This window comes from Sus scrofa, chromosome 4 (assembly GCF_000003025.6).
Source record: "Sus scrofa isolate TJ Tabasco breed Duroc chromosome 4, Sscrofa11.1, whole genome shotgun sequence".
NCBI classification, from domain to species: Eukaryota; Metazoa; Chordata; class Mammalia; order Artiodactyla; family Suidae; genus Sus; species Sus scrofa.
This window is the reverse complement of record NC_010446.5, coordinates 84,832,574-84,961,547: the sequence shown is the minus strand read 5'-3', so window position 1 is coordinate 84,961,547 and position 128,974 is coordinate 84,832,574. Positions and strand designations below refer to the sequence as shown.

The 128,974-nt window shown below is 44.3% G+C and overlaps 1 protein-coding gene across 1 annotated transcript; it reads left to right on the top strand.

Annotated features, from left to right (window-relative positions):
- UCK2 (uridine-cytidine kinase 2) lies at positions 42,317 to 122,755 on the top strand. Its single transcript, XM_021089486.1, has 7 exons — positions 42,317 to 42,772; positions 99,668 to 99,827; positions 100,636 to 100,732; positions 107,727 to 107,869; positions 114,980 to 115,077; positions 117,086 to 117,134; positions 118,882 to 122,755. Exons 1-7 carry the CDS (start codon positions 42,674 to 42,676, stop codon positions 119,019 to 119,021), a joined length of 786 nt encoding a protein of 261 aa, XP_020945145.1. The 5' UTR covers positions 42,317 to 42,673; the 3' UTR covers positions 119,022 to 122,755.

The following is a 128,974-nucleotide window of genomic DNA, read 5'->3' as shown; positions in this document are numbered from 1 at the left end:
GCCAGGCCACGGATTTGGGGCTGGGGCCGCGAACATCAATGAGTCATGAGCATCTGGCTTCCAGGCACTCACGTCCTAGCGAAGGAGAGAAACTGGTACATACAGTGTGATTAGGGTATTATAGAGGTATATCCAGAATGCTGCGGTGACCCAGTTCAGGGGTTGGTCAGAGAAAGCTAGTGAAAGGGATTGAAGCAGTCAGTGACCCTACACTGTGTTGTTGAAGAACAGTGCTTAGAAGGAAGTTCAATGACATCTTTACTACATGCTGCCGGATTCCTTTTTTTTTTTTTGCTTTTTAGGGCTGCACTAGCAGCCTATGGAGGTTCCCAAGCTAGGGGTCCAATCGGAGCTATAAATGCCACCCTACACCAGAGCCACAGCAACGCTAGATCCGAGCCGCGGCTGGGACCTACGCCACAGCTCATGGCAACACCGGATCCTTAACCCACTGATCGAGACCAGGAATCGTACCCGCAACCTTATGGTGTTCCTAGTTGGATTCGTTTCCGCTGCGCCACGATGGGAACTCCAGCCTTTTATTTTTTTAATTTTAGGACTGCACCTGCAGCATATGGAAGTTCTAGGCTAGGGATCCAGGCAGAGCTGTGGTGTAGGTCCTCATGGTTCCTAGTCGGATTCGTTTCTACTGCGCCACAACAGGAACTCTCAGACTCCTTTATCTTATATCTTATCTCTCACTTGTATTAATTTTTAGGTTTCAAGCTTTTCTCCATGAAGACCACCCTCCAAAAATTCACTGTCCTTCTGTAATTTCTATGACTACTACAGGGCTTTTGCCTGGGACTTCCTTTCACTATTTTCTAGGGTCTGAGTCACTATTTCCTGGACCCATATCTTCTTTCTGCCTTAGTTTATACTTTTTTTGTGTGATTTTAGGCAAATTATTTCACTGCACTCTGCCTTGGTTTCTTTTAATGTAAAATGACTTAATAGTACCTAAATCCAAAAGTTGTTGTTGTTCTTCTTTTTAAGATTGTTCCCGTTGTGGCTCAGCAGGTTAAGAACCTGACATAGTGTCCCATGAGGATGAGGGTTTGATCCCTGGCCTCCCTCATTGGGTTCAGCCTGGATCCAGTGTTGCTGTGGCTGTGGCGTAAGTCAGCAGCTACAGCTCCAACTCAACCCCTAACCTGGAAACTTCCATATGCTGCAGGTGCAGCCTTTAGTAAAAGAAAAAAAAAGATTATTTAAGTAAAGTGTATCGAATGGCACCTGGTTCATAGAAAGGTCACCATAAATGTCTATTATTATTACCAGGTTGTTTCTTTTTTTTTTAATTTAGGGCCGCACCTGTGGCATATGGAAGTTCCCCAGCTAGGGGTCAAATCAGAGCTGCAGCTGCCCGTCTACACTACAGCCTCAGCAACACAGGATCTGAGCCATATCTGTGACCTACACCACAGCTCAGCAACGCCAGATCCTTTAACCCACTGAGGCCAGGGATCAAACCCGCATCCTCATGGATGCTAGTCTGTCTCCTAACCCACTGAGCCACAATGGGAACTCCCTATTAGTAGTTGTTATTAAACCCGCTACCACATGATTCTTGAGCTAATTTTTTCTGATTTTCCCTGTGATCTTGCTTTCTTTAATAGCTTCAGTTAGCATCTATTCACTGATAATTCATGAAATAATATCTGTGGCCCAAATGTCTTTTCTTATTTTAGGACCTACTATTTAACTGCCAGCTGAGCATCTCCATTTGGATATCCCAAACTGAACCTACCCAGTTCTTTCACCGAAACTCCAATTTTGCTCTTATTCCGTTATTCTCTTAATAAGTAACTCCATCCTCTACCTGATGTTTCAAGCCAGAAATACATGAACTATTCTTAATAACTCCCTCTTCTTTATTGTACATGTCTAATCACCAAGTTTGAGAAGTTCTTCCTTCTTATCTATTCTTCCATGTTTTTCAATACCCTTTAGCACACTTTAAGTCACCATTGCCTTCCTTTGTTATTTTGTTTGTTTTTGTTTTTGCTCTCTCTCTCTCTCCCCCTCAGCACTGAGGTTTATTTCTTGCCACAGCTTTACCTGGGCCTTGGAGAGCCACCTCCCATGTTAACAGTGTTCGAAAGATGCTTACATCTCAGGAAAGTGTGATTTTGGAGGCTCTGAAAGGCCATCCTGTAACTCAATAGGTCTGTAATCTGCACACAGAGATTAATTGGAAAGAATTAAGGCAGGGACTATGGGGAACTTTCATCATCATTCCTGGGAAAATTCATACATGGGGACTTATACATCTTTGCCACATCCATTCCAAGAGTCCCATTAATAATTCATTGTGCAGGTGTTTGGCTGCATCTACCATTGCCTTCCTTGTGATACAGCCTTCTAAGTGGTTGGTCTCCAGTTACATACCCAGCTCTGTCCCCTCCAGGCCATTCTTTTCATGTAGCCATTAATGATCTTTCTCAAATACAAAGGAGATTGGATATGGAGAATTTGGAAGAGAAAGGAGTTGAGGCCAATGCCCAGATTTTCTTCTGAGACACCTGACAACATTCTCATCAGAGAAAACAGGAGAGGAGTCAGGTTTTTAGGGGTAGATGATTTTTTTTTCCCCACAAGGCTATTAAGACTAGATGAAGACCTTCAGAAATTCTAAGCACTTAAAAAATTATGAAGCTACTTCCCAAAATATAATTAAAAATAAAACTAATACTAAAGTGAAAATGAGTTCCCACTGTGGTACAATGGGTTAAGAATCAGACTGCAGAAGTTAAATGTCGTGGCTCAAATGAATCTGACTAGTAACCATGAGGACGCAGGTTCAATCCCTGGCCTCACTCAGTGGACTAAGGTTCCAGCATTGCTGTGAGCTGTAGTGTAGGTCACAGACGCAACTCGGATCTGGTGTTTCTGTGGCTGCGGTATAGGCTAGCAGCTGCAGGTCCGATTCAACCCCCTAGCCTGGGAACCTCCATAGAGGTGGTTGCGGCCCTAAAAAGACCAAAAAAAAAAAAAAAAAAAAAAAAAAAAAAGAATCAGACTGCAGAGACTTATGTTGCTTCAGAGGCACAGGTTGGATCTCCAGCCCAGTGCAGTGGGTTAAAGGATCCTGCATTGCCACAGCTGTGGTGTAGGTCACAGTTGTGGCTTGGATTTGATCCCCGGCCCAGAAACTTCCATATGCCACAGGTGCAACTGGGGAAAAAAAAAAAAAAACTTAATACAAAGCTACAATAATCAAAACCATGATACTGACAGGAAAAGCTGAAAAATTGGATTTGGCAATGATTTATTAGATGTGACACTGAGAAATTGGGCAACAACAACAAAAATCGATAAATTGGACTTCAAAGTTAAAAATTTTGTGCATGAAAGGATAAACAGTGAAAAAGACAACTTGTAAAATTGGAGAAAATATTTGCAAAGCATATCTGACAGGGGATTAAAATCCAGAGTATTTAAAGAACAATGTACAACTCAAAAACACGAACCAAAAGAAGACCCAATACAAAAATGGGGCTTGTGGAGTTCCTGCCATGGCTCAGAGGTTAACAAATCTGACTAGGAACCATGAGGTTGCGGGTTTGACCCCTAGCCTCGCTCAGTGGGTTAAGGATCCAGTGTTGCTGTGACCTGTGGTATAGGTTGCAGATGCCACTCAGATACCGCATTGCTGTGGCTGTGGTATAGACTGGTGGCTACAGCTCTGATTCGACCCCTAGCCTGGGAACTTCCATATGCTGTGGGTGCGGGCCTAGAAAAAGATTTAAAAAAATAAGTAAAAAAAAAAAAAAAGAACCAAAAATGGGGCTTGAGGGAGTTCTCTGTTTGCTTAGTGGTTAAGGACTCAGCATTATTATTGCTTGGCTTGAGTTCAGTCCCTGGCCTGGAAACATTTGCATGCTGAGGGGGAGGAGAAAAAAAGGGTGGGGAGGGACTTGAATAGACATTTCTCCAAAGAAGATATACATATGGCCAATAAGGACATGAATGGATGCTCAACATCACTAATCATTAGAGAAATACCCATCAAAACTATAAGATAGCACTTTATACCCAGTAGAATGGCAATTACATTAAAAAAAATCCCCCCCAAACAAAAAGCAAAACCAGAAAATAGCATGTTGGCAAAGATGTAGAGAAACTTTGGAACACTTGTGCATTGCTGGGGGAGTGTAAAATGATGCAACCACTGAGGAAAATAGTATGGTGGGTGTTCCCCCTTGTGGCTCAGTGGTAATGAACCCAACTAGTATCTATGAGGATGCAGGTTCAATCCCTGGTCTTTCTCAGTGAGTTAAGGATCCAGCATTTCTGTGAGCTGTGGTGTAGGTCACAGACACAGCTCAGATCCCACATTGCTGTGGCTGTGGTGTAGGCCAGCAGTTGTGGCTCTGATTTGAACCCTAGCCTGGGAACATCCATATTCCATGGGTACAACCCTAAAAAGACAAAAAAAGAAAAGAAAGAAAATAGTACCATGAATTAAACCCATGCACCTACAGCCAACTAATCTATGACAAAGGAGGCAAGAATATACAATGGAGAAAGGACAGCTTGTTCAATAAGTGGTGCTGGGAAAACTGGACAGCCACATGGAAAAGAGTGAAATTAGAACACTCTCTAACATCATACACAAAAATAAACTCCAAATGGATTAAAGACCTAGATATAAGACCAGACACTATCAAACTCTTAGAGGAAAACATAGGCCAAACACTCTCTGACATAAACAACAGCAACATTTTCTCAGATCCCCCTATTAGAATATTGACAATAAAAACAAAAATAAACAAATGGGACCTAATCCATCTTCAAAGTTTCTGCACAGCAAAGGAAACCCTAAACAACACGAAAAGACAACCCACAGAATGGGAGAAAATCTTTGCAAGTGAATCAACTGACAACGGATTCATCTCCAAAATTTATGAACACCTTCTGCAGCTCCATAACAAAAAGACAAACAACCCCATCAAAAAATAGGCAGAGGATCTAAACAGACAGTTCTCCAAAGAAGACATACAGATGGTCAAGAAACACATGAAAAGATGTTCAACATCACTCATTATTAGAGAAATGCAAATCAAAACCACTCTGAGGTACCACCTTACATCAGCTAGAATGGCTGTCATCAAAAGTCTACAAACAATAAGTGCTGCAGAGGGGGTGGAGAAAAAGGAACCCTAGTACACTGTTGGTGGGATTGTAAATTGGTGTAACCACTGTGGAAAACAGTATGGAGATTCCTCAGAAAACTAAACATAGAACTACCATTTGATCCAGAAATCCCACTCCTGGGCATCTATCCAGAGAAAACCATGACTCACAAAGACACATGTACTCCAATGTTCATTCCAGCACTATTTTCAATAGCCAAAAACATGGAAACAACCTAAATGTCCACTGACAGAGGAGTTGATCAAGAGGATGTGGTACATATACACAATGGAATATTACTCAGCCATTAAAAGGAACGAAATACTGACATTTTTAGCAACATGGATGGACCTGGAAACTATCATGCTAAGTGAAGTCAGCCATACAATGAGACACCAACATCAAATGTTTTCACTGACATGTGGAATCTGAAAAAAGAACAGACTGAATTTCTTTGCAGAACAGATACTGACTCACAGACATTGAAAAATTTATGGTCTCTGGAGGAGACAGTTTGGGGGGTGGGGGGATGTGCTTGGGCTGTGGGATGGAAATCCTGTGCAATCATATTGTTATGATCATTATACAACTACAGATATGATAAATTCATTTGAGTAATAAAAAAAAATGAAAAGACATAAAGCCCAAAAAGGGAAAATAAAGGAAGACAATGTCTTAGAAATAAAAAATAAATAAATAAATAAAAAAGAAAATAGTACCATGGTTTTTCAAAAAATTAAACATAGAATTACTATATGATCCAGCAATTCCACTTCTGGGTATATATCCAAAAGAACTGAAAGCAGGGACTTGAACAATATTCATATTTTCTAGTAGCATTGTTTTCATTAGCCAAAAGGTGGAAGCAAACTGAGTGTCTATAGATGGGTGAATGGATAACCAAAATGTGTGTGTGTGTGTGATTCAGCCTTAAAAAAGAAGTAAATTCTAACACATTCTACAACATTGATGAGGCTCGAAGACGCTGTGCTACATGAAATAAGCCAGTCACAAAATGATGAATACTGTATGATTCCACACTATGAGGTACTTATTAGAGTAGTCAAATCCACGGAGACAGAAAATAGAGTGGTGGATGCTAAGGACTGGGGAGAGGAAGGAAAGGAGAGTTAGCATTTAATGGGTACAGATTTCCCGTTTGAGAAGATGAAAGTTCTGGAGATGGATGTGGTGGGTGACTATTGTACAACAATATAAATGTACTAAATACCACTGAATTGTACCTTAGACATAGTTAAAATGGTAAGCTTGAAATTATACATATCAAAATTAAAAAAAAATTTTACGTTGGACCATATCTGGAGGCTATGGACTAGCAGAATCTATTACTCATTCCAGGTGAGAGTGTAAATTGATACAGCCCTCTTGGAAAGTTTGTCATTATCCTCCAAAGATAAACAATTGCATACCCCTTGACCTACCATTTTGCTCCTAGCTATATACCCAAAAGAAACTTGAATGAGTACCGGGACATATACGAGATTATTCACGTGAGCATTCTCTTTAACACCAAAAACTAAAAACAACCCAAATGTCCATCTATAGGTAGGAACAGATAAATAAATTAGCAATCCAAATATTAATTTTTGAGTTCTTGTCATGGCTCAGCAGAAACAAATCCGACTAGGAACCATGAGGTTGCAGGTTTGATCCCTGGCCTCACTCAGTGGGTTAAGGATCCACATTGCCATGAGCTGTGGTGTGGGTCACAGATGATGCCCGGATCTGGTGGTGTTGTGGCGCTGGCGCAGGCTGGCAGCAACAGCTCCGATTAGACCCCTAGCCTGGGAACCTCCATATGCTGCAGGTGCGGCCCTAAAAAGACAAAAAATATATTAATTTTTATGTTTACACAGTACTCCAAGTGAATTTCCTACAGTTATATGCCATAATATAGATTAATCCTAGCAATACCATACTGAGTAAAAATAGTCTGTCCACTGACAGAGGAATGAATAAAGATGTGATATATCATACACACACACACTCACACTCACACACTCACACACACAATGGAATACTACTAAGCCTTAAAAAAGAACAAAATAATGCCATTTGCAGCAAGGTGGATGAATCTAGAGATTATCATAGTAAGTGAAGTTAGTAAAAAAAAAATGGCAAATACCATATCACCTATATATGGAATATAATAAAAATGATACAAAAGAACTCATTTATAAAATAGAGGAGTTCCCTCTGTGGCATAGCAGAAAGGAATCTCACTAGTATCCATGAGGATGCAGATTGATCCCTGGCCTCGATCAGTGGGTCGGGGATCTGGAGTTGACATGAGCTGTGGTGTAGGTTGAAGAGGCGGCCCATATCCCATGTTGCTATAGCTGTGGTGTAGGCCAGCAGCTGGTGCTAATTGGACCCTTAGCCTAGGAGCCTCCATAGGCCGCAGTGCGGCCCTAACGAGCAAAAAATAATAATAATAAAAATAAAATTAAAAAAAAGTATGTTCGTAAAAATTACATATAGCACGTGGTAGACTTTTTATAAAGTTAATAATTTCTAAGCCTCCCCAATTCTATTTAGGAACATATTTATCTGTGTTATTAAAAGGAAAAGCAAGAATGGAATTACCATTGTGGCTCAACAGGTTAAAAACCCAGCACAGTGTCTGTGAGAATGCAGGTTCAATCCCTGGCCTCGTTCAGTCGGTTAAGGATCTGGCCTTGCCTCGAGCTATGACATATGTTGCAGATGTGCCTTGGAGTGTTGCCATGGCTATGGGATGAGCCTGCAGCTGCAGCTCTGATTCAGCCCCTAATCCAGGAATTTCCATATGCCACACATGTAACCCTAAGGAAAAAAAAAAAAAAAAAGGAAAGCAAGAAAATGATGATTTAGATAGTGTTACTTTGAATGGGGAGAGGCTGGGGGCTGCAGGAGAGTTCCCATCATGGCGGGGTGGTCATGAACCCAACCAGAATTCATGAGGATGCAGGTTTGATACCTGGTCTCAACCAATGGGTCAAGGATCTGGCATTGCCTTAGCTGTGCTATAGATCACAGACGAGGCTCAGACCCCATTGCTGTGGCTGTAGCTCCAACTCATGATTCAACCCCAAAATGAAAGAATGAATGCTTGAGGGCCTTGAAAGAACCAGTGAGCATGTGTCATGAGCCAAGAATAATAGTGAATCTAATTCTCTGCATATGAGCTGAAAAGTATTTTTTCTTTTTATATTCAATTCTATATCACTTTGATATATGTATATAAAGAGAAGAGCAGAAAAGTAATCTTTTAAATTACTTGCCATCAACTAAAAATGATATTATAGAAAAGTATCTCACATTTCTTTTGTGGTTTCAAGTACCCTCTGATTTACTGCCACTTTCACCTGGGCATTTAAGCATCCCATGTTTAGAAGATCTACAGTGATAGTAGAAAGACACCAAAATATATTGAGTTTGGATCGGAATTTTGTAAAATAAGCAGTGTTTCTTTTTTTAAAAAATTAGTCTGGCAGATTTATATAGATTCATTTTGGAGAGAGATTGCAGTCAGGAAAACCAACTATCAGACTCTCATCATGATGCGGTTTTCAAGTGAGGAAGCCCTGAAAGAAATAAGTAGTATCAGCAGAAATTGAGAAGAAAGAGAAAATCCAAGAGAGTTTTGAAGGATGAAATAGTAATTCTTAGAATTAAATATGGTGAATAAAAATACTTCAGTAGGAGTTCCTGTTGTGGCGCAGCAGAGATGAATCTGACTAGTATCCATGAGGATTTGGGTTTAATCCCTGGCCTCGATCAGTAGGTTAAGGATCCGTTGTTGCCATGAGCTGTGGTGTAGGTCGCAGACTCGACTCAGATCTGATGTTGTTGTGGCTAAGGTGTAGGCCGACAGCTGTAGCTCTGATTCTACCTCTGGCCTGGGAAACTCCTATGCAGCCCTAAAAATAAGCAAAAAACAAACAAACAAAAAAGAATACTTCAGGAATTCTGAGGTTTCTACAGAGGCATTTCTAGGTTTTATGTGACCTAAAATAAAGCCTATTACAATTCTTGGGCTTTCCTTACAAAAAGAATATGGAATTACAAGCTGAAATTAAGTGCAAAAATGAATACTTATTTATTTAAAAGGGGCCAGTGCAAGTAAGGGTCCCAAAAGCTTGTTTCTTTCATCAGTTTCCTGGTAAATCTGTCTCAAATTTTAACCTTGTTATTTTGACAAACCTAACATAGAGTATCTGGGAAAGGAAGCCTTTTAAGAGAGGAAAATATAAAAAGTTCAGTTTTAGGAGTTCCCTGGTAGCTCAGCAGGTTAAAAAAGTCCGGTATGGTCACTGCTCTGGCTCAGGTCACTGCTCTGGTGCAAGTTCAGTCCCTGGCCCTGGAATTCCACATGCTGCGGGTACAGCCCAAAAAAAAAAAAAAAAAAAAAATAGTTCTTACAATAAATTTCTGTAATATTAAGAGTTAGAAGGAGTCTCTGAAAATGCTTAAATACCTAAACAAATTCATATTCCTTTTCTTATATCCAAGTCTTGGCCTCTTAATAGAAGCCTAAACTCTGAGGTGATGTTTGCCATTACAAATGCACATTACCGTGCCTATGATATATTTTTGGCCAATAATCCACTTGTACTCACTACTTAGACTTACCCTTTACTTTAATAATTCAACTTGCTGGAGTTCCCACCTTGGCACAGTGGTTAACGAATCCAACTAGGAACTGTGAGGTTTCGGGTTCGATCCCTGGCCTTGCTCAGTGGGTTAAGGATCCGGCGTTGCCATGAGCTGTGGTGTAGGTTGCAGATGAGCCTCGGATCCTGTGTTGCTGTGGCTGTGGCATAGACTGGTGGCTGCAGCTCCGATTAGACCCCAATCCTGGGAACCTCCATATGCCAAGGGAGCGGCCCTAGAAAAGGCAAAAAGACAAAAAAAAAAAAAAAAATTCAACTTGCTGCCAAAAAGGCATTGATTTTACTCATGGAGAAACATAAATACCATAAACAATGCTCTTAGATGTTCACAGCTTCACTTCTGACTCTAGGCCTTTTCAGTAGCTCAGTCTCAAACTGACCTATACATGTAGCAAAGAGAATGTTAGTAGATACTCAAAAATATTTGTCAAAGGGATGAAATACATGTTCTACATCCAAAAACATTCCACAAAGCACAGGGAAATTTTAACTTTCCATTCTTGTGGTATAGATCACTTATCCTTTCCCAGGCAGAGAGAAACTCTTTTCCACAGGTCAACTTAGATCTTTTTCATTCATTTCAGCATGATGCTCATGCATTTTTCTGTGGTCTGTTCTCAGTGTTTTCTCATGAACCTCATGCAAATAATTTGTTCCAGGAGTTCCTGTCGTGGCTCAGTGGTTAACAAATCCAGCTAGGAACTATGAGGTTGCAGGTTCGATCCCTGGCCTCGCTCAGTGGGTTGAGGATCCACATTGCCGTGAGCTGTGGTGTAGGCTCAGATCTGGTGTTGCTGTGGCTGTGGTGTAGGCCAGCAGCTATAGCTCCGATTAGACCCCTAGCCTGGGAACCTCCATGTGCCATTGGTGCAGCCCGAGAAAAGACCAAAAAATAAAAAATAAAAAAAAGTTGTTCCTTAACATTCTAAACGTAGGGGCCAGGTGGCTATTTTATTTTATTTTTTGTCTTTTTGCCATTTCTTGGGCCGCTCCCGCAGCATATGGAGGTTCCCAGGCTAGGGGTCTAATCGGAGCTGTAGCCACCAGCCTACGCCAGAACCACAGCAACTTGGGATCCGAACCACATCTGCAACCTACACCACAGCTCACGGCAACGCCAGATCATTAATCCACTGAGCAAGGCCAGGGATCGAACCTGCAACCTCATGGTTCTTAGTCAGATTCGTTAACCACTGAGCCACAATGGGAACTCCCAGTTGGCTGTTTTAGGTAAAACTTACCAAATCATTTCCATGATGATTTTACCTCTATCTGAGATCTAATCTTCAACTTCGAAAGTTCAGAAGCTTCACTACATGGATTCATATGAATGTGATCAGATTTCCATGAAACTAAATTGAAGAAAGTGACTTTATCCCGGCATTTAGACTAATGCCATATTGTAGGTGCTCAGTGTTTACATTAATGACTAAGTAAGAAGCAATAAATTGAATAAATTGTTGGAAATAGATAATTTAGTACAGGTATATCATAAGACTTTTAAAAGGTTGGAAAAAATAGGTAGGACTTTGAAATGCAGGTGAAACAGTCAAAATTTTATTCAGAAGACAGCAGAGCCTTTGAAGATTTTAGAGCAAAAAAAGTGACATGATCAAAGTGGTGCCTTAGGAAAACAAAAATGGCAACACAATCCAGAATGGATGGCAGATTAATTGGAAGGCCATATTTACATCTAGACAAACAGAAAAAAAGAGCCAGAACTAGGGTGTCAGTGAAAAGAAAGATGCATACTAGAGAAACCAGGAAAATAATTAGTGGGACTAATTTAGCATGGCTTGGGGAATAGAGAAGGGCAAAAATTATTCTGGTATTTATAGTGTGGCCAATGAGGAAATGGATCCTTAACAAAAATCATGTTACGCAATTCAGCTTGGTTTTCTATGCTCTTTGCAATCCTTTTATCTATCCCTTTTGCTAAACCCCACCCCATTCCCTTTTTAGGATCTTTTCCACCTCTCGCACTTCTTTTACTGCATTGGAGCTCATCTCATGTTTATTGAATAAATTCACCATTTTCTTCTTAGAAATTTAAAGTAATCTGTGGCAAATTTCCCCTCTTCTCTCTGATTTATTCTGAATGGTTTTTAGTGCTATACCTTCAAATTTACTAATCATTCATCTGCAATACCTAATATTCTGTTACTTCTATACAGTATAGGGTTTTTCTTTTTTTTCTTTTTTTGCCTAAGGCGTTATGGTTTTCATTTCTAGAGTTCAATTTGCGATTTTTTTTAATGTCTTCCGTATCCTTACTTAGTTATTCACTCTTTTCTCTAGCTTCTTTACCAAATGGAATACAACATAACACTGTTTTATACTGTTTTAACTATCCCCGCCCCAGATTCAAGAATCTCAATTAACCTCAAACAGAATATTTGAAAAAGAAATATAAAAAGAAAAGCACATTGAGTTCCTGTTGTAGCTTAGTAGGTTAAGACCCTGACACAGTGTCTGCGAGGATGCGGGTTTGATCCCTGGCCTCACTCAGTAGATTAAGGATCTGGTGGTGCTACAAGCTGTAGATCACAGATGTGGCTTGGATCTGGTATGGCCATGGCTGTGGCATAGGCCTGCAGCCACAGTTCCGATTTGACCTCTAGCCTGGAAACTTCCACATGCTGTAGGTACAGCCATAAAAAGAAGAAATAAAGAAAAGCATATCAAGGCAAATTATAATCTCATTGCTGAAAAACATTAGTAAAGAGAAAATTGAAAAGTAATAGGAGGAGCAAAAGCACACATTATGTACAGAGAAACAAAGATTAAAATGAGAGCGTCTTTCTATTAGAACCTAGGCAGGTCAGAAGATAGAATATTTTGAATATGCTGAAAGAAAACAAAGCTGTCTGATTCTTTTTTTTTTTTTTTTTGTCTTTTTAGGGCCACATCGGCGGCATATGGAGGTTCCCAGGCTAGGGGTCGAATCAAAGCTGTAGCTACAGTCCTTCACCAGAGCCACAGCAACAGCAATGCCAGTTCTAAGCCACATCTGCGACCTACACCGCAGCTCACAGCAATGCTGGATCCTGAGCGATGCCAAGGATTAAACCTGTGTCCTCATGGATGCTAGTCAGATCTGTTTTCATTGAGCCATGACGGGAACTCCAAAACTATCTGATTCTTTATGCAACAAAAATATTCTGGAGTTCCCATTGTGGCTCAGCAGAAACAAACCCAAGTAGCATCTGTGAGGATTACTGTTACCCATATACCCTGGGCACGGCCCTTAAAAAAAAGGACAGAAAAGACAAAAAGAAAAAGAAAAAAAAAGAACTGGGAAAGGGGAAATATTTTCTTAACTATTAGCCCAGATCAGAAGAAATGATAGTAAAGGCTAATATATTTAAGTACTTAAGGATTAAAAAAATTTTTTGCAAGGCAAAAAGCACTACAAACATAGTGAAAGACAGGTGAAAAACTGAGAGAAAATAGTTGCCATTTCTACCACAGACAAAAGGCTGATTTATGTAAAAAACTGAGAAAATGAGATCCAAAACATAATAGGACAATGGACAAAAGTCATGAATAAGCAGTTCACAGAAAAAGACAGAAAGATATCTTTTAAACAAATGAAAAGATAATTGAGCTCACTCATAGTAACAGTGCAGAAACACCATTTCTCAACTCTCATTTCATCTCTACCAGAAATCCAAAAATTTGACAACTTCAAGTTCCCATTGTGGCACAGTGGTAAGGAACCCGACTAGTATCTATGAGGATCAGGTTCGATCCCTGGCCTTGCTCAGTGGGTTAAGGTTCTGGTGTTGCTGTGAGTTGTGGTGTAGGTCACAGATGAGGCCCACATCTGGCATTGCTGTGGCTGTGGTGTAGGCCCTCAGCTGCAACTCTGATTCGACCCCTAGCCTGGGAACTTCTATATGCCACAGGTACAGCTCTAAAAAAAAAGTATACATTGTAGTGATTTGATACATACACACATTGTGAATGATTCCCTCCTCCATCACCTCAGGTCTTTTGCGTGCATGTGTTTGGTGAAAACCTTTAAGTTCTACTCTCATAGCAAATTCCAATAATAGAATAAAGCATTAAAAAAAGAAAGAAAGAAAGAAAAGATCCCAAATAGAGTCATTTGCCCCTTAGCAGCAAACCAAGACCTAAAGTCTAAACAAAAAGAATATCACCCTGTTTATAAAAGGGTTAAGTCACACCCTGCTGAGGCCATCAACCACCACCCTTGTACCTTAAGGGGAAATCAGGATGGATTGGGGGAACAGTATGAAACATTGTATGCTTTGGGCCCCTAGATTTTTAAGATATGTATCTAAGGAAGGACTTTGATGACCCTGGATTCTTGAATCATCCCAGACACAGAAAAGCATTAAAATCATTAACTTGAGGTATCTGTTCTTTGTCATTACTAGTAATCTAGTAATTAGTGGTTACTAGTAATCAAGTAATGATATATCCTTGACTATGTGTATTTCCCAGCCCCCCAAATCGTATACATACTTGTTTCTCCCCTACCTCTTTGGAGCAGTGCCTCAGAGCTACTGAGAGGCTGTCTCCCAGGCTATAGTCCTCAGTAAGTTCCTCAAATAAAACTCAACTCAAAACCTTTACATTGATGTTTTTCTTTAAGTTAAAACAGGCATACCTTATTTTATTGTGCTTTGTGTGTGTGTGTGTTTTAACTTTTATAAATTAAATGTTTGTGGCAAACTTGTGTGTCAAGTAAGTCTTTGAGTGCCATTTTCCCAACAGCATTTGCTCACCCCATGTCTCTATATCACATTTTGGTAATTCTCATAATTTTTCAAAAATTTTAATTATCATTATATTTGTTATAGTGGTCTATGATTGGTGATCTTTGACGTATGAGGACTCACTGAAGGTTCAGTGGTGGTTAGTGTTTTTTTTAGCCAATAAGGCATTTTTAAATTAAGGTATTCACATTAATTTTTTTAGACATGTTGCTTTGGACACTTAATAAATTATGATATAGTGGAAACATAGCTTTTATATGCACTGGGAAACCAAAAATTCTAGTGACTCACTTTATTGCAATATTTGCTTTATTGTGGCAGCCTGGAACTGAACCCACAATATCTCTGAGGTATGTCTGTAATCTACAGTTTCAACATTCCACAAAAATGTGACCTTTAAAACAATTGGTCTGAAAGTACACACTAAAGACCCCTGCTGTTTCCTTTCCTCCCAAAAGAAGATGGCCTGTCCTGAAATGGTCTTTTCTGTTGCAAATACCTTCTTTGCCCCACCCATCTTCTACCTATTTAAAACCTTCATTTCCTATAACTCCTCAGAGCACCATTTTAATTGCCAGGAGGAATGCTGCTTAATTCATGAAATGCCTAATAACGTCAATTAGACCATAACATTTACTTGGTTGAATTTTGGTTTTTAACAGTTGTCAGCTATAGTCGCCATGTTTTACCTTAGATCTTCAGAACTTACTCATCTTGTAGCTGAAATCTGTATACTTTTACTAGTCTCTCTCCCTCCTCCCACCAGTCCCTGACAACAATTTTTGTATACTCGGTTTGTTTGCCTTTTGCCTAAAAGTGATAACCATATAGTATTTGTCTTTTCTATCTCACGGATTTCATTTAGCATCAAGTCTTCAAGGTCCATCCATGTTGTCACAAATGAAAGGATTTTCATCTTTCCCACAGCTGAATAATATTGTATTGTGTGTGTTGTGTACACACGCACACACACATAATATATATACTGGTTCCTCCCCTACATCTTTGGAGCAGTGCTCTCAGAGCTAGTGAGAAGCTGTGTGTGTGTGTGTGTGTGTGTGTGTGTGTGTGTGTGTGTGTGTACCCATATTTTACCTCTTCATTCTCCATTTGTCCATTGATGGATTTAGGTTGTTTCCATATCTTGGCTATTGTGAATAATGCTACAATGACCTGGGAATGCAGATATATCCTTGATATCCCATTTTAATTTCCTTTGGATATATAACTAGAAGTGAAATGGCTAGGTCATCTAGTAGTGCTTTTTTTTTTTTTTTTTTTTTTTTTAATGCTTTTTAGGGCCGAACCCTTAGCATATGGAGGTTCCCAGGCTAGGGGTCAAATCAGAGCTACAGCTGCTGGCCTACCCACAGCCACAGCAATGCAGGATCCAAGCTTCATCTGCAACCTATACCACATCTCATGGCAATGCCCGATCCTTAACCCACTGAGCAAGGCCAGGGTTCAAACTCGCAACCTCATGGTTGCTAGTCAGATTCATTTCCACTGTGCCACAACGAGAACTCCCAGTAGTAGTTCTATTTTTAATTTTTTGAGGAATCTCCACACTGTTTTCCACAGTAGCTGCACCAATATACATTCCCACCAAAAGTGTACAAAGTTCTCTTTTCTCCACATCCTCAGCAACAAATGTCTGTTTGATGACAGCCATCCTAACAGGTGTGAGGTAATATCTCATTGTGGTTTTGATTTGCATTTCCCTCATAATTAGTGATCCTGAACACGTCTTCATGTACCTGTTGACATTTTGTATACCTTTGGAAAAATACATATTCATTTCCTCTGCCCATTTTTTAATCGAATTATTACGGGTTTTGATATTGAACTGTACGTGTTCTTTATATATTTTGGATATTAATCCCTTATCAAATATAAGATTTGCAAATATTTTCTCACACTTCATAGGTGGCCATTTCATTTTGTTGCTGGTTTCCTTTGCTGTGCAGATGATTTTAGTTTGATGTAGTCTTAACTTGTTTATTTATTTATTTAGAACTGCACATGCAGCATATGGAAGTTCCCAGCGTAGGGGTGGAACTGGAGCTGCAGCTGCCAGCATACATTGCAGTCGCAACATGTCATATCTGAGTCCTGTCTTCTCCCTACACCACTATGCCAGATAATTAACCCACTGAGCAAGGCCAGGGATCGAATCTGCACCCTCATGGATACTAGTCAAGTTTGTTACTGTTGAGCCACAACAGGAACTCCCTTACTTGTTCAATATTTGCTTTTGTTGCCTCTGCTTTTGGTGACAAATCTAAAAAATTATCATCAAGACTAATGTCAAAGAGCTTCTCCCTATGCTTTTTTTCTTTAAGTTTTATGGTTTCTGGTCTTACATTCAACTCTTTATTCTGAATTAATTTTTGTGTATGGTGTTAGAGAGAGGTCCAGTTTCATTCTTGTGGCTGTCCAGCTTTCCCAACACTATTTATTGAAGAGACTATTCTTTTCCCCATTGTATATTCTTGGCTTCTTTGCTATAAATAATTGACCAAATAAGTATGGGTTTATTTCTGGTCTCTCTATTCTGTCACATTGATTAATGGGTCTGTTTTTATGCCAATACCAAACTGTTTTGATTACTACACTTTTGTAGTATAATTTAAAATCAGGGCATGTGATACTTCCAGCTTTCTTTGTTCTCAAGATTTCTTTGGCTATTTGCCTATTCTATTTCTATGAAAGATGCCATTGGAATTTTGATAGGGATTGCATTAAATTTGAATTTTTCTCATTCATGTGTCTTTTTTTTTTCATTTTTAAAGTTTTAAGTATGATTGATTTACAATGTTGCACAATTTCTGCTGTACAACAAGTAGTTCATTTATACATATACACATATCCATTATTTTCCAGATTCTTTTTCCATATAGGTTATCACAGAATTTTTGTGTATGTGTGTGTGTGTCTTTTTAGGGCCGCACCCGAGGCATATGGAGGTTCCCAGGCTAGGGGTCGAATCGGAGCTGCAGTCAACAGCCTATACCAGAGCTACAGCAATGCTGGATACTAGCTGTGTCTGTGACCTACACCATAGCTTACAGCAAAGCATGATCCTTAATCCACTGGGTGAGGCCAGGGATCAAACCTGTGTCCTCATGGATACTAGTTGGATTTGTTAACCACTGAGCCATTATGGGAACTCCCCTAGGTTATCATAGAATATTGAGTAGCGTTTCCTGTGCTATACAGCAGATCCCAACTCACCATGCATTTCATATACCATAGTGTGTATATGCCAATCCAAGCCCCCAAGTCATCCCTCTCTGTGAACTTTGCCCTTTGGTAACCTGCAACTATATGCTGCATGTAAATCTCTTATAGGCAGCATAAAGCGTTTTTGTTTTTGTTTTTCTTTTTAGGGCCACACCTGTGGTATATGGAAGTTCCCCGGTTAAGGGTCAAATCAGAGTTACAGCTGCCAGCCTACACCATAGTCACAGCAACACAGGATCCTTAACCCTCTAAGCGAGGCCAAGGATCAAACCTGCAGACTTCTGGATACTAGTCGGGTTCATAACCCACTGAGTCACAACGGGAACTCCCAGGTCTTGTTTTTTTAATCCATCTAGACACTTTATTTCTTTTGATTACAGAATTTAGTTTTTTACATTTAAAATAATTATTGGCAGGTATGGACTTGTTGCCATTTTATTAATTGGCTGTTTTATAATGTCTTTATTCCTTTCTTCTCTTGCTCTCTTGCTTTGTGATTTGATGATTTTCTATAGTGGTATACTTTCTGTTACCACTTTTTTTTCTACTACTTTTGTGTATCTACTATAGCTTTTGCCTTTGGCTATTATGATTGGCTGATTCTTATCCATTCAAATCATTTTCTTGTGAAATGCCAGTTTATATCACTACCTTAATTGATTTTCTCTTCTTCAAAAATCGACTAGTGGAGTTCCCATCATGGCTCAGCAGAAACAAATTTGACTAGCATCCATGAGGATGCAGGTTTAATCCTTGACCTTGCTCAATGGGTTAAGGATCAGGCGTTGCTGTGAGCTGTGATGTAGGTCACAGATGCAGCTTGGATATGGCATTGCTGTGGCTGTGGTGGCTACAGCTCCAATTCGACCCCTAGCCTGGGAACTTCCATATGCTGTATATATGGCCCAATTATTCTTTTTTGAAAAAAAATTAACTAGTATACTTCCACAACATTTTTTTTTTCTTTTTGCCATTTCTTGGCCGCTCCTGCGGCATATGGAGATTCCCAGGCTAGGGGTCCAATCGGGGCTGTAGCAGCCGGCCTACACCAGAGCCACAGCAACGCAGGATCCGAGCTGCGTCTGCGACCTACACCACAGCTCACAGCAACGCCGGATCCTTAACCCACTGAGCAAGGGCAGGGACCGAACCCGAAACCTCATGGTTCCTAGTCAGATTCGTTAACCACTGCGCCACGACGGGAACTCCCACAACATTTTTTTAATTAAAAGAGTATTCTTATGGCCACACTCCCTGCATATGGAAGTTCCTAGGCCAGGGATTGAATTTGAGCTTCAGCTGCAACATATGTTGTAGCTGCAGCAATGCCAGATCCTTTAATCCACTGTGCCAGATTGGGGATTGAAACCTCAACTCAACAGTGATCTGAGCTGCTGCAGTCAGGTTCTTACCTACTCTGCCACAGAGGGAACTCCCACCACAACATTCTTAACTTCATCCACATCTTTGCTTGCAATTTGAGCAATTTCCCCCTATTATTTGCCATGACTTTATGGATGTCATCTTTTGCAAGAGTTTTGCAATTTCATTTTGCAAATAGTTTGGAATGAATTTGCAAACACGCTAATGGGAATAGAAAGATGTTACTTGAGGAGGGATATTTGATGGTTCATTTTATAAGTGATGGTTTATTGTTAACTACATAGCAGGGTAATTTTTGCTTCTTCCTTTTTTTTTTTTTTTTTTTTGGTCTTTTGTCTTTTTAGGGCCACACCCACTGCAATGGAGGTTCCCAGGCTAGGGGTCAAATCAGAGCTATAGCTGCTGGCCTACACTACAGCTGTAGCAACACAGGATCCCAGCCGTGTCTGAGATCTACACCACATATTACAGCAACTCCAGATCCTTAACCCACTGAACAAGGCCAGGGATCGAACCTGCATCCTCATGGATGATAGTCAGATTCATTGCTACTGAGCCAGGATGGGAACTTCTAATTTTTGCTTCTTAAGTGCAATCTTTTAACTGTGGGGACTTCCAATAAAACCTTGACTAATAAAGACCCTCTACAGGCATGTATTAGGGTTGTGGTGTGTCTTATATGAGATAATGCCCATGGAGTGCTTAGCATTTTTTTCTGGTCAGGTAAGGTTGATTAGTTAATCCTTTATGTTGGCCACTATATAGCATAATATCATATTGTATGGTTATTAAAATTGCTTAATTGTTGATGTGAGTGTATTTCCTAATAGCCTGTGACTCCTAGAAGGTAGAAATGATTTCCAATTCATCTTTATACTCCTAATACCCAGTAAGTTCCACATACATGGCAGAGATTTAAAACATGCTGAATGAGTGAAGGAATGAATTAATGCATGTCTCCCTTATCTTTCTCTTGTTACAATAACACATCTCAGAGTATCTACTTAGCCTTCCTCAAAAGTAATTTCTTACCTCAGAAAACTAAATGTAGATCTACCATACGACCCAGCAATCCTACTGCTGGGCATATATCCAGACAAAACTTTCTTTGAAAAAGATACGTGCACCTGTATGTTTATCACAGCACTATTCACAATAGCCAAGACATGGAAACAACCTAAATGCCCATTGACAGATAAATAGATTAAGAAGACATGGTACGCATATACAATGGAATACTACTCAGCTATAAAAAAGGACACAAGAATGCCATTTGCAGCAACATGGATGGAACTAGAGACCCTCATGTTGAGTGAAGTAAGTTGGAAAGAGAAAGACAGTTACCATATGGTATCGCTTATATGTGGAGTCTAAAATATGGCACAAATGATCTATCTACAAAACAGAAACAGATCACAGACATGGAGGACAGACGTGCGTTTGCCCGAGGGGAGGGGGAGGGAGTGGGATGGATTGGGAGTCTGGGGTTAGCAGATGAACAATGTTGCATTTGGAATGGATTGGCAATGGGATCCTGCTGCATACCACAGCTTACATATTGCACATTCTAATTACTTGTGATGAATCAGGATGGAGAATAATGTGAGAAAAAGAATATATATATATATATATATATATATATATATATATATATATGTATAACTGTACAGAAGAAACTGGCAGAACATTGTAAATCAACTACAATTTTTTAAAAGACTATTTCCTTAGAGAGAAGGGAAATGACATAGATCATATGAATCTACATAAAGAAAGGAAGAATATTAAAAAAGAAATAAGTGAAGGTATAATAAAATATTATTTCTCTTTTAAAAAGAAGTAATTTCTGCTAGGCCCTGAAACTATTTTGTTTTGTGCCTTTAATTAAAAAAATTTCAATGAGGCAAATACTTCTGTACTGATATGAAATAGTCTCCAAGATACAGTGATAAAAACAAAATGCAGAACAGTTTGTTAGAACATGCTACTTTTTTTTCGGTTTTGCTTTTTTTAGGCTGCTTCTGCAGCATATGGAAGTTCCCAGGCTAGGGGTCAAATAGGAGCTGTAGCCGCTGGCCTACACCATAGCCACAGCAACCCAGACCCTTAACCCACTGAGCGAGACCAAGGATCAAACCTGCAAACTCATTGTTCCTAGTTGGATTAGTTTCCGCTGCGCCATGACAGCAACTCCTACTTTTTTTTTAATTGTAGGGAGAACACACACACACAAAATATTTGTGTGTGTTTTTGTTATATGCACAGACTATCTTTTTTTTATTACTCAATGAATTTATTACATTTGTAGTTGTACAATGATCATCACAATCCAATTTTATAGGATTTCCATCCCACAACCCCAGCACATCCCCCCATCCCCGGAAACTATCTCCTCTGGAGACCATAAATTTTTCAAAGTCTATGAGTCAGTGTCTGTTCTGCAAAGAAGTTCAGTCTGTCCTTTTCTCAGATTCCACATGTCAGTGACAGCATTTGATGTTGGTGTCTCATTGTCTGACTGATAATTTCTAGGTCCATCCATGTTGCTAAAAATGCTGGTATTTCGTTCCTTTTAATGGCTGAGTAATATTCCATTGTGTGTATGTACCACATCTTCTTGATCCACTCCTCTGTCAGTGGACATTTAGGTTGTTTCCATGTCTTGGCTATTGAAAATAGTGCTTCAATGAACATTGGAGTACATGTGCCTTTGTGAGTCATGGTTTTCTCTGGATAGATGCCCAGGAGTGGGATTGCTGGATCAAATGGTAGTTCTATGTTTAGTTTTCTGAGGAAACTCCATACTGTTTTCCACAGTGGTTGCATCAGTTTGCAATCCCACCAACAGTATACTAGGGTTCCTTTTTCTCCACACCCTCTCCAGCACTTATTGTTTTGTAGACTTTTTTGTGAGGGCCATTCTGGCTGGTGTAAGGTGGTACCTCAGAGTGGTTTTGATTTGCATTTCTCTAATAATGAGTGATGTTGAACATCTTTTCATATGATTTTGGCCATCTGTATGTCTTCTTTGGAGAACTTTCTGTTTAGATCCTCTGCCCATTTTTTGATGGGATTGTTTGTTTTTTTGGTATGGAGCTGCAGAAGGTGTTTATAAGTTTTGGAGCTTAATCCCTTGTCAGTTGATTCATTTGCAAAGATTTTCTCCCATTCTGTGGGTTGTCTTTTCGTGTTGTTTAGGGTTTCCTTTGCTGTGCAGAAACTTTTAAGTTTGCACAGACTATATTAAGGATACACGAGAAACCATTAAGAGTAATGGCCTTTGGGTAGTAACATTGGAAATACACATGGTAAAAAAGATTTACTTTTTAGTGTATACTCTTTAGTGTTGCTTAATTTTTTTATCTTGTGGATATATTAACTGATATATGTTTTATATGTATTAAATAGCGATATATTTAATATGTATATAAATTTAACAATTTTTTAATGATTTCTAAAACTGAAAATAAATAGGAACCAAAAGACCTGGAATTATGTTTGTATATTACTAAATTCAGATTGGAAAAGTATTTATTTACTTATTTATTTAGTCTTTTTAGTGCTGCACCCATGACATATGGAGGTTCCCAGGCCAGGGGTCAAATTGGAGCTACAGCTGCCGGTCTGCACACCACAACCACAGCAACAAGAGATCCGAGCCGTGTCTGTAACCTACACCACAGCTCATGGCAATGCTGGATCCTTAACCCACTGAGCAAGGCCAGGGATCAAACCTGTGTCCTCATAAATGCTAGTCAGATTTGTTTCTGCTGAGCCACAAAGGGAAGTCCTGGAAAAGTATTTAAATATAGATTTGTTACATGTATATGTAGAAGCACATAAGCGTTTAAAAATATTTTTTCTAGGTCTTCATCTACCTGAAGGCTTATGTATTGCACATATCAAGTTATAAAGGTTTCAGATACACAAAAACTGGCTAGGATTTAATAGTTATATGTTTTATTTATTTAAATGATTTCCACACTCTTCATCATATAATTTGGTTTTTCTGATAGAACCTTGCATATCTGGCCACACTAAGTTTTGTTTCTCTCTTTTTTTAATTCCACTGTGGCCTTTACTGTACCCTTGCACATGTACAGTAAAAATATGCTAAAATATCCCAAATTAAATGTTCCATTGATGAGTTCTTCCTAAAGCATGGCAGACTGCCCTCACTCAGCTCTGACTATTGTATTTACTCCACCAGCTTCCAGCTGCCTGAAGTCTTCAGGCATCAGGAGCCTCTGCTCCTCTAGTGAGGTCACTGGAGCCTAATAAGTTTAAACCTTAAAAACAGTTTAGCCAGGGGAGTTCCTTTCATGGCTCAGCCATTCATCAACCTGACTAGGATCCATGAGGATTCGGGTTCAACCCCTGGCCTTTCTCGGTGGGTTAAGGATCCGGCATTGCCATGAGCTGTGGTGTAGGTTGCAGATGTGGCTAGGATCCCTCCTTGCTGTGACTGTGGTGTAGGCCAGCGGCCACAGCTCTGATTAGACCCCTAGCCTGGGAACATGTGCCGTGGGTGCAGTCCTAAAAATAGAAGAAAAAAAAATTAGCCAGATGTATCAAAGTCCTTAAAAATGTGCATATCCTTTGATCCAACAAGAAGGAAAATCAGACAGATGGATCAAGAAGCATATTTTAGGAAATTTTCACATCCTTACCTAATTAAAAAATCGGAAAATCTAAATGTTAAAAAAGAGAATGTTAAATTAATTATAACACATTTATGCAATGGAATACTGTTCAGTACTTAAAATGATATCAATGTATACTGATTGCATTGAAAGTTCACAATATATCCTGTGACTATATTGATTCATTGGTAAATACATATTAGGGCAATCTTTGCTTCTTAGTACAATCTATTAACTGTGGGTACTGGGCTAGTTAGATCTTGACTAGAAAGGACCTCTTTTTTTTTTTTTTTAATGGCCACACTTGTAGCATATGGAAGTTTCTGGGCCAGGGATGGAATCTGAGCCACAGCTTGGCAACACTGTATCCTTTAACCCACTGTGGCCAGGCCGGGATTGAACTTGCACCTCCAAATCGGCAGGAGCTGCTTCAGTCAGATTCTTAACCCACTATGCCACAGTAGAACCTCTTTTTTTTTTTTTTTAAGTTACATATATAGCATAGAAACATCTAGAGCAGTTCCTGTTGTGGCTCAGTGGGTTACGAACATGACATAGTGTCCCTGACGATGCGGGTTTTATCCCTAGCCTCGCTCAGTGGGTTAAGGATCTGGTGTTGCTGCAAGCTGCAGCATAGGTTGAAAATGTGGCTTGGGGAGTTCCTGTTGTGGCGCAGTGGTTGATGAATCCAAATAGGAACCACGAGGTTGTGGGTTTGATCCCGGGCCTTGCTCAGTAGGTTAACGATCTGGGATGCTGTGAGCTGTGGTGTAGGTCGCAGACGCGGCTCGGATCCTGCAGTGCTGTGGCTCTGGTGTAGACTGGCGGTTACAGCTCTGATTAGACCCCTAGCCTGGGTACTCCCTATGCCGCAGAAGCGGCCCTGGAAAAGGTAGAAAGACAAAAAAAAAAAAAAAAAAAAAAAAAAGAAAATGTGGTTTGGATCCAGTGTTGCTGTGGCTGTGGTGCAGGCCAGTAGCTGCAGTTCCAATTTGACCCTCAGCCCAGGAACGTCCTTATGCCACAGGTATGGCCAAAGGAAAAAAGATCAAGAATATTGTTAATAACTTGTCATTTATTGTCAATATTCTAGATCTTGCATAAGGTGGCAGATGTTTATGAGCTTATGAAATAAATAGCAAAGAGGGCCAATGATGAGAATGTGCTACAAAACAGTTATGATTATTTCAAATTTGTGCAGTTGAAAAAAAAGTAAAAGGAATGGGGAAAAAACATCTAGGAAGTTATACACTAAACTGTTAATAGCAGGTATTTCTGACTGGGACATTATGGGAGATTTTTTTCTTTTTTACTCACTTAGGAGTTTCTAATATGTCTATAATTCTGTATTACCTGTATAATGGAGAAATAAAAGTCCAAGCCATTAAATTCAAGAATAAAAATATTTAACAATAAAAACAACAGTGAAGCTTTACTCTCTTAAATACACAAAAAACCGTTGTCTGTGTTGGCCAATTATGTTCCTTTGTAACAAACGCATTACACTGATTTGTGAGGCATTCTGCCTAGAATACAGCTGAAACATATCTGTAAACAATGGATAAATTATATTGGATTTGATTCACTTCACCTATGTTGGTCCACTTTGGTATAATACTTGGAGAAAAGGCAGGGTTGTTTACCAACTAACATATGAAAGAAAGGAAGCTACTCAGAAAAATAAGGCCATTTGGAAAATATTCCCCTGGGGTATAAATTTATTGACATGGAGGTGCCTAAATGTAACTACCTTGTTAGGGAAAGGAGAATTTCTAAATGCTATCACTTGAATTACCTTATCTTAAATAAAGGAGAACAGCAAATGGAACTTATTTAAACCTTCAAAGTTTCCAATAGTGAACTCAAAGTTATTTTATAAAATTGGGGTTGCTCTCTGACTTGGTTAGATATCTCTGCAATATACTCCCTAGTACTTTCTCTAGGATCACATTTTATTGTCATTGCTTGTCCAAGTACCTGTCTTTCCTGGTTGTGAGCTCAGTAAAAATGGGAACATCTAGAGTTCCTGTTGTGCTCAGCAGGTTAAGAACCCGACTAGTGTCTGTGAGGATGCAGGTTCAATCCCTGGCCTCGCTCAGTGGGTTAAGGATCCTGCATTGCTGCAAGCTGTAGTGTATGTCACAGATGCAGCTGCAATCCAGCATTGCTGTGGCTGTGGTGTGGGCCAGCAGCTGCAGCTCTGATTCAACCTCTAGCCTGGGAACTTCCATATGCTTCGGGTGCCACCATAAAAAGAAAAAGAATAGGAATGACGTTTGTCTTACCAGCACATAATAGGAAGTTAATTCTTAATGAAAGAATGTATAAATGAATGAATGGATAGAGTTGTGACTTAGAGCTAGGAAATAAACGGTTGGGGTTTTAAAAAGCACAATGGAGATGGTTCCTTATGCATTGATGGAGAAGTGTATGTCACATTAAGATTTGGGATTTTAGGATTCCCGCTGTGGTGCAGCCAGGTAAGGATCCGGTGTGGTCTCTGGCAGCTCAGGTTCTATCCCAAGCCTAGTGCAGTGGTTGAAGGACCCGGCAGTCTAGGTAGCAGCTGCAGGGGGTGTGTCAATCCCTGGCTCAGGAACTTCCATATGCTGTGAGTGTGGGCCTAGGGGCGAAAAAAGATTTGAGATTTTAAGGTGAAATATTTACATTTGTAGTTGATTCTAACCAATTGCAGTAGATGAAATAACAAGATAGAAATATACTACCAAATGTTCCTATGATGCATGAGCATGTAGAGGAAAATGGTAGATAAGCTACGTCATAATTACATAAATTCACAACTTAGAACATCTAAAAATCAATACCTTCATTTAATAGATGAATAAATTAAAGCCAGTACATTTATTTTTGTTTTTATTTTGCTTTTTAGGGCCACACCTGCAGCATATAGAAGATCCCAGGCTAGGGGTTGAACCGAAGCTGCAGCTGCCAGTCTACACCATAGCCACAGCAACTTGGGATCCAAGCCACGTCTGTGGCCTACACCAGGGCTCATGGCAATGCCAGATCCTTAACCCACTGAGCAAGGCCAGGGATCAAACCTGTGTCCACACGGATACTAGTCGGATTTGTTACCAGTGAGCCACAGTGGGAACTCCTACAATTATTTTTTTATGGCCACACCCACAACATATGGAAGTTCCCAGGCCAGGACTCAAACACGCACCTCCGCAGAAATTGGAGCCGCTGCAGTCAGATTCTTAAACCATGCATCAGAGTGGCAGCTCCAAAGCCAATACATTTAAATAACTTGGAAGGTCACAGAGCTCATTATTGATTCCAGACTGTGGACTCGGTTTCCTGACTTGCTAGTCTAGTCCTCTTTTGGCTAAATTTAAATAAGGATTGACTGTCACTTAAGCCAAGGAAAGCGGTCAGAGACAATCATCTTGTTCTTTGAACATGTGGTCTAGACTGCTTCTTCAGCCACAAAGAGCAGCAAATGTGGGGTTACTGAGTGATACTGTAAGGGGAACAGAAAGGGAAGGAAAGATGCACTAAAACTAGAGAAGAGCCACAGAGGAAATGAAACTAACGGAGAGCTGGAAGGATAAGATACAAACATTTGATGTTTTACTCTGAACTGTTAAAAGAAAACAATCCTTGGCACTGGACCTGAAACTTTTGTAAGTTCTCAGCAAAGAGGAAAATGAGACCCTTCTGCAAAATAGTCCTGGACACCATTGTCAGACATTCTGTCGTGAATTACATCACCTGTAAAACCAATCCAGTATGATAATTCCTATGGCCTTATTTACAAAACCCTTCTTCTTTTCCTTTCTTCCTTTCTCCTTTCTTTCTTGCTTTCTTGTCTTTCTTTCTTGTCTTTTTAGGGCTGCACCCACGGCATACAGAAGTTTCCAGGCTAGGGGTTGAATTGGAGCTGCAGCCACTGTCCTACACCACAGCCACAGCAACACCAGATCCGAGCTGTGGCTGTGACCTACACCACAGCTCATGGCAACACTGGGTCCTTAACCCACTAAGGGAGGCCAGGGATCAAACCTGCATCCTCATGGATGCTAGTCAGATTTGTTTCCCCTGTGCCACGATGAGAACTCCCAAAACCACTTTTCTTTTCGTTTCAACTCCCACTTGATCGCTAGAAATGCTGCCAATGGAGAGGGAAAAATGAACGCCTTGTTTTTTCCTCTGGTGAAGGTGGTGCTTTGGGTGTCAAAGGCTGACATTTATTTGGAATCCCTCCTCTGTTGACCTTCGTCTCAAATCCTATATTGCTATGAATGAGAGACACCCCTCCCCTTCATTCATAACTGTCAATTACTGATGTCTTTTACTCATTTTCTATGGTTGGCATAAACAATAGTTTCATGCGTGTTAATATTTTCCTGTAAGTATGTCTTGATTTATTTATTTTTTGTCTTTTTGTCTTGTTAGGGCCGAACTTGCACCATATGGAGGTTCCTTGGCTAGGGGTCCAGTCAGAGCTGTAGCCACCGGCCTATACCAGAGCCATAGCAATGCGGGATCTGAGCTGCATCTGCAACCTACACCGCAGATCATGGCAACACCAGATCCTTAACCCACTGAGCAAGGCCAGGGATCGAACCCACAACCTCATGGTTCCTAGTCAGATTCGTTAACCACTGAGTCACAACAGGAACTCCCATAAACTAACTTTTTTTTTTCAAATGTTAAACTAACTTGATTTTTTCTTTTTTTCTTTTTTTTTTTTTTGCCATCCAGGGACATGTGGAAGTTCCCTGGGCAGGGATGGAACCTGTGCCACAGTAATGACCAAAGCCGCAGCAGTGGCTACATAGGATCCTTAACTGCTAACCCATTAGGGGACTCCCAACCTTACATTTTTAAGGTAAACAAAACTGGTTTGTAGTGGACTATCCTTTTTATGTATTGATGGATTTGGTTTATTAAAATTGTGATGTGTTCATACTTTTTCCATATTATGCTTACAAAAGAGACTAATTTTAATTTTCCATTCTTATGTTATCAGATTTTGGTGTTAAAGAACTGCTGGTCTCATAAAATGAGTTGTGAACCGTTCCATGATTTTTCCTCTCTCTGGTAGAGTTTGTGAAATCTTGGTATTAACTCTCCTTTGAATGTTGGTAGAATTCAATGATGGAAGTATTAGAGACTGGAATTTTATTTTGTTGTATTTTATTTCATCAAACAGTTTTCAATTTTGCAAGAGGATCTCACTTCTGCAAGAGGAGTCAGACCCCATTCAGTGCAGGGAGCACAGCCGCATACCCTCATCAGCAAGAAGTAGTGGACTTAGGTGGGCACAAACAGGGAAAATAATTCAAGCAGCTCTGCCAGCTTGAGCTGAGGTTCTGGTTCAGAAAAAGTGGTGAAGCAGCTAGAAATTTAACAGGGTAATCCTGGAAATGAGACAGCATAGAATAGCTGAGATAAGCTCCTCACACATCTTTGGCTGAATGGAACACTAAACATGGGTAGAGGAGACCTCAGAGAACTCAGAGAGCATGGCAAAAAGTAAAAGACAAGGGAGTTACTGTTGTGACTCAGTGGGTTAAGAACCAGACCCTTATCCATAAGGATACGGGTTCAATCCCTGGCCTGGCTTGGTGGGTTAAGGATCTGGTGTTGCTATGAGCTTCAGTGTAGGTTGCAGGTACAGTTGGGATCCGGTGTTGCTGTGGTTGTGGCATAGACCTGAAGCTGCAGCTCCAATTTGACTCCTATCCTAGGAACTTGCATATGCCACAGGTACAGCCATTAAAAAAAAAAAAGTAAAAGTTGAGAGAGACTTGAGCACCTGTTGAAACGTTGAAAATACTCTGCAATCCACACACACATCAATTAGCAGAGACTGGGAACCTAATTGGTTCAAAATGTTTGAACACAACCTCTGTACAAATCATTGACTGACCACTAAGCTGTGTAGTCACAGGAGCAATACCTAGGGAGCCAGATTAAGCAAACATGACAAACTAACAAAGAAAACTAAAGATCAACAAAAAGGGAACCTAAATAGGGAAATAGTATAAAAAACAATCAAAATGAAATTCTAGATTTAGGAAGTATAATAACTCAAATGAAAAATTCGCTAGATGATCTCAAGAGCAGAGCTGGGATGATAGAAGAAATATCAGGGAATCTGAAGATTGACTAATAGAAATTATTCACTCCTTGGAGTTCCTGTTGTGGCTCGGCAGTTAGCAAACATGACTAGGATCCATGAGGATGCTGGTTTGATCCCTGGCCCCACTCAATGGGTTAAGTATCTGGTGTTTCCATGAGCTGTAGTGTAGGTTGCAGAAGCATCTCAGATCCAGCATTGCTGTGGCTGTGTTGTAGGCTGGCAGCTATAGCTCTAATTTGACTCCTACCCTGGGAACATCCATATGCCTCAGGTGTGGCCCTAAAAAGAAAAAAATAAATTAAAAAAAACTGATAAAAAAACAAAATAAGAAATTATTCACTCTAAAGAACAGAACAAAGAAAAAGCCAAAGCAATCCTGAGAAAGAAAAACAGAGCTAGAGGAATCAAGCTCTAACTTCAGACTGTACTACAAAGCTAAAGTAGTCAAAACAGTACCGACACAAAAACAGAACTATAGATCGATGGAACAGATTAGAAAGCCCAGAAAGAAACTCACACACCTATGGTCAATTAATCCATGACAGGAGTTCACATTGTGGCTCAGTGGAAATGAACCGAACTAGTATCTATGAAGACATGGGTGCAATTCTTGGCTCTGCTCAATGGGTTAAAGAATATGGTGCTGCCCTGAGATGTGGTGTTGGTCAAAGACACAGCTGGGATTTGGCATTGCTGTGGCTGTGATGTAGGCCAGAAGCTATAGCTCCAATGTGACCCCTAGCCTGGGAACTTCCATATGCTGCATGTACAGCCCTAAATAGAAAAAAAAAAAAAAATCTATGACAAAGGAGGCAAGAGTAGAGAAAGACAGTCTCTTCAAAAGTGGTGCTGGGAAAACTGGACAACTACATGTAAAATAATGAAATTAGAAAATTCTCTAACACCACACACAAAAATAAACTGAAAATGGATTAAAGACCCAAATGTAAGACCAGATACTGTAAAACTCTCATAGGAAAACATAGGCAGAACACTTTTTGACATAAATTGCTGCAATGTCTTTCTGGATCCAGCTCCTAGAGTAATGAAAATAAAAACAAAAATAAACAAATGGGACCTAATTAAACTTAAAAGCTTTTGTACAGCTGGAGTTCCCTTCGTGGCTCAGTGGTTAATGAATCCGACTAGGAACCATGAGGTTGCGGGTTCGATCCCTGGCCTTGCCCAGTGGGTTAAGGATCCAGCGTTGCCATGAGCTGTGGTGTAGTTTGCAGATGAGGCTTGGATCTGGCGTTGCTGTGGCTCTGACATAGGCCAGGAGCAATAGTTCTAATTTGACCCCTAGCCCGGGACTCTTCATATGCCGTGGGAGTGGCCCTGAAAAAAACAAAAAACAAACAAACAAAAAAAAGCTTTTGTACAGCAAAGGAAACCATAAATAAAACAAAAAGACAGGGAGTTCCCTTCAGGACTCAGGGGTTAACGAACCTGGCTAGGATCCATGAGGAAGCGGGTTCTATCTCTAGTCTTGCTCAATGGGTTAAGGATCTGCCGTTGCTGTGAGCTGTGGTGTAGGTTGCAAATGCTGCTCAGATCCCACGTGGCTATGGCTATGGCGTAGACTGGCAGCTGCAGCTTCAGTTCATCCTCTAGCCTGGGAACTTCCATATGCCGCAGGTGTGGCCCTAAAAAGCAAAAACAAACAAACCCAAAAGATAACCCACAGAATGGGAGAAATCCTCTGCAACCAAAGTGACAAACAAGAGACTAATCTCCAAAATATACATAAAACCAAATAACCCAAACAAAAAGAAGATCTAAGTAAACATTTCTCCAAAGAAGACATACAGATGGCCAAAAGGCACATGGAAAGATGCCCAATATCACTAATTTTTTTTTTTTTTTTTGGTTTTTTGCCTTTTCTGGAGCTGCTCCTTTGGCATATGGAGGTTCCCAGGCTAGGGGTCTAATCGGAGCTGTAGCCGCCAGCCTACGCCAGAGCCACAGCAACGCAGGATCTGAGCTGTGTCTGCAACCTACACCACAGCTCACGGCAACGCTGGATCCTTAACCCACTGGGCAAGGCCAGGGATCGAACCTGCAACCTCATGGTTCCTAGTCGGATTCGTTAACCACTGAGCCACGACAGGAACTCCACAACATCACTAATTTTTAAAGAAATTCAAATGAAAACTACAACAAGGTATCACCTCACACCAATCAGAATGGCCATCCTCAAAGTCTACAAATAGGTGTTCCTTGATGGCTCAGTGAGTTAAGGACCCAGCGTTGTCACTGCTGAGGCTCTGGTCACCACTGTGGTGCAAATTCAAATCCTGGTCCTGGAAATTCTGCATGTTGTGTGCACAGCCAAAAAAAAAAAAAAAAAAAAGAAAGAAAAGTCTACAAAAAATAAATTCTGGAGACAGTGTGGAGACAAAGAACTCTCCAACCCACTGTTGGTGGGAATGTAAATTGGTACAATCACTGTGGAGAATAATATGGAGGTTCCTTTAAAAATGAAAAATGGAACTACCATATGATCTAGCAATCCCAAACTACCATATATTCAAAGAAAACCATAATTTGAAAAGATATATTCACCCTAACGTTTATTGCAGGACTATTTGCAATAGCAAAGACATGGAAGCAAACTAAATATCCATCAGAAAAGGAATGGATAAAGATGGGGTACATATATACAATGGAATATTACTCAGCCGTAAAAAAGCATGAAATGATGGCATCTAAATTCTTAACCAAGAATTCTACACCCAGTAAAACCATTCTCTAAAAAGGAAATTAAAATAAAGGCATTACCAGATAAGGAAAAACTGAGAAAACATGTTACTAGCAGACTTATTATACTATACTGCTAGATCTAATATAGATTGTCAGGCTGTATAAAAAAGAAGATCTACCTATATACTGCCCTCAAGACACACACTTTATTCTTTTATGCTGCAGGTGCAGCATATGGAAGTTCCTGGGCTAGGGGTTGAATTGTAGCACAGCTGCTGACCTACACTATAGCCACAGCAACACCAGATCCAAACAATGTCTGTGACCTACACCACAGTTCTCAGCAATGCTGGATCTCTAACTTACTGAGCGGGGCTAGGGACTGAACGGGCATTCTCAGGGATACTAATTGGGTTCCTTTCCACTGTGTCACAATGGGAACTCATTATTTATTTGTTTGTTTGTTTGCCACCTGTGTCACATAGAGTTCCCAGGCCAGGGATCCGATCCGAGCCACAGTTGTGACCTGCCGAGTCCTTTTCCCCACTGTGGTGGGCTAGGGATTGAACCTGTGTCCTGGCACTGCAGAGATACCACTGATCTCATTATGCCGCAGTGGGAACTCCAAGACACAGGCTTTAGTCCGTTTTTTTTTTTTGTTTTTTTTTTTGCTTTTTAGGGCTACATTTGTGGTATATGGAGGTTCCCAGGCTAGGGATCAAATTGGAGCTACAGCTGCCAACCTTACGCCACAGCCATAGCAATGCCAGATCTGAGCCATGTCTGCGACCTACACCACAGCTCATGGCAACGCCAGATCCTTAACCCACTGACCAAGGCCAGGGATGGAACCCATAACCTCATTGTTCCTAGTCAGATTTGTTTCTGCTGCGCCATGACAGGAACTCCCAAGACACACACTTTAGATTCACAGACAAAAACATTTAAAATTTAAAATCTGATATATCATGAAAAGGGTAATCATAAGAGAGCTGGCCTGGCTTATTAATATCAGACAAAATAGACTCAGGACATAGAATATTCCTAGAGATAAACAGGGTTATTTCATAATGAAAAAGGATACACACATATAAAACTCATATACTAGCTCATAAATGTATACATATTTAACAATAGAGCCCCAAAATACATGCAGCGAAAAGTGACATAACTGAAAGGAAAAATAGATAATTAAACTTTTTTTTTTTTTTTTTTTTTGGTCTTTTCGTCTTTTCTAGAGCCGCATTCTCGGCATATTGAGGTTCCGAGGCTAGAGGTCTAATTAGCATTAGCCAACGCCACAGCCACAGCAATGCCAGATCCGAGCCTCATCTGTGACCTACACCACAGCTCACAGCAATGCCAGATCCTTAACCCACTGAACAAGGCCAGGGATTGAACCCACAACTTCATGGTTCCTTGTCGGATTCCCTAACCACTGAGCCACAACGGGAACTCTGATAATTCAACAATTTTAGTTGGAGATTTCAAGACTTCACTCTCCCTATACGGTGGCCAGGAGAAATGCCTCAAAGAACTCCACCTGCAAGGAACATACCTGACCAAGAGCCCCAGCTAATGTGCTCTGAAATAAATTTCCTCCCTGACCTTGCTTCTCATAAGCTGCTGCCAGCTACTTAGAATATTGCATGCCTCTGGAAAAGGCGGGTCCACTCCTAGAGAGATAAGGGTCCTCTGATTGTTATCTTCAATTTGAGGACTCCCACCATCTTGGCTGAATCTTTCTTCCTCTGCACAGTGATCTAGGATGCTTTAGCCCAACTTTCCTTACTTCTCTCTTTCATTGAAGGTCAAGCCTGTATTGCAGTCAGAAGTCTCTTTCTTCCAGGTTTTTCCACTCCCTCTTTTTTGTCACTCATTTCTTCTAACCTTTGTGTGTTTAATCCCATTTGGTATCTGCTTCTTAGAGGAACCAGATTAGCACAAATGGTACCGAGACTGGGCTAAGAAAATCGGTGGTCAGATAGGCATTTGGGACTAGCTCACCTACTGCCCAGCAGAAGAAGATTCTGTCCTGGTTGGGGCGTGGAATGTGGCATAAAGTGGCATCTCAGTTGCTAAAGATTTCACTCATGGTGGCCTGGGAAAATGTCATAGTGGAGGGGAAAACCTTGGCAGAGGCACTGCTTCGGGCCTTTCCAATTTACTGGGGACCTGAGAGTTCTTGTTATGGCTCAGCAGTGATGAACCTGACTAGTATCCATGAGAATGCAAGTTTGACGCCTGGCTTTGCTCAGTGGGTTAAGCATCTGGCATTGCCGTGAGCTGTGGCATAGGTTCCAGACATGGCCCCGATCTTGCGTTGCTGTGACTGTGATGTAGGCTGGCAGCTGCAGCTCCAATTGGACCCCTAGCCTGGGAACTTCCATATGCCACAGGTGTGGCCCTAAAAAAAAGCCAAAAAAAAAAAAAAAAGGAATACTGGGTACCAGGGAGTTCCCATTGTGGCTCAGGGAGTTAAGAACCTGACTAGTATCTATGAGGATGCGGTTTTGATCCCTGGCCTCACTCAGTGGGTTAAAAGATTCAGCGTTGCCATGAACTTTGGTGCAGGTCACAGACACAACTTGGATCTGGCATTGCCATGGCTGTGGCATAGGCCGGCAGCTGCAGCTCCAATTCAACTGCTAGCCCAGAAACTTCCATATGCCGCAGGTGCAGACAATTAAAAAAAGAAAAAGAAAAAGAAAAAAAAATAGGGATCAAACTTACAAAGAATGGAGCAGCGGCTTACTGCTAAGTTGTACTGATTTGATACTGTTAGTAAGCATTAATGGTTAGGTGTGAGTTAGAGAACCTCTGGCAGCTTACAAAGAGGCCCTTGCAGTAAAAGGGCAGACACATTTGAGCAGCAGGCTGAAGATCTAATTTTTAGAGGCTTAGAGCTCAATAAATGTTTGCATTAGTCATCCAAGGCAGGAGAGTTAGGAAAATGTCATGGCCTTGGTGACAAAAACCTAGGATCCCAACACTTGGGTGGGGACATCTGGATGGGTACCTTTGAGGATATTACCCCTGCAACCATCACATCCTGGGGGCCTCTGTGCTTGCAGAGTGATCCATGTTCCCTAAAAAGAGCTAACACTTCTGCTGTGCTGAAAATAGGTGTTCTCCTTGAAAGTGCCCTCACCCACCCCCTCCACCACTTCCCCTGGCCACCAGGCTGAAAGCTGGGGCTACGTCAGGCCTGAGTAAATTACATTAAAAATTCTATGTGGAGCTTCCATCGTGGTGCAGTGGAAACAAATCCAACTAGGAATCATGAGGTTGAGGGTTCGATCCCTGGCCTCACTCAGTGGGTTAAGGATCCAGTGTTGCCGTGAGCTGTGGTGTATGTAGGTCACAGACATGGCTCAGATCTGGCATTGCTGTGGCTCTGGCATAGGCTGGCAGCTATAGCTCTGATTTGACCCCTAGCCTGGGACCTCCATATGCTGCAGGTGTGGCCCAGAAAAGAACAGAAAAGACAAAAAAAAAAAAAAATTCTGTGTGTGTGTGTGTGTGTGTGTGTGTGTGTGTGATTTCCTGGGGAAGCTGCTGCTTTTTTTAGTTTTCTTAGTCTCTGACTAAAAATATTTCTGAAACACTGGATTCCATCACTCAAAGCCTTAGGCCTCTTTGCCACCAGGAAGAGCTAGCTGTAATTTCATTACAAAGCAGAATTGAACTAATTTTCTCTCTGAATGACCTGAGGAGAGTTCGCTTTGAGATGCCGAAGTAACTTTTCAGCAATATACCATTTGAAGTTTGAGCAAAAATGAATCTGCCAAATATGTAGTCTCATTTGGCCTCTAACACTAATTGGTACCTTGGTCTATCACTTCCAGAACAGTCAGAGCTGCCATCCTTGGCCACCACTCTAATCTTTATTTATTTACTTAGTGGCCTTCCTCCTGGCATATGGATTTCCCAGACCAGGGACTGAATCTGAGCCATAGCTGCAATCTATGCTACTGTGGCAACACCTATCCTTTAACCTAGTATACCAGGCTGGGGATCGATCCTGAGCCTCTGCAGTGACCCAAGCCACTACAGATGAATTCTTAACCCACTGCACCATAGCAGGAACTCATGGTCACCAGTCTAAATACAAGCCAAGCCACCAGACTAAATGTCCTTTGAGATTGATACCACCAGGTGTACCAACCCTTTCCTTGTCCTGTTGACAATTACCAGGGCTGGGACTGGAGTAAGGCAAGGAAGTTGTTCAGTGCAAACAAGTAAGGAAGACCCCTTTTCATTTATTTTTAAAAAAATCTTTTATTTTTTGCTTTTTAGGGCCATACCTGCAGCATATGGAAGTTCTCAGGCTAGGGGTCAAATTGGAGCTACAGCTACCAGCTTATGCCACAGCCACAGCAACACCAGATCCAAGCCAAGTCTTCAACCTGCACCACAGCTCACAGCAACGCTGGATCCTTAACCCATTGAGCGAGGCCAGGGATGGAACCTGCATCCTCATGGATACTAGTTGGATTTGTTTCTGCTGCGCCATGACAGGAACTCCCGAGACCCATTTTTAATTTTTAATTAATTATTTATCTATTTATCATGTGGAAGTTCCTGGGTCAGGGCCTATCATTTATTTATTTACATTTTATTTTATGTTTTATCATTTTGGGCCCTCACCCTGGCATATGGTAGTCCTGGGCTAGAGGTCCAATTGGCGCTGTTGCTGTGGGCCTATACCACAGCCACAGCAACCCCAGATGTGAGCCTTGCTTGCGACCTACACTGCAGCTTGTGGCAATGCTGGATCCTTAAACCCACTGAGCCAGGCCAGGGAATGAACCCACATCCTCACACATACTAGTCAGGTTCCTTTCCACTGAGCCATGATTAGAACTCCCCAAGACCTATTTTTTAAAACTGCTCTATTGAGATATAATTTATACAATTCACCAATTTATATTCAATGGTTCTCATACAGAAGTTGAGCAACAATCATACCAATCAATTTCAACATATTTCCATTACCCTAAAAAGGGTATGCCAAAGTAACATACGGAATTCCCAGGCTAGGGGTCAAATAGGAGCTACAGCTGCCAGCCTATGCCACAGGCACAGCAATGCCAGATCCAAGCTGCATCTGTGACCTACACCACAGCTCACAGCAATGCCAGATCCTTAACCCACTGAGCGAGGCCAGGGATCGAACCCTCGATCTCATGGTTCTTAGGCGGATTCTTTTCTGCTGCGCAACGACAGGAACTCCTGGCTCTCTAATCTTAATCAATCACATTCTCAGACACTGTTAGGCTGCTGGACATAGCACAGTAGCATCAGCAGGCAAATCCAAGGTCCACTCCAGAACTAGTGAGCCCAAAATATTGTGGGTGGAGCCCAGCAATCTATTTTTTGTAAGCCCTCCACATGACTCTAGTGCCCACCAAAGTTTGAGAAATACTGATTTAATGGAAAGAAGACAGTGACCTCTAGTCAGAAAAGCAAGGTTTACATCCTTGCTTTGTTACTTTGTAACCTTTGGCAAGGTAACATACTTTCTATAAACTTCAGTTTTTTCAACTGTTAAATGGTACCTGGCTCATAGGATACTTGTGAAAATAATGAATATATATATACACATAGCGGTTATTAAAGATCATTTCTCTTCCCCTCCTCTTTCTGTCACAAGTCTGATTTATCCCGAGTCACATCATTTAGGGATTAGGAGTTTCAAAGATAAGAAATCCTAATCCCTAAAGGCACTTTAAACTATAAATGAAAAGAAAATGTCCAGAATAGGTAACTCTATAGAGACAGAAAGTTGTGGCTGCCTACAGCCAGAGGAGTTGGTGGGTATGGCGTGTGGTGGCTTATGTGGCCCTAAAAAGCAAAAAAAAAAAAAAAAGATCACAGAGCCGGGTGTTGAAGTAGCCTGAAGTAGTTCTTTTCAGAACAGTACTTATGATCTGTCAAAGCAATTGCTGATTGATAAAAGGCGGAAGGTAGTTAGAAAGATGATACAGCAAACTAACACTTCAGAAGACATACTAAAGTGTGATAACATTTTTTTTTTTTCTGGTTGGGAAATGTGATAAGCAATTAGAGAATTAGCTCTGGTGTATTAAGCACCTACAGGGAGCATTTGTCAGTTGGAGGCAAAACACAAGGCTGCTTGTCTAGTTCGCAACTACAGCTGCTTTAGGGAGAGAAACCAGGCAGAGATTTGTCAATAGCAAGGTCTCCTTCTTTGGCTACAGTGTACAGCTGCACACTCATGCTGACTCCATTCCCAAATGTTAACTAGGCCAGAACTTGAACAGACTGAAATCTGTATGAATGGATAAAAAAAAATTCTCACAGATACTGGAAAAATGTATTTCCTTGACTCTGTTCTAGCTCTGCATTTTACTGAAAATGTTTGATGTTTTCTCAATGGGAGGGGCAAGAGGGCGGCTGGAAATCACTTAATCCAGAATCTGCAGTGTAATTGCTACAGTAGGGCTCAAATATGATTTGAACATCCCTAGCTATGGGATTTGGTGACCAGGCTCCCAGGAGAGAATGACACAGCACAGGGAATAGCACAGACAGCCTGCTTTGCTTTATAGAGAGCAAAAAGGCAAAAGTCCTTGTTGATATCACCAGTGCTGAGAAAATTCCTAATAATTTAAATGGACAAGGGGAACTTCCTTATGTGTAGGTAAGCCTGCCCTAGGGACAGACGAGAAAAGAAAGCAGCAAAGTGAAAACAGGGAGTGCAGAGTGCAGCTAGGTTAGGACTTACTTCTATGTAGACGGCTTTTCTTTTTTCCCAGATCACTTTTACATACATTAACTCATGTGCAGAGGCAAAATATTATTATTATTATTCATGAACAGGGTGTCAATTAGTATAACGAGTTAGCTCAGTTAATCAGTTAGTTCAACAGATGCACCTAGTGGGATTATATTGTAGACAGTTACTTGGAATGCCAGGAAAACAAAGCATTCACAAAGAGGAGTAGTAACCACATAAACGCAATCCAGGGAAAACCACATTTCCTTCCTAAAATGGTGAAAGTGAAGTTTACTGGTTGGTATTGTCTTACCTCTTCCACATTTGTGCATTCATTCCTTTATTCATCGATTCATTCAGCAAACATGTATTGAATGCTCCCTACTTCCAATTATTCTCTACTGTGGACCTTGGGAATGTGGAAGCGAGACATAGTGTCTCTTTATTCATTTAATGAATACTTATTTATTTACTTATTTTGGCTGCATCCGTGGCACGTGTAAGTTCTTGGGTCAGGGATCGAACCCGCACCACAGCAGAGACCCCAGACGCTGCAGTAACAATGCTGGATCCTTAACTTGCTGTGCCACAAGAGAATTCCTCAATAAATATTTATTTAGGCTCTACTATGTGTCAGAAACAGTTTTAGGTGCTAGGGATACAGTAGTTAGAAACAAATAAACGAAGCAATAAATCTATAAAACAGTTCGGAAAAAATCCCTTTAACAAAGGGAAACAAGGAGTTTCCCCATCGTGGCTCAGTGGTTAACAAATCCACCATGAGGATGCAGGTTCGATCCCTGGCCTTGCTCAGTGGGTTAAGGATCCCGAGTTGCCATGAGCTGTGGTGTAGGTCGCAGATATGGCTCAAATCCCACATTGCTGTGGCTGTGGTGTAGGCCGGCAGCTACAGCTCCGATTGGCCTCCTAGCCTGGGAACTTCCATATGCCGTGGATGCGGTCCTAGAAAAGGCAAAAAGACAAAAAAAAAAAAAAAAAAAAAAAAATTAATAAAATAAATAAATAAAAATAAAAAATAAATAAATAAAATAAAAAACCAACCAAACCAAAAAAAAAAAAAAAAACCCAAAAAAACAAAGGGAAACAAATTTTATAATAAAAATGTGATAGAGGCTGGGTAGGGAACTAGGATAAAGCAAGCATAGTACAATGTCAAGGGCAGAATCTAGGTAGTGGCTATTATCAGTGTTCACTGTAAAATCTTTCAGCTTTATGTTAGAAAGTTTTTATGATGAAATACTGTAGAAAAAAGTTATAGGAATGATAAAGAAGGTGAGGATTTGGGAAAAGTCCATGGAGGATGTGGCATTCTTCCATCCTCTTCTTTGCTCTCAGCTACCTAATACTCCCTTAGCTATGAGTCCCTCAAGTTCCAAATTCCAATAGGCCTTGTCCTGGGCTCTAAAGAGCTGTCAAAAGTCCTGGAAGACTATTATCTTTTTAGTGGGGAGAAGACTTGGAGGAGCAGAAGCAGACTTGGGAATCAGATAAGACCCACCCACCCCACAGCCATTTGGTAAGGCACCCTCTATCTGGGTTCTTCCTAATACCTGCCTCTGGGTACCAGGTAGCGGCTCTCTTCATCCTAGTTTCCTGTCTGAGCTTCTGTAGAGTTTGGCTTCGGATGGTAACTTGAAATACTTCAAAGGTGAAAACAACACTTTATTTCTAATACTCTTAATTTTCTTTAGTATTTTTTTTGAAATAATGCTGAATTTAGGGTAATATATCAAGTTTTGAGAGAGAATGTGACAGACTGAAGTTCTTTAGACTGTAGGGTCACCGCCTCCCCCCCCTCCATGCGGACTGATACCAGTCCGAGGTTCACAAGGGCAGAGACTGGAAGTTACTAGTCTGGTTCTCCCTCTCTACCCTGTGTCCCAACATAGATTCCTTTTCCAATTTCAGCCCTTTAGGAGCCTCTTCTCAGAGAACACTTACACAGGGTCTTGTACCTTTGCCAGGTGCTAGCTTAAATACTTCACTTTTAATTTTTTTGGCTGAAATTCCTGAGCCAGGGATCTAACCCCGTCACAGCAGCTATCCAAGCCACAGCAGTGACAAGGATGGATCCTTAACCCACTGAGCCATAAGGGAACTCCTATTTTAAGTACTTTAAATGTGATAATTGACTTAAAACAACAATCCTAGCACGTAATTGCCATTGTTATTCCCATTTAACAGATGAGAATACTGACCAAGGGAGATTAAGCAACTTGCTCAGGGAACTGCCTGTGAAATGCAGAAATCTGGCTCCAGAGGCAGCGCTCCTCTTGAGTCATCAGCAGTTGCTGCCTTTGTAACCAAGTGCCTAATTGCCCATCTCCGAAAAAAACCAGTTCAATTAAAGGTATTAATAAGTCCACATGGCATTAAGTATTATTTTAATGATTCCACAAGCTCTACCTACAGAGGAACTTCAGTGTTTGGGATTTCAAACTATGTTTAGAAAAGGCGTTGATGGCAGGAGGCAAGGGTGCCCCTCAGATGAGCCCTTCAAATTACCCTTCCCTAGGAAGAAGGACTCCAGAGAATCGCCGGTTAAGGGGGATGGTGTTTGGGGGTTTTCAAGAGAGGAAATATTTAAAGCCAACGGCTGACATACTGTTTTGGAGGGGTAAAAACTCATTTTCGGAACACAAGTTTCTAGCCTGGATAAAGAGTAAATGACGTTAACACTTTCTTTCATCTTAATCGCCCAAGCTTGCTCTAATTTTGCTTCTCAAACCTGGGGCATTCCCTCCATTATTTCATCTGCCCTCTTAGCTTCGCATCCCTTTTGAAGTAGGTGGTGGTAGCATACTCAAAACGCAGGTTCCTTTCTTTTCCCTTAATCTACCGCAGGTCGTCGTCGGGGAAAGGGTTAACCCGGAGGGTGGGGAGGAGGGTCGGGCTCACACCTTTCCCAGAGACCTCGGGCTGCGGCGGGGCCCGGGAGGGGCGGAGGCTGGGGCCAGACGCCTCGCCGCCTTTGCTCGGCGAATAGCAGTGCGCTGCCCGCCCGGATTGGAGCAGCAGCATCACGCTGACCTCTGCCTGGGATGTAAACCCAGCCGGCCGCTGCGGGCAGAGGAAGACTCTCGACTCCTTCGGGAAAGCCAGACCCAAACCTCAGCAGCCGGCTCCGACCAGCGTGCAAGGAGCAGCGGCAGCCTAGACCTGGGCAGCGCCCAGCGGCTGCTGCGGGAAGCGGAGGGAGCCCTGCGCGGGCGCGGGCGGGGAGCGTGCGTCCGTTCGCACAGGCAGCGGGAGGAGGGGCGGCGCGAGCCATGGCCGGGGACAGCGAGCAGACCCTGCAGAACCACCAGCAGCCCAACGGCGGCGAACCCTTCCTGATCGGCGTCAGCGGAGGCACGGCCAGCGGCAAGGTATGGCGAGGCCCCGGTGCTCTCTTCCCTTCCCCCTCCCCGTCCCAGGCCTGGGCCCGGCGGCGGCGGCGCATGTGGCCGGCGGCCGCGGGCCGTGTCAGTTGCTGCAGCCACCGCGTGGCCCGCGCGCCTCCGCTCCTGGCGGCACTCCAGCGCTGGGTCTTAACCGCGCGGATTCCGGGCGCCGCGTCGGGGGACGGGCGGGTGGGGACTCGGGCCATCTGAGGTTCCAGGGGTACCCTTGCCACCGAGCACGGGGCTGGCGCGCAACCTCTTGTTCTTTTACCCTGCGGTGGTAACTCGTGGCCAGGGTCCTAATGGGGGAGGGGCGGAGAAAGCAGATCTTATTGTTTTGCGAGTACGACATGGGAGACCCTTAAAAGCAGGGTTCTCTAAGAACCCCGAGACACACATCTTCCCTTGGCCTGACTTTGATGTGTCGCCCCGGTGCCAAGGGCGGAGCGAGCCGGGTAGCCCGACCGGGAGGGCTGCGGGAGCCCGCGAGGCGGCGTCCCAGGGAAGGGGAGCCCCACTTGGGCTGGACACGGGGCTGGGGATTGCAGGGGTTTCCAGACACAATCCTGAAAGACAAATAGGCGAGGTGACATCAATGAAATGATAATAGTCGGGGCTTCTCTCTCTTTCTCTCTATTTTTTTTTTTTTTTTTGGTTATGAGAGGAAACGCTGTCGGCTTGAATGAGAAAGTTGTGCTGGCTACGTGCTCTTCGATATGTGGGGCGTACGCGTCTTGGATCCACGGAAGAGGTCGTCCTCTGGGTGTCTGACTTGTCGAGAAGCCTGCTTTCTTTGTTTTTTCAGCTAGGCAAAGAAGAGACTAGGGAAACGCTTTTAAATTACCCCCGGCTTTTTCTGCAGGTGAAGGGTGGAGTCCTCCCAGATGTTTCTTTCTTTGCTCCCCTGCCTTTAAGATGTGGCTACTTGTTTCCTCTACTGTTTAACAATCTCCCAGTTCATTTGGTGCACAGGCTCAAGGGGAGCCTGCGAGAGATGGGCGCTGCGCACTGGGTTTGGGGAGGCGGGATGATGCCTCCTAGGGCCGGGGAGAGCAGAGCAGGAAGGCTCGTTGGCGCCATGAGAAGCCAGCCACGAGGTATTTCGCTCCGGATCCGACTCTTCCGTGGCCCCTCCCCCATTTTCGTTTTACATTTTTCCCTCCAGGTCTGGATTACTTTGGCGCGTGGGGCCCAGACACGGCAGCTGGCGCTGTGGAACTTCTTTATTGATTAGTTAATCTTGTCCGTAGCTCCCAGGGCTGGGAATCGGCCAGCTTTAGATCCCAGAAGTTTACGAAACCCCTGATTGAGTGCATTTTTTAATTTTTAATTTTTAAAAACATGTTCTTTGCTGGTCCTATTACTAGTAAGGCAAAACCAAACCAGGATGCCAGCTTTTTAAGGAAGTGTACCTGTTCGACTGGAATTCACCGAGGGCCCCCCCCCCCCCGCATATTCCTATTGTATGGGACCCTTTTTGTTGTTGATGACTATATTCCCAGTGCTTCTAGCAAGATGCCTGACAGGTAGTTGGGCCCAAGTATTATCCTGAGATCCAGCCTTCCTAGGGTGAAGGAGACTGAAATTGGCAGATGAGTGTAGCTTTTAGAAACAAAATGACCTTGGCAATCATCTAAATAATGTAGTCATTACAGAGGTGGAAGCTGAGATCCTGAAAGATGAAATAACCCCCTTTTTCTTGTGCGCCTCGATCATCACCTGTTCTCAGTTGATAATAAGTAGAAATTTAAGTGTTGTTTCAGTAGGGTGTCAGGTAGGAGCTAGTAGTGAGCCATGAAGGGCCCTGCTACTAACTCTGCTTTCCCTACTTCTCATCAAGGAGGAAGAGACTCCCAAGAAAGGGTCTGTTGTCGTATTTTGAGAGCATGTTATATATTTTGGGCATTTACAAATACTTTGTCATTGTTTAAGGTTATTTTATAATTTTTTTTTGGTTGCTAAAAAAAGTCCAAAGGAGCATTGATCTTCTGAAATTCTATACTGTAGTCAGTTTGCTCCAATTATGTCTTGATTCCCTATTCCAGTCCTTAGAGCCTTTCCTCCAAGGAATTTGAAGGTTTTTGTTTTTTTTTTTTCTCTAAGGATGGTCAGCATCAATACACTGGACCTCCTTTGGAAGCTTCAAGCCTAAACATTGTAGTACAGGAGGGTCTGGAAGCAAGGTTGATACTCTATCCCCTGGGTATTTACTCTGTGCTTGTTAAAGGAATTTGGGAGAAGGCAAGGGCCTAAGGCATCAACCATAATGACAACTTTAGAGCTAGAAGGAAACTCAGAGGCCCTGGAGTTCAACACTAATCTCTTCAGTCATAGATGGGAAAAATAATGAATTCAAATCATATATTTATTAGCGGTGGAGCCAGGGCTAGACCAGTGCTGCTCTGCTGCTCTTAAGATGAATTGACTAAGGCATGCCTGGAGAACATAAGTTTACACATTAAACCTGGAAAGGGGCTACTTGAAAATGGCTTCACAATGATTTCAGAGGTACTTGACTGAAAGGAAATGGAAATGCAGATTGCTTTGTACCCAGTGGCCACTCGGTATAGACCTTGATTGCTTCCTCCCTTCCTTTATAAGAAAAAACAACTCCCTGTTCAGCTCTTGAGAGCTCTGATTTGTCTCAATGTGATGGCTGCCCTGAGTTGCAAGTATTTTATCTTAGACTAAATTATTTTGGTGGTAGAAGGCAAAAATAACGACTGCTGGTCCACATATCACGTTTTTAAATTTTGTTTTAAAAGGAAGATGAAATAAAACTCTATGAGTAAGCTTCTGCTAAGCTGACATGACAAGTCATTGTTAAAAACTCATCTTCAGGGAATTCCCATAGTGGCTCAGTGGTAAGTAACCCGACTAATATCCATGAGGACAAGGGTTTGATCTCTGGCCTTGCTCAGTGGGTTAAGGATCCGGTGTTGTCATGATCTGTGGTGTAGGTTGAAGATGTGGCTCGGGTCTGGCATTGCTGTGGCTGTGGTGCAGGCCAGCAGCTGTAGCTCCCATTCGACACATAGCTGGGAATCTCCATATGCTGCGGGCGAGGCTCTAAAAAGGCAAACAAAAAACACAAACAAAAACCAGATTCTCCAATTTCCTCCTAGGACAGGTCTAGAGGAAGCAAGAAGTAACCCTGGAAGGGAAAAAGAAACAGTTTAAACTTCTCTACCTGCATATATATCCATGACTTTAGGTGCCATTCCCTCTCTGTATTTTGGCTGTTACGGTCCTTGTGACTTGTTCCTTGGCCAATGAAAATAGCTCCTTGATCTGCGCTGCCCTCTGAGAGTGGTCTTCCTTAGTTTAGCTCAGTGTCACTCTTGTTTTGGGAAACTGGATGTCTCTCCATTGCCAAGACTACAGGTCAGATATTTCAGCACAGTGCACATACCCCGGCCCCAAGTGTGGTCCCAGACTTGTTTATTTTCCCAGCTTTGGCCTCCCCCCGCCAACCCGCAACACCCAAATGTATGAAGACACATTTGTAGAACTGCTTTCACTTATGCTTTTGCTCCTGGTCTTTTCTTTGGAATGGCCTTTCCTTTTTTTTTTTTTTTTTTTTTTTTTTTTTCTTTTTGCCATTTCTTGGGCCGCTCCTGCGGCACATGGAGGTTACCAGGCTAGGGGGCGAATCAGAGCTGCAGCCGCCAGCCTACACAACACGGAATCTCAGCTGCGTCTGCAATCTACACCACAGCTCATGGCAATGCTGGATCCTTAACCCACTGAGCAAGGCCAGGAATGGAACCCAAAACTTCATGGTTCCTAGAAGGATTCGTTAACCACTGAGCCACGGCAGGAACTCCCCTTTACACCTTTTAAGGCTTCAGTTCTGTTAATACTTCCCCCCCAGGGAACTTTGTTATCCATTTCTTTAATCAGAATTATTTTTTTCTCTCTCTCGTGCTTCCAGAGTTTTACCTCATATTGCCTCATGCTGGGGTTATTCGTTGACTGCTTCCTCCGCTGTAATAAAAGTTCTATAAGATTGTGTCACTTGTTTCTCCCTTAATGCCCATTTTGGTGTTTGATATGGCTGATATGGCATTGGTGAACTGAGTTAGGCAGACCGTAATTTATAATTACCCTTTTATTCTTTTAATTCATAAGACTATTTGAATTGGGCTTTGAAGCCACAGTTGAAAGCATATTTAACTGTGCTCTTTGTGTTGCCATGACCTGATAGTAAAAAGGGCTGCTTGCCCCCACTTCCCATCCTAATATGTTGGAATTGCTTATTCAGAGCCTAGCATTTATTTAGTATGTAAAGGAATATTTGTTGAATGTCATTGTGCAGAATAGTGTGGTAAGTGCTGGGGGTTGAGAGGAAGTCAGGATATAAGGAAATATGAGAGAGAGTCTCCAAAGTATTTTAGAATTACAAGCTGCTTAAACGGCCTCTGCCATCAGGCCAACTTATCATTAAAGCTTCTGATTATCTTTTCCGTTTGAAGTTGGGCAGGTGTCTTCCCCCTGGATGGATAACAATGGATGATGTTAGGAGAGTTTTTGCCTTGCCAGATGTCGTGTAGCTGATAAATGATAGAACTTGGATTGGAATCCAGGTTTTTCTTTTTCTAAATCTGCCTGTTTTGAACTTCTTCATCAGTAGTGACCAATCCTCAGAGGTATTTTGAAGGAGGTCGGTCTGACAGTATATGAATAACACAGACCAAGAGAGGAAATTGCAATCTCCTTGGAGGTGGGGGCTGTCACCTCAGCTTGACCATGAGTCAGCATCTGCTTTTGGGAGCGCTCTGGAATGCTCCCTGGACCTGCAGCTCCTCAGCTCCCATTGCCCTGTTCCTGGAACCTCAGCAGCCACCCCCATCTGGCCAGATCACTCATTCCCCATCATCCTTCCATCAGGTGCTCCTAGAACCACGGGACTGCTTTGGTCCTTCTGCTGTTTTTCTCAGAGCTGACATTGTCTGCATTGTCCCTGAGCTGCAGTCTGGCTCCATCCAGCCCTGCTGAGCTCCTGCCACCCTCGCCTTTGCTCTCTATGCCAGCCACACCCCCAGCCACTGCCCAGAGCTCTTCTCACTAGCTGTTTGCTCTGCCTGAAATTCCCCTCTTGTTCACTGCACCAGTGCCTAGCACGGTGCTTGCTGGAATGATGCCCGACAGCAGGTGTTGCAAGCCTCCAGTCATTCCTTTCCTGAGCCTTTCCTCAATTGCCACCTCCTTTATTTCTTGTTGGAAAGTCTTTGGAGTTCCTGTTGTGGCTCAGTGATTAAAAACCCAACTAGTATCCATGAGGATGCGGGTTTGATGTTAGGGATCCTGCATTGCTGTGGCTGTGGCATAGGCTGGCATCTGCAGCTCCAATTTAACCCCTAGCTAGGGAACTTCCATATGCCTAGGTGTGGCACTAAAAAGAAAAAAAAAAGCCTTTGAAGTGTAGTTTCTAGTGCCCACTCTTGTGTCTGAGGTCACCTGGAGCATTTACTCAGGTCTTCTGCTTGATGTTATTCCCTCCTCCCTGCTTCCCTCCCTCCCTTCCTTCTTTCCTACCTACAGTGTAGAAGGGTTCTCTTTTCCTTCTCCACCTCCACCCCAGCACATATTATGTGTAGACTTTAATGTTGCCCATTCTGACCAGTGTGAGTTTAATATGAGTTGGCTTTTTTGTGTGTGTGTGTGTGTTTGTTTTTAAATATTGAGCCATTTGAGCTGTGTGTGTGTATACATACATATATATATATATATATATATTTTTTTTTTTTTTTGTCTTTTCTATGGCCACACCCGCAGCATATGGAGGTTCTCAGGCTAGGGGTCAAATCGGAGATTTTGCTGCCAGCCTACACCACAGCCACAGCAACTTGGGATCCAAGCCACGTCTGTGACCTACACCACAGCTCATGGCAACGCCAGATCCTTAACCCACTGAGCGAGGGCAGGGATTGAACCAGCAGCCTCATGGTTCCTAGTCAGATTTGTTAACCACTGAGCCACGACCAGAACTCCTGTTTGTATATTTTGGAAATTAATCCCTGGTCAGTCACATCCTTTGCAGATATTTTCTCCCATTCCATAGGTGGTCTTTTCCTTGATTTTCTCCCTTCCTTCCTCCTATCCACCTTCCCTCTCTCCCTCTCTTCTTTTTATTTTTTATTTTATTTTATGTTAGGGCCACACCTGCAGCATATGGAAGTTCCCAGGCTAGGGGTTGAATTGGAATTGCAACTGCAGGCCTATGCCACAGCAATGCATCTCAGATCCAAGCCATGTCTGCAACCTATGCTGCAGCTACAGCAAGGCTGGATCCTTAACCCACTGAGTGAGGCCAGGGATTGAAACTGCATCCTCATAGATGGCTCTGTCAGGTTCTTAACCCACTGAGCCACAATAGGAACTCCTTTTTTTTTTTTTTTTTCTTTGTAAAATGGCCATACCTGTGGGATATGAAAGTCGTGGCCAGGGATTGAATCTGAGCCACATCTGCAGCAATGCTGGATCCCTTAATGCATTATGTGGGGCGGGGGGTGGAACCTGTTTCTCTGCAGTGGCCAGAGCCACTGCAGTTGGATTCGTAACCTACTGTGCCACAGAGGGAACTCCTGATATTATTTCTTTGTTGAGTCTTGCTCTCATGAGGTTCTGTGATGGAGATGGATTATATTTGGAAATTTCACAGCTGAAGACATGACCTTTGTTCCTAGTGAGATTTGAGACGGTGATGCTGGAGCTGCTTAAGATCTCTAAGATTTGAGGGTATATTTCATGTGTGTATATGTTTATATGCCTTCTTGTCCTTTAAACTTTTTAAAATCATTAAACCAATTTATCATTAAAGCATTGATTATCTTGTTATACTGTACCATGTATCTGTATATCTGTATAAATATAATCAATATATAATTAAAAACAAAAATAGGAATTATGAAAGGATAAAAAAATGAAATACTTAAAAATTGTGGTTTCTTTAATGGTATATAAAACCTTTAGGTTCTTGAAGTTCCTGTTGTGGTACAGCTGAAATGAATCTGACTAGTATCCATGAGGTTGCAGGTTTGATCCCTGGCCTCGCTCAATGGGTTAAGGATCTGGCGTTGCCATGAGCTGTGGTGTAGGTCACAGACTCGGCTCGGATCTGGCATTGCTGTGGCTGTGGTGTAGGCCGGCAGTTGCAGCTCTGATTCGACCCCTAGCCTGGGAACTTCGGTATGCCACAGGTGTGGCCCTAAAAAGCAAAAACAAAACAAAACAAAACAAAACAAAACAAAAAAACCCCCAAAAAACGTTTAGGTTCTTACTGAATTTTTTATTTTTAACAATCTTATTTCAAATGTGGTGATTCATGGATCTTGGATGATCTTGGTGATATTACTCTTAGTGATAACTACAAGGGTGAAAGTTTGGTTCTAAGTCTCATGAATATTGATTTAATGATCATATTTGAAAAAGTTGTTTCCTAAAATGATCCAAGTGTTAGAGTCTCATCATTTGTAGTATTTACTAAATCATGATGGTCCCATCCCCCAATTATGCAGTAGCTTTTGTTAAAAATCAGCTATAAAATTTTCATCAAGGAGTTCCTGTCGTGGCACAGTAGAAACGAATCCGACCAGGAGCCATGAGTTTGTGGGTTCAATCCCTGGCCTCGCTCAGTGGGTTAAGGATCTGGCATTGCCACGACCTGTGGTGTAGGTCACAGACGTGGCTCTGATCTGGCATTGCTGTGGCTGTGGTGTAGGCTGGTGGCTATAGCTCCGATTCAGCCCCTAGCCTGGGAACCTCCATATGCCTCAGGTGTGGCCCTAAAAAGCCAAAAAAAAGCCAAAAATTTTTTTTTCATCATCTTTTTTGTACATCAGTTGTTTTTGCAAACTAAGGCGCTTCATGTAATGTTTTTTAACTAGTGGATTCAAAACCCACTAAAAACCTCATTTGGAATTATTTACAAGTTTTTACAAGTTTCTCTTTGTGTTTTATAGGTGCATAGTTTTTGGCAACTAAGATGCCTAATGATGGAAACATTTCCAAAATATTTAACATTTAATTTGATAATCTGATTTTAATATGTGTATTAATTTTCTTTCGACCCTACATAAAACAACTCAAAACCTTTAATGTGAAGTGTTTCCAAATGAACAAATAACTACAAAATTTACATGAATATAAAAGGGAAAAGACATACTTTTCTAAAAGATAAACTAAAAGGTGTAAAAAGTCAGTTGTGGACAAAAAACTCATCAGCATTCAGTTCACATGCATGAAAGAGTTAAAATCTAAAAGGAGAGTTTACTCAAAAAGCCAAGTATTTACAATCATGAAGGTACCATCAATAGACTATTTAACCTGAAAAGTATAATCATATAAAACATTGGACTTTTAGGAGTTTCCCCTGTGGCTCAGTGAGTTAAGAATCCAACTGCTGTGGCTCAGGTCACTGCAGAGGTGTAGGTTCGATTCCTTGCCTGGAAACTTACATGTACTGTGGGTGTGCCCATTAAGAAAAATTAAAAAAATAATATTATAAGCAGTCATTTGATTAGATATGGGGGCATTGGTTTTATAATGAATTATATATGCTTTGAGAGTTTTGAATGATGGTAAGATGGTGATAATTCTAAAAAAGACCAATTTGCACCGTCAACCTGGCTATTAAAAACGATCTTTTTTAATAGCATGGGGTTCTTTTAAAAATAAGTTCTTTTCACATGGTTACTTCCTGTGAAAGTGTAGGAAGGAGTTCCTGCTGTGGGTTAAGGGTCTGGTGTTGCTGCAACTGTGGCTTAGGTTGCAACTTCGGCTGGGATTTGATCCCTGGCCTGGGAACTTCCATATGCTGCACGCGCAGCCAGAAAAAAAAAAAAAAAAAAAAAAAAAAAGGGAAAATGCAGGGAAAGTGTCAGGAGTATTTCTGAACTTTTCACACTTCCTATAGTAACCTTGAGTACCCTACCTCTTAACCTTGAGTACCCTACTTATTAAACTTGAGTGCCCTACATAGTAACCTGGAGCATCCTCTGGTGTCTAGCAATGCCTTTCTTCCCATCCCCTGTGGTCCCACACTTCATTTTGGTAGAGCAATGTTTTTACAATAACAGGGACAGAAGATTCTATCACTTACCTCTTGTATGACTTGTGGCACGTTACTGATGAGTTTCTGTAAGAATTTTGCCTGGAGAGTTCCAATTGTGGCCCAGTGGAAGTGAATCTGACTAGTATGCATGAGGTTGTAGGTTTGGTCCCTGGCCTCGCTCATTGGGTTGGGGATCTATCTGGTGTTTCCCTGAGCTGTGGTGTAGGTCGCAGTGTCGGCTCAGATCTGGCATTGCTGTGCCTGTGGTGTAGGCCGGTGGCTACAGCTCCAATTCAACTCCTAGCCTGGGAACCTCTGTATGCCTCAGGTGTGGCCCTAAAAAGACGACCAAAAAAAAAAAAAAAAAAAAAAAAGAATTTTGCCTGGTGCATACATTATGGAAGCATAATAATTTTGAGTGTCGTTGAAATTGAGTTACATTCCTTTATTGCTTTAATCAGTCTGTAAGTATTCTTTCCAGTCTAATAGTCTGGCTGTTCCCTACCTCCCCTCCCCTTGGCTGAAGAACAGTTTTGTCATATCTCAGCAAACATCCTCTGTTTGTTTGCCTGTCCTGTAGGAAGTTCAAGGCTCTGCAGGAGTCTCTGGGATCCCCTCCTCCTGTTTAGAGGAGGGAGACCTCTGCCTCTGCCCTTGCACACAGGTAGTCTCTCTCAGGCTGTACAGAGAGGCGTGTAGTAGAGTGATGCTCAGAGTACTGACCTGTGATTTTGGACTGTGGTCTATCAACGCATGTACATCCATTTCTATTAAGAGAATTTCGGGGAGTTCCTGTCGTGGTGCAGTGGTTAACGAATCCGACTAGGAACCATGAGGTTGAGGGTTCGATCCCTGCCCTTGCTCAGTGGGTTAATGATCCGGCGTTGCCGTGAGCTGTGGTGTAGATTGCAGACTCGGCTCGGATCCTGCGTTGCTGTGGCTCTGGCGTAGGCTGGCAGCTACAGCTCCGATTGGACCCCTAGCCTGGGAACCTCTATATGCCGCGGAAGCGGCCCAAGAAATGGCAAAAAAAAAAAAAAAAAAAAAAAAAAAAGCTAGGAAGAGAATTTCGGGAGTTCCCATCATGGCGCAGCGGAAACGAATCTGACTAGGAACCATAAGGTTGTGGCTTTGATCCCTGGCCTTGCTCAGTGGGTTAAGGATCCAGCGTTACTGTGAGCCATGGTGTAGGTCGAAGATGCGGCTTGGATCTGGCATTGCTGTGGCTCTGGCGTAGGTGAGTAGCTACAGCTCTGATTAGACCCCTAGCCTGGGAACCTCTATATGCTGAAGGTGCGGCCCTAAAAAAAAAGGGACAAAAGACCAAAAAAAAGAATCTCGGAGAATTCTTTATCCCTCTTACGTGGTTTTGACATCAATTGTTTTCATTCTGTGAGTAAAGAGTAGCAAAGCATAGAATTTCTGATATATTGTACATGTTGACATTTTAAAGTAATAATTGTTTCATTCTTTTAAATGTATCTAGCGGGCTCTGAGTACCACAATATTTTGACCTATTATCATCCATTTGAAAAATACATGAGTAAGCTCTTATTTGAATCAGAAATGTTCATTTTCCATTTTTTTCTCCTTGACATCATATGTCAGTGCCACTTCCTCCACAAAATGTTAATTTATTTTGATGCTTGAGAAACTTTTACTGATATCCTGTCATCCTTCTGCCGCAAAGATGTGTATGTACATTGGAATGACTTTTCTTTCCTGTTCTCATAAATCTCTTCAGTGTTCCTTTCTTTGGATTGCATCAGTACAGTTATTAGCATAAGTTAATCTGAACAAGTATATGCATTTTGATAAGTAATTAAACACAAAAGGTAGAATTTTGTCGGAAAGCAACGTGATGAGACAGATGAGGCTCCCCCACCCAATTATTTCATGTATTGGTGGATAATTACTCTTTAATGCTAGAATAAGATTTTTCACTTGTATAGATGTAAACTTTGAGAAACCTTGTTGATATACGTAGATGGGAAGGGAGAAATTTTGGTATGTCAAGGTTACTCAGTTTTTATCTTTTTTCCTTTTTGTCTTTTTAGGGCCTCACCTGTGGTACGTGGAATTTCCCAGGTTAGTGGCTGAATGGGACCTGCAGCTGCTGGCCTACACCGTAGCTACAGCAATGTAGGATCCAAGCCGAGTCTGCAACCTACACTGCAGCTCATGGCAATGCCGGATCCTTAATCCACTGAGCAGGGCCAGGGATGGAACCCGTATCCTCGTGGATTCTAGTCCAGTTTGTTATCACTGAGCCACAATGGGAACTCTAGTTTTTATCTTTTAAATTTTATGTCAGGCCCTGATGTATCTTTATGAATCAGCTGGATTGCCATTCAACCTTTTAATTTTGTTGAAAGCGGAAAACTAGACACCTCTAGACTTGTAAAAGGATTTGTTAACCACACATTAGGTTACTTCTTAGTCTCAGCACTAGTATTTCACATCACCCCTGTATGGCCAATGATTTAGGAAACTTGTGTTCCAGTCTGGCTTTGCCGGTTCCTTTTTAGGGATATTCATCTATAGTAGAGGTTCTTTCAATCTTTAACATTTCCCAGTTTTGTAACTTGCCTTGAGTATCTGATAATTTCCTCACCCCCAGTCATACAGATCAAGTACTACTGGAATCAATGCTGATCATGTGGTTGGCACTTTTTAAAAATTTTTTATATGTAGGGCTGCACCCATGGCATCTGGAAATTCCCAGGCTAGGAGTTGAATCAGAACTGCAGCTGCCAGCCTATGCCACAGCCACAGCAACACGGGATTCATGCGGCATCTGTGACTTCTCCACAGCTTGCGGCAATGCTGGATCCTTAACCCACTGAGTGAGGCCATGAATTGAACCTGCGTCCTCATGGATACTAGTCGGGTTCTTAATCTGCTGAGCCACAATGGAAACTCTGTGGTCGGCATTTATAATCTTCTGGTGTCAGTCTGAAAGACTGACATCTCTTGCCACCCGCCAGCATCCCCCTGCCCTCGATTTCTCTAGGTCCTGGAACTCTTGTGCAGTTTCTCTCACACATGTTGCTTCTTTTCCCTAGAGTCACTCGCTCCATCCACCCTCCTTCCTTTTCCTTGTCCAGGTAACCCTGGCTCATCTTTCCATCTGCATTCTCTCTCTACCAACCAGTCCTCCCTGGTGCAATTGAGTGTTGCTAAAGCATCCCATCAGACCTCAGTCATAAAATTCTCCCCATTTGCTGTGGTCCTTGCTGGTTTCGTCTGGCTTCCTCTCTAGACTGAGCTCTCTGGATCAGGGACTCGGTTTTCCTCACTGTTGCCTGAAGATCCGCACATGGGCTAAAACTAGTCTAGATAGGTTGTCAATAAATGTTTGTTAAATGACCAAATTTTCAGGACCTTTTCATCAAACTCCTTGACATCTTCACTGGGACATATAACACTAATCACACTGTCCAATATTTAACTCCTGATTCTCCCTCAAACATGCTTAACCTGCAGCCCTTCCCAACCCAACCAATGACATCTTCATCCTTCTTGTTGCTCACACCTAAGAACTTGGAGCCACTGACTGCTTTGCTTCATGTATATCTAGTCCATTAAGAAATCTTGTTGGCCCCACCTTCTTATCTGCTTGTCCACCATCTGACCGCTTTCCACGCCCACTGCTTCCACTCTGGTCCAAGCTACCAGCATCTCTCACTTGGGTTATTGCAGTAAAATTCTAACTCATCTCCCCGATCTACCCTTGTTATTATAAACTCTGTTCTTATCGTAGCAGCCAGAGTGATTCTGTTAAAATGAAGATTGGAAGTAATTTCCCAGCTTCTGCTCAAAACTGCAGTAGCTTCCCATTTTACTCCCCATAAAAGCCAAAGTCCTTACAAAGATCCACAAGGTCTTGGAGTTCCTGTTTTGGCTCAGAGGAAAGGCATCTGACTAGTATCCATGAGAACACAGGTTCAGTCCCTGGCCTTGCTCAGTGAGATAAGGATCTGGTGTTAGCGTGAGCTGTGGTGTAGGTCGCAGATGTGGCTCAGATCTGGTGTTGCTGTAGCTGTGGTGTAGGCTAGTGGCTACAGCTCCAGTTCCACCCCTGCTTGGGAACCTCCTTATGCCGCAGGTGTGGACCTAAAAAGAAAAAAAAAAGTAGCTCTTTTAAACCACAGTGGTTATAGTCCCTTTCTTAAAGGAGGGTAGATCATTTTTAGAGAAAAGCCATCTCTGTTTTGGGCAGCTTGCATTAGTCTGAATATAGACCTTTCATAGCATGGATGGGAGCTGGGGGAGTGCTGAAAGGAGTCATAGGGTGGGATGACATGTAGCTTTTTAGGTTCTTCTTTTTTTAAAACTTTTTAATTTTTATCACCACACCTGAGGCATATGGAAATTCCTAGGCCAAGGATTGCATATGAGATGCAGCTGTGATCTATGCTGCAGCTGCAGCAATGCCAGATCCTTTAACCTACTGCACTGAGCTGGGGAAGGAACCTGCACCTCTGCAGTGGCCCGAGTCGTTGCAGTTGGATTCTTAACCCACTGGGCCATAGCAGGATTTCTGCTTTTTGGCTCTTCTAAGTGTAGTGGCTTTGAGAGGGAATAAAGTATGTCTTTACTGAATTAGAGACTCAACATGACAAAGACACTTTCCCAAGCTTTATGTGTAATTTTGTGTTGTCTTTTGGAAGTATAAGTGTTCTTCCTTTTATCAGCACAGATGATATATAATTACATGTATTATGAACTTTAGTTTCTGCTGTAAAACAGCACTATTAAGATCTGACATGCTGCTATTTAAAATTCTTTTTCTGACAAAAGAAATGCAGATACTCTAAACTGAAGCAGTATGTTCTTTACTGTGCTAGTAAATTTGTGAGAGAACTGATAATAAAAAGTAGCTCTGAGCAGGAATAGAACTTGGAACCCAGGGCAGATGCCCAGGGGCCAGGGGTAACCTGCCCTGCCCTATCTGTGTGGCCGAGGGGTTGGCACCTCTGCCAATAGGTGCATTGGAATTAGCCTGGCATTTGTCAGAGCACCTGTGGTGTGCCTACCCTTTGTCTCAGTGGAAGGTTTTTTTTTGTTTGTTTGTTTTGGCTGCACCTGCAGCATATGGAAGTTCCCAGGCTAGGGGCAAATTGGAACTGCCACCCTATGCCAGCCACAGCAACTCGGGATCCAAGCCATGTTTGCAGCCTACACCACAGCCCACGGCAACATCGGATCCTTAACCTGCTGAGCAAGGTTAAGGATACTAGTTGGGTTTGTAACCTGCTGAGCCACATCAGGAACTCCTCAGTGGAGGGTTTCTGTCATATAGTATATTGGTTTTCTGCAGGAACTTTCTCCAGAATTTTTCTAGAAGTCCAGTTTGGTGAGGAGATTGGCTAAGAGCCCTGCTATTTCAGGTGGGGTGTGTCTCTTGGGGATCTGTTGATTTTTCTATCAAGGTAAAACATGCTATTTTAATTAGTAGAGAAAGTAAACCTTTGAAAGCCTAAGGAGCAGACTGTTGAATGACATGGAGTCATCAAATAAGAGGCAGTTAGTATTCTTCTGCAAGGCGGTACAGGCGGAGCCGTCCCTGTCTGACTCTGGAGGACGCAAGCCAGAGGCTGTGCTGGATGGACCATTTGGGCTCTGGAAGGACATGATCAGGGGACATCATGCTTGAAGTAGAAAGCTTGGGTTTTGTTTTTTTTTTTTTTTTTTTTTTTTTTTGTCTTTTTGCCATTTCTTGGGCCGCTCCTGCGGCATATGGAGGTTCCCAGGCTAGGGGTCCAATTGGAACTGTAGCTGCCAGCCTACGCCAGAGCCACAACAATGCAGGATCCGAGCCGCGTCTGCAACCCACACCACAGCTCACGGCAACGCCAGATCGTCAACCCACTAAGCAAGGGCAGGGACCGAACCCGCAACCTCATGGTTCCTAGTCGGATTCGTTAACCACTGCGCCACGACGGGAACTCCAAGCTTGGGTTTTGTACTGTTGAGAAGAACTGAGTCCCCAGCCTGCCACAAGGCTCCTTTTTCAGGTCTTGGTGCGCTAGCATCAAAGCTCTATGAAGTCTCTCTTTCAAGCAGGGATTAAAATAGAACTCCTCTAGGTTCAGATGGCCCCATGGGCTTCAGACCAGCTGCACTTGTGGTAACATCCCAGCTCCATCACTCTTCATCTGTTTCTTCTCAACCCCTTTCTACGTCCTTCAAGAGGCGATAAGGTCTAGCTTGGAGAGTTGCCAGGATTCCATGAGAAGGTGCAGAAGTACACATATCACGGGGGTTCTGCAGTGGGTAGACATGTGGTTTGTCCTCTGTGGCAGTTGTGCTGTCACTGCAGGCTCTTTGGCTGTCTTGCTGCCACTTCTAACCAGCATGGCTCCCCACACATGTGAGCCTGGCTGCTGTCCAGGCATGGTGGCATTGATAGCAGTGGGGACCCACTTACTAACGTGATGCTGTCTCCTCAAGGCCTTGGCCTTCTTTGCTGATAAGGCCATGACTAGTCAGAAGTTGGCCTTTCAGTGTTCACTTTCTTGTACCCAGCTTGCTGGAGGCCTTAGTGGTCCTGTTCTGTAGTTACTAAGTTGGACATTTTCTTTAAAAGAGTTAAGTGGACTTGTCTTTATAAGGGGTAGTTAGGAGAAGAAAAAGCAGTTTCTTAACATTACTTTCTAAAAACTACCCTTTGGGGAGTTCCCGTTGTGGTGCAGTGGAAATAAATCCAACTAGTATCTGTGAGGACGAAGGTTCGATCCCTGGCCTCACTCAGTGGGTAAGGATCCAGTGTTGCTGGGAGGTGTGGTTTAGGTTGTAGATGCGGCTTGGATCCCGCGTTGCTGTGACTGTGGTGTAAGCTGGCAGCTGTAGCTCCAATTTGACTCCTAGCCTAGGAACCTCCATATGCTGCTGATGTGCCCCCCCCAAAAAAAAGCAAAAAAAAAAAAGATACCCTTTTAATTAAAAATAGAACAGATAGGCATGTGTATACATTGCAAGTATGGTTCAGTGAATTACCACAAAGTGGCTGGAACTATATAGGTAGCTGCCAAGTCAAGAAGTAAGTTGTGACCAGCACGATGGAAAACCCCTTGCCATCACCACCCCTCCTCTCAACTGTTTCTTGCTTGACTAGTAGAGGCAAGGCCGTGTTCGATAGCTGTAGGGTTACCATGCATGACTTGTGGGACTCTAGGAGCTTGGTCTTGTGTAGGAGATGTGTACATATGAAAATAAAGCCACTGAAGCTTTCACCCTTGTCTGCCCCTGAGAGAAAAGGTCATTTCTTCCATTCATTGGTTCATTTCATAAATTTTTTTTTTCATCTTCTTAGGGCCACACCTGTGACATATGGAAGTTCCCAGGCTAGGGGTCTAATTGGAACTGTAGCTGCCAGCCTACGCCACAGCCACAGCAACTCGGGATCTGAGCCATGTCTTCGACCTACACCACAGTTCACGGCAACACCAGATCCTTAATCCACTGAGTGAGGCCAAAGATCACACCTATGTCCTCAGGGATACTAGTCTGCTTTCGTTACCATTGAGCCATAAAGGGAGCTCCCATTTCATAAATATTTATTGACTTTTGACATAGTGCCAGGCCCACTGTCAAGTACCAGGAATACAACAGTGATTAGATAAAGCCCTTGACCTCATGGTGCACACATGTCTAGGTCTGACTCACCCCTGCTAACCCAGTGCCTAACCACATGGTAGGTATTTAATAAATGTCTTCCAAACCCAACTAAATATACCCCATTTACTGTTCTCCTCTGGCATTCACCCTCTGGTATTGTTAGCTGTTAGATCTGTGCCTTTTCCCCCCATATTTTATAATTTTTATATATTTATTTTCATTGAGATATAGTTCATTTGTTGTAATATACTAGTTTCAGGTGTACAACATAGTGATTAAAAATTTTTGTAGATTATCCTCCATTTATAGTTATCATAAAATATTGGCTATATTTACTGTGCTGTACAATATACCTTGTAGCTTGTTTATTTTATACATGGTAGTTTGTACCTCTTAATCCCTACACCTATCTTTCCCCTCCTCCCTTTCCTCTTTCCACTGGTATCCACTAGTTCTCTATATGTGTGAGTCTGTTTCTTTTTGCTAAATTCACTGGTTTGTTTTCTTTTTTTTTTTGTCTTTTTTTTTTTAAGGGTCACACTCGTGGCACATGGAGGTTCCCAGGCTAGGGGTCCAATTGGAGCTGTTGCCGCTGGCCTACGCCACAGCCACAGCAATGCCAGATCTGAGCCGCATCTGGGACCTACACCACAGCTCACGGCAATGGGCCGGATCCTTAACCCACTGAGTGAGGCCAGGGATCAATTCTGCGTCCTCATGGATGCTAGTCAGATTCATTTCCGCTGAGCCACATAAAGACCTCCTGTTTTCTTTTTTTAGATTCCACATATAAGTGATAACCTACGGTATTTGTCTGTTTCTGTCGTAAGAGTTTCACTAAGTGGCATACCCCCCAGGTCTGTCTAAGACTTATGAGGACGTCTGGATTCCAAGATCCTGGAATGCAGGTTATCCGTCTTTGTATTCCTAGCGTCTGGCAGAGAAAGGGCTTCAGTCTGATTGTTGAAGGTGTGCCAAGTAAATGGTGAAGTCAGTAAGTCCTGTTGAGGTTAAGGGGAGTTGGAGGGTGTTAATGGCTATGGTAAAGCTTTTCTTGCTCAAGTCACCAATGATCACCTAGTCCCTAAGGCTCGTGAAAGCTACCGATTCCTTAGCTTACTTTTCAGTTACATTTGACAACGACCATTTCCTCTGCGGAAAGTTTTTTTCTCGTTTTCATGGTTTTATTTATTTATTTAAATGATTATTAAATAGCTTTGTTTTTTTTATGAGCAGTCAGAAGCCCAAGTAATAAAGAAAAGTATGAGGACAGTTTTTCCAGCCAGATTTTCAATAGTTTTATGTAGTCACATATTCACTTATGCTGACAGTTTCACATTTTATTTTTTTATTGTTACCCTGATGGCATGTGATCATTTATTCTGTCTTCAGTTGTGTCCCATTATCTGCTATTATGTGTTTCCTCTAACTTGTATTGATAGGGTCACAGTTTCCTCAGTCCTCGTCTTGCTGTAGCAAAGCACTGGAATGGTAGACCTTTTATAAATCTGCTAAAGTGAAAGTACATTTCAGAGAGAGAGAGAGAACTCACGTGTGCTCAGGTTAAAAAGAGGGCCTGACTCATTTTACAATTTGTTCTTTTTTTTTTTTTTTTTTCGGTCTTTTTAGGGCTGCACCTGTGGCATATGGAGGTTCCCGGGTTAGGGGTCTAATTGGAGCTGTAGCTGCCGGCCTACACCACAGCCGCAGCAACACAGATCCGAGCCGCATCTGCAACCTACACCACAGCTCATGGCAATGCTGGATCCTTAACATACTAAGCGAGGCCCGGGATCGAACCTGAGTCCTCATGGATTCTAGTTGGGTGTTAACTGATGAGCCACAATGGGAACTCCATGCTCCTTTTTTTTTTTTTTTTTTAAAAATGATTTTTATTTTTTCTGGTATAGTTGTTTTACTTTTCCTCTGGGAAAGTTTTTTGATGTCATCACTCTTCGTCTCATCTGGCTTACTTTCTCCCTGTCCCAAGGTTCTTCCTCAGTCACCTCTGAGGGTTCTTTCCTTCCTGTGTGTTATGCCTCAGAACCCCCTCGTTGGCTCCTGGTTTTCACCCTTTGCATACTCTGTATCTTCCGTTTCTTGGTGACTCCCTGGTGATTTCCTGCCCTGAGTTCCTGGGTTCCTTTCTCATTTATCCATCTGCCTCCTGGGCATTGCCTCTTGATGTTCTTGAACTAAGTTTGCTCAGAACCCCTCATGCCTGACCTCCCACCTGCAGATGCTGCACTACCTGTTTTTTCTCTGCACACCCATGCAGATGACAGAAACTGGTGTCATCTCTGCTCCTCTCCAGCTCCCCTACATCCATCCATCCAGGCTCCTGGGGACTCTTCAGTTCTACTTGCTGAATTTCTCATGGAATTACCTTCTCCCTCCCTGCCCTCTGCATCCATCATTTCTTGCCTGGATAACTCCCTGGTGACTGATCTCCCAGCTGCCCATCGGACCTCCTTCAAAACATTCTCCACCTTGTTGCTGGAAGGATCATGCCCCTAAAATTCTTCAGTGGCTCTTCTTCACCTTCTTTCTTGCTGTCAGCTTTACCTCCCACCTGCCTGTCCTTTCCAACTGCTTCCAATTCCCAGATCTTGGAGAGCTCGCCTCCATGCCTCTGGACACGTCACTGCCTCTGCTTTATACATTGTCCCCTCCCCTTTTGTCCGGTCACTTCAAAGCCCTAGGACCTCCTGTCAGTCCACTGGCTCCGAATTGAGGTCCCCATCCTGTGTTCTCCCTGTGGCACACTGTACGTTGTTGTCTTCCCAGCAGACTGAGCTTTAAGAGCAATGTCTTTTGGAGTTCCTATTGTGGCTCACAGGGTTAAGGACCCAACGTTGTCTCCATGAGGATGCAGGTTTGACCCCTGGCCTCCTGGTGGGTGCAGGATCTGGTGGGTGCAGCCCCCCAAAGGAAAAAAAGAGCACTGTCTTTCATCTAACTCTACTATGCCTAGAATATCATGAGTGCTCAGAATACTTGAGTGAATGTAATGAGGGCCTTTTTTCCCTGCCATGAGTGTGGGATTAAGTTCTGTATCAGTTCATCTGGGTAAATTTTTTTTTATTCAAACATTGGAATTTGAGATCTGAAAAGTTAATCTCACAAGTAGTTCTTGGTTGATAACGGATGGCACAAATCTTCATGGTAACTGCTCTCCGCAGAGCTGAACATTAGACTGGTGTTGATAGGAAGTGTACTCGCAGGAGGCACACTTTTTAAAAGAAATTTTCTTTTTAGGACTGCACCCATGCCATGTGGAAGTTCCCAGGCTAGGGGTCGAATTGGAGCTGCAGATGCTGGCCTGAATCACAGCCACAGTAACACCAGATCTGAGTCATACCTGCGACTTATACCACAGCTAATGGCAATGCCAGATCCTTAACCCATTGAGTGAGGCCAGGGATTGAACCTGCATCCTCACGGATAGTCAGGTTCATTACTGCTGAGCCACAACTCCAACTCCAGTGTTGATTTACTTCTTGGTACTGGTTACCCAGGGTGCGGGGAGGGGCAGAAGGTAAGGACACGGGGGAGCTGTGGTTTTATGGATCTCAAGTGTTTACCATGACAAAGCAGGTAGAGGTCAGGGAGTGCAGTGCCTTGGCTCTGAGATTCCGAGCTGGAGACAAAACATTGTCTTCGTGGTGAAATTGTGGGTTCTGGGTCCAGGAGCGGGTAGGGGATACCCAGCACCTAAGCAGAATTTCTCTCTGGAGCTACAGTTAATGAAACAGTCCTGAAGGGCTCCTGAAGGTCTGGGACTTCCTGGCATCTGAGTTTGAGAGGGAAAGAGCAGGGCAGGGCGTTGGGGTGGGAGGATGGAGAGGGGAGGAAGCCAGTGCCTGGGGACTCAATCTCGAATGACTGAGTGATCAGATCCAGCCTTGAGAGAGAAACGTAAGTTAATGTCTGCTTAAAATAGAGTTCCTTTTCTTATCTTTGGCTCTAACCTTTTGGGGTTGGGGCTTAGTGACCAGTTTTGTAGGGTGATTATAGTGAGCATTTGTGAACACTGGAAAAAGGCTAGTTTTAGCTGGAAAAGCATGTCTCTTGGAGTGAGTAGCAGAGGGTTCTCTTACAGTGATTCTTCCTCCCTTTTTGTTCTGGGTGTGGTACATACCTCCACATTCTCCTTCCAGCCTTGACCAAGTTTTGCTAAATCATTACTAGCAAGTCATAAGCCTCAGTAATTTGGTCATCCCCTATAGAAAGTAGGTATCGTTCATAATGCCCATTAGTCAGAGAGATGGACGGGATGAGCAGATAAGAGGTTGGACCGGGGTGACCCAGAAGTGGTATGGACTAGCCAGAAAGAGAACCCGGGATTGCCGTGTCCCAGAGCGGTCACCTTCCTTAAGGACAAGCTGAAGGGACATGGATTAGACAGCCCTTAAAAGACCTTCCAGGGCCCAGAGTCTGAATCTTGCGGGAGGCAGGCCCAGGATTCTGTTCCCTCTGTGGTCTGTGTCTCATCTTTGGTGCTGACGCAGTGCACCTGGGTATATCTGCGATCAGGCTATCCCCCTCACCACCCCCTCTTCTCCCAGGGTGTGTGGGGGTGGGGGGAGGTGGTGGCGGTGGGTGGAGGGGAAAGCGTTGTGAAAGGTGCATTGGGAGAATGGTTCTTCTCTCTGGTTTATTCTTTTGTCTCCTGGCTTCACCCACAAGCACACAGATTCTCAGGCTCTTTGCTTTGTTTTAGTTTCTTTTTGAGCATTTGGAAGGAAGCTTCGGGAGTGCCCATTGGTGGCGCAGGGGAACAAATCCAGCTAGTATCCATGAGGATGTGGGTTTGATCCCTGGTCTTGCTCAGTGGGTTGGAGATCTGGTGTTGCCGTGAGCTGTGGTGTAAGTCGCAGATGAAGCTCAGATCCCACGTCACTGTGGCTGTGGTGCAGGTTGGCAGCTGTAGCTCCGATTCAACCCCTGGCATGGGAACTTCCATGTGCCTCACGTGTAGCCCTAAAAAGCAAAAAAAAAAAAAAAAGAGGGAGGAGCTTTCTTCTGGGGTCATCTCAGTGACCAGCCTGGATACCTGGTACAGTCTGGCTTAACTGGGACCTTCTGAAAGGTCCTCCTACAGAGTGATGAGAATCAAGCTCATCAGTACAGTGGGGCTTTGAGTGAAACATCTCTCAAATATCAAAGTGAAGTCTTTCTCTTGGAGGCTTTTGTCCCTAGGCTCTCCCCCTCCTAGGGCCCTGGCTCTGGTTTCTTTTCTTCCAAGACTCCCCTTCCTTGTAAGTCACACCTTTGTGAATATCAGGGTCCCAGTCTTGCCTCTGTGAGCTCCGAGGGGCCACCTTCCCAAAGTTTTGCAGAACCTCATGGATCATAGAGAACAGACTTTAAAGCTACAGATTGCCGTCAGGTTTTCAGACTAGTGCCTGGAGGCTCCCAGAAAGAGCTGAACCTGCTGACAATTTCTTTCTCCTGGATCTGGTCGGGGGGCGGGTGAGAAAATTCAGGTGCTGGGGAGTAACTCAGTGTAGAGCAGATCATTGCAGCGATTTTAATGTCCACTTGTATTTGCAAAGTCAAAAAAGAAAGATATTCCCCTGTTGCATCTCCAGCCCTGAACTTGTCAGGCATATTTATGATTTTTTTTGGTTTGTTTTTATGAAAAATAAAGCATGCCAAATATACCAAATATTTATGTTTTTATTTTTAAAATTTTGTTTATTTTTTATTTATTTTTTGTCTTTTTAGGACCACACCCGTGGCATATGGAGGTTCCCAGGCTAGCGGTCCAATCAGAGCTGTAGCCGCTGGCCTACGCCACAGCCACAGCACCGCAGGATCCGAGCCACATCTGTGACCTATGCCACAGCTTTTGGCAACGCCAGATCCTTAACCCACTGAGCAAGACCAGGGATCGAAACTGCGTCCTCATGGATGCTAGTGAGATTCGTTTCCTCTGAGCCATCCAGTTATGTTTTTGAAAGTAAGGCCAACTATTATGGCTGCCTGCTAAATCCAGTGGATTCTGTTTCACTCTCTCCCCTCTCCAGGCCAGCCTTTGCAGAAGGGTCTTTATCCAAAAAGGAATTGCTTCCCTCTCTGAGTATCATCCTCAGGCAGAGTGCACTTCACAGAGGGCTTTTCTTCTCCACTCCCTCCTCTGTTTGGTGCTTATAACCTGTGAAGATAATGGAAGGTATTTATTTGGGGCCTGTGGTGTTACAAAGTTAAGGGACTAGTGATATCCTGGAACTTCTTCATTCCCATCTCCACGCCCTCTTTTTAATCTCCCTTCTTGACTAGGAGTATTTCACAACTGGGGGTAAGCAAATTATCTTTTTGGAAGCCTTTAACCTTGCACAAGCACAAGGCTGTAGATAAACAATCAAAGCGTTTGGAATGTCCATTCATGTATGTAGTAGTAAATACATAGTCGCTTGAATGTAAAGACCTCATCTTTCACAGTTTCTTCCTCAGCAGTTCTAGAACCTTCTGGTACTGCACTTTCACCAGCCTTCTCAACTACAGTGGAACTGTCAGAATCCCCAGCTTTCTGGGAAGTGTCAAGATTAGGGTCCCCTTCATCTTCCTTCATTTGGGAGTTTGAGCAGTGAGGCAGAATGCCCCAAGGGGAGGTAGGAAGCAGTCAAGCAGTGGATTCTGGAATGGCTTTCCCCCAGGCACATGGGAGTGTGTTGGCAGGCGTGATAAAAATGCACGTAGCATCCCCCATCCCACACATAAAGAAGGGGCTTGGCTTCTGAACCCCACACCCCTGGCCCCCACCACAGGCAGGGATGGGGAACAGAGGGGGTCTGGTTCTAGAATATTAGTAACTTTATTCAATTGATTCCCATGCATTCTATAGGAAAGTAAACTTTGGTTTCTCTGGTGTCCCTGTAGGATTTGATCATCCGAATAATGCAAAGAACTGAAGGGTAGTGTAAGGCCTCAGGACCAAACCAGTCAGTGTAACTGTGTCAGTGGAATTTTTAGTGACCTGTACCCCCTCCCCCAGCTCCAACCCCACCTCTTTGAGATAGACTGTACATGGCTAACTCAGCCTCCTTTTAAAACTAATTAGTTAGGAGTTCCCATTGTGGCTCAGTGGGTTAAGAATCCAGCATTGCTACAAGGTGAGGCATAGGTCGCAGATGTGGCTTGGCTCCGATGTTTCAGTGGCTGTGATGCAGGCTGGCAGCTATAGCTCTGACTCGACACCTGGCCATATGCTGTCGGTATAGCTCTGAAAAAAAAATTGATTAATTAGGCTGTGTCCGTGGCATATGGAAGTTCCCAGGCCAGAGATTGAATGCATGCCGCAACAGCAACCTGAGATGCTTCAGTGACAATGCTGGGTCCTTAACCCACGGAGCCACCAGGGAACTCCTCAGCTGCCCTTTTTTTTAAAAAAAAATGTATCTTTTGAATGTCTTTAGTTTTTTTTTTTTTTAAATCTGTATTTTCCTCCATTGATGTCCTGATTTTTGTTCAGCCCTTCACTCTAAAGCAGTTTCCTGTGCTCTCCACTTAGCTCTTATTTCCATAGTGCCTTACTTTCTTTATTCTAGTCCCCAAACTCTTTCCTTTGTGCTTCTATTATTCCTGCAGATCCCCAACACTTATTGGACCCTACTTTAGAAGAACATGTTTGTGAGGACTTTAATTGGATTTGTAAAGTTACATAAGCCTCTTCTGCAGGTGTAATGAACAGTTTGCTATGTCCCTTGTACACAAGGACACTGAAGAGAGAAGGGACAGAATCCTAAAGTATCTCGCTGGAAAAAATGAGATTGCTGCTTTTTCAGCCTTAAATAACAGGTAGTAAGATGTTTGCCAGCCTTTGTATTTTTCTGCCTTTTTTGAATTATTCTACCTCAGATAGGTAGAGACTTGTAAAATAAATGAAAAAGACCTTCTTTTTTTATTTTTTGGCTGTACTCGTGGCATATGGAAGTTCCTGGGCCAGGGATCAAACCCATGTCACAATAGCAACCCAAGCTGCTGCAATGACAATGCTGGGGCCCTTAACCTTGTGCTACAAGAGACCTCCCAAAAGGATGTAGTTTACCTCTGGAAGGATGCAGATGGTAGTTGGAGGGTCCAACCAGCCCTTTTCTTGCCTTAGTGTGTGGAGGTTAGTTACAGTGAGTCAGGCTTTCTGAATTCATTCTATAAACGCCTATTCCTCCTCTCTCTGAATCTCTCCATTTATTTTGTGGCAAAGATGTCCCCAAATAAAGCACTTATATATAGCAACAGATCCTACTTCCTTGCATCTTGTTTCAGAACAGCTCACACTTTCACACATTTCATCGGGCACAGAATCCACTGTGGTAGGAAGTAAAACTGTTTTCACATATGTGTTCAGTCACTTCCCAGTTTTTGCATTTTCTCTCCCAAGCTCCTTCTGTCCTGTCTCACTGGGACCCCCCATAACCTCTGTCAGCCGAATTGCATGTCCCAGCATTTCCACAGATGTCAGAACACCCGTGAGGGGTGGTTGATGGACTCTGCTGTTTGAACCTTGCTTTGGGCCACATGCTGGAATCTCTGGGTCTGAGACTGTGGCATGTGGAAGCCGAGGCCACCTGTGATGTAGAATGGGGAGGTTCCGAGAGTGAGGGCAGGAACAGAGGTGAGGAGAGGGAGCTGGTGCAGCCTCCCAGAGCCAGCCTGCTGGGGAGAAACCTGGAATGCTGTTTCCCTGTCCTGGCCTGCATGGCACCCTAGGCAGAGTCACAGAAGAGAGAAATCAAAATCCTCTGAATCTGCTCCCCGCTCAGCTGCTGAGTGTGCTGTGGTGCAGGCTGACTAACCTCTAGGTGCCTGATTACCTCTGTAAAGTGGAAAGGAATCTATCCTGCCCATGGCATCCAGGTGTTATAGAATTAGATGCGAAAATAGGTATGAAAGGGGTTCCTTTCGTGGCGCAGCGGGAATGAATCCTGTTTCTATCCATGAGGATGCAGTTTCGATCCCTGGCCTTGCTCAGTGGATTAAGGATCTGGTGTTGCCCTGAGCTGTGGTATAGGTTGAAGACACGGCTTGGATCCTGCGTTGCTGTGGCTATGGTGTGGACCAGCAGCTGTAGCTCCTATTCAACCCCTAAGCTGAGAACTTTCATATGCCACAAGTGTGGCCCTAAAAAGAAAAAGAAAAAAAAAAGGTATAAAAATGTTTTTAAACCCTAAAGAACTCTCCATGATAAAGTAATATGTCTTCCAGTGTAGGAGGTATCATGCATTATGTGTTCTAAACAATATGTTACATTTTGCATGAAATAGATATCCAGTCCCACTTAACACAGATGATAGAACTAAGGCTGAGAAATAAAAGTGTCTCCCTCAAGCTCACACAACTAGTAAATGGCACAACCAGCACTTGTGTATTCTCTTGGGAATCCGGTTTCCACTAAGCAAATCAGGGTCCATCAAAGCAGTAGGCAACTTAACATTACTAGGTACCATCTGATATGTTAAGTTTTTCAGTAAACATTAAGCGCCTGTTGTATCCCTAATACCTAGCATTATAGGTGTTAGGTGAAGTGTCTTTGTTGTCTTTTGAATTTTTTCCCTTAACTTAGAATGATATTTAAAAGCTTTGGGTTTAGGGACCTTCCTGTGGCCTAGTAGTTAGGATTTGGCACTTTCTCTGCTACAGCCCGGGTTCAGTCCCTGGCCTGGGAACTGAGATCCCCATCAGGCTGCTTCTCACTGTGGCCAAAGAACCAAAACCAAAAGCCACATTGATAAAGGCATTGGGCTGAAACATTTGTTTCCCCCTTTCAGCTACTCTACCCTTGATTATTGATCTTAATTTCTTAGTTGACATTCTTGCATGTATTTATCCTGCAGCTGGCCAGAGGCGTGTCTCTTAGAAGTGACTTGAGTATGTGAACTAGGAGTTGTGACTTGATTATGTCAACTTGCTTGTGTTTAGTTGGCCAGTGGAGATTTAACTGTTAACTTTCCTAACTGTTCAACTTTAGGCTCAACTAGGGGGCTGGAAAGCTTAAGTGGATAAATTAATTGGAACACACTTTCAGAGTCAGATGTCACTCCTTGGGTGGCAGCAGATGTCATCTGGAACCAGCATGTAGAGCCTTAGAATTAAGGATATGTATAAATGGCAACTCTCAGGGGCTCTGGGACTTTCTTTTTATTCTTTTTGTAATCGTACCGGTGGCTCGTTCCCACACTAGGGGTTGAATTGAAGCTGCAGCTGTTGACCTGCACCACAGCCACAGCAACACCGGATCTGAGCTGCATCTGCAACCTACACTGCAGCTTGCTACAACACTGGGTCCTTAACCCACTGAGCGAGGCCAGGGATCAATCCTGTGTCCTCATGGACACTATGTCGGGTTCTTAACCTGATGAATCACAGCAGGAACTCTGTGGGACTTACATTTTAACATTTGATAATGTGTTGACAGTTGAGACTGAGAAGGCTTCATACATTTGCTGTGGTTTCATTCTCCACGGAGAGAATGGTTTCAGGGGCTTGGGAAAGCACTGGGACATGAGTGCCAGAGTTCTTCTCTCACGCCTGCTCTTCTCAAGATCCTGAGGTCAGACATAGTCACGTAAGGCAGACGGTATTATTCATCCCTTCTTCTCGTGATGAAAAATGGAGGCTCAGAAATGAAAGTGTCTCCCAAGTGTTTTCCCCCCGGCGCATACAGCTAGCAGATGGCAGAGCCAGTATGTGAACTCTCTGTTCACTGAATCCTGGTTTCTACGAACTGATGCAGCTCCATCAAAACAGTGGGCAAGCTGTGGTACCGAGTACCACTGAGTCATTAATTTATTCAGCCAACGGTGAGTGCCAGTTGAATCCCTGGTACCTGGCGTATGAAGAGGAGGAAGGCAAGAGAAGCAGAGAGATAACTGATAGAAGCGATGACGGTGCAGGTGGGTAAGTGACATGATGTGGAGTGTGGAGCACGGTGGGAACAGCCAGAGGGAGCTGTCATTGCACGTGGTGGGGAGTTGGAGAAGGCGGAGACGGAGAGGCGGACTGAGCCAGAGCAGGGGAGATGAGTTTGCCAGATTGGAAAGGTGGGTGGGGACACTTGCAGGGTGGCATTCCAGACAGAACAGAAGGGCTGGGCACAGCAGTGTGTGCTCACACTGGATACGTGGCAGGAGTAAGAAGCAGGAGCAGCTCTTGGAGGCCAGCTTGACAGCCCTGTGTGCCAAGTGGAGGCATTTGAATGACATCCCATTGCCCCAGTCCCATGTCCTTCACCTCCTGCTCCGGCTGTCATCTGATTGTCATTCTGGCCACCCCTCCCCATTGTCTGCCTTTCTCCTTTTTTACCCCTCCCAGCTTTTGCCTTAGGCTGTCAGTGTCAGCCACGCATATTAAAGGGTTCCAGGCCATCACTAGTCCAGCTCTGTGCTCTTGGAGAGATCTCCCCATGTCTGTGTCTGCTGGAGGGATGGAGAGAATGGTACAGAGGCGTTCAGAGGATGTTGGTCTCTAGAATCAGCACTCTGACAAAGTGAGGTGGGGTGAGCACAGTAGGAGGACTGGAGAAAGATCTTCTCTTCCAGACCATTTCAGCAAATCTTGGCGGTCCAGCTGTTGTGCAGTGGGCTTGATGGCGTCTTGGGAGCGCTGGGACACGGGTTCAATCCCTGGCCTGACACAGTGGGTTAGGGATCTGGTGTTGCCGTACCTGTGGCTTAGGTTGCAGCAATGGCTTGGATCTGATCCCTGGCCCAGGAACTCTATATACCACAGGGCGGCCAAAAAAGAGGGAAAAAAAAAAACAACCCAAAACGAAAAACAAATCTCAAGTTGGGGTCTCTGAGGAATGTGCATGAAGTAGGCATGCAAGGGCACCACTAGCATTCCTGAGCATTCTAGCCACTCCACAGAGTGCACCTGAAGATAAAAAGTTGTGTTTCATTTGTCTCCTGAGGTGTGAGGTTCTGGTCCTCCGTTTCTGAGCACACACTCAGAGAAGTTAAGTAACCTGCCCCAGGTTGCTCAGCCAATAAGGGATGGACCCAAGGATTCACCCGTGGGTCTGTCCAACTCTTCCTGCATTGCCCTGTGCCTGTTGCCTGTGTCCGTGGGTCTGGCGGCCCTGCCCTGGGTGTCATGCAGAAAGTGGCTCTGGTTCCCAGTCCGCTCCCTTGGCAGCCTTGCCTACATTAGCTCGATTTTGCTGACAGATGAACAAGCCAGCAGCAGCTTGTCCGATAGTCCTGGGAACTTATCCCTAGAGGGAACGGCTGTGTCCAGGAAGGTTATACCAGGCCTTGAAGCAGAAGTGTCTAGATGTGTCACAGAGTCTGCTGAGCTAGCAGGGTCCATTTCCAGTCCCATTCTGCAGGTTTACAGGTGATGCTGGAGCTGCTTCCCTGCTTGGTGTTCACCCCTTAGCCCGGGAGAGGCTCACCTGTGGTTTGGTTTGATGATTGAAAAAGATAAAGAGTTCATTGAGTTGTGATGTTAATGACACAGGAAATGGAGGGCTGTAATGAAATCTATGTCAATTTATGTATATAAACCTTCTCCTCCATTGCCCCCTGTCAGCAAGCTCAGCTGGAGTGAAAGTGAAAGTTTTCCAAACTCATATGGGGGGAGGGTATCTCACCCTCTCTTGTGAACACCTTGCCCTCCCTGCCCACCTTGCCTTGCCTTTGACAGTAGACCTCCTATCCCACCGCAGGCCCTCCCCAGCCTCCTTGTATGTAGGTCGCTGTGTGGGGCCAGGGTCTGCATTCATTGCTCCCAGCTTTGAATCGGCTCATATCACCACCACAGTTGCAGTAGAAGAGACCCCTTCTGTCCCAGAGGAACTCTGCCTTTTATTTTTTTATTTTTATTAAAAAAATTTTTTTTTTCTCTTTTTGTCCTTTAGGGCCACACCTGCGGCATATGGATGTTCCCAGGCTAGGGGTCTAATTGGAGCTGTAGCTGCCATCCTATGCTACAGCCATAGCAATGCCAGATCTGAGCCGAATCTGCAACCCACACCACAGCTCATGGCAACATTGGATCCTTAATCCACTGATCGAGGCCAGGGATCGAACCCGCAACCTCATGGTGTTTCTAGTTGGATTCGTTTCTGCTGCGCCACGATGGGAACTCCAGCCTTTTATTTTTAAAATTTATTTATTTATTTATTTATTTAATTTTAGGGCTGCACTTGCAGCATATGGAAATTCTAGGCTAGGGGTCCAGGCAGAGCTGCAGCTACTGGCCTATATCACAGCCACAGCATCACCGGATTGCTGGCTCACCAATGAACTAGGTCAGGGATTGAACCCGTATCTTCATGGATACTAGTCAGATTCGGTTCCTCTGTGCCACAACGGGAACTCCTTAGTTCTTTTCTCGTCCCCCTCCTTCCTCAAAGTTGTCCCTAAGGCTATAACAACACTGCTGTTGATCCACTCCTCTGTCGGTGGACATTTAGGTTTTTTCCATGTCTTGGCTGTTGCAAATAGTGCTGCAGTGAACATTGGAGTACGTGTCTTTGCGAGTCATGTGCCGTACATATACACAATGGAATATTACTCAGCCATTAAAAGGAATGAAATACCGGCATTTTTAGCAACACGAATGGACCTAGAAGTTAATCATGCTAAGTGAAGTCAGCCATACAATGAGACATCAACATCAAATGCTTTCACTGACATGTGGAATCTGAAAAAAGGACAGACTGAACTTCTTTGCAGAACAGAACAGACATTGAAAAACTTATGGTCTCTGGAAGAGACAGTTTGGGGGGTAGAGGGATGGAAATCCTGTGAAATTGGATTGTTATGATCATTATACAACTACAGATGTGATAAATTCATTTGCATAATTTAAAAAAAAAAACAAAAAACACTGCTGTTGAGCTGCCATTTTTGTTGTTGTTGTTATTGTTATTTTCACTATCACTAAAAGGACAGAGAACTGTGACCAAAGGACTCTAGCACTTCCCTGCAATCATTGCAGTGTTTATACAGAGTAAATTCTTCTTTTTTCTTTTAATGATTTTAATTTTTTTCCATTATAGCTGGTTTAACAGTGTCTGTCAATTTTCTACTGTACAGCAAGGTGACCCAGTCACACATACTTGTATACATTCTTTTTTCTCACATTATCATGCTCCATCACAAGTAACCAGATATAGTTCCCAGTGCTCTACAGCAGAATTTCATAGCTTATCCACTCCAGTGGTAATAGTTTGCATCTGTTAACCCCAAATTCCCAGGCCATCCCACTCCCTCCTCCTCCCCCTTGGCCACCACAAGTCTGTTCTCCAGGTCCGTGATTTTCTTTTCTATGGAAAGGTTCATTTGCGCCGTATGATTCCAGATATAAGAGTAAATTCTTCACCTTATCTAATATCTATATTCCTTCATTCCCTTGTTTGTTAGTATTCTCGGGATTGTACTGATAAACTCCAAGAGAGTAGGGATTAAGTTTGCGTGATTTGCTTTACCTGCGCAGTACTTGACGCGGCAGAAGTAGGTGCTTGAAACTACTTTTTGCCTTTTTAAAAAGGAAGCAACTTGTCAAATATAATTCATGTCTTTGCACCAGTAGAACAAATTGGCTCTGGTTTATTAAATGCTTATACATTCCTGTAAGACACATGTCCCCTACCCAGCCATACAGCGAGTGGATGGAGAAACTGAGGCTAAAGGAGGTGACCCTACCCCATTGGTTCCAGGTCATCCAGCTACATCCAGATTCAAACACAGAAAACAGGGTGACTCAAGCCTGTTTTCTCTTCACCATGCTCTCTTGCCTCCAGGGAACTACATATCAATTTCATGAAGTCACCTTTTTTTTTTGGTCTTTTAGGGCATATGGAGGTTCTCAGGCTAGGAGCTGTAGCCTCCTGCCTACACCAGAACCACAGCAACTCGGGATCTGAGCCACATTTTCGACCTACACCACAGCTCACAGCAATGCTAGATCCATAACCCACTGAGCGAGGCCAGGGATCGAACCCGCATCCTCATGAATGCTAGTTGGGTTCGTTTAACCAGAGCCAGGACAGGAACTCTCCATGAAGTCACTTTTAAATTTCAGTCAATTCTGAGTCACTTTGCTGCACTGTAGAAAATTGACAAAACACTGTATACCAATACAATAGAAAAAATACTTTAAAAAATAATTTAAAAAATCACAGACAATGTAAAAAAATGTCAGTCAATTATGTTATCATTGTCAATAAACTGACTGATAATTATTGGGTGGCCCTTGGAAGATAGGTGTTCTAATGGGACCCCCCCCATCATTTTTTTTTATTTTGCTTTTTAATAATTCCCACTTAAAAGTCCTTGTGTACTGAAAAGAAAGCCGGAAGTCCTCTCATCAGCCTCAGGAGAAATCCTTACTGACTACTTGACTGAAAACATTCTGGTCCCCTGGTTTGCCCTCTTCTGGCTCTTTATTCATATGCACAGTCTCTTAAGCTCTGTTTCCCCTTCCTTTTGAGTTGTCTCATCCTACAGTAGTAGCTTCTCGGAAGCTAATCCTGTCGCCTGTGCTCTGGAGTGTCTCTTCCTGCTGCTTCATAAACACTTGTGAAAAAGTAATGTTACCCTTGCTAAGGCAGCCAGGGCTAGGACAGGGCTGCAGACACATCAGAAAGCATCCTTCGGGCTGGAGTCTGGTCCCATGAGCCCTGCTCAGGGAATAGTGACTTGAGATGCCCGGAAACATGAGGCCCCTTGGAGTCAAAACCCTAGCACTGTTTCCCCCCCCCAACCCCCCCTTGAGGTTAGTGTGTTTCAGAGAGTCCTATTTAAGTTCCAGCACTTGGGAAGGCAATTTTTTTTTGTTTTGTTTTTGTCTTTTAAGGGCTGCACCCATGGCATATGGAGGTTCCCAGGCTAGGGGTCTAATCAGAGCTGTAGCTGCCGGCCTACGCCAGAGCCACAACAATGCCAGATCTGAGCTGTGTCTATGACCTACACCACAGCTCACAGCAAGGCCGGATCCTTAACCCACTGAGCGAAGCCAGGGATCGAACCCATAACCTCATGGTTCCTAGTCAGATTGGCTTCTGCTGCGCCGTGACAGGAATTCCTGGGAAGACAGTTTTAAAGAGAAATGATCAAAAAATATCCCAAGCACCCCTTTGTTGCCATAAGGAGCAGTTAGTGAATGGAGCTGCTGCAGGTTGAGACTTGTGTCAGCTTTTGTTTTTTTGCTTTTGTTTTTAGGGCTGCACCCGTGGCATATGGAAGTTCTCAGGCTAGGGGTCGAATTGGAGCTTCGTCTGCCAGCCTACACCACAGCCACAGCAACTCGAGATCCGAGCCATGTCTGTGATCTAGGCCACAGCTCATGGCAATGCTGGATTCCCCGACTCAGTGAGCTAGGCTAGGAATCGAACCTGCATCCTGGTGAATACCAAGTCACATTTCATTTCCGCTGCACCACAGCGGGAACTCCCTGTGTCCGCTTTAAAAAACCAACCAACCAAACAAAGAAACTACCCTCATAACCCCCAGCTAGGTGCTAGTTTCTGGCTCTTGGCACTGACTCTGCCTCCACAGAGAGTGGAGGAGGCAGAGCCCCCAGGTGGGGTCTAGTTTTAGCTCCCAGCTCCTATGTCATTGCTGAATGGCCTTGACAAGACACTTAAACCCTTAAATGAGAATTAAACAGTGCCATACGGAGGCACTCAATAGCTGTTAGTTACCATTCCGTGGACTTGAAATCTGGAAGGGAAGCTTATTAGATTTGTGGGTAAAAATAAAGGGTAAATAACCTATAATTGGGGATCTCCCTGTGTAGAAAAAGCAGAGCTTTATTTAAATCAGGGACCTCGCTAGGCATTTGCCTACTTAGAGATAATTTTACTGTCTGGTTCTCAACTGCCCCTAGCCGGATCTGGAACACAGGAAACATGTAATTACGTGTGAGCCTATGGGCCCAGAGAAAAATGCACAGCCATTGTGGTGCCCATTTAGAGGGCACTGTCTCTCCCGTGCCTAGTTCCCAGCTATGCTAGAGGTGTGCTTTGCAAGTTGACCCTAGGGGGATTTATGCACTTGAGGGCTCATCTGTGGGGATGCACAGAGAACCAGTGAGCCCGAGAGGTTTGTATTAGAGTCCTCTGGAGGGAAGCAGACAGGTTGTGTGTTGAATCAGCCATGCTGGCCATTTTCTGTGAGTAGCATGAAGAAAAGAGCTTCAGAAGCATAGGTCTTTCTGTGTCCTTGAGCAGCAGCATTTACTGTTATTCTGGTGGTTCTTTTTTTTACTTAAATCTTAGAATTACAGCCATATTGCTTTCTCTTATTTTGTAGACGGAGCATCGGTCTGGATGGGTTAAATGTCAGTATAGGAGTTCCCGTCATGGCTCAGTGGTTAACGAATCCGACTAGGAACCACGAGGTTGCGGGTTTGATCCCTGGCCTTGCTCAGTGGGTTAAGGATCCAGTGTTGCCGTGAGCTGTGGTGTACGTTGCAGACGGCGGCTCAGATCCCGAGTTTGCCAAGAAATGGCAAAAAGACAGAAAAAAAAAAAAAAATTGTCAGTATAGATGGGTTAAATGACTTCAGAAGCTATGCTTGGAACCTAATCCTCACTCATTTGATGGAAACATGCATTCCACTTGTGCACAGCCAGTGAACTTTTGGATGGCAATGTGTTTGTAAGTTGGGGACTGCTTATAGGACATTCTTTTCAAGCCAGGACCTTCTGGGTTAAAGGGGAGTCATTGGAACCAAATGCTAAAAAAGCATGTTCAAAATTAGTTTTGGACTTGACCATAGTGTAGTTGAGCCTGAATAACCTCCAACAGGGTGTGTAGACATGCAGAATATTAGTAGTGGAGTCATAGGGATCATCTGGTGTTTCCTAATTGCTGGTTTGCAAACTGGTTTGGTCTGTGATAAAGATTAAGTTCTCTGCAATGTCTATAGGAAATCTTAAATGGTGTGTATATTGATTACATTATGTATTTGTGAAATACAGCAATCACATTCCATGTATTATAAAAAGTCAGGCCATTTATTTATTTATTTTAATTAATTTATTTTTTGCTTTTTAGGGACACACCCCCGGCATATGGAGGTTCCCAGGCTAGGGGTCCAATTGGAGCTACAACTGCTAGCCTACGCCACAGCCATAGCAATTCGGGATCCGAGCTGCGTCTGTGACCTACACCATAGCTCATAGCAACGCCAGATCCCTAACCCACTGAGCAAGGCCAAGGATTGAACCTGGAACCTCATGGTTCCTAGTCAGTTTCATTAACTGCTGCACCACGACAAGAACTCCGAGGCCATTTATTTTTTAACAGTTCCTCCCTTATTTTTCCAGCAGTCAGGTAAGTGACCCCTCATATCAGGGTCCTGGATGTGCTGCCCGTTTTGCTCATTCTTTGGCTTTTGTAATGGTCGGGCTCAGGGTGCCAAATGAGAATAGGAAACCACAGAATTGTTTCTCTACCTGTCCTAGTGATAATGGATTGTAAGCCTTACCAGAGAGCACAGCTTTTCCTCTTAGCAGTCTTTTTAAAGCATATAGACTGATTTTTCAAAATAACATTTCAGGGAGCTACTGTCGTGGCTCAGCAGAAATCTGACTAGTATCCATGAGGATACGTGTTTGATCCCTGCCCTTGCTCAGTGGGTTAAGGACCTGATGTTGCTATGAGCTGTGGTGTAGGCTGGCGGCTGCAGCTCTGATTTGACCCCTAGCCTGGGAACTTCCATATGCCACATGTGCAGTCTGAAAAAGACTAAATCAGTAAAAAAAAAAAAAAAAAAAGAGAGAGAGAGAGAGAGAGAGAGATTAAAGAAACAAATGGCATTTTATTATTTTTATGGTTACCAGTGCTTCCTGTATAGGGTTTTGGATTGGACCTCTTTTTTTTGGCTGTGCCCATAGCATGCAGAAGTTCCTGGGCCAGGGACTGAACCCATGCCACAGCAGTGACTTGAGCCACAGTGGTGACAATTCTGAATTCTGAACCTGCTGAGCTACCAGGGAACTCCAAGATTGGAACTCTTTCTGCTTGACACTTATTTTGGTATCTAAAAAACAATGAAAATAGTATAAGGAGGAAGAAAAATGGTTTATACTTGCTTTACCCACACCTAACTACGGTATAAACTATTAATTTCTTTTTGCATTTATATATGTCCATGGAACTTATTTTGTTTTTAGACAAAATGGAGAAAAACACAGTTTTTCAAAACTTAATGTATCCTGAGCATTTTCCATATTGCCAACTGTTTTTTTTTTTTGTAAACGTGGCTTGGTAACTATATTACATTTTATATGCAGTGTACCAAGATTTGTTTCAAAAATCTCACCCCCCTCATTGTTGATTAAGTAAATTGTCATCTACTTCTTTGCAGTGATGAACATCTTCACAAATGTTTTGTTCCTCCTTAATTATTTCCTTAGAATAAATTCCTAGAAGTTGAATTATAAGTTAAAAGGATGAACATTTTTTCATACTTTTGCCAAACTGGGAATGAAATCCTCAGTGCTTGCTGTTGGCTGCACTATCAGTGGTTTCCCAGGACAGCTGGTTCCCAGATGCAGTGTGTTGTTCAGGCTGCAGTGTAGTAAGTGCCCCCCCCACCCCCCCGTAGGTACGGTGAGTGCAGCAGTGAGAACCACAGTAGAAAAAAGTAGAACTGTTGTTCCTATAGTATTTTTTTGCGATGGTGGAGTGAGTTCCTTCTCAAAAAACACTCAGCCCTATTTATATATTCCTTGTTTTTTCATGTAAAAAGAGAGACCTATATTATATAGTCTTCCTCTTCTTCTTTTTTTTTTTTTTTTGCATTTTAGGGCTATACCCACGGCGTATGGAAGTTCCTAGGCTAGAGGTCGAATTGGAGCTGTAGCTGCCTGCCTACACCACAGCCACAGCAACGCCAGATCCGAGCTGTGTCTGCCACCTACACCACAGCTCATGGCAACGCCAAATCCTTAACCCACTGAGCGAGGCCAGGGATTGAACCCGAAACGTCATGGTTCCTAGTCGGTTTTGTTTTCGCTGCGCCACAACTGGATCTCCCGACACCTTGGTTTTAGACTCTACATGAGAAATGTGACTTTGGCTCAGTATACTTTTGTTGAGACTTGACACTGGGATCGGTATACAAAGATGAGTGAGAGAGGACCCTTGCCCAAGATTTCTGTAGTTTAGTGATAGAGATTAGTAATATAAGAGAATAAGTTTCTATTGTGGCAAAATGTATATAATACAAAATTGACTATTTGAATCTCCTTTATTTTAGTTTTTTATTAAAATATGATTTACAATGTTGTGCCAATTTCTGCTGTACAGCAAAGTGACCCACCCAGTCATATGTATGTATATATATATATATGTATGTATATATGTGTGTATATATATATATATGTGTATATATGTGTGTGTATATATATGTGTGTATATATATATGTGTATATATATGTGTATATATATGTGTATATATATGTGTGTGTATATATATATATATATATACACACACACACACACATTCCTTTTCTTCTATTATCTTCCATCATGGTTTATCCCAAGAGATTGGATATAGTTCCCTCTGCTGTACAGTAGGACCTCATTGCTTATCCATTCTAAATGTAATAGTTTGCATCTACTAACCCCAAACTCCCAGTCTTTCCCTCTTCCTCCTTGAACCCTTGTGAAGTGTACAGTTCTGGAGTTCCTGTGGTGACTCAACAGTAACCAGCCCAACTAGTATCCATGAGGATGTGGATTCGATCTCTGGTCTTGCTCAGTGGGTTAAGGATCCCGTGTTACTGTGGCTGTAGTGTAGGCCAGCAGCTGCAGCTCCAATTTGACCCCTAGCCTGGGAACCTCTATGTGCCATGGGTGTGGCCCTTAAAAAATACAAGTGTACAGTTCTGTGGCATTAAACACATTTATGTTGTTTCAGCCATTAGCACCATTCATCTCCAGAACATTTCCATCTTCTGCAATTTACAACTCTGCATTTGTTAACGATAACTCTTCATTTCTCCTTCCCCCTCAGCCCCTGTCTCCATGAATTTGATTCTCCTTTCTGTCTCTATGAATTTGATTACTCTAGGCACTTCACAAGCAAATCATGCAGTATTAGTCCTTTTTTGATTGGCTTATTTCATTTGTCTTCTCCTGAAGGAATTCAGGTTGATTGATGTTGTAGCCTGTATTAGAGTTTCCTTCCTTTTTAAGGGTGACTAGATATTCTCTCGGATGGGTTACACCAAATTTTGTTTAGCCATTCATCCATCAGTAGACATTTGGGTTTCATCTACCTTTTGGCTACTGTGAATAATGTTGCTTTGAACATGGGTATACAAATATCTGTTCCCTTGCTTTCAATTCTTTAGAGTTTATCTAGAACTGGGATTGCTGGATTGTATGGTAATTCTATATTTTGTTTTTTGAGGAATCACTGTATCGTGTTCCACAGTATTTGTACCCTTTTACAGTCCCATGTACAGTGCACAGGGTTCCATTTTCTCCATATGCTTGCCAACACATGCTATTTTCTTCTGATAATAGTCATCCTAAAGGGTATGAAGAGCCATCTTTTTCTTTTTCTTTTTTTTTTTTGGCCACACCTGCGCCACATGGAAGTTCCCAGGCTAGGGGTTGAATCAAAGCTACAGCCTATGCCACAGCCACAGCAACGCAAGATCTGAGCCATGTCTGCCACCTACACCACAGCTTATGGCAACGTCCGATCCTTAACCCACTGAGCGATCCTTAACCCACTGAGCGAGACCAGGAATTGACCCCATCTCCTTAGGGATGCTAGTTGGGTTCGTTACCGCTGAGCCATAGGAACTCCTGAAGAGCTATCTTATTGTGGTTTTGGTTTGCATTTCCCTAATGATTAGTGATGTTGAGCATCTTTTCATGTACTTATTGGCTTTTCATATAATCTTAGGAGAACTGTCTGTTCAAGCTTCGATCTTTTCTTGATCAGTTTTTGTTGTTTTGTCAGAGTTCTTCATGTATTCTGGGTACCGATCCCTTATCAGCTGTGATTTACAAATATTTTCTCCCATTCCTCAGTTTGCTTTTTTACTATGTTGACAGCATCCTTTGAGACACCAAAAGGTTTTACTTTTGGTGAAGTTCATCTTTTGTTTTGTTTTGTAGGGCCACACCAGTGGCATATGGAGTTTCCCAGGCTAGGAGTCAATCAGAGCTGTAGTTTCTGGCCTACACCACAGCTCACAGGCAACCCCAGATCCTTAACCCACTGAACGAGGCTAGGGATCGAACCTTCAACCTTATGGTTCCTAGTTGGATTCATTTCCGCTGCGCCACGATGGGAACTGCTGGTGAAGTTCATCTTATTTTTTCTTTTGTTGCCTGTGTTTTTGGTATCATATCCAATAAATCATTGCCAAATCAGAGGTCATGATGCTTTTCCTCCTGTATTTTCTTCTAAGAGTTTTGTGGTTTCACATGTTACATTTAGGCCTTTGGTCCACATAGAGTTAATTTTTGTACATTGTGTAAGGGAGCTTTCCAGACACTCCTTCCCTTCCTGCTCCCTCTCTCCTTCCCTCCCTCCCTTCTTTCCTTTTCGGTTTCCCAAAAAGAATTTGTTGAACGTCATTTTATTGAATGAAAGAAAATGCTTAGCTGCAACTCACAGGAGTTACGGAGCTGAAGTCCCTGGCAAGAGGGTTCTGCTTGAATGATAGAGGAGGAGAAAGAGAGTCAAGCCTCTCCACTCTGGAGAAACAGCACCCTACAGGAAGCTTCCCTGAGGCAACTTCTTGCGTGTACTGTTGCCTAGGAATCTGCAGGAACCCTGTCAAATGAGAGGGGGGAAGAGAAGATTATCGGGGTAAGAGGAGAAACACATGGTACTTAAAGTGCTTTTATTATTATTATTATTATTATTATTATTTTGATTTTTTGGTCTTTTTTTTTTTTTTTAGGGCTGCACCCACAGCATATGAAGGTTCCCAGGCTAGGGGTCCAATCAGAGCTGGCCTACGCCACAGCAACACCAGATCCAAGCCACGTCTGCGACCTACACCACAGCTCACAGCAACGCTGGATCTTTAACCCACTGAGCAAAGCCGGGGATCGAACCCACAACCTCATGGTTCCTAGTCGGATTCGTTTCCATTGTGCCACGATGGAAACTCCTTGAAGTGCTTCTTAATCGACTATCTTTATTTATATATGTATTCTTTGTAGGAGACTTGTTTGGACTGAAATTCTCCATTCGTCTTTAGCTTGTGCAGGGTTTTTGTTTTGTTTTGTTTTGGTGAGAATGTGTGTGCTTACTTTAGATTTGTCCCCGGTAGGGGAGAAACAGGATTTCACACTCTTTAACAGAATACCGTACATGAGGCTGGAAAATATACGTTGTGTTTCAAAGACAGTAACTTTGCAAATGGCCTTGAACTCTGTACTCTAAACTTGCTGTGGATTTCTGCCCTCAAAATGGTACCACAGGCCTGATCCCTTAGCGTGTGTGCAGCTGTGGGCCAGAGGGTTGAAAGCAGATCCGGTGTCTCCTTCCGGACAAATTTCAGAGGGATACAGCTGCAGGTTTTTCTGTAACTCTTTGTGTGTGCACAGGAAGTTCCTTACAACCCCCTCTGTTAGATCTCATTTCCTTTCAGTCGTTTGCCCTCTGTGCTCCCTGGGTGTCTCTGTCTTGTGGGTTCAGTTCAGAGAGCGGCTGGATTGGTGCCCCCTTGTGGTCCTCCTTTGATCTGGTTGGGATCTTGGGAGCTGAAGGCAAAGAAAGGGTCACTGAAGAGAAGAAAACTCAGGGGAATTTATTATAAATTACTGCATGAGGAAGTCTTTTTGAAATATAACATAATCCAAAACATTACAGTGTTAATTACTTTACATAAATCAGAATTTTCTTTAGAAAACATCATGTTTTTAAAGTAAAAAGACAGTTAACTGGAAAGAGAATTTGTAATACAAATGAGAAATGGTCAGTTTTTTTCTTAATAAAGAGCTGTTCAGGGAGCTCCCGTCATGCCTCGCTGGTCCGACTAGAATCCATGAGGATGTAGGTTCAATTCCTGGCCTCCCCTTAGTGGATTAAGGATACAGTGTTGCTGTGTCTGTGGTGTGGGTCGCAGTCACAGCTCGGATCCAGCATTGCTGTGGCTGTGTTGTAGGCTGGCAGCTGCAACTCCGATTCCACCCTACTCTGTCTGGGAACTTCCATATGCCGTGGGTGTGGCCCTAAAGAGCCAAAAAAAAAAAAAAAAAAAAAAAAATCTATTCAATAAGACAAAACAAGGTAATTCAAAAGAGAAGAGAAAGGCTGTCAACTGACTGGTTTCATAAAAAGAAAACCAGAAGGCTTTTAGGCATGTAAAAGATGTTTATCCTCACTTAAAATAGAAAGGTAAATTAAAGAGAGGGATATCATTAAAGTTAGATAATAAGAGTATAGGAAATAGGTGTATGTAAATCATTGATGGTTGGAGGGCCATCTGGGTTTATGTATGGAAAATTTAAAATCTTTGCCCTAGCAAACCCACTACTAGAAATTTACCTGACAGGTATATATACATAGTGCTTGTTTTATTTATTTATTTATGGCTGCACACACACACACAAAACCCAGAATTTCTGCTCAGGTTTTCGATCACCAAGATTTAACAGCAAAGCAGGGACAAATTTCAGAATTCTAAGCTAAAGAGGGGACGTAGTTCCCTTCATAGATAGGAAGAAAGTAAAATGGACAGGAATCACGACGAACTCTTCAACTGAGTTACAAAATAAAAAGCTTCCCAATGGATTATTTCCAAGAATATTTCTAGAAATGAAAATTTAAGGAGTTTTAGAGATGAGAATAATTTTTATTGAGCTTCTGTTTTGTGTCAGCTGTCTGATGAATATTAACCTGTTAACCCTTAGCGCCCATTTGGGGAGTGGCTATCATTGCTAATATTACAACAAGGACACTAATGGTCTGAGAGGTTGGGTTGCCAGACGTGGGTTTGGCAAGTCAGGAATTAAGCCAGGTCCTGTGTGCCTAGTCTGATTCTAAGGGACTCTTATTTTTTTTTTTGCTTTTTAAAACTTTGTAGTAAGTGAGTAGTTTTTGTCCATTTGGGGCTTTTTTTTTTTTTTTTTTTTAAATCTATCTTGCTCAGAAGTTTAGGGTGTTTCTATCAAGACACAAAATGGCATTTTTACACATCTGCAGCCCAATAATTGCTACTCGTTTGGAAGACCCTGAAAAGCACATTGCCAGATCTAACAGCAACTTCTTAGTTACCAAGGAGACAGTAGATTTAGCTCAGTGCTCAGTATAGTTTCTTTTAAGTATAGTTGAAATCTTTAAAGATTGGTTGGGTCTGTTTAGCATGTCTGATAATTATTAACCAGGATATTTGATAAAGTAGACACTTCTATATGCCAGCTAGTAATAGTTTATACTTAGAGCAAACAGAAAACACCAGGAAAAATTTTACAGGAGACAATTATAGAAGGAAATGATATATATCCTTAGGGCATATATCCTCTGGAAGAAAAAAATGTGTACAGGAATATACATAAATAGAAGTTGAAGAATATGCTTGTATTCTCTGTGGTTTAAAAAAAGAGAAATTGAACTCACTGATTGAAAAATGGCAGATGTATTAGTTTTCTAGGGCTGCAGTAACAAACTACCACCAATTCGGTGGCTTAAAACAACAGAAATTTATTCTCTGACATTTCTGGGGGCCAGAGTCCAAAACGGAGGTGTTGGTAACATTGGTTCCTCCTGGAGGCTCTGAAGGAGAAGCTGTTCCCTGTTTTTCTCCCAGCTTCTGGTGGACTTCCCAGGCTTATAGCTATGTCACTCCATGCTACCTTCATCTTCAGTGGCATTCCCTCATGTGTCTGTGTTTCCTCCTTTTCTGTTTTATTTATTTATTTTTGTTTATTTAAATTTTGGTGCATGACCACAAAATGTGGGAGTTCCTGAACCAGGGATCAAACCCGTGCCACAGCAGATACCCAAGCCACTGCAGTGACAGCTCTGGATCTTTAACCCACTGTGCCGTGAGAGAACTCCCCCTCCTTTTCTGTTTCTTACAAGACACCTGACATTGGGTTTAGGGCTCATCCATCCCAAGGATGATCTCATTTCAAGATCTTCAACCTTAGTTACATCTGCAGAGACCTTTATTCCAAATAAGGTCACATTCCGAGGTTCCCAGGGTTAGGACAGGGTCATATCTTTTTAGGGGGCCACAATTTATCCCACAACAGAAGTTGTACTTCTGGTATTAAAAAAGCCAAATTGTGGAGTTCCTGCTGTGGCTCAGCTGAAACAAATCTGACTAGCATCCAGAGGACACAGGTTCGATCCCTGGCCTCGCTCAGTCGGTTAAGGATCTGCCTTTCTGTGAACTGTGGTGTAGGTCACAGACGCGGCTCAGATCTTGCATTGCTGTGGCTGTGGTATAGGCCGGCAGCTACAGCTCTGATTCAACTCCTAGGCTGGGAACCTCCATGTGCCATGGGTGCAGCCCTAAAAAGACACACATACACAAAGAGCCAAGTTGTAAAAGATGAATGGTCATTGATCTTTTTTGTAGATAAATTTTTTGGGGGGGAAATAATTGTAGATTCACACAGTTTTAAGAAATAAAACAGGAGTTCCCACTGTGGTGAAGCAGAAACGAATCGATTAGTAACCATGAGGCTGCAGGTTCGATTCCTGGCCTCGCTCAGTGGGCTAAGGACCTGGCGTTGCCATGAGCTGTGGTGTAGGTCAAAGATGCGGCTTGGATCTGGCATTGCTGTGGCTGTGGTGTAGGCCAGCGGCTACAGCTCCAATCAGACCCTTAGCGTGGGAACCTCCATATGTCATGGGTGCAGCCCTAAAAAGCAAAAAAAAAAAAGAAATAAAGAGATTCCCCTGTACCTTTTACCGAGTTTCCCTGATGGTAATATGTTACAGGGCATTGATGTTGATAAAAGGGAAGATACAGAACATTTCATCATCACAAGATCCCTCCTTCAAGTTGTCCTTTATTAGTTACCCATGCCTTCTTCCCCCACTGCCATCCTCCCTGCTCCTTCATCCCCTTATCCCTGTCAGCCCCTAACCTGTTCTCCATTTCCATAATTTTGTCATTTCCAGAATGCTATATAAATGGAATCATGCAGTCTGTAACCTGTTGAGATTGCCTTTTTCCCCCTTAGCAATAATTCTCTGGAGATTCCTACAGATAGTGGTTCACTCCTTTTCATTGCCCTGTGGTGCTCCGAGGTGTGGGTGTACCAGTTTGTCAGCATTCATTCACTGGAGAACATCTGGGTGGTTTCTCATTTTTAGCATCTGTGAACATGGGTGTGCATGTCTCTGTGTGCACGTGTTTTCATTTCTCTGGGATAAATGTCCCCGAAGGGGAGTACTCTCTTAAGATCATGGCGGTTGCATGTTTTGTTTTTAAAGAAAGTGCCAATCAACTATGATAGAAAATATAAAAATTTTAAATGAAAAAAAGTGCCTAATTGTTTTCCTGAGGAGGTGAACATTTATATTTCTGCCAGTAGTGTATGAGCGATGGCTTTTTCTCCCTATCGTCACCAGCATTTGGTGCTGTCACTATTTTTTTTTTTTTTTTTTTTTTGGGTCTTTTTAGGGTCGCACCTGTGGCATATGGAGGTTCCCAGGCCTGGGGTTGAATCGGAGCTGCAGCTGCCCACCTACCCCAGAGTCATAGCAGCACCAGGTCTGAGCCGGAGTCTGTGACCTACACCACAGCTCATGCCAACACCAGGTCCTTAACCCACTGAGCAAGGCCAGGGATTGGACCTGCGTCCTCATGGATGCTAGTTGGATTCGTTGTTGCTGAGCCACAATGGGTACTCCAGGTCACCATTTTTTTATTTTAACTGTTCTGATTGGTAGATTGGTAGGTAGTGAACTGTCATCCTGATTTTAATTTACATTTCCCTAACAGCTTATGATATTGAGCATCTTTTCATGTGCTATTTGCTACCTGTACACCTTCTTGGGTGAGTTGCTTCTTTGTGTTGTTTGCCCATGTTCTAATGAGTATTGGTCTTTTACTCTTGAGTTTTGAGAATTTCTTGTATGTATTAGTCCTTTGTTTTATATGAACTTTGTATTTTTTCCTAGTCTGCAGCTTGTCTTTTCATCCTTTTATGAGAGGATTTACAGAGCAGGGTTTATTTTTGAAGCAGTTTATCAATTTTATGGCTTATGCTTTATGGTGTCAAGTCTAAGAAATCTTTGCCAAGTTCTAGATCCTGAAGACTTTCTCTTGTTTTTTTTTCTCCTAGTAAGTATTTTTTTTATTTAGGGATTAATCTGTGATCCATTTTGAGTTAATTTATATATAAAATGTGAGGTTTAGGTCAAGGTTGGTTTTTTTGTTTGTTTGTTTGTTTTTTGTTTTTGGCCTATGAATGTCTACTTGCTCCAGCACTATTTCTGAAAAGGGCTGTTTTTGCTTTATCAAAGCAGGTGGACTTATTTGTGTGTCTAAAACAAAAGCTTGGCTTATGTCTACTGAGAGTTGCTTCAGATTCATCAATTAGTAAAAAAAAAAATTATTCTCTTCAAAGGATAGTTGCTTTAACCCTTCTTATCTGCCGACAGTAGATGAGCCTTCATGATTTATGATAACTTGCATTGTGGTAAACTCACCATCTTTTATAGAGTAACATGGTCTGTGTAGCTTTGGGAGTTCTTTGTTTTGTTGTTTTTTTAAATTTAGGGCTGCACCTGCGACATGTGGACGTTTCTGGGCTATGCATCGAATTGGAGCCTCAGCTGCCTGTCTAGATCACAGCCACAGCATTGCAGGAACCTAGCTGTGTCTGCGCCCTACACTGCAGCTCACGGCAACACCAGATCCTAGAACCTGTTGAGTAAGGCCAGGGATTAAACCCATATCCTCATGGATACGAGTCTGGTTCTTAACCCAATGAGTCACAATGGGAACTCCCTTTTCTTTGTTTTTTGATTTCAGAGGAGTATGGGGACCATGCAGGTGGTTGATGAAAGATGAATCCATCAAAATCTGGAAGGGCCAACTTGATGGAGTTGAGTCTGTTAATAGAGGTTTTGAATCCCTTTCTTCAGATGCTGTGAGGATTGAACAGGAATTTGGGTTGTCAAGGACAGTGAAAGAGGCTTTCCGAAAAGGGGAAGTGGGTGCTTGGCACAGGCTTTTCGTTTCCTCTCTGCTGGGCTACAGTTAGATGCTGGTCCTGGAGGAGACCTAAAGAGGAAATTAAAAAAAAAATGTTTTGGGGTTCCCGTCGTGGCTCAGTGGTTAATGAATCCTACTAGGAACCGTGAGGTTTCCGGTTTGGTCCCTGGCCTCGCTGTGGCTCTGGGGTTGTCATGAGCTGTGGTGTAGGTCCCAGATGAGGCTTGGATTTGGCGTTGCTGTGGTTCTGGCGTAGGCCGGCAACTACAGCTCTGATTAGACCCCTAGCCTAGGAACCTCTAACTTCTGGTTTTCCTCAATTTGGATGAGGACTGCTAGAAAGAAAGAGTTAACTCAAATATACTTTGTACAACAAAGCACCCTTATGCTTTTAAGTTGCTGTTAAATGTTTACCCATGTGTGGCCTTCAGTTTGCAACCATTCAGCCCAGGATCCAACTGGCACATTGTGCTCGCCTTTATCCATTCATTTTTTAAAAACAGGGGGGTAGGAGTCACATTTCGTTTTGTGCTTCTCTTCCAGGAGGACTTCAAGGCCCAGGCCATAATTTCTGAAATAGGCATATTATCCTTGCTCCTTAAGCCAGACTGTAGCAAGTGGGTGGATTTAGGTACACCTTGTCCAAAGACGCCCTCATCTTTCCCTCAGCCAAGGGGCTCAGTTTGCTGGATTTTACTATCTCCACTTGCCTCCTGCCCCTCAAGTAGAAGGGGAAAGAAAGAGCTCCAACCTCACTGGCATCCACAAGGCAGTAAGAATTGACCCTCTGGCATGCCTCCTCAAGCTTCTGCTTTTTGCAGAGGGCTTTGTAAAAAGCAAACTCATCAAAGCCAGCAAGAAGCCTGAATACATTCATTTTTTTTTTGTGATGGGAGGGAACGGTGTGTGGTGCCTGTGTGTCTGTCCTGAGGTGAATACAAAGAAGTGTTCCTGGACTCCATGTTCAGGCTCAGAATCAGCAGGAGGAGGCTGAAGTCAATCCTTATTTTATACCGAATAACTGTAACCCAGTGGTGGTGAGGCTTCTGTCACCACTTGAATACAAGTGCAATCCTGTCTTGCCTGATGTTTAACTTGTGTTTGGTGGTAGCTGTTAATGAGGCTGTGGGTGAAATTGGAACTTGGCTTCACATGAGGAGCGTGGGTACCCACCCCACTCCTTTTTTGTTTAAGATGATACAGAAGAACTACAGCACTCACTCATATTTCTGTAACCCTCACCAATCTCATTGTAAGTTTGTTACTTAGAGGGTAGGATGTTTTTAAAGGTTATTATTATTATTGTTATTGTTATTATTATTGTTATTCTTGGCTACTGTAGCATGCAGTGACTTGATGTGGGATCTCAGTTCCCAGACCAGGGCTTGAACCTGCACTGCAGCAGTGAAAACACTGAATCCCAACCACAAGACCACCAGGGTACTCTCAGGAAATGCTGTTTTGCTTCTTACACTGTATAGCTTTCTAAAAGGGTTCTGCCAGTTCCTAACACACCAGCCAGTGGGAGCGCATCTGTATTCATGTGTTGAAGTTTTAAAGAGGTGACTCGTTTCTGCTCCCAAGCACCTGTTTCCCAGAGCATCAGTCCTGGCGCCCTTTAGCACATACATAGATTCATTCTGTTTTCTACCGGGGAGTGTATAGGGAATCAGAAGTGACTTGTCTTTCTTAGTAACATATTTATCAGGAAAACTAACTTCTAAGGAAGTCCAACAAGCCTGAGCTCTGCAGAGTCTGCAGGGAGGAAATACGGAGCCTTTCTGAACATGTGCTATTCTTGGCAGCTCCTGAAATATTTGTTGCAGGCATGGCACCTGTGTTTGTAGGGTCACCGTGGCTCTTGGGAAGAGAAGACTTTCCATCCCTTTCTGTTGTGGTGGCAGGGCAGGCAGTGTGTGTGGTTGTTAAGAGCATGCATCCTGAAGCCAGCTTGCCTGAGTTTGAAGACCAGCTCAGCTGCTCTCGAGCTGTCTGATCTTGGGCCAGGTCTCTTAATCTACCTCTCTGCTTACAGTTCCTGCTTGGGTAAGAGGGGCACCATAAAACACACACCTCACAGAGTTGGTTCGAGGATTACATACCATAGTAAATGTAAAGTCCTGAGGACAGTTCTTGGCATGCAGCTGTTCTGGGTATTAGTTATTGTTCATCATTCCTCAGTTGATTTTCCACTTTAATTTCATAAGGTTTTTTTTTTTTTTTTTGCCACGACACGCAGTGGCTTGATGTGGGATCTCAGTTTTCAGACCAGGGATTGAACCCGAGCCGCAGTGGTGAAAGCACTGAGTCCTAATCACTAGACCACCAGGGAACTACCTTGAATAAGTCTTCTTTGAGGGGGTTTCTCCGTAGGCATGCATGACATCAAAGAGAACAGAGCTAACTCTGTAGTTTTACAAACTCAGAAGTGAACTTTTAAAATTCCTTGCTAGGAATAGAATTTAGATTGACAATTCACTGAGAAGTCCTGGGATTATGTTTAAATTGGTGATCGTTGCTCAACCAGAATTTTTCTCAGGTGCAGGCTAATAGCTGGGTTTTTCTAGGATGGACTGCCTTTGCAGTACCAACATGGACTGGAAATTAATACTGAGAGCTTCTTTTTTTTTATTTTTTTATTTTTTTTATTTTAAGGGCCACACCCATGGCATATGGAGGTTTCTAGGCTGGGCGTTGAATCGAAGCTATAGTTGCTTGCCTACACCACAGCCACAGCAACACAGGCTCCAAGCCAGATCTGTGGTCTCCACCATAGCTCACAGCAATGCTGGATCCTTAGCCCACTGAGCAAGGCCAGGGATGGAACCTGCGTCCTCATGGATGCTAGTCAGATTTGTTAACCACTGAGCCATGATGGGAACTCGGTACTGAGAGCTTCTGTTGTGGGGAGTTTTTCATCTCATATTTGGTTTTCCCCCTCCCAGCCACTGCTTCATAGCACTTGGCCTGCAGCACACGAGGTGCTGAAAGATGGGGAGGATGTTTAATTCCACCCTGACACATCAGGGTAAATAGAGGCTGGCGGGTGGCACAGAGGTGCCCAGTTGCCTGGGGACATTGGTCCAGGCAAATACTCCTTACCTCACCTTTTAAAACTCACAAAGACATTACTTGGCTGATGAGATGCTTGTGTCACCTGTGATGAACAAGGCAGCCTCTTGGCCCAGGATGGGATAATTGCCCAGCTTTCAAGAGGACCTTTATTCCAAGGTATATTGGGTATGTGGATGTTGACATTAGGATTAAGTTGAAAATGGCAGAAAACTTCAAGCAACTGTGTTTAAGCAAGATAATTTACATCATTCCTATCTCAGCTTTATGATCATTTGAGTCTGTGGCTCCTTTATGTAGCTATTCTACCCTTAGTTTAGCTGCTCTACCACCCTTAGTTAGCATGATATCAATGCTACAGAGTGGCTGCTGGAGCTCCAGCCATCCAATCTTCATTCCAGTCAATAGGAAGAAGCGAGTCAAAAGGGGATTCTGATCCTTTAAGGAGATTACAGGAAGCTGCCACTTCACACCTCTAATTGGTCAGAACTTAGTATAATCACAAGCTGCAAGGAATGCTGGGAAATGTAGTCCTGAGCTCAGCTAAAACTCAGGGTGAGATTTGAGTACATGACTAGTTATCTCTGAGTATGTTATGTACTTTAGGATGATATCAACGCTGATGCTAAAGATGAGCAGGGCAGACTGTATTTTTGAAATTCCAGATCTGAAGGAGAAAGAAAACTGGGCCATCAATTCAGACGTTTCCTGTGGTAATAATCCACTGAGCCACATTTGAGTGACTCCCCAGGTGCCAAGGCCTGCCAGGCCCTGGGAATGAAAGCTGAGTCATAACCGGTCCCTGTTCTCTGGAAGCTCTTAGTTATTGGATTGACCCATGGCTGCTCTTTGGTGTCTAAGATCCTTTTTATAATATAGCAACTTAGTGGGTATAGATCTCATTTATTTGTGTGTGTGTGTGTGTGAGAGAGAGAGAGAGAGAGAGAGAGAGAGAGAGAGAGTATGTGGTGGTGATAATTGTATTATAGCTAGGAGAATCCACTTAGTACATGGGTTCTGGGGTCGTCCATGACCCCTAGGCTGGTTGGCCTTATAGATCTTCCCTGGAGAAGCAATGAGAATACCTCCCTATTGCTGTCATGTAGTTGGTTTGACCAGCAATCTAGTCAGCAGGTTTGAGCTTTGTTCTGTCTCGGGGCAGATTACTGGGCCTCTGGTTTTCTCATAAATTAGAGCTGACCTGCATGGGGAGCAACCCCTGCCCCCAAAGAAGTGAATGTAATGTCTGAGGGGCCGTGCTGCACACCATATAAGTTGGTGGAGTGTTTCCTATTTAATGATGATGACAGGGAGAGCTGCTGTCAAGAGTTATTGAGGTGACTTGTATGCAGTCCCAGGGTAAAGGTGTTCACCTGAAGAGTCTAAGCACCTGGCCTTTTTGCACTATTAGCTGCTGTGTGGTTCATTCAGGGCAGGTGTTACCAGATGTCCACAACCCATTCAGAAGAGTGGGGAGGAAGTGATGAGCCAGGTACCTCACCTGTAGCTGGCTGCCTATTTTAAGCCCTGGGCTGTGTGGTTGCTAGGTTTTCCTCCATCAGAGCAATGCTCACTCAGAGTGGGACAGACAGCTTGATGGGATTCTGAAACACTGGCAGCATAGCCCTTAGCCTGTGTGCATCTGTAAGGTTGCCCATGAGAAATACCTGCCCTGTACTCTGGGGACACACCCAGCCTGAGGCCCTCTGTAAGCTGAGCTATGCTGCTCTGAGCTGACCAGCCTGGGTTCCATCAGGTTATGTGTTGGGGTAGTTGGGGGTTTACCCAACAAAAAGGCTACCAGAGCTCGTTTGCTGTTTGTGTGTTGGTTTTCTTCATTCAGCAGTATTGGAATTGGACAAGAAGATCTTAGGGAGTGGATCTTGGAAGACGCACCCCCTAGAAACCCCCTGTTTGAGCCACCTCCTATGTGAGATTCAATTCTGAGAATTTCTCTACTTTCTTAGCAATATGGGAGCCTCTGTGGACTCAGCAGCTGCCCTGTTGGAAACTGTGAGCTTCAAGGGCCTGGTGATGGGTGTTGACCGCTCCTGGGGCTTCCCAAATGGGCTACGTTCCTGAAGAAGGAGTCCGTCGTGTTGGTCAGCATAGCTGGTGGACTGGCCTAGTGATGAAGTCCAGGGTTGGCACGTTCTCAGAATGATAACATAGGCAGGAGTCTTCAAGTCATCCTGAGTCGTTTTCCATCACCCTAGCTGCTTGTGAGGTTTAACCCCATAGGTTTTTCTTAAAAGAATTTTCTATCCCCTCCCCTGCCCTCAAATTACTGGCTCCTAACAACCGAATTCTTTTTAATATAATCCAAATTTAGGTTCCAAATATTGTGTGTGCGTGTGTACTTTTAGCTTCTTTTTGATACACAAATCACTTGCCTGCCTTGAAATTCAGTGAAATTTAACATAAATATTGACTATAATGACACAGTGGGACAAAACAGTATTACATTTCTAACCCACTCCCTCCCTGTTTTCTGGAAGTGGAGTAAATTTACAGAGCATATTGGAGCTGATGCAGAAGCTCCCTCACTTCTGCAATAGTGAAAAGAATTGTGCATTTGGAATTAGAAGATCTGTGGCTTGAGATTCAGCTCCATAAGCTTGAGCAAGTCATTTCACTTGACTGAAATTTCTAAGCTTCGTTTCCTTATTAGGAAAAAGAAAAAAAGATAAAGTATGATCTTGTTGTCATAGAATTAAGTGAGATAATATCTTCAAAATGGCACAGGAGTAAAGAAATGATAAATCACCTTCACTGATTCTCGCATATGTTTTTTTCTCTTTTTTGAAAGATAATCTCATATTGACCTTAACTTTGTTGGGGGTTTTTTTTGTTGTTTGATTTTTTTTTTTTTTTTTTTTTTTTGCTTTTTAGGGCTGTACCCATAGCACATGGAAGTTCCCAGGCTAGGGGTCAAATGGAAGCTACAGCTGCCAGCCTGCACCACAGCCACAGCAGTGCAGGAGCCAAGCCATGTCTGTGACCTACACCACAGCTCATGGCAACGCTGGATCCCCGACCCACTGATTGAGGCCAAGGATTGAACCAGCATCTTCAGGGATACCAGTCGGATTCATTTCCGCTGTGCACAACGGGAACTCCTGATCTTAACTTTGTATTCAGACAGCAGTCCTAGCCGACTTGTTGCTGTCCCCTCCCCTTCTCTTTAAAAATAATGTGCTAGAAGCAGCAGGGACAGGGTATATTCTGGATACATTGCACTACCTGTGGAGATTCATGAAACACTGAGTTTACCTCCAGCTCCATGGGTGCTGCCAGTTTGCCTGTGAGGTACAACTGGAAGGAGGGTGGGCTCTGGAGTTGGACTCTTTGGCTTGGAATCTTGGCTCCACAGCCACTTGCCTTGGGCAAGTCACCTCACCTCGGTCTTCACTGCCAGTAGAGTGGGTATAATGATAATGGCCACCATACAGAGTTGTAATAAGTAAATGAGATAATTTAAAAATGTGGAGCCCAGTATCTAGCACATAGGAGGAAACTGCCTCTTCAATTAGTAGGAAACTGCCTCTTAAATGTGGACTCTTGTTATCAACATCATCATCATTTTTTTTTTTTTTTAGGGCCACATCTGAGGCATATGGAGGTTCCCAGGCTAGGGGTAGAATCGGAGCTGTAGCTGCCGGCCTATACCACAGCCACAGCAATGCAGGATCCGACCTGCATCTGTGACTTTGACCACAGCTCACGGCAACACTGGATCCTTAATCCACTGAGCAAGGCCAGTGAACCTGCATCCTTCCACTGAGTCACAATGAGAACTCCCATAATTATTATTTTAAATGTAAAATATCACATAATGTAAAATTTCTCATCTTAAACCATATTTAAGCATACCCTTCAGTAGTGTTGAGTATATTGTTGGGCAACAGATCTCCAGAACGTTTTCATCATGTAACACAAACTATATCGATTAAACAACTTCCCATTACCCCTACTCTGAGCCCTTGGCTACCTCCATTCTACCTTCTGTTTCTATGAGTTTGACCGCTGTAGATACCTCCTGTGAGTGGGATCATATGGTATTTGTGTTTTTGTGACTCATTATTTTAATGTGTCTTAGCCCACCACAGCCATTGCACCTGCTCCCATTTTGAGCATTCTACAAGCTCATGATTGCCTGCCGTCTCAATCCCTGTCATTAATGAATTGTTTCCTTTTTTTTTTTTTAAAGGAAACAGGACAGTTTGCAACTCCAGAGCATCCTTTAGAAGAGGGCAGGATTATGAAAAAGGAAAAATAAAGCGAAAGGGACTTAAAGGAGGGCATTTTTAAGTAAGGAAAAGACCATCCACTCACTGCAGAGTGGAACCTCTGAAGGGCTTCTGCCTCCCAATTGCACCAGCAGGGCGAATAGTACCAGGAACCCTCCCTCTCCCCATGTATCTGTCTTCCTGATTCCAGGAAGAAGAAAATGTTAGGAAAATCTAGGTTAACCTAGAGGCAAGAGTTTCTTTGCTGGTTCTTGCAGCAGTGATGTTTATCTCCTGAGTGATAAAGGATTTCTTTTGCCTTGGAACTTCTGACTGCCTTTTCTTTTTTTTTTTTTAAAGTATGGTTGATTTACAATGTTGTGTTTTTTTCAGGTGTACTGCAAAGTGATATACACACACACACATTTTATATATAAGTGATATATATGAAAAAGAAATACATATCATGTATAATGTATTTTTCATATTCTTTTGTTATAGGTATTACAAGATGATTGACTATAGTTCCCTAAGCTATATAGTGGGTCCTGTTTATTTTATTTATTTTTAAATTTCTTATTTATTTTATTTATTTATTTTTTATTTTTTTGTCTTTTTGCCTTTTTCTAGGGCCGCTCTCACGGCATGTGGAGGTTCCAAGGCTAGGGGTCTAATTGGAGCTGTAGCCGCCAGGCTATGCCAGAGCCACAGCAACGTGGGCTCCCAGCTGAGTCTGCGACCTACACCACAGCTCACGGCAATGATAGATCCTTAACCCGTTGAGCAAGGCCAGGGATTGAACCCACAACTTCATGGTTCCTAGTCGGATTCGTTTCCCTGTGCCATGACAGGAACTCCAGTACTGTAACTTCTTTTTTTTTTTTCTTAGAGTAATTTTATTTCTTTTTTTTTTTTAATTTTTTTTGTAACTTCTTTATATGCCTTTTTTTTTTTTTTTTTTTTTTTGGCTGGGTGGGATTACTGTTCTTACTAAAAATATTTAATGGGTTTTAATTATTTGAATAACCTGATAAGTTATATGTATCTGGCTCCACAAATCCATCTTTTCATTTTTGTTCTTTGGACTTCTAGAAGGAATTCTGTCTACTGGTGAAGGCTCTCATAGCCTTAGGATATAAGAAGTTAGGAGAAGGAAATTATGGGCCTATGCATGTTGAAAAACTTAGAGTTTCTTTCTTTCTTTTTTCTTTTTTTGGTCTTTGGTCTTTTGAGGGCCGCACCAGAAGCATATGGAAGTTCCCAGGCTAGGTGTCAAATCAAGGCTGTAACTGCCAGTCTACTCCACAACCACAGCAACATGGGATCAGAGCTGCTTCTGTGACCTACACCACAGCTCATGGCAATGCCACATCTTTAACCTACTGAGCAAGGCCAGGGATTGAACCCACATCCCATGGATACTACTCAGGTTCATTAGCCACTGAACCACGACAGGAGCTCTGTAAAAACTTAGAGTTTCCAATTGCACATAACCTTTGATTCTGTTGTAGCATTTTCATTTTTGAATCTAGTTAAGTCATGCAAGCTTTTTATGTTATTTTTTCCTTTTGGTGGCACTTCTGTAGTTCCAAAAATCTTAAGTAGTTTAAATGCCTTTTTTTGGGTTAATATGTAAAAATATCATAAAAATAAAATACTTATACTCAATAATTAAAAATTGAGTCAAAATATTGTTCCTCCACAGATCCTTATTTGGTAGTGTGTTTCACAACTTGTGCAATAGGACATATTGTGCAAAGTAGTTTTGATTTGCATTGACTAGGGCAACAGGAATGGCCAGTTTTCCTTATGTCAGACAAATCAGATACTTTATAAGAATTGTAACTTTGGAGTTCCCATCATGGCTCAGCGGAAATGAATCTGACTAGTATCCATGAGGATGCAGGTTCGATCCCTGGCCTTGCTCAGTGGGTTAAGGATCTGGCGTTGCCGTGAGCTGTGGTGTAGGTTGCAGACACGGTTCGGATCCCGTGTTTCTGTGGCTCTGGTGTAGGCTGGTGGCTACAGCTCTGATTGGACCCCTAGCCTGGGAACCTCCATGTACCGAGGGAGCAGCCCTAGAAAAGGCCAAAAAAAAAAAAAAGCCAAAAAAAAAAAAAAAAATCAGTTGGTGAAATAAGTTCAATAGTTAGGCTCCTAAGTCTGAGCCCAAGAAACCTTGAACTGTGCTGATTTTTTCATTTATTATAAATTAGGTCAACCAGTTTCATACATGGGGATTTGAGTTAGAGCTTCTATTTTGTAAGGTAGACATTTTTATTTTTAAATTAATCTTTGTGTCAAATGAAAAAAATATTTGCTAAGAACAGTCCCTCACTATATCATTCTTTGGAATGCACTTATTTTTATACTTTTTCCTTTCTAAAGAGTGTATGTTAGAGTTCCCTGGTAGCACAGCAAGTTAAGGAGTCGGCATTATCACTACTGTGGCACGAGTTCAATCCCTGGTCTGAGAATTTCTGTATGCTGTGGCACAGTGGAAACCAATCCGACTAGTATCTGTGCTGATGCAGGTTTGATCTCTGGTTTCACTCAGTGGGTCCAGGATCCATCGTGCCATGAGTTGTGGTGTAGGTCATAGACACAGTTCAGATCCTCTGCTGTGTGGCTGTGGCATAGGCTGGCCGCTGTAGCCCCAACTCAACCCCTAGCCAGGGAACATACATATGCCATGGGTTTGGCCCTAAAAAGCAAAAAAAAAAAAAAGCAAAAAAAAAATATAATATATATGTTACTGGAGAGAAGAGGCAGATATGTATTACTAGCAACATGTTGCAAAGCATGTAGAGTTGAGTTCATCTGGAACTGGCACCCCCACTCTAGTTGGGGTAGCCTTACGTTGCTTCAGGTATTGGTGATGATGGTTATGTCTCCTGCTCCATAAGTATGCTTTTCACACATCTGTGAAAAGGCAGCATGGTGTACTGTGAGAATGATAAAGTCCACGGCTATGGACGAGAGCAAAAGAAACCAACAGAAATAGGATGGAAGCCACCACCTTGGCCTTATGCTAAACTAGCTGAGCTCTCTGCTGTGAGATTCCATGGACTGAAGAGATGGGCGGGGGCTGAGAGATGTCTTGTGAATGGCCAGTCACTTCGTGACCCAGAGGCCCTTTGGCCTAACATTAGTACTTTATCAACGTGCCCTTTTCCCACTTTCTGCTGCCTTTTCTGTGTACTTATACCCGGGTGCAAGCAGGGATGGATAAAGTAGTATCACCTTTAATTGATGACTTTAGGGAAGGCTTTATGGAAGAGGGGGGAGAAATTACTGCCCTCCTCCCCTTCTCTTCACCATGGATACCTGAGCGTAGTTAAGTTGTATTAAGGAAGGAGAGGAAAGACGTTCCCATTGAGGCTCAGTGGTAATGAGCTTGACTAGTATCCATGAGGATGTGGGTTTGACCCTGGTCTTGCTCAGTGGATTAAGGGTCTGGCGTTGCCCTGAGCTGTGGCGTAGGTCCAGACATGACTCGGATCCTGCGTTACTGTGGCTGTCGTGTAGGCTGGCAGCTACAGCTTCTGTTCAACCCCTAGCCTGGGAACTTCCATGTGCCATGAGTGCAGTCTTAAAAAGGGGAGGAAGAGAGACTTTTGGAGTCCCCAGATTTCTTTCCCAGCAGGTGTATCCTCTCTTCCCCTAATCCATCATCCAAGACGGTAGCCTTTGGGTTTTTCCTTCCAAAGGCCTTTGCTTAGGGCATGCGCACCAGTTCATTGACTGGACCTCCCTTTATCCCATGTTCTCTTCTTTCCTTACAGTCTTCCGTTTGTGCTAAGATTGTGCAGCTCCTGGGACAGAATGAGGTAGACTATCGCCAGAAGCAGGTGGTCATCCTGAGCCAGGACAGCTTCTATCGTGTCCTCACTTCAGAGCAGAAGGCCAAAGCCCTGAAAGGCCAATTCAATTTTGATCACCCGGGTGAGTTGGGACGTTGAAGGGGCATGTGTTGTGTGTGTGTTGGCTAATTGAAGAGGTTGCTTAACTTCTGTGAGTCTGTTTCCCACCCTTAAAATGCAGGATTAATAGTACCTTGCAGGGTTATGGTGGGGCTTATAGGAAAGAAGGACTTTTGCAACACATCCTGTAGTGCGTGACTCAAATATTGTTTCTGAACAAGGGTGACTCGTGGAGAGACCTAATACTCAGGTTGGGCCAGACATGGGCTAGAAAATGCACAGCTGCTCCTTCCCCTCCTCTGATCTGGAGCTGCCTGTATTACACCCTCCGCCACCACCCAGCACATGGCTTGTGTGTTATGTTCACTGATTGGCAGAAAGGGATTCCATGGTCCAGTACGGCTGCCTGAACAATTTTCGCCCTGATAGCCCTCATAGATCAACACACTGCCCCTTAGCTGGTTTGGGGTTCTTAGGATCATTGGAGTCAAAACATGTGGGTGTGGTGCCTGCTGCATCCCCTTAGTCATGAGTGTGCTTTCTGGGTTACCAACAGCTGGATTTAAAGAGAAGAGAGGGATGCCTGAGGCCAGGAATGGTATGTTAAGGCAAAAGGAGAGAACTCCACTTCTCAGAACTTATCTCTGCACTTTGGTTTGAGACATAGGGAGCTTGCCTTCTGCCTTGAGTAGAAATCTGGCTTTTTTGACAGGGAGGGGATGTGATAAACATGAACATATATGAAATACAGGTTTGTAGGGATGCCCTGTTCATCACAGGAGAAATCCTATTGCAGTTAAGAAGCATCTTAACAGTTTGATTTCCTTCAGATGCCTTTGACAATGAACTCATCTTCAAAACACTCAAAGAAATCACCGAAGGGAAAACAGTCCAGATTCCTGTGTATGACTTTGTCTCCCATTCCCGGTAAGTGAGCTGAGCTGGGCCGGGGATGACTACCCGTTACTCCCCAGAGTGTCCCCATTTCTTGAACTCCAGGCCTCTGTACCTGGCCTGGTGCCCACAGGATGGTAGTGGCTGCAGCGTGCCCATGAATGCAGTGTGCATGGGGCTTGGAGTCCCAGTGCTTCCTGCAACAGCCTGATCGTGATCCTCACGTTTCATTAACTCTGAAAGATGGATGGGTTCATGAATTTGGACTCAGGTGAGGGACTGCACATTGGTCCTCATCCACATCCTCCAGCTGTTGTTGTTCCTGGAACAAGATGCAAGGGGGCGGCGGGTAGAGGAAGGCCAGGAAGAACGAAGGAAAACTGTTCTTTCTGCTCTTCTGGTTTCCTTGGGGTTGAGCTAGAGACCATCAGAGGCTAGACCCTCCAGAGAGCTTCTCAATCACATCAGACCTGTCCTTTCTGTTTATCGGTTTTCATGCTCCTGATTAGGAAAAGAGGGGTAGCTTGGTCTCCGTCACAGCTTCCTTCCTTCTGAGTGGTGGCAAGGGGCTCCTGGAGGAGTCCTGCTGGCCAGTCCCCAAGCTCCTTCAGAGTTGCCCAGAACTCTCTGCTCACTTTGTCTTCTGGCTCAGTAATGGCTCAGTAAGGGTTGTTTTAGCTGTGGACTGTTGTGAAAGTTTCTCCTTCCTGCTTTTCATTTCCCTTCCTGGCTCCTTTATTCCATTCGCTCTCGAGTTGATTTTATTTTTTTAGTGGGAAATTGGATCTCATACATCTTCTACTGCAGTGATTAAAAGCCCGATCTTTATCTCCCTGTGTATTCCTTCAGTAGTTTCCTTCAGCCTTTAATGCAGCGTAGCTCACACATTCTGTGCTCTTCTCATGAACTTTCTCAGAACTTGAGGGTGTGGTGAGGATTTGTTTGAAAGAGGAGAAAAGAGAGAGCACCCTGTGATGGAAAGCCAGGCTGCTTTGGTACTCAACTTCATCCCTCACCAGTATCTCCTTAAATGCTTGGACCCCATTCTCTTGTGCAGGGGATTTGATGAACAAGATATGCCTCCTGTATCAAACTTCTATAGACTGTGCATGAATAAAGGGGTGTTTAGAATAGGAATTGGTGCTAACAAGAATGATGGGGTGGGGGGAAGAGCCAAAATCTGGGAGGCTGCAGCCAGAGAATCAGAGAAATTGGTCCCTACTGATGGCAGCCTGGAGAAGAAGCTAAGATCCTGGAAAGTCCAAGAAGCTGCTGTATCTGGGGCCAGAGCCTCTAAGTGGGAACTCGAGGAATATCTGCAGTTTCTTTATGGCTATTATGATTTCTGAAAAATTATGGAATTCATTTCACTTTCATCTTCTGAGTTTCCCATTGGCAGAGTAACTGGGATCATATAGGGAAAGGGATTCTGGAAATTCTCTCTGGCCTTAGGGGGAATGATTGGTGATGTCGGGTTGACAAGAGACAGTCTAGCCCACCACCTCAAGTCCAGGGTGGGACACTATACAGAATTAAAATGCAGCCTGGGAGTTCCCGCTGTGGTACAACAGTATTGGCGATGTCTTGGGAGCCCTGGGATGCAGGTTCAATTCCCCACCTGGCCCAATGGCTTAAGGATCTGGCACTCCACAGCTGCACCTTGGGTCACAACCGTGGCTGGGATCTGAACCCTGGCCTGGGAAGTCCATATGCTGTGGGGTGGTCAAAAAAGAAAATAATAAAATGCAGCCTGAGAAAAGTACAGGCCTGTGGAGGAGTGTAAAAGAGGAAGGGCTGGAGTGTTTAGAGCAGGTTATGTAAAGGAAGTGGTATTTAAGCTGTACATTGGAAAACCCAAGAAGTTGTTGGGGAAAGGGATTTCCAAGGTGATGGGTAGGGAGGCATTTTAGGGGCAAGCTTGGTGGGGAGTTGCAATTGGTTGGGTGTGGAAGGATGGGGCTCATTGTGTGGGGAGAGCGGCAGGAGGAGGAGGCTTGGAAGTGGGCAGGCCCTTCAGATCCAGAAGGGCCATGAACCCCAGGACCAGGGCACAAGTGTCTTGGCAATAGGGAGCCACAGGTGGCCCTTACGTAGGAGTGGAGGATCATTGTGGGGGCAGGAACAAGGATTCATGGTGCTATTTATGGAGCCCTTGGAGAGGCCCGGGTGCGAGGTGGATAAGGCCTGATGGAAGGGAGGGGAGTGAGGGCAGTTGGTGGGAGTCAGGGCCCAATCACTGTAGAATCTGGGGGTTGGTGGTCAGGGGCAGGGAGGTAGAGATGTGTACCTTGTGTGGCCCAAGCTCCATCAAGTTCATGTATTAGCAACAACAGCAAAACCCTGCAGAGTTCCCTGTCAATACATATTTCACTTTTTTCTCCAGATTTCTCTTTTTTCTCCAGATTTCTCTCTCACACCGTTTGTTTTAAAATCCTGTTCTTTAGTGGCCCAGAGCCCATCTCTCTTGTGAAGCTCTGACTGTCTAAGATCACAGCAATCCCCTCAGCTGTCAAGAGCCACTTGTGAGGGACCCAGACGTTCAGGGTTAACTGATCCTGTCCCACCCATGGGCCTTTCATGGTGACTATAGACAAATGATGGGCTAAGACCAAGAAGTCACCTGTTCTCTGCAAATACCTTTCTCTGGTCTTCCCCTTTCTTTATCGTGAGGAATATTTCTCAAATTAGAAGATTGGGTTAGGGGGGTTACGAACCCAACTAGTATCCATGAAGATGCAGGTTTGATCCTTGGCCTTAATGAGTTAAGGATCTAGCATTGCTGTGGCTGTGGTGTAGGCTGGCAGCTGCAACTCCGATTCAACCCCTAGCCTGGGAACTTTCATATGCTACAGGTGCAGCCCTAAAAAGAAATTGGAAAAAAAAAAAAAAAAAAGCAGGTTGGGCTAAGTTATCCTAAGTGCTTTGATACTTTGGGTTTCTTTTCTTTCTTTTCTTTTCTTTAAAAGGCTGCATCCTCAGCATATAGAAGTTCCCAGGCCAGGGGTTGAATCAGTGCTGTAGCTGCTGGCCTATGCCACAACCACGATAATGGCAGATCCTTAACCCACCGAGGAAGGCAGGGATTGAACCTGCATCCTCATGGATGCTAGTCAGATTCATTTCCGCTGAGCCACGATGGGAACTCCCTATTCTAGGTTTCTTATGTGAACCTCCCAGCCCATCTCTAAACTCCTAAATGGAATATTGCACCGTATATGGCGCATGGCACATTCTGGGTTAGTAGTTGTTCAATAAATATTGTTTTAAGCTCTGAGCTGTTTTAAAAGCTTTTCCCACCTAGACCTACATGTGCACTTGGGGAAGTGATTGATTCCAGCTTCTTGGACCACCCACAGAGCAGTTCTGTTCTTGCTGTCCCAGGATTGAAGAGGCATGACTGTTGACTTGGAAAACCACCTGCTCCTTTTTCGTATCTTATCAGTTAGGCAGGCTGATCAGCACTTGATGGAGTGTCAGTCTGTAGTGTCAACTAGCACGGTCATTGCACTCTGTGTTTTCCAAATGGAACCTTATGAATCCTGCACACACACTTTCTGTGTCCCAGCAGAGCCTTTCTGCCTGCCCTGTCTTGGCCCAGGGCAGCTGCCTGGAATGGCTCATTGTTTTCACTCATTGATCCTTTTATCTATCCATCTTGCTTCTGAACTCTGCCCAGTTTGGTTCCTTATCCTGAGCCACAGTGGACACCCTGATTGACATTCTTCTAGACTGGCCTGTCTCTACCCTGGCTGCACGGAAGTCCCTGAGGAGCTTTTTAGAAAGAGATTTGTGACAACATGGATGGACCTAGAGGGTATTATGCTAAGTGAAATATGGCAGATAGAGAAAGACAAATACTGTATGATTTCACAGATGTGTTGGAATCTAAAAACAAAGCAAATGAACAAACAAAACAGAAATAGTCACAGATACAGAGAACGAACAGGTGGTTGCTAGAGGGGAAGGGGGTAAGTGGAGAAGAGATAGAGAGGGGGATTAAGAGGTATAAACTTGCAGCTACAGAATAAATGAGTTCCATGTAGGAAGTGTAGAGTGTGGAGAATATAGTCAGTAATAATATCATATCTTTGTATAATGACAGATGGCAGCTGTCACCATGGTAGTGATTTTAAAACATATAGAAACATCAAATCATGACATCATGTACCAGCAAGTAACATTGTATTGTAGGTCGGCCCATACCTCAAAAAACAAATAACTTCATAGAAAAAGAGATCAGATTTTTAGCTGCTAGTTCAGGGGTGGGGGCATGGAGGGTGGAGGTTGAGTGGGGGGGAGGGGCAATTAGATGAAGATAGTCAAAAGGTACATATTAGTTTTAAGATAAATAAGTGGGAGTTCCCGTTGTGGCTCAGTGGTTAACGAATCCGACTAGGAACCATGAGGTTGCAGGTTCAATCCCTGGCCTTGCTCAGTGGGTTAAGGATCCAGCGTTGCCGGGAGATGTGGTGTAGGTCACAGATGTGGCTCAGATCTGGCGTTGCTGTGGCTGTGGCGTAGGCTGGTGGCTACAGTTCCTATTAGACCCCTAGCCTGGGAACCTCCATATGCCGTGGGAGCAGCCCTAGAAAAGGCAAAAAGACAAAAAAAAAAAAAAGTACTAGAGATGTAATGTATAACATGATAAATTAATACTGCTGTACATTACATATGAAAGTTAAAAGACTAAGTCCTAAGACGTCTCATCACACATTCTTTTCTATTTTAATATTTCTTTAAGTATTTTATCTATATTAACAATGAATATTCACTAAGCCTATTGTGATCATTTTATGATGTATGTAAGTCAGATAATAATGTTGTACATCCTAGATTTATACAGTGCAGTATGTCAATTATATCTCAATAAAACTGGAAGAAGAAAATGTAAGTTAAAAAGAAAAAAATGAGAACGTATCAGGTATGAAAAAAAGAACAAAGATTACTTCTCAAAATGGAACACACAATGGCAAACTTTTAAAACTCAGTAGATTCAGTAGACATATTTAGCAGCAAAGTGGACCTTAAAAAACGCAATTCACACACTAGAGGATTGATCTGAAGAAATCATCCATTAGTGTGTTAAGGAAAGAAAAAGACAGGGAAAACCAGAAAAAAGATTGAGAGACATGGAAGACAGTGAAAAGACCTGAAACTTTTCTAATCAGAAGGAAAGGAAAGAGAATAAAGGCAATATCTAAAGAGATAATAGCTCAATTTTTTCAGAATTGATGAAACTCACTGCATCCATAGATTCAAAAAGCCCTACAAATCCCAAGTAGGATCAGTTAAAAAACAAGTGAGTTCTACTTACTTGGAATTGGTTAAGATTCCATTATGGGATAACAGTTCTTTTTTGTGCCTGCTGCAGTTGTATTTTTAAAGTTTTGTAGAGTTGTATGCATGCATAAACACGTATAGCTGCTTGCTAATTGTGTTATTCAGACTTTCTATGTCCTTTATTGCTACATCATCTGTCATTTTTTAAAACAAAGAAGTTAGAAGTCTCTGCATTGCGAATGTGGATGCAGGTTCTCCTGATGTTTATATCAGCTCTTTTCAAGCCTCCGCTCTTAAGTAAGTCAAGTTTCATGACTTAAAAAGAAAAAAGAAAAAAAGAATACCTGGGGAGCTTTTAAAAAATGTCAGTGCTCTAGCTCCACCCCAGACTAATGAAATCAGAGTCCCCCGGGAGTAGGGTCCAGGTATAAATATTTTTTAAAGGCTCCCCAGATGATTCTCTGTGCATCCAGAGTTACACCGCCCTCCCAGAGTCTCCTAATTGCTCCCTATTCTGCCACCTTGGTGGTTGTTCCAACAGTGTTGTCTTAGAATTTAGGCAGGAACTCAAGGGACTGAGCTAATAAAGAATCAAAGCATGTTTATGGAAAGGAAGTTCCTTCTTAGTGGGCAGCTGCAGCTGACTTCCCTGTGTTTGCACAGATAAAACCTATCATCTTAAGGATTTTTTTTTTTTTTTGGCCATATCCAAAGATTATGGATGTTCCCGGGCCAGGGATCCAATACGAGCTGCAGCTGTGAGACCTACGCCACAGCTGCGGCAACACAGGATTGCTCTTTAAACCCAAGGGTCAAACTGATGCTGCCACAGAGACAATGCCAGATCCTTAACCTGCCTCGCCACAGCGGGAACTACTTAAGGAACTTTTCAATGAATGGTTTGGTTTAATTCGCACACCTTTACTGGTCTGCCATTCGGGCTGAGGAGTAAATCTCACAGTGATGTCATTACTTCCCTTTCAGTGAGTCTTGTGGAAGAGGCAGTAGGTGAAGGTCAAGGTGGCTTGGGGACCGAAGCAAAGGATAAGAATGTAGTGAGGCTTGAGGTTGGGAAGAGCCGGGCCCCAGCAGGCTGTTTGGTTTTACTCCCAGCCCTGTGGGTAATGGGTGAGGCAATTCGTGTCCCACACTTGTTGGAATGGGGCAGAGCCAGATCAGGCAGGACTGGAAGTCTTTCCTTCCACCTAGATCCCCTTTCCCTCCTCTTATCTGAAGCTTTCTTCCCCCATCCCTCCCTCTGCCCTGTCCTTCTTCCTCCCACTTGCCTCAGCACTCGGGGGAGGGGTGGGGTTATTGGAAGAAAACCCAGCTTCTGTTTTTGAGAGCTCAGAGTATTAGGTTCTGTAAATGCCAGGCATGAGCGCATTCCTGGAGACGCCTTCGTAGGGAAAAAAAAAAAAAAGAAAAAAAGATCACATCTGCTTTTATCAGTCTTGTCTATTCATTCAACAGCAGGTTTTTTATTCCAAGGAGAAGGATGTCTGCCTTCTATTCCTGCTCATAGCAGAAGCTCAGAAGAACTGGTCACAGGAGATCTTTGCCCCAGCCGTCCTGGCCCTGAGCCTTCAGCGGTGGTCCAGGGGCTCTTGTAGGCTGTGTTAGCTAAACTTTCAGCCCTGCTTTGAGTCTGAGAGCCCCAGACTCCCAGACAGCTGCTCAGGGTTCCTCTTCCCCTCCTCCCACCCACCCCACTGGCCTGGCCCATCATCTGTCCTGTGGTTTACAGGAAGGAGGAGACGGTTACCGTCTACCCCGCAGACGTGGTGCTCTTCGAAGGGATCCTGGCCTTCTACTCCCAGGAGGTGCGAGACCTGTTCCAGATGAAGCTCTTCGTGGACACAGATGCAGACACCCGGCTCTCCCGCAGAGGTGCGTTCTGAAAGCGTCCAGTGGCCCGGTGGTGGCCTGTGACGGGCCCTAACCCTCCCTGAGTCTGGAGCCCATGCTTTCCCCGAGGCAGCTTTGTGGCCTAGCCCAGCTGAGTCAGTCCAGCCCCAGGATGTCCTGCTGTCCAGACACTTGGTGACATTTGAGAAGGGATTAGTCACTTACTGTTTTGGATAACGAAAGGCCTGTGAGGTCACAGAGATGAAATAAGTTTACGTCCTGGTGCTGCTGGGGAAAAGTTTGGTTAAATGCTCAGTTGCTTATATGATTTTCCCACAGGCATCCCAATCAAGATGGCAAGGTGGGAAGTCACTGTAGGCTACCCTGGGGGCTGGGACACCCTGTGCCTGCAGCTCTGGGCAGCTGGTCCCACCAGCCTGCTTTTCTCACCCTTGGCTTTCCAGAAGCCTCTGGAGGTTTTGGTACGCTGTCCAGTGAGCTCCAGAGCAGTCACTTGTTCCTTCTGCAGGTCTGACTTCAGCGTATGTGCCACAACTGCTCATTGGTCAGGGAGCTGAGCCTGTGAATTCAGTTTTGTGGGACACAGTGGTACCAGAATCTGGGTTCTTGTTCATGGAAGTCGAAGAGTGAACTCTGCGAACACACAGGCAGCAAGCAAGCAAAATCTTTATTAAAGGAAAGCAAATAGCTCCCAGGACTGCTGGGAGTGGGGAGAAGCGCCTCCATTTTTCTATTGTCCTATAGGGGTTTTTATTCCTTAAAGATGGGGGGGTACCGAAAGATGTGGTTTTCTCCCATTGGCCTTGTTCAATTACCTGTATTAGTCCTTGTCCAATAGGGTCCTAGGGGTGGAAATGTCCCGTAAGTCTCATAGTTTCTTTGCCCTTTTCTTCATATAAACTGAGTCACAGGGGATTAGGGATTAATGTCCATCTGTTTACTCCCTGTAGTAAACAAGGCTTGTGGGGATGTGACTCCCGGGAGCCCTTAAGTCAAAAATGTTAATCAATGGCCATATCAAAGAATGCACCAAAGCCCATGCTCCTACACTGACTGCCTGAGTTAGTATTCTGCCTCAACACTAGAGATCAGGAGGCCTCCTGGGGGAAGCAAGGTCTGGACTTGGCTGCGGTGGGGTGACAACAGAGGCAACCCCAAAAGGTTTTCTTGGCAAATACAGACACTGTGGCCTGTTGGAACTGTTCTGGACCAGAGGAAGGGCAGTCATCGGTGGGTGATGTGGGAGGAGTGGAGAGCTGGGGAGAGACGGGAGAGGGCCCAGCAGAGCTAGGACCCAGAGGGTCCGGCCAAGGCAGTGGGATGGGGGTGACTGAAGAGAGGGATGAAAGGTGGGCTTCGAGTTCCTGTCCTGCAAAAGAGGAGGGACACAGGACACAGGGTGAACTTCCACTCACAGAGGGAACCATTCCCAGACCCGAATGTCATAAGCACCAGAGCCTTCCAACTTCAAAGTCATGAAGTTTTCTCTTTTCTGTGCATGACACAAATTTGAGGCTTATCCAATTTAGTACCCTTGTCTTAGAGCTGTCGGCAGAACCACAGAAATCTACAAAAATGAGCCCCTGGGTTTTGCCCTCCCAAGAGGTGATAGGATCCATGCTCTATCTGTTAAGTCAGGAGAGCTGTCCATCCCCTCTAAGATGGTGTTGGGGGGGGTGGTAATCTGATGCTTAAAAGGGGAATCCCAAGTCCTAGCCTGAGCCTCCCACTAGCTTTGTGAGTTTGGTGGTTCTTGTGACCTCCTAGGCCTGGGGCTTTAAAAATGTGTAACATGAAGGAGACAGGCCTGACTTTTAGGGTTATGACATGGGCCAGGTTGGAGTTGCAGGAGACTTTTGGGATGAATATTTGAGGCTTGGGTTTGACATTCCCTTAAACATCTGCTCCCATCTCCGGGCCTGGCTTATCACCTAAATCCACAAAGCCAGGTCCTACTATGATTGATCTGCTAGGATGGCCTATTAGCTTACCAAATTTGGGAGCATCACTGGGGGAAAAATTGGAGTCAGATGATCTGGACTTTATTTAAATCCTGGTTTCACCTGGTTTAAATCCCAGTAGATTGTGTTTTAACCTCTTTGTACTTTATTTTCCTCTTGATTGATCATCTAACGATTAGTTAGTAGTCCTGGCATAGTTGCGTGGATTGGAGGTGATGCAGGTACATCTTACAGTGGTGAGTTAGCACTGCTGGGTTAGTTGTGATGATTGGAGGTGATGCAGGTAAAATGCCTGGTGGTGGCCTCAGTGTGTAAATGACACCTGCTTCACCCAAGGTGGTGGAGGATGTTCTCTCTTCCTTAACAGAACTTGTCAGGACTTGTCAGAACCTCTGAGCAGTCACGTCCTCGGAAGCTGGTGATGACCTGGGCTGATGCCATCATTGGTCCAGCAGCTGGTACTAGATCCCCAGGGGGTAGAATTATCCTTGAGGGAGGAGGGAGAACACAGGAAATCAGAACCACATTCTGGGTAGTGGCGACATCCTTGGAAAGCAAATGAGTCTTGGACTCTGATTGAAACAGATCATCATAGGGTAGATTAAACAGAAAATTCTCCTTCCCTTTCTTGTACTGGGATCCTTGTGTAGGGTGAGGGAGACGTGAGGTGATGGTGGCCCTCTTGGGGGGTTTCCTAGGTCAGTTCTGCACCCCACCTTCCCCACTGTTCCCCTCACCCCCCCACCCCACCCCCGCCACCCTGGGGCAGGATGTGTCACCCACTGCTGAGTCACTCGCCTAGTGGACCTGTGGGACTTTTCCATGTGCTGTTTCTACAAATTCATTTTCTGTCCACGTGGGACAAAAAACATGCCTGGCATGTGCTTTGTGGGGTAGGAGGGGGCATGGCACAGGAGAGGGAGGGAGGGCTGGTCAGGATCTGTGGGCCATAGAGCATTCCTGGAGACTTGAGTGGGTGCCATGGTTTGACTGTGTGTCATGCCTGCCTGGGCATGTGACCCTCACATTCCAAATTGACCCTCCTGTTGGAGGGAGGTCTGTATCGAGTCTCATAGCCTTGGAATAACCTTGGAAAGACTCACCTCCTTCTCTAGGGAACTGATTTCCTTCCAGCAGAGCTTGCCTTTGCCTTCCCTTTGTGTGGATTTAACCCACCCTTGAACTCAGGGACAGAGAAGATCTGAAACGGGGGCCCTGGGACTGCTGACCCCTGGCCTCTTGCCCACCATGGCTCTCTGTGCCTGGTTCATGTGGAATTAGGGCTGCAGTGGGATCCTGACATAGTCAGTCCGCTCTTGTACTAGAGTAACACATCTCCTCAAGTAACTTTATTTTTTATTTTATTTTATTTTTTTCACTTTTTGGGGCTGTAAAAAGCATATGGAAGTTCCCAGGCTAGAGGTCGAATCAGAGATGCAGCTGCCAGCCACAGCAACAAGGGATCCGAGCCGCATCTGTGACCTATACCGCAGTTCATGGCAGTACCAGATCCTTAACCCACTGAGCCGGACCAGGAATCGAACCTGTGTCCTCATGGATACTAGTTGGGTTCATTACTGCTGAGCCACAACAGGAACTCCTCCTCAAGTAATTTTTTTTTTTTCTTTTTTTTTGCTATTTTAGGGCTGTACTTGCGACATATGGAGGTTCCTAGGCTAGGGACCGATTTGGAGCTATAGCCACTGGCCTACGCCATAGCCACAGCAATGCAGAATCTGAGCCAAATCTGAGACCTACACCACAGCTCACGGCAGTGCCGGATCCTTAACCCACTGAGCGAGGTAAGGGATCGAACCTGCATCCTCATGGTTCCTAGTCCAGTTCGTTAACCACTGAACCACGAAGGGAACTCCCTCCTCAAGTAACTTTTAAAGTGAATTGCCAACCGCTGAGGAATTGCATTTATTCTGGGTCCTCCTACATTTGGTTCTTGGCTTTGGCTGCCAGAAGCAGCACTAGCTGTTTTGTTGGAAGGGCTGAGTGGCAGCCGGGCAGGGAAGGGTAGACCTGAAGGCCCCTGACCTTTACCCCCACAAGGCCCTCTGAGAGCGCCTGTCCTGGCCCAGCCAGGGGTCAGGGTGATGATGAGGGAGCCGATTTTGCGTCCCTGGAGTTTCCGGTTTGTGCCAAGACCTTGTTCTGACTCAGCCGTTGGCTGGCCCTGTTTCCTGACTCTGAGCAGGAGGATATTTCAGTGCAGTGAACTGGCTGGCCCCGAGTTGTCCTTGGCTCAGGGAGGGGTCCTGATCTGTTTAAGGTGATATCTTGCTGGAAGGCTCTTGGGAGCCGAGGCGGGCAATGTCTTCTGGTTTTGCGTGTTCCTAATTTCTGGGCAACATTCTGACTCACTTTCCGGCTCCTTTTCCAGGGTAGAAGCTGCAGGATGCCTCCTCCCTGTCGTCCCTGTTTGTCCCTCCCCACCCTGCCCCACCCCTACCTTCCCAGCTGCCCTGTCAGACTCTTCCCCTCCCCCCACTACCTAGGTCCAGCCTGCTCACCTGAGTTCACAGTTCCTGTCCTCCTTTCTAATGGTCTGTTCTAAAAAATCGGCTTTATTGAACACACCCTGTGCCAGCCACAGTGCTGAAGAGTTTTGTGTAAATCTCTGTCTTCCTGAGTGGCAGCTTTGTGAGAAACTTGCTCTTATGGTCTCTGCTTTACAGTTAAGGAAAATGAGATTGAAAGAGGTTAAGTAAATTGTCTTAGGCCACAGAGGTAGTAGGTAATGGGGTCAGGATTCAAATCGGGTCCTTTTTACCCCGGTCACTCTAGATGGTGGGGCCAGAAGGGGCTTTGGGTTTCAGAGCAGACGCAGGTGTGACTTACCTGCTCTACCTGCTTTCTCCCTGGCCTGTTCCCCGCTTCTGTGATGTGACATGTGACAGGTGACTTGGATCTGCAAGGCACAGGAGAGCTGCAGGCCTGGGCTGAGGGTAGTGGCAGAGCTGTGCAAAAGATGTGTGTGTGTGTGTGTGTGTGTGTGTGTGTGTGTGTGTGTCCCCTGGGGGAAGGGCGGAGGGTCCCATGATCCTGAAGCTGCCAGCAGGTGTGTGAGATATGTGAAACGAACCTGGCACCAGGCTTTTTTTGCAGGGCTTTTGAGTCAAAGCTGCCTGCGCGCACAGGCGCTTGTTTGCTTTTTCCCCAGCTCTGATACCCTTTTGGTCTGGCTTCCTTTTTTCTTTGGACTTTATCTGGAAATGTGTGAAGAGCTGGAGGCTACATGGACTGTGTGTTTTGGCGAGCTGAGCTTGTTGGCCCGCGTGCCCACGCTCCGAGGCTTGTTGGGTTGAGCCACGTGGCAGCTCTCAGGGCTCCTCCTTGGCCGAGCATCCCTGGCAGACAGCGGCGGCCGCAGCAGCAGGGCCCCGTGTCCAAATGCCCGAGAAGACCATTTCCTGGCTGGCCTGTGTGCACAGCCGGCAGGGTTTGAGGCAAATCCTGACGAATTAGGGACCAACCACTTTATTGCCAGGGCTCACGGGGGAAAAACTCCCTATGAATTGAGGAGCTGGTTGAGAAGTCTGGCGGCGGCGGCATTGTATTAGCCAGCTCTCTCTCGGCAGCGGGGTCTTCCTGACAGTTTTCCAACCATCTGCTCTTACAGGCTTCACGCTGGCTTGGATCCTAACCGCAGACTCTTCCTCTTTCCTGCCCCTGCCCACGTGCATGCGTTCCTCTGTGCGTGCCTGTATGCAAACACAGGGCTATTTAGACGTGGCTTTCCAGAAATCACTCATAAGTATTCCCTATGTTTGTTTACAGCAAATTGCATCCCACACGGAAACTTTTACCTGAGAAATGATACACAGGAGCAGAGGGGCCATCATAAGTGATTGTAGATGGATTTGATACCCTCTGGGAGTGGGAGGGAAAGATTTAACAGCCAAGAGTGAAAAACATTTGTAGGGAGGAGCTGTTTTGATTGGAGAAGTCAAACTCACTGCTGAGTTTGGGGGAAACTCAGTCCCAGGAAAGTTAGTAAACAGTGGCCAAATCAGGACTCCAGATCCTTTTCCATTTTTGACAAAAGGTCCTATTAAAAGCAGTGCTTGATGGGAGTTCCCACTGTGGTGCTGTGGGTTAAGGATCTGGCATTGTCTTTGTAGCGGCCGCAGTTTTGATTCCTGGCCCAGCACAGTGAGTTAAGGATCTGGTGTTGGAGTTCCTATTGTGGTGCAGTGGAAACGAATCCAGCTAGTATCCCTGAGAATGTGGGTTTGATCCCTGGCCTCGCTCGGTGGGTCCAGGACCCAGCACTGCTGTGAGCTATGGTATAGGTCGTGGCTGCAGCTTGGATTTGATCTCTGGCCCCAGGAACTTCTTTATGCCGCAGATGTGGGTCCCCCCCTCCCCCAAGCAGTGTTTGATGTAAGTCCCTGAAGAACACCCCCCAGGAGGAAGACTGTAGAGGAGGGTGAGTTTGGGTCCATCTGGGCTCCTTCACAGCTCTGGCCCAGTGTCTGTCTTATACCATGGTTTTCTCATCTTTCCCTGAGTGGTGTTCTCTTTGCAAACCTCTGTGCTTGAGGTGGACAGGAATGATGGACCACAGCCGGATCCCTCTGTCTACCTTCCAGCCCCCATAGGGGCTTGAATGTGGGTGGGAGCCTGGCAGGAAAAGGTGGCACATCAGCAGAAAGTCTCTGGCTTGAACACAGCTAAGTACAAGGAGACAGGGTCAAGGTGGGCAAAGCAGAAATCTCCTGGTAAAGGAGTCTCCTGACAACATGCCTTCTTTGCCAGGAAGCCCCACCGTCTTTCTGGGCCCAGTCTCCTTTCTGTTCTGAGCTTTCCAGGACTGTCCTGCCTTTCATTTTGTTTTATTTTATTTTATTTACTTATTTTTGCTGGTGTTGTTCACAATGAAGTTTTATTTGGGTCAAATGTTGCTTGAAACCAGAAGACTCTTGGCCTTGCCTGGACAACCTTTTGCTTTGGAGAACATTTTGTCATAGCTGAATCTCACTGTAGCAAGACGGGGAAAGGCCACTTGTTTTTCCCAAAGCTGCTGCCGACCGGCTCTTGGTCAAGTCTCTCAGGAGTCCAGCTTGTGAATCATGGAGCGTCAGTGTGGAGCCTCGTGAAGGGCGGACATGTGTTGACTCAGGCACTGTTTTCTTGATTCTTGTTTTTCCTTCTCTTCTAGTATTAAGGGACATCAGCGAAAGAGGGAGGGACCTTGAGCAGATTTTATCTCAGTACATTACGTTCGTCAAGCCTGCCTTTGAGGAATTCTGCTTGCCCGTGAGTTGTGTTCCTGTTTTTTTTCATTGAATTTAGACTTTACAATTTTAAGCATACAAATAAAGGTATATAAGTGGAGCTGCCCAGCTGGAATCTCCCTCCCTCCTCGCTCTGACTGCTCCTCTGTCCTCACATCCCAAGAAAGGGCAGCCTTGGGTGTCCTGCCAGTGTGTTCTCCAGGAGCACTGACCTACCACTCTTTTTCTCGGGGTAGCCCTTCAGGATCCTGCTGTCTGATTCCAACAAGCTGTACACGTCTTGCTTGGTGGGCTCACGGCGTGAGACCCTTTATGGAGGGTGTGTCTTATTTAAGAACAGACTCGGCCATTTGGATCTTCAGAAGGTCTGCAGTTAGGGTGGCGGTGCAGGGAGTCTGCAGCTACAGGGTGTTCCTTCTGAATCCCTTCTGCCACCATCTCTGCACCCTGTTTCGAGCTTGCCATTGGCCCCCGTGGAGGTCCCCATATGGGAGGTGTGCCGTGTTGGAACACAGGCTTCCATTCCTCTGCCCCAGCCTGGGCCCTCCCCGAGGCAACCGGGGAGCTCTCTAGCGAGGTGGCTCTCAGAGAAGGAGGGGCGGGATTGAGCCAAGCAGCCCTTAGCCTAGGAGGCACCCCAGCTTCCTGAGGAAAACAGGTCAGTGCCGAGGGAGGGCCTCCCAGGACAAGAGGTGTGGCCGCGGTGGTGGGGTGTAGGAGAGGAAGATGTGGGACAGAGCCCAGCTTTGGAAGAAGTATTTAACTCAGGAGACCCCCTAGCCCTCTGCCACATCTTCTCCAGGTTGGCTGGATCACAGTCTAACTCCCCAAGGACTTAGAAATTAAGTTCTGAGGTGGGGGGGTGATCGCTTTAGAGAGACAGGCATCCGTGTGGCGATTGACGAGCTGTGGGAACTTCTCCGCTTCTCTGAATAATTAACTCTTTTCTTTCTCCTCTCCTGGAAAAATGTGATCCTAGACTGTCTTTGTTCCTTTAAGCCTGTTAGTAGGCTTTGCGTCAACCCAGACTTGCCTTTTTGTTTCAGCTCAGGAGCAGGTGGACTTTGTGAGTCAGCCTGAGTAACCCGGATGCCCTGTTCATTCCCCTGGAGGGGACTGGGTTACGGGATTAGGTTTCAGGGAAGAGGGCAAGAGGGGCTATGGAGCTGTGAAATTCTATCCATCTGTCTGTCTGTCTACCTGAGGACCAGCTCATTTTAATTCAATCATAAGAGTACAAAGGAAACTTATTATTGGACGTAGGGTTGACTGCCATTTTCCTGCTGGTTAACTGAGCTGTAATGGAACTCAGAATTTTGCATAAGGATTTTGTAGGTGGTTTCTACCAGTTCCCACTGTCTGGCCACTCTGCTCAGGGAAGAGAAGCTCATTCCTGTGTAAGCCAGGAGCTTGGACCTGTTAAATTGACTGCCTAGTTCAGGTTGGGTCTGGAACCCCACTCAATTGCAATTCAACAGTTGCTGCACAGAGTTAGAGGCCCATGTCGTAAGGCATTGTTTATTTGTAAAATGATCCACAAAAATCTCAGGAAATTTAAAAGAAATGTCTGTGGGCTTTTTTTTTTTTTTTTTTTTTTAAAGAATAATGTCATAACAGAGCCAGTGAAAATGGTCATCCATTAGTGGGGATTGCTTTTTCTGGGTTCACCCTTGTGCTCAATAAGCTGTGTGTAGAAGTCCAAGGTGAACTGCTCCCCTTCTGAGTTTCACAAATGGATACTTTTCCTAGTGGTGAACAGGCAGTTCTACATTTGGTTTCAAAGACCATGTTCTCTGTGCAGATTGTAAACTGAAACAATGCTAAATGTGAAAGTGATAACTCCAGAAAAAGCTTATTTATTATAATTTAGATAAAGCAGATAAAGTGTAGTAGGTGTGAAGCCCAAGCTGCTGACCTCTGAGACTGATAGGAGAAGGCTAGTCCTCGCCCCATGTTCCTTTGGAAAAGGGCCTTGGGCCAGCTTCTCTCTTGGATGTATTGTAATGCACTGTAAATATCTTTCTCCACAGACAAAGAAATACGCTGATGTGATAATTCCCAGAGGCGCAGATAATCTAGGTGAGTCCCCATGGGGTGTCCTTCTGTGGGATGTAACCTCTATCCCTGGTCAGTTATAAAAGGACAGACGTGACCTTGTGCTTCTCTAGCAGCAAGGGGCAGTAGACAACCTTCACATCGTTCCCAGTGCTGACCTTTGGGTACCTCGAATCTCAGGTTTCCTTCTTAATCTAATTTACAGTGATCTGCCGTCAAGATCGCCCTTCCTAAATGGAGCTCATTTTTGCCACTGGTGCATTTATGTCTTAGCTTTGACCTGTCTAGAAAGTAAGGATATTTCTGGGTTTAGGCATCAGGAAGCACAGTATTGAAATTGTAAGAAGACCCTGTTTTCTGGTTCTCTTTATAATTTATTTTCATTTTCCTCTGTTGAGAAAGTTTGTTTTTTTGACTTTCGACCGAGCCATTTGGGAATTCGTCACAGCAATGAAAACTGCACTGTGTATTTCTTCAAGACAAGGCTGTTTTCATTCATAGTGCACTCAGCACCCCAAGGGAACTTACTATTGACTTCATCTCCTTTAATTTTCCACAGCCTTTCTTTTTTTGCGGGGTGGGGGGGCAGGGTGTGTGTGTGGCGGGGCGAACCCTCAACATATGGAGATTCTCAGGCTAGGGGTCGAATTGGAGCTGCAGCTGCTGGCCTACACCACAGCCACAGCAATGTGGGATCCGAGCAGCATCTGCCACCTACATCACAGCTCACGGCAACGCCAGATCCTTAACTCACTGAGTGAGGCCAGGGATTGAACCCGCGTCCTCATGGATCCTGGTTGGGTTCGTTAACCTCGTAGCCTTTCTTTGTTTTGAATGACACCAACATTTTTTTTTGCTTTTTAGGGCCAAACCCTCAGCATATGGAGGTTCCCAGGCTAGGGGTCGAATCAGAGCTGAAGCTGCCAGCACAGCCACAGCAACATAGGATCTGAGCCACATCTGAGACCTACACTGCAGCTCATGGCAATGCCAGATCCCCAACCCACTAAATGAGGCCAGGGTTCCAGCCCACATCCTCATGGATATTAGTCGGATTCGTTTCCGCTGAGCCATGATGGGAACTCCCGACACCAACAGTTTTGAGGAGTACAGGCCTGTTGTTTTGTAGAACAGGTGTCACAGCTTGGGTTTTGCCTTGGTGGCCTTGTGATTGGCTTCAGCTTATGCAACCTAAAGAATATCACGGGTGAGGCATATTCTTGGAGCATCACCTCACAAAGCACTTGGTGTTTATCCCGTTTTTGGTGATGTTAACATCGCTTATTTGCTGGAGGTGTATGATTTATTTCTAAGGCTAAGGAAAAAGAGTCCCAACTTATCTTTGGAGGAGAGGGCCTTCTGTGGGGTTCCCTGTCCTTGGGATGGGGAACTGGTTAGGTCCCCAGGGGAAGGGTCTCACAGCTGATCGATGGTGTCAGAAGGAAGGCTGGTCCTCATGGCTACGGAATTTGGGTCAGTTGCTTTCATCCAGTCCCGCCCCTGATCATGTCCTGATAAGACGTCCATTCATGAAGGGCTGATGGTGTCCTTAACCATCTCACTCTGAAAACCCCCCTGCCGGGGTCATGTTAGTCCCGACGGGGGCTGGAGGAAGTTGAGTGACTTGCCTGTAAGGGGCAGGGCCAGCTTCCTGGCACAGTTCTTCACCCCTGGTTTCTGGGGGCCCTCCACCCAAACAGACACACAGCCTTGCACACGCCCTCCCGTCCTTCCCTGCGTCCCTGACGCTCTGCTGGTCTCTGTCCCACAGTGGCCATCAACCTCATCGTGCAACACATCCAGGACATCCTGAACGGGGGGCTTTCCAAACGGCAGACCAATGGCTATCTCAACGGCTATACCCCTTCGCGCAAGAGGCAGGCCTCGGAGTCCAGCAGCCGGCCGCACTGACCCCCGCCCGTCTCCTGCAGACCCCCCCGGCCCTATCTTCAAGGAACAGGAGGGGAAGGGTCAGGAGGCACTGTTCATCTATACATATGGTTTCCTATGACATTGCTATATTTAAGAAAACACCATGGAGATGAAATGCCTTTTTTTTTTCTTTTTTTTCTTTTTTTTTTTTGGTACTTTGGAGCGGCGAAATGAAGCAGAACTTGACCCCAAGCTTAAAAATGACAAACTGTGCCAACTACTACTGGTGATGCCTAATTATGACTCCAACGTGTAACCAGTTATAAATACATGATATATATATATATAAAAGGATCTATTTTTGTGTAAATGTACAAATACTGTACAGCTGTTTGCCGTAAGTATTCTGCAGGGGGGCCTGTGTTTGAGTGTTTTGGGGACTGGGGCTGCAGTGTTCATGAGGGGGAGTTGCCCGTCCCTTCCCAGGCAAGGCAAGCTCAGGCCTCATGCTGGAGGGAGGCTCATAGCTCATGGCCTCGAGTGCCTGTGGATGCCTTGGAAGTGGATTTGGAACCTCTGGTCACCTCCCCTGACAAATGCCACCTTCTTGGAGCTGGAGCTTTAGGATATGTCAACGAGAGAAACTCTTTTCTTTTTATTGGCTTCTTTTTTTCTTTCTTCCTTTTTTTTTTTTTTCAAGTCGAAATTAGGCAAGACCTCAACTCAAATATCAAACTCAGGGAAGAGGCCCACTAGGGGATTGTTTTCTTCTTGCCCCCGCCCCCCAACCCCTGGCTGCTCGGGCAGCCCCATGATTCCTTCCTTACCTGCTTCTCAGTCTCTCTGAAAGCCAGTGCTGCCTCTCCCTCCTTCCTGGGGAGGTCTTTGATGGGGTTCTTCCCAAGAGAACGGGAAAGGCGGGCGTGGAATTGTGCCTGTCACCAGAGGGGCTGGTGCCTCCAGGGAAGTCACTGGTGGAGAGTCCTCAGGCCTCCCCTCAGCTTGTACTGCACACAGTGGACTTGCAGCCTGGGCTTGGGATGGGGACTTTTGCAGCTAGCCCATCCCGTACAGGGTGGCGAGAGAGCTCTGCCCTGTGGGGCATTGTAGCTTCCCACCCTGAGACGTGGGGGTCAGCAGCGAGGTGAGGAGAGCACGGACCCTCTCTAGCAGCATCTCAGCCGTGCCGATGTAGTTTATTTACCATACTGCCACATGGCAGTTGCCGGGTACCAGGGGCAGGGAAGAGGCCTTGCATTTTAAACTCACAAGTTGGAGTCTTAGGCTGGGAGCATTTGGGGTGGAGAATTCCAGCTTCCTCAAGGGCTCCCTCTTGGTGGAAGCCTCCTTTAGAAGAAGTACAGATTCCTGAAGATTCCTGGTGGAGGAGTGGAGGAAGCGGGGAGAACAAGTGAGGTGGAGGACGTATGATCAGAGTCCTAAAGCCTCACCTGTTACTGCAGAAAAGCCAGAACCTTCTTAGCGGGGACCATCTCCGTGCTTGTAGGCTCTGCCCTTTATTCCCTTGTGGTGGCCACGGCCTGAAATGTTTCTGGGGAACTCTTCCCCTTCCGTTGCTTCCATGGCCAACGTTGGAGCCATAGCTTCCGCTGGAGCCTTTCAGATAAATCCGACGTTTTTAGTTCTAGTCACACCGAATCGTCCCTCAGCACCATCTGGTTTGCTTGCCCTTTGCTGCACTCCATTTGACCCTGTGTTGGGCTGTGTCAAAAAGTCAAACCTCATCCGCAAAAGGGCTTTGCCACTCCTGAGACATTCAGGAGACTGTGCTGCAGGCTCTCAGGGAGCCCCTGACGGCAGCAGCCACCTGGTTGGAACAAGGCGTGGGCATCTGAGGTGCCTGTTCCGAAGGCTGGTACTCAGCAGGATGGCTAAGTCCTGGAGTGCGCGTTTCAGAAGCAGTGTTGATAATCTTCCTAGTCATGCCTTGTGCAGTTCTGAGATGAAGGGTAGATGGCAGGCCTGGGCTAGGATCCTGAGGTCCTGAGGGCCCCCTGCCTTGTTGGGGCCTGTCTGTGCTCAGGGGAAGCCCATCCCTGTCCGGGAGAGCCTCGGCCCTTCAGTGGGTAGCACGCTCAACCTTACTTGAAGCTCCCAGGTGCCAAACCGTTTAGTGCCTTGGCTGTCTATCCCACTGCCTTGGAAATGGATTCTTCTCATCTCTGAGCCTTGACTTTCTTAGCCGCTTCCTCATCTCCTTGTGGTGTTGGGACCAAGCCTCCAGCATCTCTGAGCAGCCTAGTCCTGGCTGGGAAACAGCTCCAGGGCTGCCCTGCCTTTCAGTAGAACCATCACCAATTCTTGGTGTCCTGGCTGGGAGCTCGCTGGGCTGTGCCGCCCACTCCTCTGGTTCTGTGACACACTATGTCTGGGGCCAGGAAGGGTTAGGAAGTTCTGCCTCTCAAAGGCGATCACCCCAACATTTAACCAACTGAGAATCTGAACTTGAGCTTTCTATGCGGCAAAGCCCAGACTTTGGTATTTTCAGAGCCCCTGGATCTCTGATTCCCCTGGATGATCGGGTAGAATCATTAGGCCAGAAATCATGCCATGAGTTATCAGGGTGGTGCTCTTTGCTGTCCAGGGAGGCGATGTGGATGAACAGAGTGGGGTAGTGTTGGTTGTGTGTGCATGGGAGTCCCTAGGCTTCAGGGCCACCCAAGGGTACTTGCTTCTCTCCCGCTGCCCACGTGTTGTCCGTGGGCCACATGTTGAGGAAACACTGGGAGGGCCTGGTCCCACATTCCTTCATGCTAATGGAACTTTTTTGGCCTTGGGTTTCTTGTCTTTGGGCAGCCTGAGACCAGGAGGAGCAGAGAGGTGGGAGGGAGTATAAGGAAGAGGCAGGGTTGTGACCTCAGGTGTCCTTTGGTTTGGCGTGTGTAGAGTGGGCCCTCGAAGAGGTAGGGGTCAGACAATGGGTCTCTGAAGAATAGGCCAGGGAGGATGGGAGGGAAAGGTCTCACCACTCTTCAGAACCAGCCGTCTCTGCAGCAACCTGGGGTCTTGGCTGCTCAGCGGCCAAGGATGCTGGCGTCCCTCCTCTCCTTGTCTCTGTGTCCAGGGTGGGTTGCCAGTCTGATGAAATTGCTAGATCAGGCTGAAGCCTTTTGCAGGAGGGGCTGGAGCTCTGCTGGTTTGTGCATCACCTCCTTGGCTGACCTTGTGCGGCTTCCCTGATTCAGCAACCTTGACCTGCGCTAGGGCCCAAGACCCCTAGAGGGAAGTAGTAGCCTCTTGCAGGGAGATGTTTTCCTCTGCCCTGGAGTCTCCCACCTGCCTGTCAAGGACTGCATGGGTGAGGCAGGCTAGGGAGGTTCTGGGTCCCAGGGCTGGGCTTCTGGGAAGGGCAAACTGGACTTTGCGGCCCCTCCTGCTCTTCATCCTCACCTGGGGGTGGGGTAGGGAAAGCCTTGGTATCCCAGTGTATAAGGGGCGAGCAGGCTGGGAAAACCATTGGTGTGGTCTGTCTGGAGCCGAGTTCTCTTTGATCTGGGTCTCTGGGCCTTCTGTGGCCCTCCTCGGGCAGGTGGCTGGTGAGCGATCAGCATCCCGGTTGCCCTTAGAGGCTGTGCGTGCCTGCCTCAGCAACAGGGTGAGTAGGTAAATGAACACATAGGCTTTTTTTTCTTCTTTCAGATGCTTGTGCTTTCCCCGTTTATTTTCTACTGCCCTCTCTTTATTGTTAGCAGTTATGAAAATGGCCACATACTCTGTACTTTGCTGTAAATAAAGACTGAGCGGAAAAGAACCCACTCTTGCCTTTGTGGTGCTTGAGCAGGAGGAACGGTGAGTGGCTGATGAGAGGGTAGAGCCTCCAGGCTTTGGCTGGGTGGACAAGGCCATGGACTGCTGTTGCTAAGCTTCCCATCCTCGGCTGCTCCTCTGGCCTCCATGTGCGTCAGGGTCTCTGGGAGGCTTCCGTTCCCTGGGATGAGCTGACTCTGTTCCCGCCTCGGTCATCTAGTTTGTGCAGGCTCCTTCTCCCCTGCCCTCCCATCTCCATCCCTTCTCCAGCTTTCACAGTGAAAGCCAAAACAGAATCTTCTAAAGAAAACTTTATTTAAAACATTTTTATTTATTGGAGTTCCCTTCGTGGCTTAGCAGTAATGAACCCAACTAGGATCCATGAGGATGTGGGTTTGAACCCTGGCCTTGCTTAGTGGGTTAAGGATCTGGCATTGCTGTGAATGTGTGGTGTAGGTCTCAGACGCTGCTCGGATCTTGAGTTGCTGTGGTGTGAGCCGGCAGCTGCAGCTCCGATTGGACCCCTAGCCTGGGAACCTCCGTATGCCTCGGGTGTGGCCCTAAAAAGTAAAAATAATAATAATAAAAAAATTAAAAAGTCTTTTTAGAGTCACACCTGCAGCATTTGGAAGTTCCCAGCTTAGGGGTCAAATTGGAGCTGTAGATGCTTATTTAGACCACTTGGGATCTGAGCTGTGTCTGAGACCTAAACCACAGCTCACGGCAGTGCCAGATCCTTAACCCACTGAGTGAGGCCAGGTATTGAACCCACATCCTCATGGATCCTAGTCAGGTTCATTATCACCGAGCCACGACGGGAACTTGAAAAAAAATTTTTGTTAAGATTCTTATCTAAAAATTAAAAAGTATAGTTGATTTACAATGTTCTGACAATTTCTGCTGTACAGCAAAATGACCCAGTCATACATACATATACATTCTAATAAAACTTGATTGAGGGAGGGTGGGGGAAAGTTTACATTATGACAATGTGAACAATTTTAAGGTGAATACACACACATATATGTGTGTGATTACCCTGAGTGGATCTATTTAATTGATAGTCACACATGAATCAGATCAATCAATGCAGAGCATCATCTGCCTCCTCGTTTTGCTTTTTTTTTTTTTGCTTTTTTAGGGCCACACCTGCGGCGTATGGAAGTTCCCAGGCTGGGGGAACTCCTATCTACCTCCTCATTGTTAAAGGTCACCCTCCACTGAGGATTTTAAAATGGTTAAAATAATCTGGGAGTGCCCATTGTGGTGCAGCAGGAACAAATCCGATTGGTATCCATGAGGATACTGGTTCAATGCCTGGCTTCTCTCAGTGGCTTGGGGATTCAGCCTTGCCTTGAGCTGTGGTGTAGGTTAGAGATACTTCTTAGATCTCTTGTTGCTGTGGCCGTGGTATAGGCCAGCAGCTGTAGCTCTGATTTGACCCTTAGCCTGGGAACTTCCATATGCCGCCAGTGCGGCCCTAAAAAGCAGATGAAAAATTGTGTTCCTTTTTTTTTTTGTCTTTTCTAGGACCATACCCACGGCATATGGAGGTTCCCAGCCTAGGGGTCTAATCAGAGCCGTAGCCACTGGCCTATACCACAGCCACAGCAATGCGGGATCTGAGCAGTGTCTGCAAACTACACCACAGCTCATGGCAACGCCAGATCCTAAACCCACTGATTGAGGCCAGGGATCAAACCCGCAACCCTCATGGCTCCCAGTCAGATTCGTTTCTGCTGCACCATGATAGGAACTCCAAAAAATGTGTTCTTAATAGCACCCGCACCCCCTTTCTCAGCTTTCCTTTCCTCCTTTTCACCCACTACCTCCCAGGCACCAAATGACCATCGCTGATGTGCAGAGCCATCATGCTATTTCCAGCCACCTGTTCGAAGGACAGATGCAAACACATCAAGGAGTTCAGATCCAAAAGGACTTAGATTTAGGAGTTCTCTGGTGGCTCAACAGGTTAAGGATCTGGCATTGTCACTGTTGTGGTGTGGGTTCAGTCCCTAGCCTGGGAACTTCTGCATGCTGCAGGCGTGGCCAAAAAGACAAAGCAACTTGGATTTAAGAGGAATCCACCTTCAAAAGGCTGCTGTGTCTTTACATAATACTTATGTGCATGTTATCAAGCTTGATCACTACCCGCAGGCAGACAAAAGACATTGTGAGTAAGAGTAAGTGGCTTGCCTGGTGTCACACAGGTAGTGGTTGTGCAAGCTGGTTTAGCTGTGATCCAGTTTCCTCTGTGCATTGTTCTCACATTTCTCCTATCTGTGGAACAGAGTTGGATGCTCTGCTTGGGACTCTGCCCACTTCTCAGAACTCAGTTCTGCTCCCTTGTTATTGGAGGGACAGTGGCACAGGCCAGTGAAGCCCTTGAGTGATTTGTGTAGCCTCCCAACTGCTCTGTCACAGCAGACTCTGAGTCACCTTTGGCTCTGCAGCTGGAACGCATCCATTTGACAAGTGAGTGTTGTCAAACCACTTGGAGGCGCAAATGAAAAGCAACCAGTTAGGACGTACTTAAATGATTTAAAGGTTTTGGAGAAGGAGAACTGGGATGTGGGAAAGTTCACTTTGAGAGGATGAGACCATAGGGGTTCGTTTCTGTCATCATCTGATGCTGGGGCATGTTTAGATTTCTTTTTTTCCTATTTCCTTTTTTGCTACACCTGGCAGCTTGCAGAAATTCCCAAGCCAGGGATTGAACCCGAGCCACAGCAGTGACAAAGGCAGATCCTTAATCTGCTGAGCCACCAGGAAACTCCTAAATTTCTCTCCTCAAGCAGAGTTTAGGAGTTGCCACTGTAGTGCAATGGCATCAGTGTTGTCTTGGGAGTGCTGGGATTCTGGTTTGATCCCTGGCCTGGCACAGCGGGTTAAGGATCAGTGTTGCTGCAGCTTAGATCGCAACTGCAGCTGGGATTGAATCCCTGGCCCAGGGACTCCATATGCTGTGGGGCAGTCAAAAAAAAAAAAAAAAAAAAAAAGAGTTTGAACACATCTTTTGCTAAAACCCAGAATGAAGTTAACATCTTCTAAATCTTGGGCTATCCCTGCATATATGTTTATATATCTTTTTAATAAATCATGAACTAAAACAACAAACTAGCCAGCTGAATCAATTTGAGCTAGGACTAAATCCAGACACATACCTTCTTGAATGAATGGATGGAGGTAAAGAACAGGTGAACATGAACTTGTCCCTTCCACAAGCTCATTTTTCATATAGTCCAATCCAAGCTTGGCATCTCCTTTTACACTGAGGACTTGCTGGGACTAGATAGTGGTGCCCATGAGGTGTTGTCCAGGATGAAATGGCCTGGGGTTCAGGGTAGTGTCTGAGAGCTGACTGCCCTGGGCCAGGGGAAGCCAGCATGGCCTCTGCCTTACAAACACCCCTGTCACTTGGGGTTTTATCTGAAAAGCCCAGGATGCTCCCATCAAGGGAATTAGAGGTGTGGGTGTTTCCAGATTCCTCTTTTCAGTGAATGCCATGTACTTTCTTTTCAGTCCCTGAAATTCCCAACTTTTGTGATTAACATGCACATCAGACTTTTCCAGCCTTCAAAGGGTCCTGCAAATTAAGTAGGGAATGCTCCTGCTCCAGTTTTCCTCAGGAGAGAACTGGGAAATAGGACAAGCTATAGGATGAGGCTACATCTGGTCCATGTCTGCCATCTAGTGGTGGAATTCATTTCTCAACAGGAGGGTTGCCTTGGATTGCTGGACTAATCGCATTTTCTTGCCTAACAAACGACGGATGAATCAGATGCATAGACAGAGTTGGAAACTAGGGGCCTTGTGTACTTAATCACGTAAACTACTTAAACCTGTAGTGTTCACAGCGCTGGAGCGTCCATTTCATCCAAAAAGGTCATCTGTGCTTTTTAAAGCCTTTTGCTGCCTGTATGGGGACTGGAAAGGGAGGTTAAAAGCTGCTCATAGGGAGTTCCCATTGTGGCTTAGTGAGTTAAGAACCCAGCTAATATCCATGAGGGTGCAGGTTTGATCCCTGGCCTCACTGGTTGAGGATCCAGCTTTGCCATAAGGGCAGCATAGTCACAGATGTGGCTTGGATCCTGCATTCCTATGGCTGTGGTGTAGGCCTGCAGCTGCAGCTCTGATTCAACCCCTAGCCTGGAAACTTCCATATGCCACAGGTGCTGCCCTAAAAAGAAAAGAGAGAGAGAAAAAAAGGCTGTGCATAAGCTCATTTAATTCCGGCACTGCCTTCTTAGGTTGTAAGACCCCTCCTCCCTACCCCCTGGCCCCCTCCCTACCCAGCACCAACCAGGAGACACTAAACTTGGCTACACAGGGAAAGTTCCTAGAATGTCCTGGGAACAGGACAAGCTTTTAGAAGTCCTAGTCCAGTGCCTTCCAGCTTGTTTTAGTCATGGAGCCCTTCATGAAGTCTTCCTTGGAGTCTCAATGTAGAAAGCACAAAAAGCAGCTTCTCCCTTGAGGATTTTCAGGATTGTCTTTGAAGCCATTGAAGTCCAAGCCCTTCATTTTATTGATGAAGAAACTAGGGCCCAGGGGCAGAGCGACTGGGTCAAGATTCTACTACTGGGTTGTATGTCTGCAGTGGACTCAATTAGGGGTTGAAAACAAGTGTCCCTCCACCTGTCACCCATCGGTGCTTCTCCAGGTAGGCGTTGGTGGCAGAAGTTGGGGTGGGCTGCTGACATTGGCTTGATTCTTTTTGGCAGCTATTTGAAGGAGCACCGGGGGTAATAATACACACTTGGTGGAAAGCAGGAGAATGAAGAAAGAGAAAGGAACAAAATCACAACTAGTCAATTGAGGGTCAGCTGAGTTCTGTAAAAGAGGTTCCACCTTCTGCTCAATGATTTCAGTGTTGTCTGTCTTTAACTAAAAGGGGATAGGCTGCCTGTTGGGGGCGGTCTCTCTGAAGATGATAGACCTAGTTCAGATGCTGGGTCTTTCATGTAACAATTTGTGTGGTCTTGGGTAGGCTGTACCCTAAGGATGAGGACCCCTGCTTTGCCCAGAGTGTTGAATGAGAGCCTATAGGCAGAGAGGCAGGACCACCTGGGTGTTAGATCCCAAGGGGATGATGGCTGTCTTTGTGCTCTTAGTAATGGGGCTGCATGGGTGAGATTGGGTTCCTGGAAAGCCTTTTCTTAGTAGCTCAGGACATATGGGACAGGCTAGATTTCTTTGTAGCTACTATGGAGCACTGCCCCCAGGGCTAATCTCATCTGTTGCCAGAGGAAAGTTTAGCAAAACCAAAATAGAATATTTTGATGCAGAGACATACCCAATTATGTTCAGAGCTTTAGCCCACCTGCAGGGCTAGGAGCCTCCCAGGCTGAGACTGACCAATTTCCTGGGCCTCTTGTCAACTCTGACACCTCTGAGAAGGGAGCTGGATTCAGGGATGGAGTAAGGAAGGATACATATTGTATGTATTTTTTTTGCTTGTTTGTTTTTTGGTCTTTTGAAGGCAGCACCTGTGGCATATTGAGGTTCCCAGGCTAGGGGTCGAAACAGAGATGTAGCTGCCAGCCTACGCCACAGTCACAGCAACTCAGGATCTGAGTGGAGTCTTCGACCTACACCACAGCTCACGGCAACACCGGATCCTTAACCCACTGAGCAAGGCCAGGGATCAAACCCGTATCTTCATGGATACTAGTCAGGTTTGTTAACCACTGAGCCACGATGAGAACTCCCACATTGTATTTACTGTTTAGTCATTTTAAATGGCTTCAAATACTTGATGGTGTGCTTTTTAGGATCTCAAAATGGTGAATATCAAAAAGTCCTGGAGTTGCTGTTGTGGCTCAGTAGTAATGAACCCGACTAGTATCCATGAGGTTGCAAGTTCGATCCCTGGTCTCGCTCAGTGGGTTAAGGATCCTGTGTTGCTGTGAGTTGCAGTGTAGGTTGCAGACATGGCTCGGATCCTGCATTGCTGGGCTGTGGTGTAGGCTGGCAGCTACAGCTCTGATTCGACCCCTAGACTGTGGACCTAAAAAGACCAAAAAAAAAAAAAAAAAAAAAAAAAAAAAGTTCTGGCACCAAAACAAAGGAGTCAGATATTATGTTCTCTTGTTCTGTAGCTGAAGAGCTTGTCTGTGGGGCAAAAAGGGAGCAGTGGGCATCTCCGGTGGGACAACCTACGTTGTGGCTGGCATCCTCTTCAGAGAGGGTATCCCTGACACTAAGTTCGGGGTGTGCTGGTA

What these genes read in the sequence shown, in the direction of transcription:
- UCK2 (XM_021089486.1), top strand. Translation starts at nt 42,674, where the DNA reads ATGGCCGGGGACAGCGAGCAGACCCTGCAGAACCACCAGCAGCCCAAC. An exon ending in CACCCGGCTCTCCCGCAGAG is followed by an intron (nt 107,870 to 114,979) that starts GTGCGTTCTGAA and finishes CTTCTCTTCTAG; the next exon opens with TATTAAGGGACATCAGCGAA. An exon ending in TTGAGGAATTCTGCTTGCCC is followed by an intron (nt 115,078 to 117,085) that starts GTGAGTTGTGTT and finishes CTTTCTCCACAG; the next exon opens with ACAAAGAAATACGCTGATGT.